This window comes from Oncorhynchus masou, chromosome 10 (genome assembly GCF_036934945.1).
Source record: "Oncorhynchus masou masou isolate Uvic2021 chromosome 10, UVic_Omas_1.1, whole genome shotgun sequence".
NCBI classification, from domain to species: domain Eukaryota; kingdom Metazoa; phylum Chordata; class Actinopteri; order Salmoniformes; family Salmonidae; genus Oncorhynchus; species Oncorhynchus masou.
The window spans coordinates 32,951,392-33,088,763 of record NC_088221.1 but is presented as its reverse complement, the minus strand read 5'-3'; the positions used below and the strand labels follow the sequence as shown (position 1 = coordinate 33,088,763).

Genomic DNA, 137,372 nt, shown 5'->3' with positions numbered 1-137,372 from the left:
GAGGGAGGGAGGGAGGGAGGGAGGGAGGGAGGGAGGGAGGGAGGGAGGGAGGGAGGGAGAAGTTGAGAGAGAGTTTTGTGAGTAATGTTGACTGTTCATTTTTTATTATTTATTTCACTTTTGTTTATTATCTATTTCACTTCCTTTGGCAATGTAAACATATATTCCCCAAGTCAATAAAGCTCCTTAAATTGAATTGAATTTGAAGTGAGAGAGAGATATGAGAGAGAGAGATGGGAGTGAGAGGTTGAGAGAGTTTTGTGAGTGTAATGTTTACTCATGAGAGAGAGAGGTTGAGAGAGAGTGTGTAATGTGAATATAATGTTTGCTGTTAATGTTTTATTGTTTATTTCGCTTTTATTTATTATCTATTTCACTTCCTTTGGCAATGTTAACATATGTTCCCCAAGCCAATAAAGCCCCTTAAATGGAATTGAATTGAAATTGAATGGAGAGAGAGAGAGAGATGGGAAAGAGAGGGAAATGGGAGTGAGTGAAGGTAAAAGGGAGAAAGATGGGGGAGAGAGAAAGAGGGTAAGTCTTGAAAGGAGGTCTTTGTACCGTACATCAGCTTTATACTATATATTAATCTGGGTCAACAGAGAGCAGATTGGAGCTAAAACACAATCCTGTTTAATAAATCAACAGCGATTAAGACCAGAGTTGTGTTTGCTCGGCTCCAGACTGAAACAGGGAGGGTTTAGATGGCTTTATCCAATAAAAAACACACATTTTTGTTTTCTAAATAACTCTAATGTGCCCTAATGAACATAACCCTGCCCATAAATGCTGTGTGTTGAACCACCTTCCCCTTGTCACTGTCTTATTCAGTTCCAGAGTCTTTTGGTCTGACTTTATTTCATGTTTCCTTACCTGCAAGTTGTAATACACCTGAGGTTTCATGAATGAATGAATGATATTAATTGCCAGATTCAGTTTGTCCCCCTCCGAGCAGCACTTCTAATCATCACACTGTTGTAACGGAGCACTATCATGTATCTGTGGCCCAGTGTTGTCAAGATCATACTTTACATAGTGGTCCATGGATAGAAAAACACACATACACACGCAGGCACACACACACGATGCGTCAGACAAGCTGTATAGTGCATTACATAGGGAATAGAGTGTCATCTGGAATTGAACCATTGTGATCAAAGAGGGCGTATATCCGCTCTGAGCCCTCCCTTTGGCACGTCTCCAGATATGTTAAATCTATAAACCAATCAGTGAACATACGCAGTCAGGAGTTATTTACACAATAACCTCCCCCACAAAAGACAGAATAACTAGGAATTTATTACCACTTCTTTTAGACCACCTTTGTGCAATTGGGATTACAACAAAGTCAATATTTGTTGTCTTTTGACAAAATCCATTGCAGAGAACAATCTATAAGAAATGTCACGATGAGCTGTTTGTACACTGCTCAAAAAAATAAAGGGAACACTTAAACAACACAATGTAACTCCAAGTCAATCACACTTCTGTGAAATCAAACTGTCCACTTTGGAAGCAACACTGATTGACAGTACATTTCACATGCTGTTGTGCAAATGGAATAGACAACAGGTGGAAATTATAGGCAATTAGAAAGACACCCCCAATAATGGAGTGGTTCTGCAGGTGGTGACCACAGACCACTTCTCAGTTCCTATGCTTCCTGGCTGATGTTTTGGTCACTTTTGAATGCTGGCGGTGCTTTCACTCTAGTGGTAGCATGAGAAGGAGTCTACAATCCACACAAGTGGCTCAGGTAGTGCAGCTCATCCAGGATGGCACATCAATGCGAGCTGTGGCAAGAAGGTTTGCTGTGTCTGTCAGCGTAGTGTCCAGAGCATGGAGGCGCTACCAGGAGACAGGCCAGTACATCAGGAGACGTGGAGGAGGCCGTAGGGGGGCAGCAACCCAGCAGCAGGACCGCTACCTCCGCCTTTGTGCAAGGAGGAGCAGGAGGAGCACTGCCAGAGCCCTGCAAAATGACCTCCAGCAGGCCACAAATGTGCATGTGTCTGCTCAAACGGTCAGAAACAGACTCCATGAGGGTGGTATGAGGGCCCGACATCCACAGGTGGGGGTTGTGCTGACAGCCCAACACCATGCAGGACGTTTGGCATTTGCCAGAGAACACCAAGATTGGCAAAATCGCCACTGGTGCCCTGTGCTCTTCACAGATGAAAGCAGGTTCACACTGAGCACATGTGACAGACGTGACAGAGTCTGGAGACGCCGTGGAGAACTTTCTGTTGCCTGCAACATTTTCCAGCATGACCGGTTTGGCGGTGGGTCAGTCATGGTTTGGGGTGGCATTTCTTTGGGGGGCCACACAGCCCTCCATGTGCTCACCAGAGGTAGCCTGACTGCCATTAGGTACCGAGATGAGATCCTCAGACCCCTTGTGAGACCATATGCTGGTGCGGTTGGCCCTGGGTTCCTCCTAATGCAAGACAATGCTAGACCTCATGTGGCTGCAGTGTGTCAGCAGTTCCTGCAAGAGGAAGGCATTGATGCTATGGACTGGCCCGCCCGTTCCCCAGACCTGAATCCAATTGAGCACATCTGGGACATCATGTTTCGCTCCATCCACCAACGCCACGGTGCACCACAGACTGTCCAGGAGTTGGCGGATGCTTTAGTCCAAGTCTGGGAGGAGATCCCTCAGGAGACCATCCGCCACCTCATCAGGAGCATGCCCAGGCGTTGTAGGGAGGTCATACAGGCACGTGGAGGCCACACACACTACTGAGCCTCATTTTGACTTGTTTTAAGGACATTACATCAAAGTTGTATCAGCCTGTAGTATGGTTTTCCACTTTAATTTTGAGTGTGACTCCAAATCCAGACCTCCATAGGTTGATAAATTTAATTTCCATTGATCATTTTTGTGTGATTTTGTTGTCAGCACATTCAACTATGTCAAGAAAAAAATATTTCATAAGAATATTTCATTCATTCAGATCTAGGATGTGTTATTTTAGTGTTCCCTTTATTTTTTTGAGCAGTGTATATAATTGTGTGAGGCAGGTAGAATTTCAGAAGCCATTCAAACAAAAGCAAAGAAATGAAGACTACAAAATCTGAATAAAGAAATCAGATCAGTTATCTAATAGCCAGATGCAGCAAAAACACACCAAGCCTTTTCTTTCAAAATACTGCATTTAACTTGATAAGAACCATATGGGAAACATCCACAAATACATCAGGAGTAACACCTTATAATGAAATAACTGGACCATACTCTTAAGGAAATACTATAATCTTGTCTACCAACTGTTCTTTTCCCACAGAGTAAACCTGATTAAATCTCAGCTACAGTGAAAACAAATAGCTCTACTGCTCTAGCCAGTATGAGAACATTGGGTGGCAGTCCTCTACAATACTGCATTTAATGTCTTTTCCAAATGGCACCCTAGTCCCTATATAGTGCACTACTTTGACCAGAGTGTGGTCAAAAGTAGTGCACTATATAGGGATAGAGTGCCATTTTGGTTGCAACTTTGTCTCTGGATAAGTTACAGCCCATAACTTGGTTAGCGAGGTGCCTGCCTTCCATGTCTCATCGGGAGTTAAATATCAGTGTGAGGAAAATATTACTTCCTCTACAACCACACCAGAGAGAGAAAACAACATCAGATTACACAATGTTCTTCTGTGGGTGTTATCTTTGGCTGCATGGAGCCTCTGACACGGCGGAGTGTCATGTCTAGGAGTCTGTTTCTACCAATGTGGTGTTTCAGCCTCTAGATCCAGGAGAAGCAGGAGCACTTCCTTGAGGAATGGAGGCTTCTCTCTTCTTAAAAAATGGACATCAGATTTCTAATGCCATTTCGCTTTTTAATTATTCTTTGAAGTTACATAGAGGGAGATAAACAACAGAGAAGCTTAGACAGAGTAGCCAAAAAAGGGTCTCAAACTCTGCTGCACCTTCTTCACCACGCTGTCTGTGTTAGTGGACCATTTCAGTTTGTCCGTGATGGGTACGCCGAGGAACTTAAAGCTTTCCACCCTCTCTACTACTGTCCTGTCGATGTGGATAGGGGGCTGCTCCCTCTGCTGTTTCCTGAAGTCCACAATCATCTCCTTTGTTTTGTTTACATTGAGTGTGAGGTTGTTTTCCTGACACAACACTCCGAGGGCCCTCACCTCCTCCCGGTAGACCTACCACTGTAGTGTCATCTGCAAACTTGATGATTAGTTGGAGGCGTGCATGGCCACGCAGTTGTGGGTGAACAGGGAGTACAGGAGAGGGCTCAGAACGCACCCTTGTGGGGCCCCAGTGTTGAGGATCAGCGGGGTGGAGATGTTGGGGGTGGCCTGTCAGGAAGTCCAGGACCCAGTTGCACAGGGCGGGGTCGAGACCCATGGTGTTAAATGCTGAGCTGTTGTCGATGAACAGCATTCTTACATAGGTATTCCTCTTGTCCAGATGGGTTAGGGCAGTGTGCAGTGTGATTGCGATTGCGTCGTCTGTGGACCTATTGGGCCGGTAAGCAAATTGGAGTGGGTCTAGGGTGTCAGTTAGGGTGGAGGTGATACGGTCCTTGACTAGTCTCTCAAAGCATTTCATGATGACTGAAGTGAGTGCTACGGGGCGATAGTCATTTAGCTCAGTTACCTTAGCTTTCTTTGGAACAGCAACAATGGTGGCCCTCTTGAAGCATGTGGGAACAGCAGACTGGGATAAGGATTGATTGAATATGTCAGTAAACACACCAGGCAGCTGGTCTGCGCATGTTCTGAGGACCAGAGTTGAACAGACCTGAGCGTGGGTGCTTCCTGTTCTAGTTTCTGTCTATAGGCTGGGAGCAACAAAATGGAGTTGTGGTTAGCTTTTCCAAAAGGAGGGCGGGTGGAGAGCCTTACATGCGTCGCGGAGGTTAGAATAACAATGATCTAGGGTTTTACCAGCCCGGGTCGCGCAATCGATATGCTGATAGAATCTGGGAGCCTTGTTTTCAGATTAGCCTTGTTAAAATCCCCAGCTACAATAAATGCAGCCTCAGGATATGTGGTTTCCAGTTTACATAGAGTTGAATTAAGTTCTTTCAGGGCCATCGATGTGTCTGCTTGGGGGGGAATATACACGACTGTGATTATGATCGAAGAGAATTCTCTTGGTAGATAATGCTGTCGGCATTCTAAATCAGGTGAACAAAAGGACCTGAGTTCATGTATGTTGTTATGATCACACCACGTCTCATTGATCATAATGTATACACCCCCGGCCTTCTTCTTACCAGAGAGATGCTTGTTTCTGTCGGCGCTATGTCTGAAGAAACCAGGTGTCTGTACTGACTCCGATAGCGTGTCTCGAGTGAGCCATGTTTCCATGAAACAAAGAACGTTACAATCTCTGATGTCTCTCTGGAAGGCAACTCTTACTCGGATTTCGTCTACCTTGTTGTCAAGAGACTGGATATTGGCGAGTAGTATACTTGGGAGCGGTGAGCGATGTGCCCGTCTACGGAGCCTGACCAGAAGACCGCTCCATCTGCCCCTTCTGTGGCGCCGTTGTTTTTGGGTCGCCAGCTGTGATCCGATCCATTGTCCTGGGTGGTGGCCAAACAGAGCATCCGCTTCAGGGAAAGTTGTATTCCTGGTCGTAATGTTGGTGAGTTGACATTGCTCTTATATCCAGTAGTATGTAATAAAACCTAAGATTTCCTGGGGTAACAATGTAAGAAATAACACATAAAAAAAACTGCATAGTTTCCTAGGAACGCGAAGCGAGGCGGCCATCTCTGCCGGCGCCGGAAGTCTGCAGCACTTCCACTATACCAGACTAATGCTCGTGGTTCTATCTACACTCGGTACTCGACAGAGGGCACCTTCAAAAAGATGGAAGATACCCTTCCTGCTCTCTGAGTGTCTGACCTTGCTGACTCATATTCTTTATAGAAACAGAGGCAGCTCATGCTTGGTTTGCCCTTCCATAACAAAGTTAAAAGAGAGGGGAAAGCTTAAGTGGCTCAATAAACTAACTTCAAATATAGACATCCCCGATACACAAACACTCTTAGTAAATATGATTCAAAAAAACTAACACACACTAGGTCCTACCTTGGGACATACCACTTCCAACCAAAATACATACAGACAGCCCAAGAAGTGGATGTTGGGTTTTGAAGAGCAATGTTCCAGTCCAGATGCAGTCTGTTTGTATGCACTTGAAGTGCTTGTTGTGAATCTCTGCCCTGTCTACTGTAGCTGTTTCCCTGGAACGGATGGATGAAAAGAGAGAGAGAGATCTGTGAGCAAGTGATATGTATATGTGAGAGAGAGAGAGAGATCTGTGTGTGAGAGAGAGAGAACTATGTGTGATTAAATATTAATGTCCATTTCGTCTGCTTCTGTGTGCTGATGGTCTAATTAAGAACTCATTAATATTAAAGCAGGACAATCATTTTAGGGTTCAGGCAATTCCTAAATTTACTCTCATTTAACCTTTTAAAAGCACAAAGTGAGTGCCACAAAGTACGGGACATTTATTTATAGTGGTTTTGGAACTGTGTGTGTATGTGTGTGGGCAAATGAATCATTTTGGCTGTCTTGTAAATAAATGCAAACTAATTGTCTTTAGAGTAGCTCTCAGTTTAGTTATGATTTACTTTATTCTATCTACCTGTCGTGCACACCAAAGGCTTTGAAGCACTTGAGTATAGCATTTTATGGTCTGACAAATGCAGTTTGCTGATTATGATCAGAAATATCTGCTCAGTATCTACCAGTAGAGTGGTATCTCTCTGTTAAGATAAGGGATTTTTCAGTCGCCAATTAACTTGTTATTACAGATATCATGGATGAGTGATTAAGGACATCCTGCAGCTTTTAGTCAAATGCAGGTGTATAATGTTCCTTTACTTTGCATACCTTTGAAAAGGAGCTTGAAGGCTTCAGTTAAGCCCTAAAACAGTTAAATCCACAGGAAGTTGGAGTTAGACAGTACATGGATGATAGTTTTGCAGATAACTCTCAGTTGATCTATTGATTCATTCAAAGACATTTTTACCTCCTGGGTAAAGAAATACATGAATAATTAACTTGCACATATTCCCAGTCAACAAGTGCTCAGCATATGTGGAAACTCCTTCAAGACTGTTGGAAAAGCATTCCAGGTGAAGCTGGTTGAGAGAACACCAAGCGTTTGCAAAGCTGCCATCAAGGAAAAGGGTGGCTACTTTGAAGATTCTGAAATATAAAGTATATTTAGATTTTTTGAACACTTTTTTGGTTACTACATGATTCCATATGTGTTATTTCAAAGTTTCGATGTCCTCACTATTATTTTACAATGTGGAAAATAGTAAAAATAAAGGCCCCTTAGTCACAGTGAAGGGAAATTGTAACGCTACAGCATACAATGACATTCTAGATGATTCTGTGCTTCCAACTTTGTGGCAACAGATTGGAGAAAAAACATTCTTGTTTCAGGACGACAATACCCCGAGCACAAAGTGAGGTCCATATAGAAATGGTTTGTTGAGATTGGTGTTGAAGAGCTTGACTAGCCTGCACAGAGCCCTGACCTCAACCACATCAAACACCTTTGGGATGAATGGTAACACCGACTGCGAGCCAGGCATAATCACCCAACATCAGTGTCCGACCTCACTAATGCTCTTGTGGCTGAATGGAAGCAAGTCCCCGCAGTAATGTTCCAACATCTAGAGGAAATCCTTCCCAGAAGAGTGGAGGCTGTTATAGCAGCAAAGGGGGGACCAACTCCATATTAATGCCCATAATTTTGGAAGGAGGTGTTCAATGAGCAGATGCCCACATATTATTGGTTATGTAGTGTATAATATATATGCTATTTAGCAGACACTTTTATCCGAAGTGAATTACAGTCATGCGTGTAATTGAAACCACTATCCTGTTGTTGGACGTACCATGCTCAAGTTTTAATGTCATGTGTAGTGAAATGCCTTTATGCAAGCTCTAAACCCAACAATGCAGCCATCAATATCAATGTAGTAATCAAAGTAACATAAGGTAGAAAAAAATAAAAAATAAAAATAAGAAATAAGAAGAACACGAGAAGTAAGTAAGCATACTATATACAGGGCTAGATTCAATACCATATTTACAATGTGCAGAGATACTGTAGTGATAGTCTTGCACAGAGACAGGGCAAAAAAATAAAATAAAATGTAGGCATTTTGTTAGCTATTTAGAAGTCTTACGGTTTGGGGATAGAAGCTGTTCAGGAGCCTGTTGGTGTCAGACTTGATGCACCTGTACAGCTTGCCGTGAAGAAGCAGAGCGAACAGTCTATGGCTTGGGTGGCTGAAATTTTTAAAAATTAAATTGGGACTTTCTTTCACACTGTCTGATATAGAAGTCCTGAATGGCAGGGAGCTCGGCCCCAGTGATATACTGTGCTGTCCGCACCATCTTCTGTAGGGCCATGCGATTGAGGGCAGTTCTGTTACCAAGGAATGGCCATGCGATTGAGGGCAGTTCTGTTAGCAAGCATACCAAGCAATGATGCAGCCAGTCAAGATACTCTTAATGGTGCAACTGTAGGACTTTTTGAGGATTTGGCGGCCCATACTAAATGATTTCAACCTCATGAGGGGGAAGAGGCGCAGTCGCACCTTCTTCACAACTGTGTGTGTCTGTGTGGACCATTTTAAGTCCTTAATGATTTTGAAACAGAGGAACTTGAAGCGCTTGACCCACTCCACTGCAGCCCCGTTGATGTGGCTGGTGGGGTGCTCGCCCCCCATTTTCTGTAGTCCATGATCAGCTCCTTTTTTACTGACATTGAGGGAGAGGTTATTGTCCCGGCACCACACTGCCAGGTCACTGACCTCCTCCCTGTAGGTCTACCACCGTGTCATCAGCAAACTTGATGATGGTATTCGAGTCATGCGTAGCCACGCAGTCATAGGTGTACAGAAGGGGACTACGCATGCACACACACCTGTGGTGCCCCCGTGTTGAGGGTCAGTGTGGGTCACCCTCACCACCTGGGGTCAGCCCGTCATGAAGTCCAGGATCCAATTGCAAAGGGAGGTGTTCAGTCCCAGGGTCCTGAACTTGGTGACAAGTTTGGAGGGGACAATGGTGTTGAACACTGAGCTGTAGTCAATGATCATCATTCTCACATACTGTCAGCGTCGTGTGTATCGTTGGCAGGGAAGTCAGGCGCAGGAGAGTCAAAATGAAGTGTAAATGGAGTCTTTTAATAAATGTCAACAGAACATGCTCCATAACACTAAAACGTACAGACATGAAAAAACATGGGTACGAGGACCCGTCGCGCACCAACACAACAAAATAACAACAAAAATGGATCAATGATGGCTAGAAGACCGGTGACGTCGAACGCCGAGCGCCGCCCGAACAAGGAGAGGCAACGACTTCGAAAGAAGTCGTGACAGTACCCCCCCCCCCCCGACGCACGGCTCCAGCAGCGGGGGCGACCCGGAGGGCGAGGTGCAGGGCGATCCGGATGGAGACAGTGGAATTCTGATAACATGGAAGGATCTAACACGTCCTCCACCGGAACCCAGCATCTCTCCTCCGGCCCGTAACCCTCCCAGTCCACGAGGTACTGAAGGCGTCTGACGTCTCGAATCCAAAATGGATCGAACAGAGTACCCCGGGACCCCCTCGATGTCTAGAGGAGGAACATCACGCACTTCAGCCTCCTGGAGCGGGCCAGCCACCACCGGCCTGAGGAGAGACACATGGAACGAGGGGTTAATACGGTAATTAGAGGGCAATTGTAACCTATAACATACCTTGTTCACTCTCCTCAGGACTTTAAACGGCCCCACAAACTGCGGACCCAGCTTCCGGCAGAGCAGGCGGAGGGGCAGGTTTCGGGTCGAGAGCCAGACCCTGTCCCCTGGTGCGAACACTGGGGCCTCACTGCGGTGACGGTCTGCGCCAATTCTCTGGCACCTTATGGCGCGCTGAAGGTGGACGTGGGCTGCCTCCCAGGTTTCCTCAGCGCGCCGAAACCAATTGTCCACCACAGGAGCCTTGGTCTGGCTCTGATGCCAAGGAGCCAGAACCGGCTGATACCCTAATACACATTGAAAAGGGGTAAGGTTACTGGAGGAGTGACGTAGATAGTTCTGAGCCATCTCTGCCCAGGGCATGAACTTCGCCCACTCCCCCGGCCGATCCTGGCAATAAGACCGCAGAAACCTACCCACATCCTGGTTAACTCTCTCCACCTGCCCATTACTCTCGGGGTGAAAACCTCATGTAAGACTAACCGAGATCCCCTGATCAGACACTATATCCTCAGGCACCCCATAGTGCCGGAAAACGTGTGTAAACAGGGCCTCTGCAGTTTGTAAGGCCGTAGGGAGACCGGGCAAAGGGAGGAGACGACAGGACTTAGAAAACCGATCCACAACGACCAGGATCGTGGTGTAACCCTGTGAAGGTGGAAGATCAATCAAAAAATCCACCGACAGGTGCGACCACGGCCGTTGAGGAACAGGTAGAGGTTGTAGCTTACCTCTGGGCAGGTGTCTAGGAGCCTTACACTGGGTGCACACCGAGCAGGAGGAAACATAAATCCTCACATCCTTAGCTAAAGTGGGCCACCAGTACTTCCCATCAAGACAGCGCATCGTCCGACCTATCCCAGGATGACCAGAGGAGGGTGACGTGTGAGCCCAATAGATCAATTGGTCGCGGACAGCAGACGGAACGTACAGACGACCAGCTGGACAGGGCTCTGCACGTGACGCCCGCTCAATGTCCGCGTCCAGCTCCCACACTACAGGCGCCACCAAACACGAAGCTGGGAGTATGGGAGTGGGATCCATGGATCGCTCCTCTGTGTCATACAGCCGAGACAATGCATCTGCCTTAACGTTCTGGGAGCCTGGTCTGTAAGAAAGAGTAAACACAAAACGAGTGAAAAACATGGCCCACCTTGCCTGGCGAGGATTCAGTCTCTTCGCCTGCCGGATGTACTCCAGATTGCGGTGGTCAGTCCAGATGAGAAAAGGGTGTTTAGCCCCCTCAAGCCAATGCCTCCACACCTTCAAGGCTTCTACGACAGCTAACAGCTCTCGGTTCCCCACATCATAGTTTCGCTCCGCCGGGCTGAGCTTCTTCGAAAAGAAAGCACAGGGGCGAAGCTTCAGTGGCGTACCCGAACGCTGAGAGAGCACTGCTCCTATCCCAGCTTCGGATGCGTCCACCTCCACTATGAATGGCAAAGAGGGATCCGGATGAGCCAGCAGAGGCACCGAGGTAAACAGAGTCTTCAGGTGCTCAAAAGCTCTGTTCGCCTCAGCCGACCACTGCAAGCACACCGGGCCCCCCTTTAGCAGTGAGGTAATGGGAGCAGCCACCTGACCAAAACCCCGGATAAACCTCCGGAAGTAATTGGCAAACCCTAAAAAACGCTGCACCTCCTTTACCGTGGTTGGAGTCGGCCAATTACGTACGGCTGTAATGCGGTCGCTCTCCAACTCCACTCCTGAAGTGGAAATCCGATGCCCTAGGAAGGAGATGGATTGTTGGAAGAACAAGCGTTTCTCAGCCTTGACATATAGATCATGCTCCAACAGGCGACCAAGCACCCTGCGCACCAGGGACACATGCTCGGCGCGTGTAGCGGAGTATATCAGAATATCATCGATATACACCACTACACCCTGCCCGTGCAGGTCCCTGAAGATCTCATCTACAAATGATTGGAAAACTAATGGAGCATTCATCAACCCATATAGCATGACAAGGTACTCATAATGACCTGAGGTGGTGCTAAATGCCGTCTTCCACTCATCACCCTTCCGAATACGCACCAGATTGTACGCACTCCTGAGATCCAATTTTGTGAAAAAGAGTGCCCCGTGCATTAACTCAATCAGAGGTCAGAGGTAGCGGGTAACTATATTTCACTGTGATTTTATTAAGACCTCGATAATCAATGCACGGACGTAAACCGCCATCCTTTTTTTTCACAAAAAAGTAACTCGAAGAGACGGGTGAAATGGATGGCTGAATGAACCCCTGATGCAGGGATTCAGAGACATATGTCTCCATAGCCTCCGTCTCCGCTTGCGACAGGGGATACACGTGACTCTTGGGATATGCAGCGTCTACCAGGAGATCTATCGCACAATACCCCCATCGATGGGTTGGTAATTGAGTCGCCTTCTTTTTACAGAAGGCGAGAGCCAAATCGGCATATTCGGGGGGAATGCGCACGGTGGAGACCTGGTCTGGACTTTCTACCGTAGTAGCACAAACGGAAACCCCTAAACACCTACCTGAGCATTCTCGCGACCACCCCGTGCGAGCCCTCTGTGGCCAAGAAGCAGTGGGGTTATGACAAGCTAACCAGGGTAGGCCTAGCACCACAGAATACGCAGGAGAATCAATAAGGAAAAGACTAATCTTCTCCTTGTGACCCTCCTGCGTTATCATACACTAAGGTGCGGTTACCTCCCTGATAAACCCTGAGCCTAATGGTCGACTATCTAAGGCATGAATAGGGAAAGGCATATCCACAGAAACAATAGAGATCCCTAAACTATGAGCTAAATTTTTATTAATGAAATTCCCAGCCGCATCTGAATCTACTAGCGCCTTATACTGGGAATGCATGGAAAAATCAGGAAAAGAGACCGAGACAAACATTAGTGCAACAGAGGGCTCTGGATGAGAATGGTGCCTACTCACCTGGGGTGATGCCAGAATGCACTGCCTGCCTTCTCTATTCCCAGAGGAACCAACCCGGCACCGACCAGCAGTGTGCCCTCTGCGACCATGAACGGTGCTCGTGCGGGAACCCCCTCCGGTCTCCCTGCGCACCATCCCTCCCAATTCCATAGGTTCGGGAGAGAGGGTGCAGGAGGATGGAACAACCAGACCCCGATCTAGACGTCCACGAGTAGCCAGCATGTTGTCCAGCCTGATGGACATGTCCACCAGCTGGTCGAAGGTGAGGGTGGTGTCTCTACAGGCCAGCTCCCGACGGACGTCCTCGCGTAGTCTACAACGGTAATGGTCAATCAGGGCCCTGTCGCTTCATCCAGCGTCGGCAGCCAAGGCCCTATACTCCAAAGCAAACTCCTGTGCACTCCTCGTCTCCTGCCTCAGATGATAGAGGAGCTCACCCGCTGCTTTGCCTTCTGGTGGATGGTCGAATACTTTCCAGAATTGGCGGGTGAACTCCTCAAAATGGTCCAACGCCGCATCCTCCTTTCTACACACAGCGCTGGCCCATTCCAGGGCTTTCTCAGTGAGGCATGAGACAGGGCGTAACTCTTCTCACGGTCAGATGGTACTGGGGAGACCATGGCCAGATACAAGTTCAGCTTAAGGAGGAAACCCTGGCAGCCGGCAGTATCTCCGTTGTATCCCGTGGGTAGGGTTAAATGGATCTTCGGTTCCAGAGGGGAGAAAGCGTTCAAGGGAGATTCCGGTTGTGGTGGTGGTGGCGCTGGAGAAACTCCCTGTCTCTCCCAGCGATCCATATTCTGGACAATGCGATCCATTACCGTGCTCAAACAGTCAATCGCCTCCGCTTGTTCCCGGACACATTCCTTCACCTCCATGGGCGTAGTGTCCTCTCCTGCTGACTTCATATTTTTATGGTCAGAGATTCTGTCAGCGTCGTGTGTATAGGTGGCAGGGAAGTTAGGCGCAGGAGAGTCAAAATGAAGTGTAAATGGAGTCTTTTAATAAATGTCAACAGAACATGCTCCATAACACTAAAACGTACAGACATGAAAAAACATGGGTACGAGGACCCGTCGCGCATCAATACAACAAAATAACAACACTGACAATTAAACAATCTCTGACAAAGACATGAGGGGAAACAGAGGGTTAAATACACAACAGGTAATGAATGGGATTGAAAACAGGTGTGTGGGAAGACAAGACAAAACCAATGGAAAATGAAAAATGGATCAATGATGGCTAGAAGACCGGTGACGTCGAACACAGAGAACTGCCTGAACAAGGAGAGGCAACGACTTCGGCAGAAGTCGTGACACATACAGTAACTTCGGAAAATATTCAGACCTCTTGACTTTTTCCACATTTTGCTACATTACAGCCTTATTATTATTATTATTATTACATAAAACAATTTCCTCAGCAACCTACACACAATACCCCATAATGACAAAGCAAAAACTGTTTTTTTAGACATTTTAGCAAATGTATTAAAAACAAAAAACAGAAATACCTTATTTACATAAGCATTCACACCCTTTGCTATGAGACATGAAATTGAGATCAGGTGCATCCTGTTTGCATTGGTCATCCTTAAAATATTTCTACAACTTGATTGGAGTCCATCTGTGGTCAATTCAATTGGGTGGACATGATATGGAAAGGCACACTCCTGTCTATATAAGGTCCCAAAGTTGACAGTGCTTGTCAGAGCAAAAACCAAGCCATGAAGTCCAAGGAAATCATTTCTGCAGGGATCCTGTAGGGATCCTGGCACCATCCCTACGGTGAAGCATGGTGGTGGCAGCAACATGCGTGGGGATGTTTTCAGTGGCAGGGACCGGGAGACTAGTCAGGTTTGAGGGAAAGATGAACGGAGCGAATTACAGAGAGATCCTTGATGAAAACCTTTTCCAGAGGGCTCAGGAGCTCAGACTGGGGTGAAGGTTCACCTTCCAACAGGACAATGAAAATAGCTGTGCAGCAACGCTCCCCATCCAACCTGATAGGGCTTGAGAGGATACGCAGAGAAGAATGGAAGAAACTCCCCAAATACAGGTGTGCCAAGCTTGTAGCGTCATACCCAAGAAGACTCGAGGCTGTAATTGCTGTCAAGGGTCTGAATACTTACGTAAATGTAATATTTCAGTTTTTTATTTTACATAAATTAGAAAAAAATTCTAAAAGCCTGTTTTTGATTTGTCATTATGGGGTATTATGTGTAGATTGATGAGGGGAAAAAATCAATTAATACATTTTAGAATAAGGCTCTAACGTAGCAAAATGTGGAAAAAGTCAAGGGGTCTGAATACCTTCTGAAGGCACTGTATAGATCTGTTGGGACGGTATGGAAATGGGAGTGGGTCTAGGGTGTCTGGGATGATGGAGATGATGTGAGCCATAACCAGCCTTTCATAGCACTTCATGATTACAGATATGAGTGCTACAGGGTGGTAGTCATTTCGGCATAAAGCCTTAGAGTTCTTGGGAACACGTGATGGTGGTCAGCTTAAGACATGTGGGGATTACAGACTGGGATAAGGAGAGGTTGGAAATGACTGTGAATATGCCTGCCAGCTGTTTTGCGCATGCTCTGAGAATACCGTCCAGCCCGCGGCCTTAAGATCACTGAATTCTCTGGGTCAGTGGTGGCCCTCACGCATGGCACTGTCTTTTATTGTAGAAGCGTGCATAAAATGCACTGAATTTGTCTGGTAGAAAGGCATCATTGGGCCGATCATGTCTGGGTCTTCTTTTGTCATCCGTTACTGACTGAAGCCCTTGCCACATGTGACGTGCTTTGGAGCCTGTGTAATATTATTCCTCTTTATTCCTGTATTGTTCGTTTGCTTGTTTGATGACTCTGTGAAGGTCATAGTGGAACTTCTTGTACTTGTTCCTGTCCTCGGCCATAGCCTCAGGGTGGGGACAACGTCACCTTCGCAGTGGGGACAACGTCACCAGTGCATGTCCCAATGAAGCCGGTGACGGAGGTGGTTAGCTCGTTGATGTTATTGTCTGAGACTCGGAACATATTCCAATCAGAGCAAGCAAAGCAGTCCTTTAGCATAATCTCTGATTCTGATTACCATTTCTCAACGGAGCAAGTCCCGGGTACTTCCTGCTTCTGCTTGTAAACAGGAGTTTGGAGTCATGATCTGATTTGCCGAATGGGGGACAAGGGAGGGCCTTGTATGCTTGATTGTGGGTGGAGTAACAGGGGTCTAGGACTTTATCGCCCCTAGTGGCGAAGGAGACGTGTTGATGGAAGTTGCTTATGTATAGCCTCTTGCAGTTTGTTAAGTGTCAGCTTGTTATTTTTCTTTTCCTGAGGTGGTATGCATACAACCGTTACGAAAAGCTGAAAAAGCTGAGCTGAGAACTCACTCGGGAGGTAGAAGGGTCAGCTTTTTACCATCAGGTATTCCAAGATGGGTGAACAATGGGTCAAGACTTCCACTGTGCTCAAGTCAGCACACCATTTGTTTTTGTTGAAGAGGCAAACCCCTTCCCCTCTCGATTTCCCTGACTCCACTGTCCTGTCCGCTCGGTGAATGGAGAATCCGTAGAGTTGGATAGCCATGGGAGATATCTTGTCTGAAAGCCATGTTTCAGAAAAGCAGAGAATATTGCAGTTACCAGAGTCCCGTTGGTTGCAAATCCGCGATCGGAGGTCATCCTTCTCATTATCAAGTGACTGGCCAGTAGAATGGAAGGAAGAGATGGCAGGTTTTCCCTTCGCCTTAACCTCGGCAGGACTCCTGCCGTTTCCAATTGGAAACTCCCAAAATTGGGTCAAAATGACAGAAAGAATACAGGGCAGATGATTCAAATTCAAAGTTGAAGCCAGAATTGAGGTAAGTAACTGCCAGGTTATTGTTAAAGTTATTGTTGGTTATAAGAAATAGCGGATACAGTTTGTGAAAATAAAATAAAAAATAAATGGCAAAAGAATCACAAAATAGCAAAGTTGTGTCGGAACTAACAAAACGGCAGCCGTACAGTGCAGTGCCATCTCAGAATATTAACTGAGCTACAGAGGACCATGATCTACTCCCAATGTAACCGTTTGTTCATTCTATTCTATGCTCTAGATTTCTCTCCATACTGTACATCTGATTCATATCATGGGTAAGTTGAGCCTTGTATTTCACTTTTATGACATCAATAGGAAAGCAGGAATCCATGCAGCTCTGTTTCCCTTTTCTTTCCCTGTTGTCAGTGCGCTGTAACAGACGATAAGGCCCAGACGTCAGACACTTGCTCTCCTCTCCTCCCTCAGGGGAGAGAGACATGGGGAGCGCTAGCCAGCTCTAGCCACACAGCCAAACCAAACAATCTTTCTATTCTCATTTCCCCTCCAGATTCTGAGAAGGAGCCATCAAAGATTCTGAGAAGGAGACATCAAAGTGTGTTGCAGCTGATACTGAAGCCAACACTGAGCAATTGTATCATTTTTGTCTACTATCTTGTAATTACAATGGCATGACATGTACTTAGCAAATCATTCACTGATAATGTGTTTTCCCCCTCTAGCAATCAACTATCTGTTTATCTGCCACGTTCAAGAGTTGCAGCTCTTCCTCCTGTTTGCACATGCATCCTATGGGAGCTGCGGAAGTCGCAACATTTGCTGATTTCACCTCTCTTCCCTGTGAGTGAGTGGCTGACAACTGCACATACCAGCCTGCCATGACAGTGTGTGACTTATTTCTGACTCCTGCGTTCTTCATGTTGACACCTGACACCCTGGAGCCCCCTTTTATTTGTTTAGTTTAACCAAGCTGTCATCATGGCATTCATTTGAATGTGTGTATGTGTGTAGTGCAGAGAGGTATTCACAAATCAATTCCAATGTTTGAGGTTGTTGGCTATTCTTTCATGCTTCTGCCCTCAACCTTGACATAACTCAAACTACAACTGTGTGACCTGGCCTTGGAGACAGAGCCTGTTCAAGACCCAGCAACAGTTTACTATATCACACAGATAACCATAGGTGCTTCCTTTGCCTCTGAATGAATGGGTCAATGATAAAGTGCTGTAAACAGTCAATAGAACTGTACCTACAGTAGCCTATTCAAATGCCACTTCCAATATAATCAGTTCTCCAATTATGATAAACATTTTAAATGAATTCTATGATGACACTATATTCTATTAATTATTAACATTTCATGTAAAATAGATGCATGTTCCATGATAGAACACAATTAGATTAGGTTTTTGGCCTATATATGTAATAAATTGACAAGTATTTGGCAACTTTCAATTTTTTCCAAAGATATACTATTACAGCCTTGTTTATGTACAATGTATCCCTTCTCCCGTTCCATGAATAGCTGCAGTCAAGGCAATAATCACAGCAAACTTTCACAAGGCAATTATTCAACTGTAGTAAATAATAACATACCAAGCATTGTTCCAACCTGTGTTATGTAATTCCCCTCTGCTGTTTAGAATCTCCAAAACAACAATAGTCCTACATGTGCTCCCTTACTCAAACGAATATCAGAGGACTGCAAGAAGTGACAGCCAGTTGATTTCGTGCCGTTTGCTCCATGACCATAATTTGGAAGCGAGAGTGAAAACGAACCCCTTGACTCAATGGACCCAAAGCAACGATTGACTCACTCGCTATCCAGCGCCACCTGGATTCCAAGCCAGTACTGCAGCATCTCCTTTCCTTCCGATTCTCCAATGTCCACAGCTTGGCCGGAGCTTGTCGTCTTCCCGGCTCCATTTCCACCGGATTTTTAACGCTCCAACCCGTCTCAGATCAAGACGAGACCACGCCAAAGGTAAAGAAGAAGCTCCAATGATCCGGGAGAGTCTAGGTTAGGCGGAGAAAGATCGTCCTTATTTGGTGTTTTCAGCGCTGTCGTGTTAGAGGGAGCTTGCTCGGAACTGACTTCATGCATCAGTTGGTACACCATGCTGATACTGGAGTGTCTCCGACCATAACAAACCTCTCCGTTCTACAAAGGATACTAAGGTCGGATTCGAACCATTTATCGTTCCTTAGAATGCGTCAAATGACTTATAATCAATATGCTCATATTCGTCGGGTATATACGATTAATGTTCTCCTAAAGTGAGAGAAACATGCTGTGTTTTATTTAGCTCGCCTGCATGCCCTGCGAGCCCCCCTTACTGCAAATAGGTGCAATTATGTTTTCCCTGCAGCTCTTCATTCGCATTCTCCCAACCAATATTCGTGCGCTGGTGACTGTATGCTGTTTGAGTGTTCTGTGTTGTTTTCCCCTATTGCTTGGCTTTTGACAGATACAGCCTTCGGGAATCTCACCACAAAACGAAGGTAGCCTAGTAACGTTAGTAGTCACAATGACTGAATCCGAGCCTGCTTTTATTAACGACAAGGCTACAAATGAGCTGCGATAATGTAGCCTAACAATATTTGCACTCGTGTTACGGTTCTGTTGGGGGGATTATTCAAAGCAAATTGGACCGAGCTAATGGAATGATTTTAGTGCTCCTTATCTAACCATCTAGCTTGCTATAGGCGTGTGGTGTGACCATTATGGAAACATCGTGAACATCGTTTGTCCTTCAAAATGACAGGAATTTTAATTAAGTACTCTAATGGATTTTATTTATAAATAGTCTATAGCTATTGTTTATAAACAACTTTTGATGAATAGACGGTAATGTTCAACATCCAACCATTTAAGTCGACAGCAGGACACAGACTCTGAGAAATGAATACTAATGTAGGCTACGAACCAAAGACCAACCCACAAAGGGGTCTACCAGTCCAGAGAATAATGTAAAGTTGAGGTATGATAACCTACCTGTCTGATGAGCAGCATCTCTCTCTCCGTATGTATGTATGTATGTATGTATGTATCCCATTGATAGATCCAATTAAAAAGTGTCTATGCGTTCTTTATGGGGCGAAATATATGTCCAGTGAAAGGCTATATGTCTATAGATGCTGATCAGTTTGATAACTTTTCTGTCTTTCGTTTTTAGGGGGAATCAAAATGTCCAGTGAAAGACAGGGACGGTCAGATGACGAGAGTCCAAGCACCAGCAGTGGTAGTTCTGATGCGGACCAGAGAGACCCGGCAGTGCCGGAGCCCGAGGAAGTGGAGGAGAGAAAACAGCAGCCCCCCACACCTCCTCAGCAACAGAAGAAACCCACCAAATTATCCAGCAAGACTACCGCCAAGTTGTCCACTAGTGCTAAAAGGTAATGTCTTCATTATCATAATCACTGTATTCTTACAATCAGGGATACTGTAGTCTACATGATCCTTCTGTTAAACTGAGTAGCCTAATGAATGATTTATGGTTAATTTATAATGCTTTAATCCTTTGAGACACAAAGGAGAGATATTTATTTTTGAATTATTGTTGTTCCTGTGCCAAATAAGATTGTTAAAAACAAAAGCCATGCAAGTACATTATCATAGTAATGCCTTTATTTGGTTAATTGGTCTATTGTCGCTGGATATGCATCGTTTGTCAAGTTAGGCTACAGGAGCAGAGCAGGACTTAATATTACTTGTTCACATCTAACTTAGCTTATCTGAGGATAAATTGTTTTGAGTTCACATACTTGTGATGGTTGAGTATTTTAAAATAGGTGTTTTCACGCTCACAGTTGATGTCTTTCCTGTGTTGCAACCTGTGTTTGTGTGGTTGTAGAAAACTGTTTCTAAGTTTGGGGAGAAAATGGTCAAAAATATTTTTATGACAAATGTCCTTTTCCTCTTATTAGGCCTATGCAACTATATTTAGTGTTGGTAAGAGGAGAATGATCACTTTAACGTCCAACTAATAAATATAAAGCAGTTGCATGCAATTTTATCCGAGCTTCAAAAAGAAATTAACTTGTCTACACGATAGTCTTAAAAAAGTACTAACAGTAGATGAGAAAACAAATGTATTGAGTGGCAAGTATGTCAAAATCCTCCCCTTTTCTCCCTTACACACCGTTAATAATGCTTTATTAACAGCACTCTACTCAGCTCTCTGTTTAAAGGCCCTGTCAAATATACCCAAGGTCCTCCCCCCCTCTCCCTCTCCCTCTCTACCTCATTTGCATATAAGCTTTAAAAGAAAATATTTTGTGCTAAAAGTGACTGGAATGGGTGGATAAGCGGCGGGATAGTAGGTGAGGGGGCTAGCTTTGTGCTGGGGTGAGAGGGTTGTGTTGGGGTAAACGGACAGGGAGTAACGAAGGAGAGAAAGTTTTGCTGTTCTGGGCTTCGGGTTCTGCCTGGGAGAACAAAGAGGAAGCAGCCATGTTAGCTGTGCTGAGCGGAGAGAGAGGGGGGGAGGCGTGCAGTTAGAGCATCGCTGGTAGAGGGCAGTGTAAATCTCTAGTCTCGAGCTGTAAACTCTCTTCTCTTCTCACAGCTTCTGTTTTCCTCTCTCATTTCTCTCTCTCTCTCTCTGACAGCAAAGACCACGATAGAAACAAGTCTGTTGACTTCAAAGTGTTTTTAGTGTGTTTATTGTTCATCCCTCCAGTGTAGTCCTGTACATTATTTCTCTCACAGCCCTCTTCTCACAGCTTCAGCACATGTCTCATTTCTCTTCCACAGAATCCAGAAGGAGCTCGCTGAGATCACTCTAGATCCACCACCTAACTGCAGGTATGGCAAAGATTTCATATTCATTTATTTATACTCTCAGTTTATGCACTTTTTGTTGATAAGGCTTAAAGGAGTCAGCATGCTTCAGGTCGGCTGGTGCCTAGCCGAACTGTGCTAGTCGAACTGAAGGAGTGTGCTTGCATCCTCCCTTAAAATACCTTCGCTTGAAAAACGATTCCTCTTCCTCAAAATAGTCATAATTAATCTAAGATAACACAAGAAATCTGTCATAAATGTTGCAGTTTTTGCCGAAGAGATCTTAGTCGTGCAATTTGACATCTAACTAAGATGTTTGGTGCAGTATTTTTCTATGAAAAAATGTGCATGAAAACAAGTCGTCCCCCGTTGAATGACAACAAAGACTTTATTGAAGAATTTCTACTGTTGACCAATCACCGAAGAAGGGGAGTGGACTTCGTCTCCGAACTTTGACTTGCCTCCAGAAAAAATGTTGTGTACCCGAACAGCCGTAAAAACCCTAGCCGAAGTCCAAAACGAACAAAAACGCCACAAAATGTAGTCATAATATATGCACAAACTCTGCCGAACTGTTTTGGTTGGGAAGCATGCAGACACATTAATTAAGGCTGCCTCTTATGTGTTCCGCTGTCACACAAAACTGTTGCAGATATATTTTTTTTACTTATTGTATTACTATTATAGTGTTGTAATAGGACATTTATAATATTTCAATGCTAGGCTTCAAAGCAAAGACTGAGAGGAAAGTCTGGTGTGGTGGTTTTTGATGTGTTAAATCATTTATGTTTAGCTTTGGTCTTTGCACTGTCATGTTTTTAATAATGCAACAGATGCTGCATTTACGCAGACTGTCTTATATTCCATCTTTTGTAACGGGGTTGACATAGATTTGTGTTTATAACAGAGTTGACATAGATGTGTGTTTATAACGGAGTTGACATAAATGTGTGTTTATAACGGGGTTGACATAGATTTGTGTTTATAACAGAGTTGACATAGATGTGTGTTTATAACGGGGTTGACATAGATTTGTGTTTATAACAGAGTTGACATAGATGTGTGTTTATAACGGAGTTGACATAGATTTGTGTTTATAACAGAGTTGACATAGATATGTGTTTATAACAGAGTTGACATAGATATGTGTTTATATCGGAGTTGACATAGATATGTGTTTATAACGGAGTTGACATAGATATGTGTTTATAACGGAGTTGACATAGATATGTGTTTATATCAGAGTTGACAAAGATATGTGTTTATATCCAGACTGTATCACAACCGGCTGTGATTGGGAGTCCCATAGGGTGGCGCACAATTGGCCCAGCGTCATCAGGGTTTGGCCGTTGTAGGCCGTCATTGTAAATAAGAATTTGTTCTCAACTGACTTGCCTAGTTAAATAAAGGTATCATTTTTTTTTTATGACAGAGTTGACATAGGTATGTGTTTTATAAAACAGATGTGATGCTGCAGATTCAGTGCAATTATGTTTAATTAGTGAATGTATGATTTTATGTTTTTGATGACCGCAGAGGAATTTTGCTTTAGATTCTTTTTACTGTTCATTTAATGAAACATGTTTTTGGGAGGTATTTTTTGCGGTCTGTTTGTAAAGATTCTTGAATGCCATTTTGCCAGTCTTGAGTCTCCTGTAATTGAATAGCTGTCATGCAACCTGATAAACTTTACAATACTTTGCTTACTGGGGTGGGCAATCATTCTTTAATCAAACCAACAGATACCGGCAGAGGGTATTTTCACTGTTTTTCTTATTGCATTTTAAATGTTTACAACCAAGGAGAAATTACACACAGTGACCAAATGATTTGGATTGCATTGAGTTTGAGTTATCCCTCCAAATCTGTGTTTCATCCATGAAGTCGGTTAGCCCTAATGACTTTGACCCTGGCCCGGGATTTTCCTTCTAGGATTTATTCATGAAGCAGCACTATGACATATGGTCTTTGTTTTGTTCTTTAGACCCGGGGTTTAAAGGGGGGGTTTTGGCATTCTTTAGACTAGCCCCTTCACCCCTCTATTGGGCTGCAAACATTAATTATTTCCTGTTAAACAAACCTCACCATGGCCACTCACCCTTTGAAAGACCCTCTCTTAAGACGCCGTGTGATATGATTCATGTTGCAACAATATCACACTAAGATTCGACATGAATTCCTTTGACTCCACATTTGTGGTTTTAAATTGGAAGCAGTGAGTGTGTGGTGTCATAGACTTGATGTAGTTTCGGCTGCCTTTAGTCAAGAGCCATTTATCAGAAACTACTTTGCACAAACATTCTGTTGTCTAAAAAGCTGATGTTGCATGTATGCATCGGTTAAGTTAACCTTCGCCATGCAAGACTTCCTTACTAAGATGTAGCTCAGGTCACTGTATCCCTGTGAGGACGTGGATCATGTACCACTGATCAGCAAGATGTGGCTTAATGTCTGTGGGTGAATGTGTGCTCCTCCTCCGTTTCCTGTTGTGGTAATGCGGTATTGGTGAGCTCCAGCCCACACCGTGTGTCTTCTGAATAGAAAATCGGGGGATCGATATCGTGCCGCGGCACGACTAGGGGATTCCTGAGACAACGTTGATAATGGTCATTGACAATGCAGGGATTTGATGGCCTTTCATGGTCTGATCCTCTGCTCTGCGCTGTGCACTCTCAGAGTAGAAGTGGTGATGTAGGATCAGTTTAGTCTTTCAGATCATTATGGCTATCATAAAATGGACAGGGGGCCCTGATCCTGTGCGTGTTCTCAGCAGAAGGAGATAATAACCCCACAATGCCTATATATCAGCTCCATCCCTGGCTCATGATTTCCCTTTCAGTTAGTAGGACAGTCAGTCAGTCTGGTTGCATCCCAAATAGCAACCTATTCCTTATATAGTGCACTACATGTGAGGCTCTGGTCAAAAGTTGTTTACCGTATAGGGAATAGGGTGCCATTTGGGATGCAGACTCCGCAGTGCGTTGTTTACCTGGAGGCTGCCTGGGATGTTACATTAATTTGATGATAATGCATCACATTTCAGCAGCATTGCCTGGCCTGGACATATCATGGAAAAGAAAAAAGGTACCTGGATCTGGTTTCAGTTGTTTGACCTGTTCGCTGTTGTCAGTTCGGTTGCATTATCAACTATCAAGTAACACACATGCGCACGTGCACACATACCCACACACACAAATCTGTCATTGTGCCCTTGAGCAAGGCACTTAACCCCAATCGCTCCATGCACGCTGGACAATGGTGAACCTGGCCATGACCCCACTCCCAGCAGGTGTCTCAGGGGGGGTTGGGATTTGCAATGAAACACATATCCATTACACTCTTGTACAAGTGTCCACCCACAAGTGTGTAACTGGACAAATATAAGCACCCCCCAAATTAAATTATTATAATGACTAATCTAAGTGCAAGCTCACCTGCAATTTGACACTAAGAAATACAGACTTAATGGACTGAATGCCAAACTTAAACAGATTAATTCAAATATTGCCTGCGTTCTGCTAGTCCACATTGGCCAGTGACTCGTTCCCTCTAGGAAAAATAAACATTTTATATTTGATTAATCATTAACCCAAATACTTATTATACCTGATGGATGAGGGATATCCTGGTTTCTATGTCCCTGTTTATGCTGATAATATTGTATAGTAATGCAGACATACCGTATATTACCGTCCAATATCATCCAATATTTCCCCACTGAGAAACACTAATATTGCTTGTCAGACCACACATAAACATACATATTTATGATCAAAGGACATGCAGTGAGCTCGAAAAGTATTGACAATTTATTACATTTTTGGGGCTCTGTACTCCAGCAAATGATACAACGACTATGGGATTGAAATGCAGACTGTCAGCTTTAATTAAAGGGTATTTTTATACATATCGGGTGAACTGTTTAGAAATTTCAGCACATTTTGTATATAGTCCCCCCATTTTAGGGGAACAAAAGTATTGGGACAAATTCACTTATATGTGTGTTAAAGTAGTAAAAATGTAAGTATTTGGTCCCATACTCATAGCATGCAATGACTACATCAAGCTTGTGACTCTACACATTTGTAGGATGTATTTGCTACATCAAGCTTGTGACTCTACACATTTGTAGGATGTATTTGCTGTTTGTTTTGGTTGTGATCCAGATCATTTTGTGCCCAATAGATATTCATGGTAAATAATCTACATCGGCTACAGAGAGCGTGAACACATAGTTGTCCGAAACAGCTGGTGCTCTCACACATCGGTCAGTGTTGCTTGCCTCGAAGTGAGCATAGAAGGCATTTAACGTGTCACTAGGTGTCACTAGGCAGTGTCACTAGGCTCGTGTCACTAGGCAGCTCGTGGCTGGGTTTTCCTTTGCAATCTGTGATAGTTTGCAAGCCCTGCCACACCCGACAAGAGTCAGAGCCAGCGTAGTAGGATTTGATCTTAGTCCTGTATTGACGCTTTGCCTGTTTGATGGTTCGTCAGAGGGCGTAGAAGGATTTTTTACAAGTGTCTGGATTAGTGTCCCTTTCCTTGAAAGTGGCAGCTCCAGCCTTTAGCTCAGTGTGGATATTGCCTTTAATCCGTTTCTTCTGGTTGTGATATGTATAACGGTCACTATGGGGATGACGTCGTCGATGCACTTATTAATGAAGCCGGGGATTGACGTGTTGAACTCCTCAATGCCATCGGATGAATAGCAAAACAGTCCTGTAGCTTTACATCCGCTTCATTGGACCACTTAAGAATTGAGCGTGTCACTGGTACACAGAAAAAAATGTGCTATCTCAAACCTAAATGGGTTTTTTGGCTATCCTCATAGAAGAACCCTTTGAAGAACCCATTTTGGTTCCAGGTAGAACCCCTTCCCTAAAGGGTTCTACATAGAACCCCAAATAGTTCTATCTGGAGACAAAAAGGGTTCTACCAGGAACCAAAAAGGGTTATCTTATGGGGATAGCCGAATAACCCTTTGTTCTTAGAGTGTACTTCCTGTTTGAGTTTTTGCTTGTAAGCCGGAATCAGGAGGGTATAGTTATGGTCAGTTTTCCCAAATGGAGGGCGAGGGAGAGCTTTGTATGCGTCTCTTTGTGTGGAGTAAATGTCATCTAGAGTTTGTTTCCCTCAAGTTGCACAGGTGACATGCTGGTAGAAATTAGGTAAAACCGATTTAAAATTTCCTGCATTAAAATCACTGGCCACTAGGAGTGCTACCTCTGATGAGCATGTTCTTGTCGGTTTATGGCCCTATTTAGCTTGTTGAGTGCAGTCTTAGTGAAAGCATCGGTTTGTGGTGGTAAGTAGACAGCTACTAAAAATATAGATGTAAACTCTCTTGGTAAATAGTGTGGTCTACAGCTTATCATGCAATATTCTAAGTTTGGCATTCAATACCTCGAGACTTCCTTAATATTAGAGATCGTGCACCAGCTGTTGTTAACAAAGATACATACACCCCCGCCCTTGAGTTTACAAGACGCTGTCGCTCTGTCCTCGTTCAGCCACGACTCTGTAAAGCATAATCTCGAACTGCGCTCATCTAGTTTGTTCTCCAATGATTGCACATTCGCCAATAAAACAGAGGGTAGAGGAGGTTTATTTACTCGCCTCCGTAGTTTCATCAGGCTGCCCCCATGTCGGCCTCTATATCTCCGTTTTTTCCTCTTCCGCGTGTCGTGGATTAGGGGCAGGTCCCAGATGAGCAGTATGTCCTGCGCGGCCGAGTCATTGAAGTAGAATTCTTAAACTAAATCGAGGTTAGTGATCGCTGTTCTGATGTCCAGAAGCTCTTTTCAGTCATAGGAAACAATGGCGGAAACATTATGTACAATAATAGATCAGAAACACACACAACAGCAGAATTGGTCAGTAGCCCTTAAATCGTCCGATTTACATGTCAGCGCCACACTACTAATCAATACATTTGCAGAGAAAGAGAGAGAGAGGTGTTAGAGGAAGCGAGCGAGAGAGAGAGACAGAGAGAGAGAGAGAGGGAGGGAGGGGGAAGGGGAGAGAGGGGGGGGAGGGACAGCATATTCAATCTCCTTTTTATGCATCGTTATCAGATTCCTCTTTATGAGGGAGGGAAGCCCAGAGTGTGAAAGTAGTGGTTTTGTGACTGTATTATGGTCGGTTGTTAACATTGCATGGAGGTGAAATAGTTTACTACACTACAGGGTTTATAATACAGTATTAAAGACACCTGACTTTAAAAAGCAACCATCAACAGCACTAGAAAATGGATTGAACCATCTATATCTGCCCTGCATATCTCACTTGAAAAGAGGATGTCAATCTCAATATGACTTCCCTGGTAAAATAAAGGATACATAGTAATTGAAATGATTTTGTTAAAGATACAATTGTGTGGTTCAAATTCCCAACTTTAGGTCCATGTATACGTTGGAGCTGTTCTTGTTGTTTGCTTGTCTTGTGTATTGATAGTTAATTCTGCATGGCGGGGTAGATTTCACCATCTGTCCATCCCTAGCTCTCTTCTTATTAGGAAACAGCAGGTGGAAAACATCCATCCTTTTCATCATCTGGTTTCCAGGGGGATACTGTTGAAGAATAATTTAGGGATATTATCAAAATTATGAAAAAGCCTACTCTTATTTATCCATGTTCCATTTATTTATTCATACAATCTAGTTTGTATGTAATTGGTAAATGAGTTGTGTGATTGGTGATCTGCTCTGCATTTAGCCTACTGTAGTTCAGAAAGAGATCAGGGGAAGAAGTATTGTTAGTGTGTATGCTACGAGCTTAAAGAAAAAAAGGTTTCCAATGGGTTTCGCCATAGGACAGCCATTTTTGGTTCCAGGTAGAGCCCCTTTTCATTCCAGGCAGAACTATTTTAGGTTCCATGCACCTGGAACTGAAAGGGTTCCACCTGGAACCAAAAACTGTTCTTCAAAGGGTTCTCCTATGGGGACAACCAAAGAACCCTTTTAGATTCTAGATAGCAATTTTTTTTCAAAGTATATAGACCATAGTCAACCAGAGAAACTCATACCCCTCAACATAGACAAGTATTCTATTTCTCTTGTCATTATTGCACCTAGATGAAGCAGTGCATTTAGAGTGGACTATTAAGAAATATGATGCTGTCCTGTTCATCCAAGATGATCCACCTCCAATAAATGTTTAAAGAAAGCTCTAGGCTGGAACTTGTCATTAAGGTTTGATGCCCATGTCTGATATGAATAAGAATGAGTTGATAGTCATGCTGCTGGCAGTTATCTGCCCTGTTACTTTCTCAGCTGTAGTGAGCGTCTTGGACATTCTACCCTGCATTACTGACGGGTCAGCCAGTGAAACATTGTTTCCATGTACATGTAAGCCACAGTACATGTAGGCCCCCTCCTCACTCCTTCCTTCACTCTCCTCCCTCCCCCCTTCACTCCTAAGACTGCTAAGAAGGTTATTCTGTCCTGTCAACACTATACCTGTGATCTTGTGTGGTGTCGTGGGTTAAATTCCCGTTGGGATTGTATACACATGCTAAAAATCGCATGCACTCGCCGTACTGTAAGTGGCTTTGAAAAGAAACTAAGTGCCATGCGTTATTTAAGTTATAATGCCCGAGATGATGTTGAAGGCCCGGCAGACCTTGCCAATATATCCTCCAAACACCGGCTTCGAGGGCATTATCACTTTTATACACCGGGTTACCAACATATTCAAATAATGATTTCCATTCGGAAAGTATTCAGACCCCTTTACTTTTTCCACATTTTGTTAAATTACAGCCTATTTCTAAAATGGATGACATTTTTACATCAATCTACACACAATACCCCATAATGACAAAGAAAAAACAGGTTTTTATTTGAGCTAAAAAATAAAAATAAATTTACATAAGTATTCAGACCCTTTACTCAGTACTTTGTTGAAGCACCTTTGGCAGCTATTACAGCCTTGAGTTTTCTTGTTTATGAGGTTTTCTTGGGTATGACACTACAAGCTCACACCTGTATTTGGGGAGTTTCTCCTGTTCTTCTCTGCAGATCCTCTGAAGCTCTGTCAGGTTGGATGGGAAGTGTCGCTGCACAGCTATTTTCATGTCTCTCCAGAGATGATCTGGCTGGGCCACTTAAGGACATTTAGAGACGTGTCCTTAAGCCACTCCTGTGTCGTCTTTGCTGTGCGCTTAGGGTCGTTGTCCTGTTGGAAGGGGAACCTTTGCCCCAGTCTGAGGTTCTGAGCGCTCTGGAACAGGTTTTCATCAAGGATCTTTCTGTACTTTGCTCTGCGGGCTGTTATGTTCCTTATACTGACGAGTGGCTTCCGTCTGGCCACTCTACCATAAAGGCCTGGTTGGTGGAGTGCTGCAGAGATGGTTATTCTTCTGGAAGGTTCTCCCATCTCCACAGAGGAACTCTAGAGCTCTGTCAAGAGTGACCATCAGGTTCTTAGTCACCTCCCTGACCAAATCAAATCAAATGTATGTATTTATATAGCCCTTCTTTCATCAGATGATATCTCAAAGTGCTGTACAGAAACCCAGCCTAAAACCCCAAACAGCAAGCAATGCAGGTGGAAAGCACCTAGGCTCTTCCACCAAGATGTATCAGTTTGACCGTGCGGCCAGCTCTAGGAAGAGTCTTGGTGGTTCCAAACTTCTTCCATTTAAGAATGATGGAGGCCACAGTGTTCTTGGGGACCTTCAATGCTGCAGAGATTTTTTGGTACCATTCCTCAGATCTGTGCCTCGACACAATCCTGTTTCGGAGCTCTACTGACAATTCCTTCGACCTCATGGCTTGGTTTCATGCACTGTCAACTTTGGGAACTTATATAGACAGGTGTGTGCCTTTCCAAATTATGTCCAATCAATTGAACTTACCACAGGTGAACACCTATCAAGTTGTAGAAACATCTAAAGGATGATCAATGGAAACAGGATGCACCTGAGCTCAATGCCAAGTCTCATAGCAAAGGGTGTGAATAGTTATGTAAATAAGGTATTTCTGTTTTGCAAAAAAATAAATAATCTGTTCTCGCTTTGTCATTATGGGGTATTTTGTGTAGATTGATGAGGAAAATTGTTTATTTAATCCTTTTTGGAAAAGGCTGTAACGTAACAAAATGTGGAAAAAGTCTAGGGGTCTGAATACTTTCTGAATGCACTGTATTTTAATTAAAACGTTATATAGATGAATTTATTCATACTATTTCATCCTTCCACAAGATATAGTCCAGACAGAAATCTAGGGTTGCTACCCAAGCTGGCTGGTCGTTCGTTCTATCAGTTCGTTTGCCAGAGACGCGACCCAGTCATTCAGTCTTTTTGTTCTGTATCTAAAGACAAGACCCAGTTGTTTGTTGTAAATGTTTCATTGCCATACTGGCTTGTAACGTTTTTATCACTTGCTTGCTGGTTTGCCAACTACGGCTAACTTAGTCATGTCAAACAGCCAGAATAACAGAAAAGTAGCTGCATTTGCGTTTGTTTAAGCTGTTTTCTAGTGACATTTATTTGGACTCAGCTAACACAATCACTTCAAACTGAAGCTGGAAAGATGGCAAACTAGCTGCATTTTGTTTTACCTGTTTTCTATTGATAGTTCTTTGTTTATATCCCAACTCCCGACACATGCGTTACTATGGGACAGCTGGAGATCGAATTTGTATATTGAAACAATGTTGCAAATGTCGGAGAGACAGACAGCAAGTTAATACAAATCTCCGTTGTTGAAAACTAAATGTTAGTCTAAAATAAACGTGAGATAATGTCTAGATGCTTTTTATAGTGGAGATCAAGTTTATAAATTGCCTGGCTGGGTTGACGAGACAGTGGATTGCGCAGTCAGATGGAACAGAGTAAATAGGCATTATATCGTCATAGATTTAGCCCGTGGTAACTTGTGGAATAGACACCATCTGGAATGCGGATTTACTGTAACTAATCAGCATTCAGGATTAGATCCACCCGTTGTATAAAAGTGTGTTATTATCTGACAGTACCAGTCTTTTCCTAAGGTAAAACTGCTGTCCACTCCAGTCCTGGCTCTTCCTCTCTGTACTCTTTCTAACTTCCTTCTGTGCTGGCTGCCTTTCAAACACACATTTACTCCTGAGATGACATACAAGTATTTATCTGGCTGAGCCTACCCTGTCAGAGTCCCACTGGGATTTGTTGTGGCAGAAAATGACCCAACAGACACCACCCTACACACACATACAGTTCACACACGCTCCCTGTCCCCTGTGCCCCATCAGTCTGCCCCTTCCCACACCTCTATATAGGAAACAACAGGCGCCAAACCACTATTGATCTGTTATCAGTCGGAGATGCATGAACAGTTTCCCAGTTTCCCCACCTCCCTCGTCCATTCTCACACACTTGATGTGTTATTGAAATGTGCTGTGTTGCGTTTGTTGCCTCTGTTCTGAGTGATTCATTCAGTGTATTAAGATCACCTGTGTGAAGCCTTGCCATGCTTCTGATTAATGCATTCGGTCGTTTGTGAATTAATTACACTTAGCTTGTCTCACAGGGGGACGAGGGTGTTTTAGATTACAGTCTGACCTTCTGGTCCTAGTCTTTCAAAAGTGGTCTATTTATCCAGATTTCGGCTATCGGATAGGATTAAATGCATAGGAATAGAACGAATTGAACGGGAGTCCCCATTCAAGTCGATGATTCGTCCATTCTATTCATTCTATTTATATGCATTTAATCCTATTCAAAAGACGACGTCTGAATAACTTTTGAAAAACTGAGCCCCGGAGAATGTCCTGTAATCTGGGCCGGGCTAAAAGCTGCATCCTGCGGATCCACTTGCACACTCCCTCTCATGGATTTATCAACAGGGGAAACCCATTATAATTAAGTCATTTAGCAGATGCTCTTATCCAGAGAAACTAGGACTATGTGCCTTGGTCAAGGGCACATCATCAGCTTTTTCAACTTGTCAGCTCAGGGATTCAAACCAGCAACCTTTCAGTTACATGTCCCAATGCTCTTAACTGCTAGGCTACACCAATCCACATTATTTAGCTCACCACTTAGTGCAGCAACCTCTCCTCTCTTGTTAATGTTACTGCATTACAACAACTTGTTTTATAGGCTTACAAATAGACTAGAGTGTCTAACCTGTGAATAATATGAAAGAATGATTCCTGATTGCTGTTTGGGGAATGGAATATGAAAGCCTGGGTTTTTAGAAAAGGCAGCCAAGAGAGATTCTAACTACTTAGAGAGGGTTCTCTGCCTTGGATGTTATGTGAAGCCAGTCCTGCTTCAATTCCTCCAGATATGGTAAATGTAGATAATGATTCTTTATCTCTGTGTCATGCTTGTCCTCCCCCGCCCTTAAATCCGGTTTCCACTAGATTCCACAGCCACAAAGTCAAAATTGGCTAAATCGTAAATCAGAAATGAGCTTTTTGGTTTTAATTTAAGGTTTATGGTGGGCATAGGGTTAGCAGTGTTGTTAAGGTTAGAGTTAAGGTTAGGGTTATGTTTATTGTAGAAATAAAAGGGGTTTAGACATGATTTTGACTTTGTGTCTGTGGCCTTAGGGCCTCTTTACACTACACTACAAACTAGGTCCAAGAGAGATACATGTGTAGTGTAAAGGCTGCATTCTTCGGTTTGGCTGGCGAGGTGAACCGAATGAGTGTGCTCGCATACTCCCTTAAAAGACCTTCGCTTGAAAAACAAGAAAAGGTGCCAATAGTGTGTCCGTTTTGAGACACTGTAGCCAGTATACACTTCCTCAAAGTAGTCAGAATAAATCTAAGATAACTCAATAAATTTGTCATTCATTTTGACGGTTTTGCTGGGGAGATCTTAGTCACACAATTTTACATCTAAGTTTGGTGTAATATTTCTCAAGTAATACAATGTGCATGAAAACGAGCCGTCTCTTGTTGAATGACAACAAACACTTCAAGAATCCCTACTGTTGACCAATGACTGTTATTTGTGTGCGCGAACCGATGAAAAATAGTTGCCTAAATCGAAAAAGAAAATCTCTAATTGTCGTCATAATATATGCACGAAGCATGCGGCCATCTTAAAGAGACAGATCTAGATTTAAATCTAAATTTAAGAGATATCTCCCCGCCTAACTCTGGAGGTCGTGTGGGAGACATCTACAACACCCCCCTCTGAGTGGTATAATGTAAAAACAATGGCTCTCCCACACCACATGTCCCTGCAAGAATGACCTTAATTAACTTAACTTAATACCAGTAATTTGCCAAATTTAAAATGAAAGGCTTTAAAAATATATCAACATATTTCCTTGTCCCATAGTTTTCTAAAATCAAGTAACATTTTATTGGTCACATACAGATATTTAACAGATATTATTGCGGGTGTAGTGAAATGCTTGTGTTCCTAGCTCCAAAAGTGCAGTAGTGTCAAAAAATGATTCAAAACAATACACACAAATCTAAAAGTAAAATAATGGAATTCAGAAATATATAAATATTAGATTGAGCGGTGTCGTAGTGGCATTGACTAAAATACAGTAGAATAGAATACAGTATATACATATGAGATGGTTAAAGCAGTATGTAAACATTATTAAAGTGACTATTGTTCCATTATTAAAGTGGCCAGTAATTCGATGTCTATGTATATGGGGCAGCAGCCTCTCAAGGTGCAGGGTTGCGTAACCAACCGGGTGGAAGCCGGCGAGTGATCTTCTCAGTCTAGCAACTCCTTGTGGCAAGCCGGGCACCTGCAAGCTGACGGTGGTCGCCAGCTGAACAGTGTTTCCATTGGTGCGGCTGGCTTCCGGGTTAAGCGAGCAGTGTGTCAAGAAGCAGTGCGGCTTGGCGGGGTTGTGTTTCAGAGTATTTATAGCTCTCGACTCTCCTGAGTCTGTAAGGGAGTTGCAGCGATGGAACAAGACTGTAACTACCAATTGGATATCACAAAATTGGAGAGAAAAGGGGTTAAAAGATAAACAAACACAAAAATTTATAAGATAAGAAGCTCCTGTATAGCTGGAATTGCTATATTATTTGGTTTTTCTATATACTATGGTATTTACGGTATTCCAGTAGCTGCACTCAAACATGAAGCAGGAATGTGGCTTTAGCTACACCATATCCAAGCCTAGTGTAAATAGAAAGTTGCAAATCTGAGTTTGAAGAGATAGATCTCACTACACATATTTTACTAATGTAAATCCAACTTTAAATCCCAGGTATGTCATAATGTCATCATGTAATGTGCTAGGCTGCTGGCTCCTTGCGCTGTCTAAATCCAATGTCTCAGGAGTGGGCTCTGGGCTGGCTGTTCCTCACCCTTCCCCCTCTACAGTGTCTCCTGAGTGGGCTGGCTGTCCCAGTATGATCCCCTCCCCCCTTCTATGCTCAGAGCCCATCACTCAGGCCTGATAACACAGAGAACAGAAACCTTTTCATGCCACGGCCGTTTGGCCTAGACCTCAGATAACACACACACAAACAAACGAATGCACACATGTAGCATGAGATAACAATATGTAGCATTAGATAACAACATGTAGCATGAGATAACAATATGTAGCATGAGATAACAATTTGTACCCTGAGATAACAATATGTAGCATAAGATAACAAAATGTAGCATGAGATAACAATATGTAGCATAAGATAACAAAATGTAGCATGAGATAACAATATGTAGCATAAGATAACAACATGTAGCCTGAGATAACAATATTTAGCATAAGATAACAACATGTAGCAAAAGATAACAACATGTAGCCTGAGATAACAATATGTAGCATGAGATAACAATATGTAGCTTAAGATAACAACATGTAGCCTGAGATAACAATATGTGGCATGAGATAACAATATGTAGCATAAGATAACAACATGTAGCCTGAGATAACAATATGTAGCCTGAGATAACAACAGTACCCCCTCATGTCACAATGCTACTAGGTGAGGGATCGGGAGAATAAAGGTCTCATTTCTTTGTGATCGCTGTTATTTTTTCCCGCCTCCAGCTATTTGTGGCTTTGTCTCTTTTTCATTCAAGGACAAGCCAGGATTCTTGTCCAGCAAGATATTGTTTTCCTTTTGCAATCGCTCTCCTCCTTCTCTGCTGATTTCATGGAGACCTAACCTCGTTAGTCTATTCGTTTTGGGTTAAAGGCCAGGCCACTCAGCATACAACTGTTCTGTTGCTGAGTTGTGGGTGGTTCACTTTTCCACTTTTGAGTGTTTTTCCTTTGCAATCATGGTCCGTATTCACACAGAGTGCTAGCTAGGAATGCTGATCCAGGATACAGTTTTTCATTTTAGATCATAATGAATAAGATTATATAGACGGGTAGAACCTGATCCCAGATCAGTATTCCTACTCTGAGACGCTTTATAGGGAATAAGGTGACATTTAGAACACATATCTAGCTCCTTACTGTAACACTGAGAGCACAAGGCCACACCACTCAGTTTCACACCAGCCGCGGCCCGGGTAGTGGTGACAATAGAAAGCCAAGGGTCCCAGAGAGGGAGTCTCATCTCATTACATCTCCGGGACAAAAGAGACCAGACCCTACAGACCCATAGGCCAGCTGCCCTTCTCCTCGACACACACACATACACACACACAAAGGGAAGACCAGCTACACAACACGCTAGTCCAATTGGGCTAACCGTTTTTTTTTTACTGCCTGGCTCCCTTTGAATCAGACAAAAGAGCTCATCCTGTTTTCAAAGTGGCCTATCAACGAGCCGCTCTCCACATCAGGCACTTGTTGTTGTCAGTGAAGCCTGCCCGTTTCCTACATTAGCATTTCTCTTTTCCTCCTCCAAGCCTCCATGGCTGAGTCCCAAATAGCACCCTATTCCCTATATAGTGCACTACATTTGACCAGGACCCATAGGTTGTGTGATGATTCACTATATAGGGACTAGGGTGCCATTTGGAATGTAGTCTCCTCTCTGCCCCTGGCCCGGCTGATGCTGAGCTAGCTGAATCTAATCACGGAGCCCCAGTAGGGAAGCCGGCCTGTGGGCCGCGTCTGTCTCATCACGGTGTACCTGTCAATAGACCTAGGATGTGGTGGTGTTGTTGTGCATCATCACCAGTAGTTTGTCTTGTATGACATGCTCACTGTGCACTATGCTCATCCAACCTAGAGACATTCTGTTTATCTGTAATTCCTATTGTTTGACAACGCTGGTTTGACAACGCATCTCCTTGTTTTCATGATGTGTATTTTCTGTGTGCTGTTTCCCTGTGAAGAATTCATGGCACATATGATAGTACCAATATCTTATGAGTCAGAAGACTGTCTCACAGAACAGCGTCACAGGGACACGACAGATACAGTACCTTGTCCAGACTATTCCGTTCATGTTTTTGTGTCTATTTTCTTTGAAGAATATAGCCAGGTTTGAATCATGTTCAAAATTACTTAGCATCTGTCAGAAACAGCAATGTTATGGCATGTTTACTGATTAAAAACGTGTTCATGGAGGTGTAACAAGTTCAAATGAATAGGTATCTTCTTAGATGTTCATGAACTTGATGAGGTCAAGAGGAGAGCAGAGCTGTTACAGGATACACAAGTGTGGGTTGTCCTCCACATTCATTGTTGAATGTGGATTTGAATTATGACTTTATAAACACAACACCACAAGAAACATTTCATTCGTGTCAACATCCGTGTCAGGCCTCAAACAGAACACTGTTTTGAAGTGCCCCTCTCTCGCTCTCTCTCTCTCTTTCTCTCTCTCTTTTTGTATCATAGCAGGATGAAGTGAATAGGGCTGCTCTCTTTCATGGCTGTCTGCCTTGTCATAATCCACAATTAAAAGTCTTGGCAGATCTCTTAGCAACAAGTCTTAGCAGAGATAGTTCTTACACGCACACAAACACACACACACAAGCACGCGCGAGTGCATACACACACACACTTGGGAAAACACAGTCAGACACACACACACACACACACACACACACACACACACACACACACACACACACACACACACACACACACACACACACACACACACACACACACACACACACACACACACACACACACACACACAAGCACGCGCGAGTGCATACACACACACACTTGGGAAAACACAGTCAGTCAGTCAGGCACGCACACACACACACACACACACACACACACACACACACACACACACACACACACACACACACACACACACACACACACACACACACACACACATACACATACACATACACACACACACACACACATACATACACACAAAGGCAATAACTCATCAGTAGTGATTCATCTCTCAGTCAGTCTCTGCTCCTCCTCAGATCCCACCTCCTCAGTCCTCTCTTGGGACATACATTATAGAAGGGTTTCCTCCCACTCTGCCCAGAGTGGGTGAAAACACACTTTGGCGATGAAAATTCACTTCCTTATGTTATAAAATGCATTTCACCAAGACAAACATGATCCTTCATGTTCTGAATCATTCAGAGGGGTCTTTCTCAAACATACCATTGACATTATATCCAAAAAGGCAGATTTTGTAGCCTAATACATCCTATAATAAGCACTGAGCTCTGTTGACAGAGTGGTGCTGCTTCTCGCAGTGAGTTTTGTGGATTTTACTTGTAGTGGTGGTCTCCTCCAAAGTTGTTTCCGCGGGATCGCAAAAAGGTCAATTAAATGAGGAGTTCAGCTCAGGGCTCCTTTGACATTTCACAGAGGTACGCTTGTTTTTCAGATACATTTATAAAAATATCAGGAATTTCGCGTTAAAATGGAAAGCGTATGCTAAACTATGAAAATACATGTCATGTCTCAAAATCGATATCCATCCTACCTCTTTATTGCCAAGACAATGCAGGAGTGGCTTCGGGACAAGTCTCGGATTCGAGAAGAAAGATGATGAGTTCAACAGTGAGCCTGTCAGGTAACCTTAATTATCACACAGCATCCAGCCTAGATGACGCAATGCTATATTCCTCGGCCTCTTTTTTTCTCTGGCCTCCATTGATTTAGTCACCCTAATCTTGGCCATCCTACAAGGGTAAATACTCCAGTAAATTTTGAACGGATTGTTATTTTACTGCTGCTCTTTAATTTTTTGTTACTTTTATTTCTTATTTTTATTTACGTATTTTTCTTAATTAAAACTGCATTGTTGGTTAAGGGGTTGTAAGTAAGCATTTCACTGTAAGTTCTACACCTGTTGTATTCGGCGCATGTGACAAATAACATTTAATATGATTTGAATTGATCGAGACATGCTGTTTGGACCATTGTTTTTCTTAGAGTAGTGTCTACACAAATTGGTCAAAATATGCATTTTTGATTGGAGACCCTAATTATAGATGCACTGCTTTTCTACTATTGGTCGACCTGGTTGTTATGGATTGTATTGTAGTGGTCTGATTTGATTGTGTGTTGCTTGGTTGGTCTATCTATTGTAGTAGTGGTGGTATGACAAATCTGAAATTGTGAATGGATTACTACCTCAGGGCTTTTCAAAAGGGGGGTTCATGCTTGCTAAAAAGTGTATCTACTGTATACAGTGCATTCAGAAAGTATTCAGACCCCTTCCCCTTTTCCACATTTTGTTACGCTACAGCCTCATTCTAAAATGGATTAAATAAATAAAAATGCTCATCAATCTACACACAATACCCCATAATGACAAAGTGAAAATAGGTTTTTAGAAATATTAGCAAATGTGTAAAACACAAAAATATCTTATTTAAATAAATATCTTATTTACATAAATATTCAGACCCTTTGATATGAGACTCAAAATTTATGGTAGAGTGGCCAGACGGTAGCCAATCCTCAGTAAAAGGCACAGCCCGCTTGGAGTTTGCCAAAAGGCACCTACAGGTCTCTCAGACTTTGAGAAACAAGATTCTCTGGTCTGATGAAAACAAGATTAAACTATTTGGCCTGAACGCCAAGTGTCACATCTGGAGGAAACCTGGCACCATCCCTGTAGTGAAGCTTGAGGGTGGCAGCATCATGCTGTGGGGATGTTTTTCAGCGGCAGGGACTGGGAGACTAGTCAGGATCTAAGGAAAAATGAACGGAGCAAAGTACAGCGACATCCTCAGACTTTGGCGAAGGTTCACCTTCCAAAAGGACAACGACCTTAAGAACACAGCCAAGACAATGCAGGAGTGGCTTCGGGACAAGTCTCTGAATGTCCTTGAGTGGCCCAGCCAGAGCCCAGAAAATATCTGTGCTGCGACGCTTCCCATCCAACCTGACAGAGCTTGAGAGGATCTGCAGAGAAGAATGGGAGCAACACCCCAAATACAGGAGTGCCAAGCTTGTAGCGCCATACCCAAGAAGAATCGAGTCTGTAATCACTGCCAAAGGTGCATCAACAAAGTACTGAGTAAAGGGTCTGAATACTTATGTAAATGTAATATTATTATTATTTTTTTTTACTGTTTTTGCTTTGTCATTATGGGGTATTGTGTGTAGATTGATGAGGGGGAAAAAACAATTGAATCCATTTTAGAATAAGGCTGTAACATAACAAAATGTGTAAAAAGTCAAGGGGTCTGAATACTTTCCGAATGCACTGTATATGAAACCATGTTGTGCTTGTTGACCAGTGAGTGTATCTTTGTTTTTCTGGGCTGGCATGATGTTCTCAGCAAAACTAGAAAAAGGACTAGAAGAGAATCTCTACTGTCATACATCACATGCATTGCTGTTCTCTTTATGCACTCAATACTCTCTGCCATTGCAGAGACCACATCCTGTTGTGTGTTTCGGAATAGCACCATCTTTGAAGCTGGAACGATCTGGGTTGTAGAGCACCTTCTGCTCTCACTGTAAGGTATTAGTGGTAATAGCAGAGACATATATTACACCATGTTTTGCAAGAATGACTATGCTTGAGGAATTCCCCTAGGGCAAGGTTCCCCAAATGATGGCCCGCGGGTGATTTATTTGTCCCCCCAAGTTTTCTGATCTGTTTGGGCTTCTTGCGAAATGATTTGTAATTATGTTCCGGCCCGCCGACCATTCCAAGGGCATATGGAATCCCCACTCTAGACAGCTGGGTAAGAGATGGGTAATTGAATAAACTACGGGCCCTGGTCAAAAGTAGTGCATGATGTAGGGAATAGAGTGCCATTTGGGACGCAGGCCTAGTCTTTCAGACCAGAAGCTTTGCTATATATCTGGATTTCTGCCCAACTGGCTGCTTTTTAAAAGCACTATCATGCAAATCTAAACAGTTGCAGATCCTGTCACACTGAACCACTGAACACATTTAATTCAAAGGCTTTAAGATTGATGAAAGTTGATGGATTTAAAATCAATAATTAATTAGAAAAGTGCCAGAAGTGAAAGTGTCCCAGTTTGATTCCGTAAATACGCACATGCAGCTGCAGAGCAGTTGAGTTCACTTCAGCAATCAGGACTAGTAGTTTATCAAATCAAATCAAGCTTTATTTATACAGCACATTTCAGACAAGGTGTTTTACGGGGAAAAATGAATAAAAAACAATGAAAATAAAAGCTTAAATTAAAAAGCTGAGAAGTTTAGTTTTAGTTTATGAGGATCCCCTTTAGCTACTTTACATGCAGCAGCTACTCTTCCTGGGGTCCACATAAAATGTGCAAATACATGACTAAGTACAGAACAACTATAGACAAGGACATTAAGTAAATAAAATATGTAATACGAAGAAATATATAAAAAAATATGAGTTATATATTAGAAAGGCAAAAAAAGACAAAAAACACTTTACAAATTATCCATATATACTGTACATGTTAATATTCTTAGTCACAGTTGAATGAGATCTTTAGATAGAGAGGCTCTGTGATACACTATGTTTTTTAAATCTGTTTTTTAACGCTCATCTTGCCTTTTGTCTGACTTACCTTTGGTGGCAAAGCATTCCATGATGACATGGCTCTATACGTAACAGAGCGACGCATTACATCTGTTTTTGGTTTGGGTACAGTGAAGAAATGCATGGGGTGGGGGGGTATGTATGTCTGTTTGAAGTGTATGCAAATAGATTATACAAGTGGTTAGACATTTTCAACATGACACATATTTTCATAAAAAGAAGTAGTCAATTTCTCCTCAACCCTCAGCCATGAAAGACTATCATGCATGTTGTGGATGTTAGTTGTGTGTGCAGTTAAGGGCAGGGAGTTGTGCTGTTTTGTTTTGAGACCGCTGCAGCTTTACTGCGTCTTCTCTGCTGCACCTGACAATATTACCGCACAGTAATCAAGATGGGACAAGATCAGAGCTTGAACAACTAGTACAGTTTATCTTTATGTCAAAAATGCACTTTCTTGGGACTTCAGTTTTCCCTGTTACTCTCTGTATTGAGCAGGAGCATCAGGACATCAGCAGGGCTTGTCTGAAATGTCACTCCAGATCACAAACTTTACGTCATGATCATTTTGCAGGCAGCTGGAGTGAAGTGCACTCAGTGCAGTGGTGGGGCTCGCTTCTCAGAGCTCTATGCATCCGTCATGCTCTTCCTTCAGAGCTCTGTCAGGTTTCTGCATGCACTGCTCTCTTCCTCCCAGGTGTGTGCGGAACAGAACAACTCAGTATGCTTAGTTAAGTACTGTATCAATGATGCAGTGAGATCCCACTGCCAACTGCTGCAAATACTTCAGCTATTTAGATACAGACGGTTGAAAGAACAACCCATTTTCCCCTCTGTGGATCGATAAAGTTTATTCAATCAATCAGGCCCTTAGATGATCCCCAAATTCATTTTCAAGTTATTGATGAATCTTTCCGGAATCTGCTTCAGTCCCCCAGCTGATTGTCAGCCATGTTTGTGCTCTATGACATACAGCACCAATTCAGATAAGGGAACTCCTGTTTAAGAACATCCCCTCTGTCGGATTCTGTCGTTTCACCGTTTGTTTGCCTTTATAGATGATTTTGTTATTTTTAAGATGCTGGATACTTTACCGTGATAGCTTTAGCTTGCCGTGGTGATAAATTGTAGTCGTTTTGTGGCGGAGATAAAACCTTCTTTTTTTTTTACCCACAAATGATTCACAAATATTTCACAAATACTTCACAAATAATGCACAAATGTCTCGTAAATTATTCCCAAACATATTTTATAAAGGGCAGTATCTGTGATTAATGGCATATAAATATCTGTTTATTTTCTCTGGAAGCCGTTTCATCTCACTCTGCCTGTGATGTAATGGCTCGTGATAAAGCTGACAGTTTATATAGCATATCAGGTTCAGATGCAGTCTTGCTTAGCATACGGATATCTATTTGTGTCAGATGTACAACAAAAACACGCCTAAAGGAAAATGATGATTCTTGAAAAGATCTATAAAATCCATCTTTATTAACCCTTGAGGAAAGCACTATAGACCAATGTCTCGGAGAATGTACTGAAGTCAGGACGATCACAAAAAGGGGGTGATGAATTATTGTAGTGGTCTATCAAAAGAGTTACGTGTTCCTTTCTCCACTCGCAACTAGCTAGCTAGCTCTTATACCATTATGATTGAGGATAAATGCTAAATGCATCCTAAAGATATAAATTATGTGAAGTGAAACATAAATTGAAATAGTGTGTGGTAATGATGCGTGTGGCTGTTATATTCAACCATTGCAAAGCTGAGGTGTGGTGTACTGATTGTTTCAGCATTTGTTCGGTGTAAAGTGTTGGGTGGGAGGCATATCTAGACACTTTCATTTGATTGCGCTCCGCTCTTCTCCAGGCAGATGTAGCATCATTGTTCTGCAGTATTACCTACACTTCTCATGTCTCTTTGTGTCGTAATAAAGTGCTCTGTATTTGACACTTTAAGAGCTGTGGATTATGGTTATTTATATAATAACATCATAATTACAGAGAGCTGACTGGCCACTGACTTTACACACTCTCTCTCTCACACACGCGCACACACACACACGCGCACACACACACACACACACACACACACACACACACACACACACACACACACACACACACACACACACACACACACACACACACACACACACACACACACACACACACACATGGATAGATAACCGTCTAAGTCATATCCTGTAACATGATTATAGCTTCTGGTGCCAGCAGGAGGGAGAGGGAGGGGGGGGAGTGCGGGAGAGGTGGGAGAGCAGGAGAGAGGAAGAGAGAGGGGTGGCCTAGGGAGGGGGAGAAAGGAGCCCTATTGGCTCTGGTAAAAAGTAGTGCACTACATAGAGAATCAGGTGTATTTTGGGACACAGGCCATAGCTCTGGATCGATGTGGGACCACAAACAGGAAACACCATCAGTCAGTATTGTTTTGGATGTTTTCTCAATTTTTTCTAGCTATTTATTCTGGATTTCCTATTTTGCCTCTGGCGTGGAAGGATTGCCCTGGAAAAAGCTTTTATACTGAAGTGCTTGCTTCTGTAAAGTGAGTGTGAACGAATCAGAACCTAAGTCTTGTTAATAGCAAGATTTTTCTGTGGAGCGTAAGGTTAAAGGGGCAATCAGCAGTTGCTACACCCACTTCTTGTGACGTATAAATTAATTATATGTACCCATTGATATGACTATAACTTGTAAATGCCTCATGGGCTTCGTTCAACTGTTGTTCCCCATCAGAACCCAAAATATAAGCTTGTTTTACTCCAATGTTTGTAAACTAATACAATTTTAAACAAACACTGTATAGCATCCTAACATGGTTAAAACTATAATTTTGATATCATGGATGGTCAGTGCTTGCATCCATAGCTCTGTCTATGAATTTGAGAGTGATTCAACTTCTCCAGCCCTGCCCTTAGCTTTTTACCGAACCAGGGGTGATTGCTGCTTTAAAGGGTAACAAGTCCTTACATGGTTGCTAAACTGAACTCTGCAGTGTGGGGTGACTGAACGTAGTATGTACGAGGAGCAGGAAGGAGGTTCTCTGCAAACACACGGGAGGTGATTTGTGTGCACACTTGCATGTAACCTGAGGAAAACCTGTATTACACCATACTACCAGCCCTGGGGCTGCAGGGAGAGAGCAGGAACCAACGACAAGCCCACCACTCCACAAACACACATTACTGAGGTCAAGCCATTTTTTAGCAGGAATATTACCAGACATTCACCACTAACTAGCAGGCCTTAACTTGGCTTGGATCCTATTTCCTATTATGTAACACAAGCAGCATATTGATGTAATTGCATCATAAATTAATGTGTTGTATATATTTTGTCTCCAGTGGGGTTTGGAACTAGTCAGTGTGGAACTAGTCAGTATACATGAATGTGTTGTATTTTCTCCAGATGGGTTAGTTAGTATACATGTAGCTAACCTGTCCACGAAAATGCATGCACCCATGACTGTAAGCCTCTTTGGATAAAAGTGTCTGCTAAATTGAATATTATATTATACTAATATCAATTCACGTGTTATATGTTCTTCTGCGGGATTAGTATAGCCTGGTCCCAGATCTGTCTTTGATGTCATGCCAACTGCTAAAAGATGTGGGACCAGGCTAGGTTAGCATGGTGGTGGTGCTTCTTTCTGTCTACCACACCAGGAAGGCTGTCTGTCTTGGCCAGCAGACAGATACTCTACCTGGGAGGATTTCTAATCTCTGTATGTCAGCTGTATTCATGCCACTGCCCCAGAGATTAGTGGTGTTCCAACACTGAAACGTTAAAACGTTTAAATGACATTGGAATTTTTAATAACGTGAAGAAAAATCCCATAAAGTTAAGATTGCAGTGCAGTTATCACAAAACATTATTTTCTGTGTTATAGCCTAAATAGACAATAGGCTATAAAGGCCTGGGGAATGTTGTGTAATTTAAATAAATCCAGAGGCAAACTTTAGGTTACTTTGGTGAATTTGCGAAGAATGCAAGACAGATTACCAAGACATGCACACCAAATATTTTTCTGCCAACCCCCTCCTCTCTCTACATTGCGCTGGCTTGCCCGGGGTGTATTCATTACGCCAATTCTGTTGCAAAACATTTCTGAAATGGAAGCAAACGGAATGACACGGAAAGGGATCTACCTGTATTTGTCCAATAGAAACTCGTTTTAGTTGCAAAATGTTCAGTTTTGGACTAATGATTTCACCCCTGCTCTTTCTCTTGGCTTATGATGTAAGTGTGTGTTCAGTATTCGGTCTTGTGGGTGTAGAGTATCCTAGCCTATTCATTGATGATAGGCCCTACTTTACCGAAGTTGCGAGACATTGCAAACCAAGAAATCGAGAATTCAATTATTTTGTAGTCGACTCTCCACCACTATGTCAACATCGTTAACAGCTAGCAAAATGGCGAACTCCTGTATGGTAATACTTTGAGAAGTTAAATGAAAAGGAAAAGCAAACTTTGTGAGGTGAAATTGAGGTACAGTAATGGAAGTACAGTGCCTTGCGAAAGTATTCGGCCCCATTGAGCTTTTCCACCTTTTGCCACATTTCAGGCTTCAAACATAAAGATATAAAACTGTATTTTTTTGTGAAGAATCAACAACAAGTGGGACACAATCATGAAGTGGAACGACATTTATTGGATATTTCAAACTTTTTTAACAAATCAAAAACTGAATAAGAAAAATTCCATCATTTTAAAAATGCAGTTTAAACGTTAAAAACAATTGTCCATTTGTCACATCCCTACCAGAGATTCTTGAGTAGTCTGTAATTCTGCCAGACGAGTTTAGGAGTAGCAGCCCTTGTAGTATAACTGACTGAATACGGTGTGGCTGCTGAGGTGTTGCTGGCTTGTCTTGGTGATTTTTACATTTTTATTTCACCATCATTTAACCAGGTAGGCCAGTTGAGAACAAGTTCTCATTTACAACTGCGACCTGGCCAAGATAAAGCAGTTCGACACATACAACAACACAGAGTTACACATGGAATAAACAAACGTACATTGAATAACACAATAGAATGGCGTGAGGAGGTAAGGCAATAAATCGGCCATAGTAGCGAAGTAATTACGATTCAGCAAATGAACACTGGAGTGATAGATGTGCAGATGATGATGTGCAAGTAGAAATACTGGTGTGCAAAAAGTTCATATTAACAATATGTGGATGAGGTAGGTAGATTGGACGGGCTATTTACAGATGCTGTAAGCATCATTGCTCAGACAGCAGTAATGCTATATGGTTTAGTAGTAGTAGCTAGGGTTGAATAGCGGGAAACGGGTTACCGAGATTTACTGAGATCTCCTGCTCAAACCCACTCTCTTTTCCTGCAATCAATAACTGTGAGAAACCTGTAAATTATAATAAATTATTTTTATGAACAGGATTATGTAAAATGGAACTGTTTACATTTCTGAATCTGGCTTCTCTATGGCCTACTCTCAGTTATCTGCATGATCAATCATCAACGCTCAGGGTGGGGACAGACAGCACATCTCGGTATGTGCAGTGCAGTTTACAATGCATGTATCATCTCATCATGGTAACTTTTTTCTTGTGATAGGTATATATTTGCTGCAGATGAGCAGATACAGTAGGAATGTAAAAACTGAGTGCATGTCTAATTTATACATATCCATCTCACTTTTAGGGTTACCTTCATTTTTTGGGGAATATATTTTTTTAAATTGCAGATGCAAAGTTCTAAAACAGGCTATCACTTGAATATCTTTGCTTTAAATAATTGTGCATGTGAGCACTCTCTCATAGTATTTTTGTCTCTCCATCAATTCCATTCAAATTGCATCCAAAATAAATAATCATGTTCAAGGTTGAACAAAAATATAAATGCATCTTGTAAAGCGTTGGTCCCATGTTTCATGAGCTGAAATAAAAGAGCCCTGAAATGTTCCATATGCATAAGAAGCTTATTTCTCTCAAATGTTGTGCACAAATGTGTTTACATCCCTGTTAGTGAGCATTTCTACTTTGCCAAGATAATCCATCCACCTGACCTGTGTGGCATATCAAGAAGTTGATAAACAGCATGATCATTACATAGGTGCCCCTTGTGCTGGGGACAATAAAATGACACGAACATGCGCAGTTTTGTCACACAACACAATGCCACAGATGTCTCAAGCTTTACGGGAGTGTGCAGTTGGCATGCTGACTGCAGGAATGCTGTTACCAGATCATTTAATGTTGTTTTAGATAATTTGGCAGTACAGTGGCTTGCGAAAGTATTCACCCCTGTCAGGACCCGGTTACGAACCTGGGTCTCCGGAGTGAGAAACAGTCACTTAACCAACTGAGCCACGAATAGTCAGCAGAACCCAGAAGATGAGGCAGACACAGCAGTACTTAAGACGGTGTATTTAATAAAGTAAAAAGGAGAAGTCCTTCAATACAAAATGGCAAATCCAAAAGGTGGTAGGTATAGCACAAAAAGGCCTCAAGAGATACTCAAAAACAAAAACAGAATTCCACAAGAGCATCCACCGGAATCGACAAGAATACACAGAACACTAGGGCTGGGTGCTAACATACAAACACAGAGCACAGAACTGAGGGAAACTAAGGGTTTAAATACAATCAGAGGAAACGAGGCACAGGTGCAAATAATAATGGGGAACAAGGGAAATAACATAAGGTCAAAAAGCACAATGGGGGCATCTAGTGACCAAAACCCGGAACAACCCTGGCCAAATCCTGACAACCCCTCTTGGCATTTTTCCTATTTTGTTGCCTTACAACCTGGAATTAAAATAGATTTTTGGGGGGGTTGTATCATTTGATTTATACAATATGCCTACCACTTTGAAAATGCAAAATGCAGAAAACTTGAGCATGCATAAATGTTCACCCCCCCCCCCAAAGTCAGTAATTTGTAGTGCCACCTTTTGCAGCAATTATAGCTGCAGTCTCTTGGGGTATGTCTCTATAAGCTTGGCACATGGGATTTTTGCCCATTCTTCAAGGCAAAACTGCTCCAGCTCCTTCAATTTGGATAGGTTCAGCTGGTGTACAGCAATCTTTTAGTCATACCGCAGATTCTTAACTGGATTGAGGTCTGGGCTTTGACTAGGCCATTCCAAGACATTTAAATGATCCCCCTTAAACCACTTGTGTTGATTTAACAGTATGCTTAGGGTCATTGTCCTGCTGGAAGGTGAACCTCCATCCCAGTCTTCAATCTCTGGAAGACTGAAACAGGTTTCCCTCAAAGATTTCCCTGTATTTAGTACCATCCATCATTCCTTCAATTCTGACCAGTTTCCAAGTCTGTCAGTCAGTCTGAGACTATCACAGTGCAGGTGCATTTATATGGAGACTTGATTACACACAGGTTGTATTGTATTGTATTTATCATCATTAGTCATTTAGGTCAACATTGGATCATTCAGAGATCCTCACTGAACTCCTGGAGAGAGTTTGCTGCACTGAAAGTAAAGGGGCTGAATAATTTTGCACGTCCAATTTTTCAGTTTTTGATTTGTTAAAAAAGTTTGAAATATCCAATAAATGTCGTTCCACTTCATGATTGTGTCCCACTTGTTGTTGATTCTTCACAAAAAAATACAGTTTTATATCTTTATGTTTGAAGCCTGACATGTGGCAAAAGGTCGCAAAGTTCAATGGGGCCGAATACTTTCGCAAGGCACTGTATATACAGTACCAGTAAAAAGTTTGGACACACCTATTCATTGAAATACATTTTAGATTTTAGATTCTTCAAAGTAGCCACCCTTTGCCACAAAGAAACTATTACTAAAGGACACCAATAATAAGAAGAGACTTGCTTGGGCCAAGAAACACGAGCAATGGACATTACACTAGTGGAAATCTGTCCTTTGGTCTGATGAGTCCAAATTTGAGATTTTTGTCTCCAACCGCCATGTCTTTGTGAGACACGGAGTTGGTGAACGGATGATCTCTGCATTGTGGTTCCCACTGTGAAACATGGAGGAGGAGGTGTGGGGGTGCTATGCTGGTGACACTGTCGGTGACTTATTTAGAATTCAAGGCACACTTAACCAGCACGGCTACCACCCCATTCTGCAGCGATATGCCATCCCACCTGGTTTGCGCCTAGTGGGACTATAATTTGTTTTTCAACAGGACAATGACCCAACATACTTCCAGGCTGTGTAAGGCCTATTTGACCACCAAGAAGGAAAGTGACCTCAGCCCAATTGAGATGGTTTGGGATGAGTTGGACCGCAGAGGGAAGGAAAAGCAGCCAACAAGTGCTCAGCATATGTGGGAACTCATTTCAAGTGAAGCTGGTTGAGAGAATGCCAAGAGTGTGCAAAGCTGTCATCAAGGCAAAGGGTGGCTACTTTGAAGAATCTAAAATATGTTTTGATTTGTTTAACACTTTTGGGGGGACGACATGATTCCATATGTGTTATTTCATAGTCAATGAGAATGGTAAATGACTGGAATAATCATTTATTGGATGCATTAACAGAAATGACTGTAAGCAAACAAACATTGTAGATTAGAAATGAATGGTCAATTTACTATTATCGGTGCACATTCGCTCATGACTACACGGCCAGGCACAACTCCAACACCATCATTACGTTTGCTGATGACACAACAGTGGTAGGCTTGATCACTGACAACAATGAGCCTAAAGGGAGGAGGTCAGAGACCTGACCGTGTGGTGCCAGGACAACAACCTCTCTCTCAACGTGATCAAGACAAAGGAGATGATTGTGGACTATTGGAAAAGGAGGACCGAGCACGGCCCTATTCTCATCGACGGGGCTGTAGTGGAGCAGGTTGAGAGCTTCAAGTTCCTTGGCGTCCACATCACCAACAAACTAACATGGTCCAAGCAAACCAAGACAGTCGTGAAGAGGGCTCAACAATACCTATTCCCCCTCATGAGACTGAAAAGATTTGGCATTGGTCCTCAGATCCTCAAAAGGTTTTACAGCTGCACCATCTTACTGATCCCGATATATCTGCTAAAATACTGTTTTACATCGGGGAAATTAAAAAGTTAAAACATTTCACACTGAATTCTCATAAATTGCAATCCAAAAGACAAATTGTCCAATAACTATGCTTCAAATGTTGATTTCATACATTGTGATAATAATGGCACATCTTGACAATGGCCACACGTGTTCTGATAAGCATGAGATTCCCTTTTCATCCTCTTTTTTGAATATCGGTATCGGTGGAGTTATCGGCCCATACCGTTATATAGCGTTAAAAGGCCAATATCGGCCGATATATGAGTTATAATTATACTATAATACAATATTTTTATTTATTTAACCAGGCAAGCCAGTTAAGAACAAATTCTTATTTTACAATGACGGCCTACCCTGGCCAAACCTTCTCCTAACCCGGATGACACTGTGCCAATTGTGTGCTGCCCTATGGGACTCCCGATCACGGCCGGTTGTGATGCAACCCAGGATCAAACCAGGGCCTGTAGTAACGCCCCTAGCACTGAGATGCAGTGCTTTAGACCGCTCCGCCACTGGGAGCAATTACTATGGGCTTAAAAAATATTAGCCTACTGGAGCTTGTTTAATTTATTTACCCAATTGCTACACTGTAACACCATGAAACGTGGCACGTTTATAACTTAAACGTCAGTGTTGAAAACTTACACATTAGGCATTTAGATTTGCCAATAGGTGTTCTCATCTTCAACACAGGTGTTTAGAATGCAAGATTAAACATGACAGTCAGCTTTTTCCAGTCAGTTTCCAACCAGGAAAACACCTATATCTTGTTCCTGTTCAGATTTGAAACACTTTTCCTATCATCCTGTTTAGAGTTACTTTTAGTCATTGATGTGGTTTTCCTGCATTTTAATCAGATCAGTGTTAGAAATGTCTGTGACCTTACCTACATTTCAGCAAAACAGAACAGGACATTTGATTCAAGAAATAGTTTCAGTCATGTGGTGTTGTTTCTCGATCGTGTTAATTTCCGTGAACTCTCTGAGTGGAACGATCGGCTACATGACTCGAGCAGGGGAAGCAGTTTGAGTTTGAAGTGGAGGGAGTACAGGGCTTAGCATGTCTCGAGGAGGCTAAAAAGAGATTTTGGCTTAAAAATATTTTCAGAAGGTGTAGGGTAATTGGTGAAGGGAGGAGGATGGGATTGAATCTGTGAAATTTAAATCAAACTGTATTTGTCACATGTGCCGAGTACAACATATGTAGACCTTACTGTGAAATGCTTACTTACAAGCCCTTAAGAGTTAAGAACATATTTACCAAATAAATAAAAAGTAACACAATTAAAATAACAACAACCAGGCTGTATCAAAGGTGTACCGGAAACTGAGTTAATGTGCAGGGGTACAGGTTAGTCAAGGTCATTTGTACATGTAGGTTGGGGCTAGCGATGATGGGGAAGAAGGTATGTTGAGGAAGATTGGTGTCAAGTTCAAACCGGGTGAGCCGGACGGCAGTTTGAGTTCTGGAGGTGAAATGGAGGGGAAGAAGGTGATGTGAGGAGCTTGGAGCCCGAGCCTTGCATTGATAGACATGGTTAGGATAAAGATACATTTGTTCCAATGGGAGGGAGATTTTTGAAGAGGGTGGAACCAGGCCTTTTTGCTGATCCATGGGTGGTTTCAGGTTGGGTGGAAAAGATGGTGGGTGCTGTTGAGTCGGTGAAGGTAACCCGAAGTGGACCTGTGATGTTTGTTTGTATTACCTTAGCTCGAAGGGCACAGGCACTCCATGCGATGCAACTTGGGGAAAGCCCTGTATCTTGCTTTGCACCATTGAAGGGAGTGATTTCTGGGGTAGTGTTAAATGTAGAGGTGGAGCAATTTAAGTTGAAGATTCCTGGTGTTTGTGACACCCACCGTTCGTTGCGACGCAGATTCGGTGGGGAGCATGGTGAAACAGAGGTGACACGGTCTGTTATTTTGAGCTTTGATTCAGAGTCTTTACCTGACAAAGTAATGTTATGATATATGAGTTATGCTGTTAGAGCTGTTGTGCCAAATACACTGCGGTGTTCTAGGTGTCACGTTTATGGGCATGTTGCAGCAGTGTGTAGGAGGGAGACTCCAAGATGTGGGAAGTGTGCAGGAGGACATGGGACAGAGGAATTTGTAGTTTTTGTGGGAAAAGTTGCGCGTGTCAACTGTAGTGGTGCCCATGTCACTGGGGATCGGAGGTGTCTGGTGTGACAGAGGCAGGTTGATGTGGACAGGGTCAGAGTAGTGCAGAAGGTGTCGTATTCTGAGGCAGTGAAGAAAGTAGTGGAGGGTGGATGAAGGGTGAGGGATTCTGAGAGGATCCCTGGGAATAGTAAATATGTGCCAGAACAGAGGAATAGGCCAATGAGTGATATACAGAATGGACAAAACAACTTCTGTTGAACAATGGAAACAGATCAACTTCTGTTTCCATGATGTAGACTGACTGGGTGAATCCAGGTGACAGCTATGATCCCTTATTGATGTCACTTGCTATATCCTCTTCAATCAGTGTAGATGAAGGGGAGGAGGCAGGTTAATGAAGGATTGTTAAGCCTTGAGACAAATGAGACATGGATTGTGTATGTGTATCGTTCAGAGTGAGAATGGGCAAGACAAAATATTTAAGTGATTCCTAAATGAAAGTCTCCTGTATAGTAAGTAACAGTGAGATCAGGTAACAAGGTGAGGGAGTGTCTCTCAGACAGCCAGGCTGGCAGCTTAAAGAAGGGCTTCTCATGCCTCTGCTGAAGGCTTGTCAGATTAATGTGTGGAGGGAAGAGGTGAAAAGATTGATCTGTCTCTACCACCAGATATCTCCAGTGAAGGACAGATGGCTATAGTTAAAGCATCATCACCTGTTTTGGCATTCTGTCCCTTTGTCTTCTAGCTCAGAGTTCTTTGTCTAGATCTTATGGGTAAAACAAACTGTTTTATTTTGCTCCAAAACCAGGATTATAATAATGATCAGCCTGTGTTTGATTTAACTTCTCTGACTGACATCGTATACAATATGGGACAAGGCTAGTGATCATACATTTGTACAGTCGTATTGATTTGATTTATACCCGTATTATTGACAGTGCTGTAATCAGGGTGTATTTTTATCAATTGTCCTATTGACAATGGGTCGAGTACTTTACTGAGAGACTGGTGAGTGGTGAGTGGCCTCTCTGTCTCTCTCTCTCTCTCTCTAGCTCTCTCTCAAGGCTACTGACAGACGTGTGTGTGTGTGTGTGTGTGTGTGTGTGTGTGTGTGTGTGTGTGTGTGTGTGTGTGTGTGTGTGTGTGTGTGTGTGTGTGTGTGTGTGTGTGTGTGTGTGTGTGCGTGCGTGCGTGCGCGCGCGCGTGCGTGCGTGCGCACGTGCGTGCGTGCGTGCGATGTCTTTTCATCACATGGTAATAGAGCCGAGGGTGAATAGTGAGGACAGTATAGATAAGTGTCTGTCTGCTCAAGGCAGCTTCCACCCCCTCATTCACCTGCTTGTCTGAGTGCTACATTAACACATAGCTAGCTATCTCTCCTGTTAAGATATGCTTCTACAGCCTATTCAGGCAGAGCCCTGACTGTGTGACTTTCCCCTGTGATAGCTTGTCCATTTACATCCATTTAAATGGGTCTGGAGGAGTGATGCTGGTCTCTAACTGAGGAACTGAGGTGTAATAGCAGGGTCCAAAAATCAAGTCATGAAATAAAGACCCTCACATTATTGAATTTTTCCACAGTTTTATTGAGTGCAACGTTTTGACCTGTAAGTCTTTGTCAGGCTTAACAATAAAGGCAGAAAGGGTTTCACTTACTCTGGCTGTTGTCTTTGTGTATTTGCAGTGCGGGACCCAAGGGAGACAACATCTATGAATGGAGATCCACCATCCTGGGGCCACCAGGCTCTGTGTACGAGGGAGGGGTCTTCTTCCTAGATATCACCTTCTCATCCGACTACCCCTTCAAGCCACCAAAGGTACTGTACGCTTTATTCACTTGCTTTGGAGGTTTAGAGGTGGTTGGTTAAACAGTTCAGTAACATGGGAGCCTCTGCTTGCGTCCCAAATGTCACCTTGTTCCCTATGTAGGGAATAGGGTGCCGTTTAGGACGCAGACTCTGTCTGCAGTTAGTCCTCTATTGTTCTACATGGAGGTCAGGGCTGACAGGAGTTTGCTGAGGTCATCAGTTGAAACCTTGAGGCTGATTAACATGATGTCTTGTCTTGTGTTTTTGACTAACTGGCGCTGCCCAGCCATCATCTCCTTGAGGCTACTACACAGCAGCAGTTACACTACAGCACTCTGCTCTACTGTCACATGACTGTGGAGACCAGGGGACCAAAATAACCCTGAGCCATTTAACACAATGCTGTTATTATTGAGAAAGAGAGGCAGCAGCAGCAGCCACTAAGAGAGAAGCCCAGCAGAGTCTCTGTGTGTCCCAAATGCCCACTATTCCCTACATAGTGCACTACTTTTGACCCAGGCCCTTAGGGCTCTGTAGTGCACTACAGTGCCTTCAGAAAGTATAAATTAATAAAAAATAAAAAATAAAAAAAATTAACAGATACAAATTAATAAAAAAGGAACAGTGGAAATGTCTAGGATCAATAAGTATTCAACCCCTTTGTATGGCAAGCAGGAGAAAAAATGTGCTTATCAAGTCCCATAATACGTTGCATGGATTCACTCTGTGCAATAGTGTTTAACATGATTTATGAATGACTACCTCATCTCTGTCCTCCACACATACAATTATCTGTAAGGTCCCTCAATCAAGCAGTGAATTTCAAACACAGATTCAACCACAAAGGCAAGGGGGGAGGTTTTCCAATGCCTTGCAAAGAAGGGCACCTATTGGTAGGTTGGTAAAACATTTAAATATCCCTTTGAGCATGGTGAAGTTATTAATTACACTTTGGATGGTGTATCAATACACCTAGTCACTACAAAAATACAGGTGTCCTTCCTAACCGGAGAGGAAGGAAACCGCTCAGGGATTTCACCATGAGGCCAATGGTGACTTTAAAACGGTTACATAGTTTAATGGATGTGAAAGGAGAAAACTGAGGATGGATCAACAACATTGCAGTTACTCCACAATACTAACCTAAGTGACAGAGTGAAAAGAAGGAAAACATGCATTCTGTTTGCAACAAGGCACCAAAGTAATACTGCAAAAAATGTTCCAATGCAATTGACTTTTTGTCCTGAATACAAAGTGTTATGTTTGGGGCAAATCCAATACATTACTGAATAACACTCTCCATATTGTTATTTTACCCACTTTTTTCAATCTTGGCTCATCGCTGCAACTCCCCAACGGGCTCTAGAGAGGCGAAGGTATGCAGACTAGCTGGCTGGTATGTTTACGGACATCGCTCTCTATCCCAGTCTGCTGTCCCCACATGCTTCAAGATGGCCACCATTGTTCCTGTACCCAAGAAGGCAAAGATTACTATTGCCCCATTGCATTCACTTCTGTCATCATGAAGTGCTTTGAGAGACTAGTCAAGGACCACATAACCTCCACCTTACCTGCCACCCTAGACCCACTTCAGTTTGCATAACAGGTCCACAGACAATGCAATCGTCATCACACTGCACACTACCCTAGACAAGAGGAATACCTATGTAAGAATGCTGTTCATTGACTATAGCTCAGCATTCAACACCATAGTACCCTCCAAGCTCATCATTAAGCTTGAGGCCCTGGATCTCAACCCTGCCCTGTGCAACTGGGTCCTGGACTTCCTGACGGGCCGCCCCCAGGTGGTGAAGGTAGGAAACAACATCTCCACTAGTGTCCCACAGGGGTGCGTGCCCCCTCCTGTAATCCCTGTTCACCCATGACTGCGCGGCCATGCACGCCTCCAAATCAATCATCACGTTTGCAGACAACACAACAGTAGTAGGCTTAAATTACCAACAACGGCGAGACAGCCTACAGGGAGGAGGTGAGGGCACTCGGAGTGCGATGTCAGGAAAACAAAATTTCACTCAATGTCAACAAAACAAAGGAGATAATAGTGGATTTCAGGAAACAGAGGGAGCAACCCCCAATCCACATCGACGGGACAGCAGTGGAGAAGGTGAAAAGTTTTAAGTTCCTCGGCGTACACATCACAGACAAATTGAAATGGTCCACCCACAGAGACAGTGTGGTGAAGAAGGTTTCGAAATTTGGCTTGTCGCCTAAACCCTCACAGACTTTTACAGAATTGAGAGCATCCTGTTGGGCTGTATCATCGCCTGGTATGGCAACTGCACCGCCTTCAACCGTAAGGCTCTCCAGAGGGTGGTGCAGTCTGCACAAAGCATCACCGGGGGTAAAATACCTGCCCTCCAGGACACCTACACCACCTGATGTCACAGGAAGGCCAAGAAGATCATCGAAGACTACAACCACCCGAGCCACTGCCTGTTCACCCCGCTACCATCCAGAAGACGTGGTCAGTACAGGTGCATCAAAGCTGGGACCGAGAGACTGAAAAACAGCTTCTATCTCAAGGCCATCAGACTGTTAAACAGCTATCGCTAACACAGAGAGACTGCTGCCTACATACTGACTCAAATCTCTAGCCACTTTAATAAATGGATCACTTGTCACTTCAAAAAAATGCCACTTTAATAATGTTTACATATGAGATGAGTAATGTTTACATTACACATCTCATATGTATATACTGTATTTTATACCATCTGTTGCATCTTGCCTATGCCACTCGGCCATCGCTCATCCATATATTTATATTTACATATTCTTATTCCATCCCTTTACATTTTTTATTATTTATTTAATTTATTTAACCTTTATTTAACCAGGTAGGCAAGTAGTTAGTTAGTTAGGTAGTTGTGAAATTGTTAGAATACTTGTTAGATATTAACAAGAACTAGAAGCAAAAGCATTTCGCTACACTCGCATTAACATCTGCTAACCATGTGTATGTGACCAATAAAATTTGATTTGAAGTCATGTGTCCGCCAGAAACATGACCCACTTAACAACATCCTTAAGACCCACCAGCCAGCCGCACCAATGTTTCAGAGAATACACCGTTCATCTGGCATTTGGGGTCAGCCTGCCCACCACAATGAGTCATTTGAGCACAATGAGCCAAGTAAAGCCCCATCTGCCAAACCCTCCCTTAACCCAGACGACGCTGTGCCAATTGTGCGCCATCCTATGGGACTCACGACCACGGCTGGTTGTGGCACAGCCCAGGATATGAACCCAACACCGTAGTAATGCTGCATGCAATGTAGTGCCTTAGACCGCTGCGCCACTCTGGAGCCCCATTATAGTGGTGGCTGCATTATGTTATGGGTATACTTGTAATCGTTAAGGACTGGGGAGTTTTTCAGGATAAAAAATAAACGGAATGCAGCTAAAACACAAGGCCAAATCTACACTGTAGTTGCCTACCAAGAAGCCAGTGAATGTTCCTGAGTGGCCGAGTTACAGTTTTGACTTAAATCTACTTGAAAATCTATGGCAAGACCTAAACATGGTTGACAAGCAATGATCAATAACCAATTTGACAGAGCTTGAAGAAATTTCAAAAGAATAATGGACAAATGTTGTGCAATCCAGGTGTGGAAAGCTTAGAGACTTACCCAGAAAGACTCATGGCTATAATCCCTGCCAAATGTGCTTCTACAAAGGATTGACCCAGGGGTGTGAATGTTTATGTAAATGAGACATTTCTGTTTTTAATTTTCAATAAATGTGCAAAAATTTCAATAAACATGTTTTCCCTTTGTTGTTAGGGGGTGTTGTGTGTAAAAAAATATATTTAATCAATTTTGAAATCAAGCTGTAACACAACAAAATGTGGAATAATTCAAGGGGTATGAATACTTTCTGAAGACAGGGAGTAGGGTGCCCTTTGGGATGCAGCTTCTTGTCTGTTATAGGCACTGCAGGGGCTCCTCTTTTTTAGAAGCGTATATTCTTAGTAATAGGCTACAACAGGCTACACTGCCTATTATGTTTCTGAGAAAACTATACGGGAGGTGGTTATAATCAGGATCATAATAGCTTTCTGCTAGTGGAGGGGAGCAATAGGGTTATTTCATAGAAAGCAATCCCATTTCACATAAAACTAACATAATCTATTTAGGAGAAATCACCCTCAGAACTAAAAGCTGTACCACTCTATACTCTATACTGGACTGAGGGGGTGTCATGATATGTTTGCTCTGTCTAACAGTTTTATTATTCAACACAAATCCGCTGTTTACAGTGATGGGATTAGCCTTTACAGTGGTTATGGTAATACAAGACTGAGTCTGGCTCGTCTGGTTTCTATTAACTTGTCATAAAGATGGCATATACAGTTTGACTGGAGAGGGAGAGGGAGTCAGACCCCAGGGTAATTGGTAGCATGGAGGGGAACCACACCGACTCTGAACAAGTCTGCTCTCGCTCTACTCTCTCTCTCCTCTCTTTCTCTCTCGCTCTCTGTCTCTTTCTCTCTCTCTTATCTCTCTCTCCCTCTAATGTCAAAGCCATAAACAGCTAGTGGTATCATTAAGATCATTGGCTGTGCGTGGCCCTAATTGGTTTCCCCTGCAATAAGGGTTGCTCAGAGAGAGAAGGCCTCAATGGGATGGATGTTAAAAGACTTCCCTTATGTAAACACCACATAATTTCACATGTGGAAAATCACATGATTTCACATGTGACATTTCCACGTTTTGCACATGTGAAACCATGTATTTTTGGAATAATTCACATGTGGTGATGTGGATTTTCACATGTGAAACCATGTGTTAATGAAACATTTCATGTGAAACTATGTGTTTTTGGAACACTTCACATGATGATATTTCACATGTGGATTTGCACGTGATCGCATAACCTTCCACTTATGGACTCAAGTTTTCACACGAGATTTCACAGGTGATGGATGCCCTGCAAACAAAAATGTGTCTTCATGATACACACACAGTGTTTTCAACTTACATATTGGACACATAACTACATTGTGTATGTTTATTTATATAGCACTTATTATTCAACCTGTCTTTACCTGGGATTAGACCTCACAACCTCTTGGTTCACTGCATTCCAATCGTCCTGCTACGCCACCATGTCTGTGTCATTAACTCATTTCACCTGTATTCCTAGACTTTGGAATTCAAAGTACATCTCAGACTTGCTAAACAATACTCTCACCTGATTCAGTGTATTTTTTAGAAAATCTGAGATTCAGGTGTAACATTAAAGTAAAATAATATGCCCACCAACATTAGACAACGTCACAGAAAACCCTCAAATTGCTGAAATAAGTAAATGTAATCAATGATGAGAGAATAGTCAGAATAATTGATAACTAAAATAGCAGTGCAGATGTCATTATTTTGCTAAGTGCAGAGATGTATTATAGTTGTTGAATGTGTATGAGAATGTTACAGACTTTGTTGTGCAGCAGTAAGGGCAGCATACCTCAAATCCAGAGGTTGTGTGTTCAAATCCCTGGTGGTGTCATACTTTAGCTGAACAGTGACTTCACATGTGAAAAACATGATTTTCCACATGTGAAATAATAATAATAGGATACTGTATTAGTGTTTTGATATATGTTTACTGTCAGTTGCAATGCACACTACTTTTTGTCCGTCATGCAAATTAACATGATACACAGATTATTTTATAGTAAGTTACCAGCTACTTTTTATGTATTTCCACAGCTGAACTGTATTTTGTCATTAAATTTACAACAGCAAACTATGCTGCCAATCAGCAAGTGATGCACATGTTGTCAACAGAAGAGTCGGTGAATGCACAGGAGGTTACGAGCAAAGATTGGTTACTGTCCCCCAAAAATTGGCAGTATGTATCTGTTAATTTGACAATAACTTACTAACTAGTTGTTTCCAAGTAAAAAATTACAAATTCACAGCAACTTCTTGCAACAAGTTGCAATTAACGTACTCTAAAAAGCACAATAACCTCTTTACAGTGCAGCTCATTAGTGACGCATGCTCTTCCAAAGTTTGCTTGACTTGCATCGGCATAACCATCAAACACTTCAACTGCTACAACAGCTGCTTGAGCACTGCTAGTTTTACCTAAATGTTACGTTGGTGGTGATAATTGCACAAATATTTACTTGATTCTGGGCAGCGTTGAATAATGCAGAAATGCAATCCTGCCAATATGTATGTTTATTTTATTTTATTTCACCTTTATTTAACCAGGTAGGCAAGTTGAGAACAAGTTCTCATTTGCAATTGCGACCTGGCCAGGTTAAAGCAAAGCAGTTCGACACATACAACGACACAGAGTTACACATGAAGTAAAACAAACATACAGTCAATAATACAGTATTAACAAGTCTATATACGATGTGAACAAATGAGGTGAGATAAGGGAGGTAAAGGCAAAAAAAGGCCATGGTGGCAAAGTAAATACAATATAGCAAGTAAAACACTGGAATGGTAGATTTGCAGTGGAAGAATGTGCAAAGTAGAAATACAAATAATGGGGTGCAAAGGAGCAAAATAAATAAATTAAATACAGTAGGGAAAGAGGTAGTTGTTTGTGCTAAATTATAGTTGGGCTATGTACAGGTGCAGTAATCTGTGAGCTGCTCTGACAGTTGGTGCTTAAAGCTAGTGAGGGAGATAAGTGTTTCCAGTTTCAGAGATTTTTGTAGTTCGTTCCAGTCATTGGCAACAGAGAACTGGAAGGAGAGGCGGCCAAAGAAAGAATTGGTTTTGGGGGTGACTAGAGAGATATACCTGCTGGAGCGTGTGCTACAGGTGGGAGATGCTATGGTGACCAGCGAGCTGAGATGAGGGGGGACTTTACCTAGCAGGGTCTTGTAGATGACATGGAGCCAGTGGGTTTGGCGACGAGGGCCAGCCAACGAGAGCGTACAGGTCGCAATGGTGGGTAGTATATGGGGCTTTGGTGACAAAACGGATTGCACTGTGATAGACTGCATCCAATTTGTTGAGTAGGGTATTGGAGGCTAATTTGTAAATGACATCGCCAAAGTCGAGGATTGGTAGGATGGTCAGTTTTACAAGGGTATGTTTGGCAGCATGAGTGAAGGATGCTTTGTTGCGAAATAGGAAGCCAATTCTAGATTTAACTTTGGATTGGAGATGTTTGATATGGGTCTGGAAGGAGAGTTTACAGTCTAACCACACACATAAGTATTTGTAGTTGTCCACGTATTTTAAGTCAGAGCTGTCCAGAGTAGTGATGTTGGACAGGCGGGCAGGTGCAGGTAGCGATCGGTTGAAGAGCATGCATTTAGTTTTACTTGTATTTAAGAGCAATTGGAGGCCACGGAAGGAGAGTTGTATGGCATTGAAGCTTGCCTGGAGGGTTGTTAACACAGTGTCCAAAGAAGGGCCAGAAGTATACAGAATGGTGTCGTCTGCGTAGAGGTGGATCAGAGACTCACCAGCAGCAAGAGCGATCTCATTGATGTATACAGAGAAGAGAGTCGGTCCAAGAATTGAACCCTGTGGCACCCCCATAGAGACTGCCAGAGGTCCGGACAGCAGACCCTCCGATTTGACACACTGAACTCTATCAGAGAAGAGAAGTAGTTGGTGAACCAGGCGAGGCAATCATTTGAGAAACCAAGGCTGTCGAGTCTGCCGTGGCCCATATGTATTTCACACTCACAGATCTGGTGGTGTAGCTGCACTGTAGCAGGACATTTCAGGTTGTTATCGACTGAGAGGTTATGAATTCAAATTCCATTCAAGCTCCCAATGGTGGTCACAGTACAAGATTCTACAGTAATTGAAATCAGAATTTTAAAAAATAAATTATTTCACATTTATTTAACCAGACAGGCCAATTGAGATCAAATATTCATTTACAACTGCGACCTGGCCAAGATAAAGCAAAGCAGTGCGACAAAAATAACAACACAGAGTTAAACCTAAACAAACGTACAGTCAATAACACAAAAGTAAAGAAAAATAGAAAGATCTATGTACAGTGTGTGCATATGTAGAAGAGTGAGGAGGTAGGCACTAAATAAGCCATAGAGGCGAAAATAATTACAATTCAGCATTAATACTGGAGTGATAGATGTGCAGATGATGATGTGCAAGTAGATATACTGGGGTGCAAAAGAGCAAGAGGGTAAGTAATAATATGGGGATGAGGTAGTCGGGTGTGCTATTTACAGATTGGCTGTGCACAGATACAGTGATCAGTAAGCTGCTCTGACAGGTGATGCTTAAAGTTAGCGAGGGAGTTATAAGACTCCAGCTTCAGAGATTTTTGCAATTCGTTGGCAGCAGAGAACTGGAAGGAAAGGCAGCCTTAGGAAGTGTTGGCTTTGGGGATGACCAGTGCAATATACCTGTTGGAGCGCGTGCTACGGGTGGGTATTGCTATGGTGAACAGTGAGCTGAGATAAGGCAGGGCTTTACCTACCAAAAACTTATAGATGACCTGAAGTCAGTGGGTTTGGCAACAGATATGTAGTGAGGGCCAGCCAACGAGAGCATACAGGTCGCAGTGGTGGGTAGTATATGGGGTTATGGTGATAAAACGGATGGCACTGTGATAGACTGCGTCCAGTTTGCTGAGTAGAGTGTTGGGGGCTATTGTGTAAATGACATCGCCGAAGTCAAGGATCGGTAGCATAGTCAGTTTTACGCGGGTATGTTTGGCGGCATGAGTGAAGGAGGCTTTGTTGCAAAATAGGAAGTCGATTCTAGATTTAATTTTGGATTGGAGATGCTTAATGTGAGTCTGGAAGGAGAGTTTACAGTCTAAACAGACACCTAGATATTTGTAGTTGTCCACATATTCTAAGTCAGAACCATCCAGAGTAGTGATGCTCGTCGGGCGGTTGGGTGCGGGAAGAAATCGGTTGAAGAGCATGCACTTAGTTTTACTAGCATTTAAAAGCAGTTGGAGACCACGGTAGAAGTGTTGTATGGCGTTGAAGCTCGTTTGGAGATTAGTTAACACAGTGTCCAAAGCAGGACTAGATGTATACAGAATGGTGTTGTCTGCATAGAGGTGGATCAAAGAATCACCAGCATCAAGAGCGACATCAGCATAATGTTTCTTGATATAAATAACGCCTACAAGTTGTTGTGTATATATTTACTTTATTTTCACTGCAACTTTAGGCGAAGTGTACAAGTGTGTTCTTGGCAATAAATATATAGCTGATCTCCTTTATGTCTACAGACCTTGTGACACAGCAGGAATTTCAGATAGCTAGCAACCAAGCGGTTCTCAGGTTGGTTACCAAGTGATTCAAATAATAGGGCTCCAGAGTGTTACAGCAGTCTAAGGCACTGCATCCTGGTGCAAGAGGTGTTCCTTGTTTCGATTCCAGGCTGTATCACATCCGGCCCGTTATTGGGAATCCCATAAGGTGGCGCACAATTGGCCCAGCGTCGTACGGGTTTGGCTGGGGTAGGCTGTCATTGTAAATAAGAATTCATTTTTAACTGACTTGCCTGGTTAAATAAAAAAGAAAGTGGACTGTTTTTTAAATAAAGCATCATACTGTCCATTAACACCATAATTTAGCAATAAAAATACAGTGTCATATTCATGGGATCACATGTCGAAATTTTGCCTCCCCATGTCACATTTAGTTTTTTTTACATGCTGTCACTTGTAGCTTCATGTTATCACATGTTGAGATTTTGCATCCTCTTTTTGTCACATTTATTTCACGTTAATTTCACGACATCATGTTCTCACATCGGCTAACATGTTGTCATGTGTATTTTTATGTTATCACATGTTGCTTCACATTACCTTTACATTAAGATTTGCAATTCATGTGTTTTTTCCTTAAGAGTTAGCTCAACACATGTCACCGACTGGCCTAGCTACCAGATATAGCAGGGAAAGGCTAATAGATATTCACTCACCATTTGCTGGTACCTGAGGTCTCCCGGTCTTATCTACTGTATGGTGGCTTAATTATGGGATGTGTTAAGTTGTGTGAGCGGACCAAGTAATTGGGCGTCACTCTAAAGCAGGAAGGTGGAATAAACGAGTCAGGAGTAGGTTTTCTTGATTGAACACAGTTCTCTATTGAGGGCATTTGGTCAACAAAAACACGCCAACATAATCAGTGAAAATCTTCCAAGGAAAAACATAGTCACGGGATTGTCATCGTCTTAGTGGTTCTTCCTGGATAGCTCCTTTCTCTCGGTGGCCATCTTCCAGAGATAGTTTTCCCCTCCCCTCTCTGCTGGTTCCATTCTCTCTCTTATAGGGGAAGGAGAGTATGTCATTAGTACCGTCAGCTGTGCTTAATTGCCTCTGGTTACCTTGTCTCCCATGCCTTGTTGGGCTACTATCCATGAGCCCAGCCTGCCCTCTGGTGGTCCTTCCACATACCTTCCCCCCCAGGACCGAACCAAAGGGTCGGGCGCCAGACGCACCGTCTTGGTCGTGTCGGGACAGCGCGTCTGCATTCCCGTTCCTCGATCCGGCCCTGTGGATGACATGGAAAGAGAACGGTTGTAAAGACAAAAACCATCTGGCTATTCTGTTGTTATTGTTTCTCTTACCAGCCATCCACGTGAGGGGCGCATGGCCAGTAACTAATGCAAACCTCCGACCCAGTAGGTTGTACCGGAGATAATCAAGGGCCCACTTGATGGCTAAGGCCTCTTTCTCTACGGTCGCATACCTCTGTTCCCGATTGCTGAGCTTCCTACTAATGAAGAGAATTGGATCCTCTGCTTCACCTTTACCCTGAGCTAGTACGGCCCCGAGCCCTGTATCCGAGGCGTCGACCTGCACAATGAACTCTTGTGAGAGGTCTGGAGCCTGTAGAATGGGATCAGAACACAGGCCATCTTTTAGCAATTGAAAGGCGTCTTCCGTCTCGTCTTTCCACTCTACCTGGTTTGGCAGGTTTTTCCTGATGAGGTTTGTGAGGGGGTTGGCAATGGTTGCATATCCCGGGATAAAACGGCGATAATATCCTGTTATCCCTAAGAAGGCCCGAACGTCTCGCTTGGTCCGGGGTCGAGGCCAGTCACGAATTGCCCTGGTCTTCTCTGCCTGTGGGCGTATTTCCCATTCCCCACGGTGTACCCCAGGTATTCCGTTTCGGACAGGCCCAGGCAGCATTTATTTGGATTGGCTGTCAACCCTGTGGCTTCCAAACTCACGAGCACCGCCCGTAATCGCAGGAGGTGATTATCCCAGTCCTCGCTGTGAATGACCACATCGTCTATGTATGCCGCTGCATACTCTTGATGGGGCCGTAGAATGGCATCCATGAGGCGTTGGAAAGTTGCAGCGGCACCATGCAGTCCAAAGGGCATCCTCACATACTGGAAAAGCCCCTCTGGGGCGGCGAAGACAGTCTTTGGGCGATCCTCCGGAGCCACCGGCACTTGCCAATATCCCTTCGTCAAATCCAGGGTAGTGATGAACTTGGCCTTTCCTAAGGGCTCTAAGAGTTCATCCACGCGGGGCATGGGATACGCATCGAATGTAGAGATGGCATTCACGCCCCTAAAGTTGTTGCAGAGTCTCATACTACCATCGGATTTGGGGACCAGGACTATGGGACTGGACCACTCACTCGTCGATGGCTCGATCACGCCCATCCTCAACATCTCCCTTACCTCTTTCTTAGCGATGACTCGGCGAGCCTCAGGAATCCTGTAAGGGCGGATATGCACCTTCTTTCCGGGTTCAGTGTGGATATGGTGGAACAGGACATCTGTTTGTTCTGGGAATGGAGAGAATATTCGACCGAAGTTCATAATCAGCTTGTCTAGCTGTCTTGACTGCTCCGGTAGGAGAGTTTGGCCACGGCGCGCCTGTGGTAGAGCCTCCTCTTTTCCTTTGCCCTCCAGAGCCATCAAAGCCACCTCCTCCTCTCGTCCATGGTACGTCTTCTATGTGATAGAGTTGGACCTTCTTCCTCCTGTCAGGTTGCTTGATGAGGTAATTGACCGGTGAGACCCTTTTCATTACCTCGTAGGGCCACCTCCACTGCGCCAGCAAGCAATGTTCGGCCGTGGGCACAAGCACCATCACTTTCTCTCCCACGGTGAACTCACGGGGGGTCGCGGACTTATCATAGGCCCGGCCTTGGGTCCTTTGTGCCTTCTCCATATGCTCCTTGACAATGGGCCACACTGCTGACAGGCGGTCTCTCATCAGGGTAATGTGTTCTATTGTGGATCGAAAGGGGCATGGTTGGGTCTCCCAAGTCTCCTTGGCTAAGTCGAGGATTCCTCGACAGGGTCTGCCATAGAGCAATTCAAACGGAGAGAATCCAGTGGATGCCTGGGGTACTTCTCGCAGGGCAAACATTAAGTGTGGGAGAAGCATGTCCCAGTTTTCCCATCTCTGGACACCACTCTTCTCAACATGCTTTTAATCGTTTTGTTCAAGCGTTCACACAACCCGCCTGTTTGAGGGTGGAATATGCTTGTACGTATCTATTGAACCTGATATAACCGACACAAGTCCTTCATCAACCGAGACATGAACGGGGTTCCTTGATCGGTTAAGATCGTCTTGACGAGGCCCACACGAGAGAACATCAGGAATAACTCCTTGGCAATTCCCTTTGACGACATGTTACGCAGGGGTATGGCCTCCGGAAACTTGGTAGCGTAATCTATAACCACTAGGATGTACTCGTGTCCTCTGGCGGATTTTGGGAGGGGTCCTACGAGGTCCATAGCTATGCGCTCAAAGGGAGTCTCTATGATTGGGAGAGGAATCAAAGGGTTACGTAGGTGTGGCCGTGGAGCTGTACGTTGACATTGATCACACGTCCTACAATACCTGGCCACATCCCGGGTGACCCGGGGCCAATAGAATCTCTGCATGATTCTGTCAATAGTCTTGTCTCGTGCCAGGTGTCCTCCTAGGATGTGGGAATGGGCTAACTGTAGAACTGTATCCCTGTATGGTCTAGGCACCATTAGTAATTCCTGGTTTTCCCCCCTTCGGCGTACGACCCAGTATAAGAGACCCCACCTGATTGCATAGTAAGGAAGAGGGGGCTCACCTGATCCATCGACGTTCCTCCCGTCGATCACCTTCACCTTCCTCATGGCCTCCCTTAGGTCTGGGTCTCTATGCTGCGAGGTGCCGAACTGTCCCTTTAATTCCTGGGGCAGGTCGACCTCGGTAGAGGAATGTGGAGTTTGTTCCCCATCCTCATCAGGGGTGACCGAGGAGAATCCCATCCAGGTTCCCTCCTCGGATGGAGCATCAAATATATCCCTTAGCGCCTGGTTGCTCCTTCCTTCCTGCGTTGTGTATAACCCTTCACATGTGTCTTCATCGGTGGTTTCCTGGAAAATCTGTCGTAAACGTTGGGTCGCTATTTCTTCCTCTGCTGCAAAGGACGAGGACGCGGCTACGTCTCCTTGTAGGACTACTACCTCGGGCTTGGATTTTCTCTTCTTTCCTGTCCCCCTTCTTCCCGTGCATAACGTCATCTGCCGAAGCTCCTAATATTGGGGACAGTCTCTCCCGATCAATAATGGCACCTTCAGCTGGGGCACTTTCCCTGCCCTGACTGTACACCTTCCTTTTGGAGTGAGAATAGGCAGATTCACAGTGGGGTAATAGTGGGTGTCTCCATGGATACGGGATACGGCTACTTTGTCTGGTAGCAGTGTTGCGGAGGTCACCATCCGCTCCTCTACTAACGTAACCATACTTCCCGAGTCGAGAATTGCTACCACATCTTGTCCTTCGACTCAAACCCGAATTTCTGAGGGAGACTGTTCGGGATGTTCGGGAGACTGACATTTATAACACCGACCCTGCTGTGTGGTGGCTGACTTCTCCCACCTCCGGGGGGCTTGGACGTTTCGGTGGCGGGCGCGCCGGGGTGAGTCGAGTTCGGGATTGGAAGACTCCTTCCGTTCCTCCTTGTCACTTTTTAACAACCCCGCCTGGGCTATGTCGTCGGCTGACAACGGGTTGGCTTGCCCCACAACCCTTTTTAAGTCACTGGGTAATTCTCTCAATATCTTGTCCACTACGAGTGTCTCTATCACATGTCCTACTCCCTTTCCAGGTTCTAGCCACTGTTTCGTCAGTCGTATAAATGCGAAGATCTGGGCACGGACGGGTTGATCAGCTGTATAGGTCCATTGATGGAACTTTACAGCCCTATCTCTGGCAGTCAGCTGGTACCGGGACAGGATCTCGGTTTTTAGTCGCCCATAGTCCGCAGCTTCACGGGAATCCAGGTCAAAATAGGCTTCCTGAGCCACACCAGTCAAAAGAGGGGCTAATGCGCTCGCCCATTCTGTGGGTCGGCCACTCTTCCAAGGTGGCCGTCCTTTCGAAGGTCATGAGGAAGGCCTCAATATCATCCTCCTTGGAGAGACGAGGTAAGATGGCGTGAGCAGCCGCTCTTGGCCTAACTCTAGGTTCTTCTCGTCGGCTCAGCTGTTGTTGCAGGAGTCCTATGGTTGTCTGCTGTGCCGTGACCAATTGTTGCAGTAGGGCGTTATCCATCGTTCTTGAATGGTTCCTCCGGGTCTACTGGAAGAATCTTGATTTACTCACTTATCCTTGTGTCACTCGTCCACCTAATGCCTGCATTCTCCACCAATGTGAGGGGACCAAGTAATTGGGCGTCACTCTAAAGCGGGAAGGTGGAATAAACGAGTCAGGAGTAGGTTTTCTTGATTGAACACAGTTCTCTATTGAGGGCATTTGGTCAACAAAAACACGCCAACATAATCAGTGAAAATCTTCCAAGGAAAAACATACATCTTCTTCTCCAGATGAAACAGGAACACATTAGGATTATCTTTAAACTACAACAAAAAGTCACGGGATTGTCACCGTCTTAGTGGTTCTTCCTGGATAGCTCCTCTCTCTCGGTGGCCATCTTCCAGAGATAGTTTTCCCCTCCCCTCTCTGCTGGTTCCATTCTCTCTCTTATAGGGGAAGGAGAGTATGTCATTAGTACCGTCAGCTGTGCTTAATTGCCTCTGGTTACCTTGTCTCCCATGCCTTGTTGGGCTACTATCCTTGAGCCCAGCCTGCCCTCTGGTGGTCCTTCCACAGTTGCCATACACATTTATGCCAATTGCCTGTCTTTATGCTGTTTTATAAAGGCAGATGTGAAGGATGTGTGATTTAGCTTTGTGAGGTTTAGATGACGACAGTATCTCCAGACTTAACAGCCAGGGAGCTGTGGATGGTTGGGAATGTTCTTGTTCCACAGTAAATGTTCTCGCTCCTCCTAGGTAGCCTAGCAATTAAGCGCTTTGGGCCAGTAACCGAGAGGTTTGGTTTCAAATCCCGAGCCGACTCGGTGAAAAATATGTCGATGTGCCCTTGACCAAGACACACCATAATTGCTACTGCAAGTTGCTCTGGATAAGAGCGTCTGCTAAATGACTAAAATGTAAATGTCAGTAAATTTTCTTTGTCCTCTGTAAATGTTCTAGCTCGTGACCCTTGCATGCTTTATTGTTGACCCAATTGTTAACACTGTAGGTCATCTTATCTGGCTGGCTGATAAAGCCTGAATGTGTTTCATGCCTTCCTCCTCTTCCACAGGTCAGTTTTCATTTGAGGAAAGTGGGCCTAACAAAAACAATCAGGGCGTACTGATCTGTATGTATGTGTTGTTTCCTAGCCAGTGTACAGTTGAAGTCAGAAGTTTACATACACTAGGTTGAAATCAATTAAACTTGTTTTTCAACCACTCCACAAATGTCTTGTTAACCTCTTACACTTATGGTGGCGCTATTTCATTTTTGGAAGAAAAACGTTCCCGTTTTAAACAAGATATTTTGTCACAAAAAGATGCTCGACTATGCATATAATTGCTACTGTTCGAAAGAAAACACTCTGACGTGTCCAGAAATACAAATATCTTCTCTGTGCGTGCCCTTTAACGTGAGCTTCAGGCAAAACCAAGATGACTTGGCATCCAGGAAATGACAAGGATTTTTGAGGCTCTGTCTTTCATGATCTCCTTATATGGCTGTGAACGCAAGAGGAATGAGTCTGCCCTTTCTGTCGTTTCCCCAAGGTGTCTGCAGCATTGTGACGTATTTGTAGGCAGATCGTTGGAAGATTGACCATAAGAGACCACATTTACCACGTGTCCGCCCGGTGTCCTGCGCCGAAATTGGTGCGCAAAAGTCACCTGCCAGTATTTTTCCATGGGGCACAGAGAGAGAAGTAAGCTTCCAAGAACTGCATGTCAATGAAGAGATATGTGAAAAAACACCTTGAGGATTGATTCCAAACAACGTTTGCCATGTTTCGGTCGATATTATGTAGTTAATCCGGAAAAAGTTTCATGTTGTAGGTGACTGCATTTTCGGTTCGTTTCGGTAGCCAGGCGCAATGTAGAAAACGGAACGATTTCTCCTACACACAGACGCTTTCAGGAAACACTGCGCATTTGGTATGTGGCTGGGAGTCTCCTCATTGAAAACATCAGAAGCTCTTCAAAGGTAAATGATTTTATTTATTTGGTTATCTGGCTTTTGTGAAAATGTTGCGTGCTACATGCTACACAAAATGCTATGCTAGCTTTGCATACTCTTACACAAATTAGTCAATTTCTATGGTTCAAAAGCATATTTTGAAAATCTGAGATGACAGTGTTGTTAAGAAAAGGCTAAGCTTGAGAGCAAACGCATTATTTTAATTTTATTTGCGATTTTCAGAAATCGTTAACGTTGCGTTATGCTAATGAGCCTGAGACTTAGTCACAATCCCGGATCCGGGATGGGGAGTTTCAAGAGGTTAAACTTGTTAGGGCTAGGAGTTCCGCTAGCGGAATTCAAAAATATATTTTTTAAATATTTAACTTTCATACATTCACAAGTGTAATACACCAAATTAAAACTGAACTTCTTGTTAATCTACCCATTGTGTCCGATTTAAAAAAGGCTTTACAGCGAAAGCACACCATATGATTATGTTTAGGTCAGAGCCTAGTCACAAAAACACATGCAGCCATTTTCCAGCCAAAGAGAGGAGTCACAAAAAGCAGAAATAGAGATAAAAGCAATCACTAACCTTTGATGATCTTCATCAGATGGCACTCATAGGACTTCATGTTACACAATATATGTATGTTTTGTTCGATAAAGTTCATATTTATATCCACAAATCTCAGTTTACATTGGCGCTTTATGGTCAGTAATGTTGTGCCTCGAAAACATCCGGCAAAATTTCAGAGAGCCACATCAATTTACAGAAATAGTAAACTTTGATAAAAGATACAAGTATTATGCACAGATTTATAGATATACTTCTCCTTAATACAACCACTGTGTCAGATTTCAAAAAAGCTTTACGGAAAAAACCAACCGTGCAATAATCTGAGTACGGCGCTCAGACACAAAAACAAGCCATGCAGATATCTGCAATGTTGTGGAGTCAGTAAAAGTCAGAAATAGCATTATAAATATTCACTTACATTTGATGATCTTCATCAGAATGCACTCCCAGGAATCCAAGTTCCACAATAAATGTTTGTTTTGTTCCATAAAGTCCATCATTTATGACCAAATACCTCCTTTTGTTAGCGCGTCTAGTAAACAAATCCAAACTCAAGAGGTGCGGGCAAGTCAAGGCAAAGGTTCAGACGAAAAGTTCAAAAAGTTATATTACAGTTCGTAGAAACATGTCAAACGATGTTAAGAATAACTCTTTAGGATGTTTTTAACATAAATCTTCAATAATGTTCCAACCGGAGAATTCCTTTGTCTTTAGAAATGCAATGGAACGCAGGTCGCTCTCACGGGTGCGTGCATGATCAGCTCATGCCACTCTGTCAGACCTCTGTTTGAATCAGCTCTCATTCACCCCCACTTCACAGTAGAAGCCTCAAACAACGTTCTAAAGACTGTTGACATCTAGTGGAAGCCTTAGGATGTGTAATATGACCCCACAGACACTGTATATTCGATAGGCAATGACTTGAAAAACTACAAACCTCGGATTTCCCACTTCCTGGTTGGATTTTTCTCAGGTTTTCGCCTGCCATATGAGTTCTGTTATACTCACAGACCTCATTCGAACCGTTTTAGAAACTTCAGAGTGTTTTCTATCCAATACTACTAATAATATGCATATATTAACTTCTGGGCCTGAGTAGCAGGAAGTTTACTCTGGGCACGCTTTTCATCCGAACGTATGATCTCTGTAATTGCAAACAAAGGTTTCTGTACCAAATATTAAGTTCTGCTTTTCTGATGTATCAAATACTTATGTCATGCAATAAAATGCTAATTAATTACTTAAAAATCATACAATGTGATTTTCTGGATTTTGTTTTAGATGGGGAAAATAAAAAGAAATCAGCCAAGACCTCAGAAAGAAAATTGTAGACGTCCACAAGTCTGGTTCATCCATGGGAGAAATTTCCAAATGCCTGAAGGTACCATGTTCATCTGTACAAACAACATTACGCAAGTATAAACACCATGGGACCACGCAGCCGTCATACCACTCAGGAAGGAGACGCGTTCTGTCTCCTAGATATGAACTTCCTTGTGGGGGGGGGGTTCAAATCAATCCCAGAACAACAGCAAAGGACCTTGTGCAGATGTTGGAGGAAACAGGTACAACATGATCTATATCCACATAAACGAGTCCTATATCGACATAACCTGAAAGGCCACTCAGCATGGAAGAAGCCACTGCTCCAAACCGCCATAAATAAAGCCAGACTACGGTTTGCAACTGTACATGAGGACAAAGATCATACTTTTTTGAGAAATGTCCTCTGGTCTGATGAAACAAACAACATCCCAACCGTTAAGCACGGGGGTGGCAGCATGTTGTGGGGTGCTTTGCTGCAGGAGGGACTAGTGCACTTCACAAAATAGATGGCTTCATGAGGCAGGAAAATTATGTGGATATATTGAAGCAACATCTCAAGCATCTGTCAGGAAGTTAAAAGCTTGGTCGCAAATGGGTCTTCCAAATGGACAATGATCCCAAGCATACTTCCAAAGTTGTGGCAAAATTGCTTAAGGACAACAAAGTCAAGGTATTGGAGTGGCCATCACAAAGCCCTGACCTCAATCCCATAGAAAATTTGTGGGCAGAACTGAAAAGGCGTGTGTGAGCAAGGAGGCCTACAAACCTGACTCATTTACACCAGCTCTGTCAGGAGGAATGGGCCAAAATTCACCCAACTTATTGTGGGATCTTGTGGATGGCTACCCAAAACATTTGACCCACGTTAAATCATTTAAAGGCAATGCTACCAAATACTAATTGAGTGTATGTAAACTTCTGACACACTGGGAAAGTGATGAAAGAAAAAAAGCTGAAATAAATAATTCTCTACTATTATTCTGACATTTCACATTCTTAAACTAAAGTGGTGATCCTAACTGACCTAAACCAGGGAATTTTTACTCAGATTAAATGTCAGGAATTGTGAAAAACTGAGTTTAAATGTATTTGTCTAAGGTGTATGTAAACTTTCGACTTCAACTGTATATATTTACTTTATGTTGTCTCCTAGGTGACATTCTGCGCCTGGAACTACCACTGTATCATCAACATCTTAGGTGATGTTAGATCTGCTTTATTTCATTCCGTAGGTGACATTCCGCACCAGGATCTACCACTGTAACATCAACAGTCAGGGTGTGATCTGCCTGGATATCCTGAAGGACAACTGGAGCCCCGCCCTCACCATCTCCAAGGTGCTGCTGTCCATCTGTTCCCTGCTCACAGACTGTAACCCTGGTGAGTGACACAGTGGTCAACCAATCAGACATATAGTTTATATACTGTACACATGTAACAGACTGTAACCCTGGTGAGTGACACAGTGGTCAACCAATCAGACATATAGTTTATATACTGTACACATGTAACAGACTGCATCCCTGGTGAGTGACACAGCGGTCAACCAAACATTAAGAAATCCTTCCTAATAGTGAGTTACAACCCCCTCCCTCTCAGAACAGCCTGTATTCATCCGCACATGGACTCCACAATGTGTCAAAAGCGTTCCACAGAGATGCTGGCCCATGTTGACTCCAATGCTTCCCACAGTTGTGTCAAGTTGGCTGGTTGTCCTTTGGGTTGTGGACCATTTTTGAAACACACAGGAAACTGTTGAGCGTGAAAAACTCCAGCAGCGTTGCAGTTCTTGACGCAGACCGGGGTGCCTGGCACCTACTACCACTTAAAAAAGGCACTAGAATCTTTTGTTTTGCCCATTCACCCTCTAAATGACACACATACACAATCCATGTCTCAATTGTCTTAAGGCTTAAAACTCCTTCTTTAACCTGTCACCTCCCCTTCATCTACACTGATTTGAAGTGTTTAACAAGTAACATCAATAAGGGATCATCGCTTTCACATAGATTCACCTGGTCGGTCTGTCGTGGAAAGAGCAGGTATTCATAATGTTTTGTACACTCAGTGTATAGTAGATACAGACTGCAACCCTGGTGAGTGACACAGCGGTCAACCAATCAGACGTACAGTAAATATACTGTACACCAGTAACAGACTGTAACCCCAAAGCAAGCCTCAAAACCAAAGAGATTACACTGCACTTGACTTGTGGAATGTTTGCGCTGTGTCAGGGATGGGACAACGGGACAGCCATAAATTTGGAAATCCTACTCAATCTTTCTTCTACCTTGATGCATGCTTCAATTTCTACTTGAATGAAGTCATTTATACAAAAACAAAAAATTAAGCAGTCCTGTATGCCTGGCTTGAGACTTGATCTAAGTTCGTCCTCTTACCAATGACTAAGGCCTCTTACTCATGACTGTCTCATCCCTTTCCTCTTCAGTCATTTTAGACTTCCGCAACCCTCTTACTAATGCGTTGCTCATCTCTTTCCTGTCTTCTCCCTTTCCTCTCCTCAGCTGACCCTCTGGTTGGTAGCATTGCCACTCAGTACCTGACCAACAGAGCCGAGCATGACAGGATAGCCCGACAGTGGACCAAGAGATACGCCACTTAGAGGTCATGACCCCTAACCCCGTCCTGTCTGATCCCCTGTCCACCCAGTCCCCCTGCCTGCAGTGTGAAGGTCCCGGAGGCGACATCACATCGTGCAACAAATCTTTATAGCCTTTACAATACGGACTTCTGTGTATATGTCTGATTACTGATTCTACTCCTCCACATTTTTTCCCTGCTATGAGGACTGGGTCTGAAGAGAGACAGAGAGAAAGATCCAAGCAGGCATTGTCTCACGTCAGATAGCGAAGTGTCGCCTCTGTCTGCACTGATAGTTCATGGCAACACAGAGCGTTAGAATGACGCCATCTGTCGGAAGACAATGCCCAACAACAGGTAAATGTATATTGGAGTAGAATTTTGTCGCTGTAGATTTTAGTTATGTTTAAATGCCTCTACTTGCAAGTCTTGCTTCTTTGGGATATTAAAAAATAAAATGTATTTTGTGATGTAATAAAGGAAACTATTCCTAAAGTCTCAACCAAATATTATGGTGCATTTTAGCCTTCTCCATTATCTGTATGAAGTTAAAGAAGAAAAAACAACTAGCTGATGTAGATTATTAGAGATGATGATGTCATTTATATGAAAGCCAGACACCCATTTCCAGTTATGTAGTTACATTATACTGTTGTGATGACTCTGTTTTACCTTGTCAATTTGTAATGAAAACGAGATTTCATTGAAACCTTTTTGTAGCTCAACAAAAGATGAGCCACCACTGTAACATCCCCAAAACACAATAAACTTGTCCCCAAGGGTTGAATTGTACAGTGTAAACTCATGGATGATTGACATTGGCAGCTGGCATTCAATAACCAGGGTTGCATCCCAAATGACACCATATTCTGACTTGTAACCAGAGCCCATGCGAAGAAGGGCACTACATAGAGGATAGGTTGCCATTTGGGACATATAGAAAGGCTCAATTTGTTCAGGGCCAATGAGAGGAATGAGAGAACCCCGGGAAATGACCAAGACAATGTCATTATGTTACATAAAGTTGGACACTCAGAACTGCTGCTCTGCAAACTGCTGTACTGTTATCTCTTGAGATGTATAATTTCATACTGATTCTACACCTGCTATTACCATAGGAGGACTGATGTCTGTAGGAAAAGACGGTGCTCAAATCGACCTAGACTTGAAGTAGACATAAAAGGGGAAACAGACGCAGCTCTCCATCTCTTGAAGTTAAATCCTATGAGAATAAAACAAAACGTTGAAGGATGGAAAGAGAGAAACTGGTAAATGCTATTCAAGTAGAATTTTGTAACTGTAGTAGATTTAGTAGATATAGTGTTATCTCTATTTTTGCTAGCGGCCTCTGTACTCTATAAACATAGATACGGGTTTTCGTTTTTATTGACGTGGGTTTTTTCATTATTCTCTATCGATCTCGGACTTGTTTGATGTGTGGTTCAAGAGTTGGTCTCTGAAGAGTAGCTGTGGTCAGTGTTCGGGCTAATTTTTCTATTTTCACTGTCTAGCCTCAACAGTGGAGTGAGAGATAGATATTCTCGGGCCCGTATCATAACCCTGGCGATGGATAGAAGAATACCTGGTAGTGGTGCTTTAGGATTAAGGCATAGGTACCACTACATACTGGTCTGTGTTTTGTCGCAATTGCTGAGGTTAGGCTGTTGGTATTGCAAGCTGATCCTAGATCTGTTTCTAGGGGCAATTTCACCCTTAAAATCACCCTCTCATAGTTAGACCACCCCCTTGTGGTTGGATCTTTGAACTACACACACCTGGAAGAGACTATTGTTCTAGTACTCATGGTCTTGTTCTACATTGAGTTATGCTCTATGATCATAGATGGATAGCATGTTGCTGGTTTAATGAAGCAATATTCATATGATGCGTTGAGAAACCACAGTAAGTAAATGATTACTTGCGGTGTATCTGATGATTCTGACTTTTTTAAGACTGGAAGAGATGCTTATAAGATAAATGGCTAGTTAAAATTCTAAACTATATTGAACAAAAATATGAAAGGTACGTGCAACAAAGATTTTACTCAGCTACAGTTCCTATAATGACATCAGAACTGAAATAAATCAATTAGTCCCTAATCTATGGATTTCACATGACTGGGCAGGGGTGCAGCGATGGGAGCCAGACCCAGCCAATCGTAATGAGTTTTTCCTCACAAAAGGGCATTATTACAGATAGAAATACCTCTCAGCACCCCCCCCCCCATCCCCCATCAGATGATCCCGTAGGTGAAGAAGCCAGTTGACATTCAAATCTCTGGCATCAGCTCTGGTGGACATCATTCCAGTCAGCATACCAATTGCACGCTCCCTCAAAACTTGAGACATCTGTGGCATTGTGTTGTGTGACAAAACCGCACATTTTAAAGTGGCATTGTATTGTTTACATTTACATTACATTTAAGTCATTTAGCAGGCGCTCTTATCCAGAGCGACTTACAAATTGGTGAATTCACCTTCTGACATCCAGTGGAACAGCCACTTACAATAGTGCATCTAAATCATTTAAGGGGGGGGGGTGAGAAGGATTACTTATCCTATCCTAGGTATTCCTTGAAGAGGTGGGGTTTCAGGTGTCTCCGGAAGGTGGTGATTGACTCTGCTGTCCTGGCGTCGTGAGGGAGTTTGTTCCACCATTGGGGGGCCAGAGCAGCGAACAGTTTTGACTGGGCTGAGCGGCACAAGGTGCACCTGTGTAATGATCATGCTGTTTAATCAGCTTCTTGATATGCCACACCTGTAACGGGGATCAATTATCTTGGTAAAGGAGACATTTTCAGAAACAGGGATGTAAAATAAGCTTTTTGTATTCATGGACAATTTATGGGATTTTATATTCCAGCTCATGAAACATGGAACCAACACTTTACATGTTGCGTTTCTATTTTTGTTCAGTGTAGTTATCACATTGTGTTTAACATGAATTACACTGTGTATATCAGGAATTCTGACTGGAATTATCGCAGTAGGGAGACAGAGGAAGAGAAATTGAAGCATAAGGAGAGAGTAATTCATTATCTTTTCAAAGATTGAAAGGGTAGAGATCATAAAGGGACATATCACAGACACACACATAGATTGAGAGAATCCCTATGGCTGGTAGTGCAAACTGTAATGCTTTCCCTACCATGGGCCAAGTGGGGCCTCACTCTCCACTGAATTTCTCTCAGACAGCAGGACTGCTGTCATGAGACAAGGTAGAGTATAGCCCACGAACTCAGGGGTGAGTCACCCCTGAGTTTGAAGCCCCACTTGGCCCATGACTGACAGCAGACCTGCTGTCTCTGAGAGAAATTCAGTGGAGAGTGAGGCCTTTCCCACCACCGTGTGTGAGGTATGCCTCTCGTATCAGTGTGTGAATAAGTGAGTCAGGCCTTTCCCACCATTTGCCCCTACCAGAGAAGGGGGAAGAGATAACATGACTGGTGAACAGGTCAGGGTTCCATAGCCACAAGCAGAACAGCAGAAACTGAATCAGTAGCACAACCAGGTGGACTGTGGACGGGGACAGTCAGGAGTCGTCAGGCCACGTAGTCCTGAGGCATGGTCCTAGGGATCAGGTCCTCCAGGAGAGAGAGAGATGGGAGAATTAGAGGGAACATACCTAATATCACACAGGAAACCAGATAATACAGGAGAATTACACAAGGTTTGCCAGACTAACCCTAGCCCCCCGGCGCATAGGCTATTGCGGCATAGATCCTGGAGACTGAGACATGGGAGGGGGCACTGTGTCCCCGTCCAAAATAACCCTCGGACAGGGTCAACCAGGCAGGATATAACCCCACCCACTTTGCTAAAGCACAGCCCCCACACCACCAAAGGGATATCAACAGACCACTAACTTACTACCCTGAGAAAAGGTAGAGTATAGCCCACAAAGATCTCCCCCACCGCACAATCCCGAGGACAGAAAGGATGGGAGAGCGAGAGCAAGCCAGTGACTCAGCCCCCGTAATAGGGTCAGAGACAGAGAATCACAGAGGAGAGTGGGGAGCAGACCAGGAAGAGACAGCAAGTGTGGTTCGTTGAAGATTGAAGATTAAAGATATGAGTCTTTAATAAAGACTAAAAGGTTGAGACATAGTCTGCGTCTCTCACATGGATCGGCAGACCATTCCATAATAAATGTAGCTCTATTAGGAGAAAGCACTGCCTCCAGCTGTTTGCTTAGAAATTCTAGGAACAATAAGAAGGCTTGTGTCTTGTGACCGTAGTGAACGTGCAGGTATGTACGGCAGGACCAAATCGGCAAGATAGGTAGGAGCAAGTCCATGTAATGCTTTTTATGTTATCAGTAAAACTTTGGAAGTCAGCCCTAGCCTTAATGGGAAGCAAGTGTAGAGGTTAGCACTGGAGTAATATGATTAAATATTTTAGTACTAGTCAAGATTCTAGCAGTCGTATTTAGCACTAGCTGAAGTTTATTTAGTGCCTTATCTGGATAGACAAAGTGAAGAAATGATGGATTAGCTTTTCTTCTGAATTTTGGGACAAAAAGTTTCACATTATTGCAATGTTACGAAGATGGAAAAAGCCTGCTCTTGATATATTTTGTATGTGTTCGTCAAAAGCTAGATCAGGGTCCAAAGTAATTCGGAGGTCCTTCACAGTTTTATTTGAGACAACTGTACTGAGCAACCTTTGAGATTCATTGTCAGATCCGATGGCAGATCTCTTTTTCCTTCTTGGGACCTAGAACTAGCATCTCTGTTTTGTCTGAGTTTAAAAGTAAAACATTTGCTGTCATCCACTTCATTATGTCTGAAACACACGCTTCCAGGGTAGGCAATTTTGGGGCTTCACCATTTCATCGAAATGTACAACTGTGTGTCGTCTGCATAGCAGTGAAAGTTAACATTGTGTTTCCAAATGATATCCCCAAGAGGTAGCATATAAAGTGAAAACAATAGTGGTCCTAGAATGGAACTTTGAGGAACACGGAAACTTACCACTGATTTGTCAGAGGACAAACTATCCACATAGACAAAATTATCTCTTTCCAACAGATAAGAAGTAATCCAGGCAAGAACTTGTCCGTGGATACCAATTACGATTTCAAATCTCCAAAAGAATGTGGTGATCGATGGTGTCAAAAGCAGCACTAAGGTCTAGGAGCACGAGCACAAGGACAGGCACAGAGCCTTGGTCTAACGCCATTAAAAGGTCATTTACCACCTTCACAAGTGCGGTCTCAGTACTATGATGTGTTCTAAAACCAGACTGGAGCATTTCATATACAGTATTTGTCTTCAGGAAGGCTGAGCAACATCTTTCAAAAACAAATGTTGAGAGGAATGGGAGATTCGATAGAGGCTGATAGTTTTTGTAATTTTCCGTGTCAAGGTTTGGCTTTTTCAGGAGAGGTTTTATTACTGCCGCTTTTAATGAGTTTGGTACACATCTGGAGGATAGGGAGCCATTTATTATGTTCAACATAGGAGGGCCAAGCACAGGAAGCTCTTTCAATAGTTTAGTTGGACTAAGTCCAGTAGACAGCTTCAAGGTTTAGAGGCCATGACTATTTTTGTGAATGTGACAGGAGATATAGGATTAAAAAACAAAAACATATTGCTCCGAGTTCCTGGCAGTTCTGTGCAGACGCAGGACAAATTCGTTTTGGAGAAATATGCAATATTCAAAGAGGAGTCCATATTTTTTATTTTTTTATTTTTTTTTATCTAAGAAGTTCATGAATTCATCACGGCTGAAGTGAAGGCCATCCTCACTTTGTGAATGCTGTTTTTTAGTTAGCTTTGCGACTGTATCAAAAATACATTTTGGATTGTATTTATTCTCCTCAATCAGGTTGGAAAAGTAGACTGTTAGATCAGCAGTGAGGGCTTAATGATATTGCACAGTACTGTCTTTCCAAGCTAGCCAGAAGAATTCCAATTTGGTGGAGCGCCATTTCTGTTCAAATTTTCTGGAAGCTTGCTTCAGGTCTTGGGTATTGTCTGTATACCAGGGAGCTAGTTTCTTGTGACCGATTTTTTTTGTTTTTAGCAGTGAAACTGCATTTAGGGTATTACGCAAGGTTAAGTTTAGATCCTCAGTTATGTGGTTAACTGACTCTTGTACTCTGACATCCTTTGGTAGGGGTAGGGACTCAAGAATTTATAGTGTGGCTTTTGATAATCCTTGGTTGATGTCTAAGCAAATTATTTGTTGTGATTGTAAACATAATAAGATGGTGGTCCGATAGTCCAGGATTATGATTAAACATTTAGATCCATAATATTTATTCCACAGGACAAAACTATGCATATGTGCCGAGACATGTAAAAACTCAATGAGTCAATGATGGCTCCAAAAGTTTCTCTGTGTGAATATTGAAGTCACCAAAATGTTTTATATTATCTGCCATGACTACGAGGTCCGATAGGAACTAAAGGAACTCAGTGAGGAGTGCTGTATACGGCCCAGGAGGCCTGTAAACAGTATCAATAAAAAGTGTACAGAGGCAACTCTCTTCCTCTCTTGAGCCAAGTGGTCAGAAATAGAGTAAGCAGACCCCTCTCTGTCGGCATAGTCACACCTGACCCCTCTCTCATACCTCCTCTCCCCTCTCCTCTTTAATCCTCTTCCGTGGTGTTAGAGCCATTACAAGTGGCAGACACAATGAGTTAATTGAGATGAAGTGATCTGTGGTCTGCTCTCTGTGTGCTATGGATCTCCGAAATGCCATAAGCCAGAGTCACAATAGAAGACCTCGGATAGAGGGCGTGTGTGTGTGTGTCTCTCTTGGGCGGCTAAAACCGTCCTTATTGTTTCTGAAGGACTATGTGTTTCCATTGGCAGGCCGTGCATCATTTCCTTTCATCTGAAACCCTTTTCACTAGGTCTACATGGTCATAATGAAATCACACAAACCTGTGTTCGGCTGTAATTTCATTCGAAATAAAAAATAGCCTGGGTGTTATTTCTTCCTTGAAAAGGATGCAGTGTTGAATTTATCACCCAAAGACACAGTTTCCAAACATGTACTGTACCTGTATTATCAAGATGGATAAGGAATGGATAGTGTGTAGGAGTGTTGCTCTCTTGGCTGGCTAAAAATCCTTTGGCTTCCTTCATGCTGTGTTTTGCCCTAGTTCAAAGACCAGAGCTTGTGTCTTTTGACAGGGAAAGACAGAGCCATCCGAACTGGACACAGGCTTTGGTCCAGGATATAAAACTCTTCCGAAAACCTTCCTTCCCACCAAGGTTTTTAAGAGAAAATAAACCTGGAATGACTATCACGCTTTAAACACTACATTTCCGTTACAAATTTGATGTATTTCTAATGTAGAATTCTCACCACAAGTAATTGTTTGCACATTGGTTCTTGCTTTTTTACACGCATGTAAAACAAGGAATTTCCTCCTTGAGGACCTGTGGGCCCCCAACTCCCTATTTAAATGGCTTTAATTGGGTCTGAAACTATCCATGACTCAGATGAGATTATGTATAATGCATTATAATGTGGTTATGCATGGTCAAACTAAATATCAGCCATTTTGAGTAATTTGAAATTGTTCTACATGTGTCCTAGTAATAATTCCTAGCACTTGTGCTGTACTAGAAAGTGAGCCTGTGTGTCATCCAGTCAAAGGGTTAAGAAGAACCAATGAAGAGGGGAGATTGAACCAATCAAATCAAATTGTATTAGTCACATGCTTCATGAACAACATGTGCAGACTAACAGTGAAATGCTTACTTACAGGCCCTTCCCAACAATGCAGAGAGAAAGAAAATAGAGAAATAAATACACACCAAGCAACAATAACTTGGCTATATGCATGGTGAATCAGTACCGAATCAGTGTGCAGGAGTACTAGGCAATTGAGGTAGATATATATACTATATATAAATATATATATACACTATATATAAAAGTATGTGGACAACCCATGAAATTAGTGGCTTTGGTTATTTCAACCACACCTGTTGTTGACAGGTATACATAATCGAGCACGCAGCCATGCAATCTCCATAGACAAACATTGGCAGTAGCCCTTACTGAAGAGCTCAGTGACTTTAAATGTGGCGCCGTCAAAGGATGCCACCTGTCCAAACAAGTCAGTTTGTCAAATTTCTGCCCCAGTCAAGTGCTGTTATTGTGAAGTGGAAAAGTCAAGGAGCAACAATGGCTCAGCTGCGAAGTGGTAGGCCACACAAGCTCACAGGATGGGACCACAGAGTGCTGAAGTGCGTAGCGAGTAAAAATCGTCTGTCCTCAGTTCAACATTCACTACCGAGTTCCAAGCGGCCTCTGGAAGCAATGTCAGCACAAGAACTGTTCGCCGGGTGCTTCATGATATGGGTTTCCATGGCCGAGCAGCCGCAAACAAGCCTAAGATCACCATGCGCAATGCCAAGCGTCGGTTGGAGTGGTGTAAAGCTCACCCCGTTAGACTCTGGAGCTGTGGAAACGTGTTAGTTAAAAAAGGGCCAAAGTTAGTTCCAAAAGGGTCCATGCAGATTGTCCAGCTATGTATTCATTTAACTATTTAATAAACTATATAGCAGTTTTATTACTTGGGGTAGAAGGTTTTCAGGGTTCTGTTGGTTTCAGACTTGCCGTGTGGTAGCAGAGAGAGTCTATGACTTGGGTGGCTGGAGTCTTTGACAGTTTTAGGGCCTTCCTCTGACACCGCCTGGTATAGAGTTCCGAGATGGCAGGGAGCTCAGCCCCAGTGATATACTGGGCCATACATATTACACTCTGTAGTGCAGTACCCGCAAAACACTTGTCTCAACGTCAACAGTGAAGAGGCAACTCCGGGATGCTGGCCTTCTAGGCAGAGTTCCTCTGTCCAGTGACTGTATTATTTTGCCCATCTTAATCTTTTATTTTTATTGGCCAGTCTGAGATATGGCTTTTTCTTTGCAACTATGCCTAGAAGGCCAGCATCCCGGAGTCACCTCTTCACTGTTGACGTTGAGACTGGTGTTTTGTGGGTGCTATTTAATGAAGCTACCAGATGAGGACTAGTGAGGCATCTGTTTCTCAAACTAGACACTCTAATGTACTTGCCCTCTTGCGCAGTTGTGCATGGTGCTCTCATGCATGGTTCAGTGTTGCTTGCCTCGATGTGAGGATAGAAGACATTTAGCTCATCTGGTAGGCTTGCATCACTGTGCAGCTCGATTCTGGGTTTCCCTTTGTAATCCATGATAGTTTGCAAGCCCTGCCACATCCAACGAATGTCAGAGCTAGCGTAATAGGATCGATCTTAGTACTGTATTGACACTTTGCCTGTTTGATGGCTTGTCGGAGGTCATAGCGGGATTTCTTAGAAGTGCCGGGATTCGTGTCCCGCATCTTGAAAGTGGCAGCTCTAGCCTTCTGGTTGGGATATGTTCTTACGGTCACTGTGGGGAAGACGTCATCGATGCACTTATTAATGAAGCCGGTGACTGATGTGGTAAATTCCTCAAAGCCATTGGATTAATCCACAAACATATTCCAGTCTGTGCTAGCGAAACAGTCCTGTAGGTTTGCCTCTGCTTCATCAGACCAGTTCTGTGTGTAGAGTAAAGGTGATCTAGAGTTTGGTTGCCTCTAGTTGCACAGGTGACATGCTGGTAGAATTTCCCTGCATTAAAGTCACTGGCCACTAGGAGCCCCACCTCTGAATTAACATTTTCTTGTTTGCTTATGGCCCTATACAGCTCGTTGAGTGCCACCATCAGTTTGTGGTAGTAAATAGACAGTTGGTCCGCTGTTGCTCAGTTGGTAGAGCCTGGTGCTTATAATGCCAGGATAGTGTGTTTCATTCCCAGGACCACCTGTATGTGAAAATGCATGACTGTAAGTCACTTTGGATAAAAGTGTCTGCTAAATGAAATATATTGCTATTATGAAAACTCTCTTGGTAAATAGTATGGTCTACAGTTTATCATAAGGTGATCTCAAGCAGAACCTTGAGACTTTAATATTAGAGATTGTGAGACACAAAGAGACACTCACCACCTCCCTTGAGCATACCTGAGGCTGCCATTCTGTCCTGCCAATGCATTGACAAAATAGATATATGTATGTTATCCATGTGCTTGTTCAGCCACCACTCCGAAAAACAGTATATTACAGCTCTTCAGGTCCCGTTGATAGAATAGTCTCGAATGGAGTTTGTTCACCAGTGATTGTACATTTGCCAATAGAACGGAGGGTAGAGGCGGATTATGTACTCACCGACATAGTTGGCCTCTCTAATGCCATCTCTTCCTTTTCCGAGTCTCTGGGATTAGGGCCTGGTCTGGGGTGAGCAGTATGTCCTGTGCCACAGACTCTCTGAAATAGAAATCCTAATCCAAATCAAGGTTAATGATCGCTGTTCTGATGTCCAGAAGCTCTTTTCGGTCATAGGAAATGATGGCGGAAACTTTATGTACAAAAAAAGTTAAGATCATCGCAAAAACACATAGAAAATAGCATAATTGGTCAGGAGTACGTAAAACAGCAGCTATCCATTGCAGCTCCATTCTTCACAGCCATCCACTAGCAGCACGGTGTCAGCAGGCATGTCACAGTGTCATGATAGCGTGAGGGCAGTGTGCTGTGTGTCTACAGTCAGCTGATCACATGAGCCAAGCCTGACTTGGAACAGCAAGCCAGAAGGTGTATAATTGGCCCACAAACACATGCTGTAGTCAAAAACTACTTTGAGACAGCCACTGTTGTTCCATCCATTATCTTATGTGATTCACGATGAGATTCTTCCAAGGAATAGTAGCTACATCTGTCAAATGTAATCTAGCAAACCTAATCTTAATCTCTAAATTGACGTTTTTATTTCTATCTCTCGTGCATGTGTGCTAGTTTATGTGACCAACAGATGGCGGTGTATCCACACTGTTCCAGTTTCTGGTTGAACAGCCAGTGACACAGAGATTGGAGTTGCTTTGTTTTCATGATGGAGCTTAGATGAGTGGCTAAGTATGTCGTTGGGTGCTGTTGTCATGGCAGTTTATTAGTCAGTCAGCCAGCCAGCCAATCAGACTCCAACATGAGATTCTCTTCTCTCACAAACCATAGCAGCTGCTGCTGCCTCAGGGATCATTGGCCCATTTTATTTATTTATTTATTTAACCTTTATTTAACCAGGTAGGCCAGCTGAGAACAAGTTCTCATTTACAACTGTGACCTGGCCAAGATAAAGCAAAGCAGTGTGACACAACAACACAGAATTACACATAAACAAACATACAGTCAATAACACAATATAAAAGTCTATGCACAGTGTGTGCAAATGTAGAAGAGTAGGGAGGTAGGCAATGGAGGCGAAATAATTACAATTCAGCATTAATACTGGAGTGATTGATGTGCAGATGATGATGTACATGTAGAGATACTGGGGTGCAAAGGAGCAAAAAAATACATAATATGGGGATGAGGTAGTTGGGTGGGCTGTTTACAGATGGAATATGTACAGGTGCAATGATCAGTAAGCTGCTCTGATATCTGATACTAGTTAGAGAGGGAGATATGAGACTCCAGCTTCAGTGATTTTTGCAATTCGTTCCAGTCATTGGCAGCAGAGAACTGGAAGGAAAGGCGGCCAAAGGAAGTATTGTCTTTGGGAATGACCAGTGAAATATACCTACTGAAGCTGGTGCTACGGGTGGGTGTTGCTATGGTGACCAGTGAGCTGAGATAAGGCGGGGATTTACCTAGCATAGACTTATAGATGACCTGGAGCCAGTGGGTTTGGCAACGAATATGTAGTGAGGGCCAGCCAACCAGAGCATACAGGTCCTAGTGATGGGTAGTATATGGGGCTTTGGTGATAAAACGGATGGCACTGTGATAGACTACATCCAGTTTGCTGAGTAGAGTGTTGGAGGCTATTTTGTAAATGACATCACCAAAGTCAAGGATCGGTAGGGTAGTCAGTTTTACGCGGGTATGTTTGACAGCATGAGTGAAGGAGGCTTTGTTGCGAAATAGGAAGCCGATTCTAGATTTCATTTTGGATTGGAGATGCTTAATATGAGTCTGGAAGGAGAATTTACAGTCTAACCAGACACCTAGGTATTTGTAGTTGTCCACATATTCTAAGTCAGAACCGTCCAGAGTAGTGATGCTAGTCGGGCAGTTGGGTGCGGGCAGCAATTGGTTGAAGAGCATACACTTAGTTTTACTTAGTTTAAAAGCCTCGGAAGGAGTGTTGTATGACGTTGAAGCTCATTTGGAGGTTTGTTAGCACAGTGTCCAAAGAGGGGCCAGATGTATACAGAATGGTGTCGTCTGTGTAGAGGTGGCTCAGAGAATCACTAGCAGCAAGAGCGAGATCATTGATATATTCAGAGAAGAGAGTCGGCCCGAGAATTTAACCCTGTGGCACCCCCATAGAGACTGCCAGAGGTCCGGACAACAGGCCCTCCAATTTGACACACTGAACTCTGTCTGAAAAGTAGTTGGTGAGTCATTTGAGAAACCAAGGCTATTGAGTCTGCCAATAAGAATGTGGTGATCGACAGAGTAGAAAGCCTTGGGCAGGTCGATGAAGATGGCTGCACAGTACTGTCTTTTGTCGATGGTGGTTATGATATTGTTTCACTATGATTACCGTTTCACTCTAGAGAAGAGAGGAGAGGACATTATGTAGTTCCTCTTTTTGAGAACCACTGTTTCTTCATTTTCACCTCTTGGTGCTGCTGATGATTCAAGAAGCAATGAGGAAATTCAGCTTATCGACGATAGTCGATAGTCTAATATCACTGACCTTTTTGGGTGGTGTAATATTGGGTTAAATGGGGTGAATTTATATCATTTGCGTGAACTGCAGCACACCATATAGTACTATGAACCTGTCTGCATGAAATAGATTTTTATCCTCAGTTGATTTTTATCCTTGGTCAGTCTCAACTATATCCCGCTTTTTTATAGCAATCAAAGCAAGACAGTAATAAGTGGACCACTTCTGTGTGTCTGCTCCTGCTATAGTTTCTCAGGACTAGACTGTATGTAGAAACCCTGTTTTCCACTCCCCTTCAAACTCGGAGAATGCGTCCCAAATGGTACCGATATAGTGCACTAATTTTGACCAGGACCCATCCTATTCCCTATGTAGTGCTATTGCCATTGTATTCCCTATATTTATGGTTGCACTAAAACATTCAATCATCTAGTCTGTGTCCCAAATAGCACTCTATACCCTACATGGTGCCTATGGGCCTTGGTCAAAAGTAATGCACTATAAAGGGATTTGGGAAGCAGTCTGTATCTCCTCCTCTAGGACCCCTAGCCTGACCTCCCCTGGGCAGAGTCAGTCAGTACTATCAGCACCTTGATCTGGGTATTTTCCCATAAAAAGTTAGGGTTATGATTCCTCCACTCGTCAGTTTGAGGTGTGGTGTGTTTGGTTCATATATGCCTCCTGTGTGGGGCTTGAGTGAATCCAGCGTCCCTGTCTTTCAGTTTATAAAAGATGAGGTAGGAACATGGGGAGTGTGTTTCTGGAGAAGACATAAGTAGGAGGACATGAAGAAGATGTCAGAAATCTCATAAGATGTCACGTTTGGAAATGCCTTGTCAAACATGTTAAGAACCAAGGTATTTCTCAGGCCAGAGAACATAACCCTGTTGTCCCAGTAACTGTCTGATAGTTGACAAAATAGTGGGATTAATGTTCAAATAACGTATTTTTAGAACACAACGCCAAGAATTTCATATTTGAAGAAGAACAGAGACCATAGTAATGAAGGATTTTTTTACATGGCCATTTTACATGGCCAGGTTTGGACTATAGCTGTCCTGAGGTCCCCCGAAGTACTCAGGATTCTACCCCACTAAACACATCTTATTCTCGAAAAAAAATCCAGCTCCTGGTCTGCTGAATATGAATACAGACCCCACGTCCCTTGTCCTTCGCAGCCAGAAAAACTCTATATGAGGCAAAGCTACCCTACCCACGCGTCTAGCTGCCTGCCAGGCATAAGTCACCAGAAAGTTGGCTTTCATATTCATTTTCAGTGAGATCAGCTCTGTGGCCACACTGATTGGCCCCCACCTTGAACTCAGAGCACATACATGCGTGCATGTGTGTGCGTGTGTGCGCGGCCATGTGTGTGTGCGTGTTTGTGGTGTGTGTGTCTGAGCCGAGCTGATGTGTGTGGAATTCTGAGAGCTCTCTTTCATTCACACAGACAGGGAAACACAGGAAGAGGGTTGTCCACACGCCCAAATAAGGTCACAATGTGTGACTGATCTGTTTCCTACTTCTTCTTGTGTGCTGAAGAGTATAATGTGGTTTTAGCTGTAGGCAATATACTCAATCATCTCTGTTTGCCTCCCAAATGGCACCCTATTCCCTTTATAGTGCACGATATAGGGACTAGCGTGCCATTTGAGATGCAGCCTCTTCTGTCTACTCACGTCAAAGAACAGCAGGAGCTTTTAAGACATACAATTGTTGAGAACAAGCAGTTAGTCAGCCATGAATATAAACTTCACTTAGTCAGCCTAGGATAATGGATATAAACTTCCATGACGCTAATAGAAGAGCTCTTCATAAACATATGTTTTCTGTTAACTAGCTAATGGTGACACTGTTCAACGACATGATCGGTATTCTAATGGGAAACTTTGAAAACTTAATTGGGGTTTTGTAATCTCATCATAGTCTGGAGTGTTCAGGGTTTGATGAAGGGATCAATAGACATGGATGACTCACTGGGTGAATCACTGAATGTGTAGAAAACGCCAGAACAGAACACAAGATTGATTTGTTCTGACTGAAGACTATAACATTGAGTATTTAAAGAAAGAGTTGTCAAGTAGAGAATGTAACATGATGTCTAGCAGGCTCTCGGTTTAAATTCCATTGGCGCATCCTTCAGGTTGACAGCGCTGGCGACTCTGAGGACAGATTTCACAATAAAGCCTCTTTCTCCCCTGCACTGTTTCTACCAATATGATCTCACAAGAGAACTAGCATGTTCCTACTCTTGAATACTTGAGAGTGACCAACTGAGCACACACTGATTAAATCAAAATCAAACTTTGTCACATGCGCCGAATACAAATGTAGACCTTACTGTGTACAAAACTCATTTGCACCTCATTTGGCCGCCTTTCCTTCCAGTTCTCTGCTGCCCGTGACTGGAACGAATTGCAAAAATCGCTTGAAGTTGGAGACTTTTATTTCCCTCACCAACTTTAAACATCTACTATCTGAGCAGCTAACCGAGCAGCTAGCCCACCCAATTTACCTCACTCATCCCCATGCTGTTTTTTATTTTATTTACTTTTCTGCTCTTTTGCACACCAGTATCTCTACTTGCACATGATCATCTGATCATTTATCACTCCAGTGTTAATCTGCTAAATTGTAATTATTCGCTCCTGTGGCCTATTTATTGCCTACCTACTCATGCCTTTTGCACACAATGTATATAGACTATTTTTTTTCTACTGTGTTATTGACTTGTTTATTGTTTACTCCACGTGTAACTCTGTGTTGTTGTCTGTTCACACTGCTATGCTTTATCTTGGCCAGGTCACAGTTGAGAACTTGAGAACTTGTTCTCAACCAGCCTACCTGGTTAAATAAAGGTGAAATAAAATAAAACTGTGAAATGCTTACTTACATGCCCTTAACCAATGCAGTTCAAGAAGAGTTAAGAAAATATTTACCAAATAATTAAAAAATAATTAAAATAACTAACACAATAACGAGGCTATATACAGGGGGTACCGGTGCGAGTCAGTGTGCGGGGTACAGATTAGCTCAAGTAATTTGCACATGTAGTTAGGGGTGAAGTGAGTATGCATAGATAATAAACAGCAAGCAGCAGCAGTGTACAAAACAAATGGGGGGGGGGGTCAATGTAATAGTCCAGTGGCCATTTGATTAATAGTTCAGCAGTCTTATGGCTTGGGGATAGAAGCTGTTGAGGAGCTGTTTGGTCCTAGACTTGGCGGAAGCAGAGAAAACAGTCTATGACTTGGGTGAATGGAGTCTCTGACAATTTTATGGACTACCCTCTGACACAGCATATTACATAGGTCCTGGATGGCAGGAAGCTTGGCCCCAGTGATGTACTGGGCCATGCGCACTACCCTCTGTAGTGCCTTACGGTCAGATGCCAAGCAGTTGCCATACCAGGCGATGACGCAACCAGTCAGGATGCTCTTGATGGTGCAGTTGTAGAACTTTTTGAAGATCTGGGGACCAATGCAAAATCTTTTCAGTTTAATGAGGGGGAAAAGGTTTTATCGTGTCCTCTTCACTACTGTCTTGGTGTGTTTGAACCATGATAGTTTGTTGGTGATGTAGACACCAAGGAACTTGAAGCTCTCAATCTGCTCCACTACAGCCCCGTCAATGAGAATGGGGGACTTAGTGATGAGCTTCGTGGGCACTATGGTGATGAACGTTGAGCTGTAGTCAATGAACACCATTCTCACGTAGGTGTTCCTTTTGTCCAGGTGGGAAAAGGGCCGTGTGGAGTGCGATTGAGAATGCGTCATCTGTGGATCTTTTGGGGCGGTATGCGAATTGGAGTGGGTCTAGGGTATCCGGGAATGTGCTGTTGATGTGAGCCATGACCAGTAATCCAGAACAGCTAGTGCTCTCGTGCATGCCTCAGTGTTGCTTGCCTCGAAGCGAGCATAACATTTATTTAGATAGGCTCGCGTCACTGGGCAGCTCACGTCTGGGTTTCCCTTTGTCGTCCGTAATAGTTTTCAAGCCCTGCCACATCCTTCGAGCATCAGAGCCAGTGTAGTAGGATTCAATCATAATCCTGTATTGATGCTTTGCTTGTTTGATGGTTCGTCGGAGTGCATAGTGGAATTTCTTATAAGCGTCCGGATTAGTGTCCCACTCCTTGAAAGCGGCAGCTCTAGCCTTTAGCTCAGTGCGGATGTTGCCTGTAATCCATGGCTTCTGGTTGGGATATGTACGTATGGTCACTGTGGAGATGATCTCGTCGATGCACTTATTGATATTGCCGATGACTGAGGTGGTATACTTCTCAATGCCATTGGATGAATCCCTGAACATATTCCAGTCTGTGCTAGCAAAACAGTCCTGTAGCGTAGCATCCGCGTCATCTGACCACTTCCGTATTGAGCGAGTCACTGGTACTTCTTGCTTTAGTTTTTGCTTGTACTGTAAGCAGGAATCTGGAGGATAGAACATTATGTACAAAATAATTAACAAAGTAAGTTAAACAAAAAAATGAACAAAATAGCACATATTGGTCAGGAGCATCTAAAAAGTCAGCCATCCTCTTCGAAGCCATCTTATCAAATAATGTTTGACTCCAAGTAATTTCAATGAAATGATGTTGAACGAACGTGGAATAGACATCAATTTGATCTCTGTGCCCAGTGGGAATCTTGACTGTCCATTCTCACATTGTATCTCATAAACCCTATTAAAGGAGAAGTTTACCCAAAGTCCAGAAACTCCCAGATGGTTCCATACACTGAAACTAGTCCAGTGGAGTTTGCCCTCTACTTCTCTCTCTCTCTCCCTGTAGTGCTGTACTAAAATAGATGCAGAAACGGGTCATGTAGCTCGTGACGTTGCTGGATGCAGGCCTTGCTCTGATCCGTTGCCGGTGAATTCATGATTCAGAAATCTGCAGCATGTGGACAAATGTGTTGTTTTACTGAAAGTGTACGTCCGAATTAGCAATTTTTTTGTCAAAAGTACTATCAGCTTTGAGTCAGCAAACGTGTACTTTTCCACCTTAAAATAATGATATAAAATAATAACAAATGTTTATGTAATCGACTGCCACAGCAGTGGAGATGCTACATAGAAACTGCACCGTAAGTCCTTATTGACAGATGAAAAGATTTTCTGGCGTAGAAGTGAAGACAATGTTACACATTAGTTATACAAAGTAGACAACATACAAAAAATGATGTCTGATGACTGAAACTCGCGAGTGATTAAGAAAACTACTGGAGGGGCGCCAGTAGTGGTGTCATCGAACCGTATTTATTTGCGTTTCAGTTGTCCGCTGCCACTCTAGCCTGCAAAGCCACACCAGTAGCTCGACCACAGCCCCAACCCATCCTTAGGATCAACACAGACTGGTGGTGCAATTGTTGAAATTGAGCTCCAAATTCAAATACGTGACTAGAATTCTTACAGAAATGGAGGAACATAATGATGGTGAGGTGTGGATGACGGATCACCACCTCAAGCTGAACCTCGGCAAGACGGAGCTGCTCTTCCTCCCGGGAAAGGACTGCCCGTTCCATGATCTCGCCATCACGGTTGACAACTCCATTGTGTCCTCCTCCCAGAGCGCTAAGAACCTTGGCGTGATCCTGGACAACACACTGTCGTTCTCAACTAACATCATGGCGGTGGCCCGTTCCTGTAGGTTCATGCTCTACAACATCCGCAGAGTACGACCCTGCCTCACACAGGAAGCGGCGCAGGTCCTAATCCAGGCACTTGTCATCTCCCGTCTGGATTACTGCAACTCGCTGTTGGCTGGGCTCCCTGCCTGTGCCATTAAACCCCTACAACTCATCCAGAACGCCGCAGCCCGTCTGGTGTTCAACCTTCCCAAGTTCTCCCACGCCACCCCACTCCTCTGCTCTCTCCACTGGCTTCCAGTTGATGCTTGCATCCGCTACAAGACCATGGTGCTTGCCTACGGAGCTGTGAGGGGAACGGCACCGCAGTACCTCCAGGCTCTGATCAGGCCCTACACCCAAACAAGGGCACTGCGTTCATCCACCTCTGGCCTGCTCGCCTCCCTACCACTGAGGAAGTACAGTTCCCGCTCAGCCCAGTCAAAACTGTTCGCTGCTCTGGCCCCCCAATGGTGGAACAAACTCCCTCACGACGCCAGGACAGCGGAGTCAATCACCACCTTCCGGAGACACCTGAAACCCCACCTCTTCAAGGAATACCTAGGATAGGATAAAGTAATCCTTCTCACCCCCCCCTTAAATGATTTAGATGCACTATTGTAAAGTGGCTGTTCCACTGGATGTCAGAAGGTGAATTCACCAATTTGTAAGTCGCTCTGGATAAGAGCGTCTGCTAAATGACTTAAATGTAATGTAATGTAATGTGAGGAGCAGTTTGTTTGCTTTTGTGACCACGGGGATATTGCTAGCCACAAACTCTGGTGTCCTTGAAACATTTTTCAGTATTACAAAAACAAATTGGAGACGCACCTCTGTTCCGGTTGGGCCAAATGGACAGTTATCGAACGAGTACATAGCTAAACTTTACTTTACTGAATGATCACTTATCATAAACCTCAATGAATTGGGCCGTTATTGGGTTTTATGTTTTCACATTAGCCCAAAACACTCTATAACCTATGTTGAATTATCACAATGCTTTTTGGGATAGTCTATGCTGCAATGTAAGGTAACACAATGTCTACTACTCAGCCCCCCTGTCATAAATACATAGGGAACATATGGCAACCTGTAAAGCACCTAGGCCTATATGTGTACATAATGTGATGTAATGGTAATAACACAATAAGAACAACTGTTACTTTAATTTCTTACCTTTATTTGTGGAATTTTTCTTACAAGCCCTTAACCAACAATGCAGTTGTAAGTAAGCCTTTCACTGCAAGGTCACCTGTTGTATTCGGCGCATGTGACAAATAACATTTGATTTGATTTGATTTGAGAATCAGGCTAGCCTACATACAGTTGAAGTCAGAAGTTTACATACACTTAGGTTGGAGTCATTAAAACTCGTTTTTCAAACACTCTACAAATTTATTTTGAACAAACTATTGTTTCGGCAAGTCAGTTAGGATATCTACTTTGTGGATGACACAAGTAATTTTTCCAACAATTGTTTATAGACAGATAATTTCACTTACAATTCACTGTATCACAAGTCCAGTGGGTCAGAAGTTTACATACACTAAATTGACTGTGCCTTTAAACAGCTGGCAAAATGTGAAAAAATTATATCATGGCTTCAGAAGCTTCTGATTGACTCAAAGACACGTTCTGTCTTCTAGAGATGAACATACGTTGGTGCGAAAAGTGCAAATCAATCCCAGAACAACAGCAAAGGACCTTGTGAAGATGCTGGAGGAAACAGGTACAAAAGTATCTATATCCACAGTCCTACATCGACATGACCTGAAAGTCCGCTCAGCAAGGAAGAAGTCACTGCTCCAAAACACCATAAAGAAGACAGACTACGGTTTGCAACTGCACATGGGGACAAAGATTGTACTTTCTGGAGAAATGTCCTCTGGTCTGATGAAACAAAAATAAAACTGTTTGGCCATAATGACCATCGTTATGTTTGGAGGAAAAGGGGGAGGCTTGCAAGCCAAAGAACACCATCCCAACCGTGAAGCACGGGGTAGCAGCATCATGTTGTGGGGGTGCTTTGCTGCAGGAGGGACTGGTGCACTTCAATAAATAGTTGGTATCATGAGGATGGAAATTTATGTTGCTATATTGAAACAACATCTCAAGACATCAGTCTAGAAGTTAAAGCTTGGTCACAAATGGTTCTTCCAAATGGACAACGACCCCAAGCATACTTCCAAAGTTGTGGCAAAATGGCAAAGTCAAGGTATTGGAGTGGCAATCACAAAGCCCTGACCTCAATCCCATAGACAATTTATGGGCAGAACTGAAAAAGCACGTGTGAGCAAGGAGGCCTACAAACCTGACTCAGATACATCAGCTCTGTGAGAAGGAATTGGCCAAAATTCACCCAACTTATTGTGGGGAGCTTGTGGAAGGCTACCTGAAATGTTTGACCCAAGTTAAACAATTCAAAGGCAATGCTACCAAATACTAATTGAGTGTATGTACACTTCTGACCCACTGGGAATGTGATGAAAGAAATAAAAGCTGAAATAAATTATTCTCTCTATTATCTCTATTATTCTGATATTTCACATTCCTAAAATAAAGTGGTGATCCTATCTGACCTAAGACTAGGGTTAAATGTCAGGAATTGTTAAAAACTGAGTTTAAATGTATTTGGCTAAGGTGTATGTAAACCTCCGACTTCAACTAAACCTCTGTAGACTTGCTTTTTCTTCTCAAACGCGCCTTTGCATTGTGGCCAGATCCAGTCCATGGAAATAGAGTAGCAACAGCCGTATCTTTTAGTATTCTTCAGTTTTCTGATTGCATATCTCATTCAAATGCATCGTCAGTGAAGTACTTGCTACACACACGCTGTGATGTAAGGTTGGCTGCAGGAGTATTTATGTAACAATGTACGCTGAGAGTCTGGAAGCAAGTTCGGGGTGTGAATACATTTAATTAATAAATGAACAAAACAAGAACCACAAACAGACACCGACATGAACAGGAACAATGACGACTGGGGAAGAAACCAAATGGAGTGACATAAAGGGCAGTTAATCAAGGAGGTGATGGAGTCCAGGTGAGTGTCATTATGCGTGTACCGCTGGTTACAGGTGTACGCCCTAATGAGCAGCCTGGTGACCTAGAGGCCAGAGAGGGAGCACACGTGACAATTTACATTTATTAACTATTTTGAATTGCTACTAACCATCTTCTGTATCTCTCCCTATCTTTTAGAGGACAAAAGTGAAGTTTTGAGCCTTCTTCCCTTGATTCCTTGTGTAAAATAAATTCCACCTTTATTTAACCAGGTAGGCTAGTTGAGAACAAGTTCTCATTTGCAACTGCGACCCGGCCAAGATAAAGCATAGCAGTGTGAACAGACAACAACACAGAGTTACACATGGAGTAAACAATAAACAAGTCAATAACATAGTATATATATTTTTTATCTATATACATTGTGTGCAAAAGGCATGAGGAGGTAGGAAATAAATAGGCCATTGGAGTGAATAATTACAATTTAACAGATTAACACTGGAGTGATAAATGATCAGATAAATGATCAGAATGTGCAGGTAGAGATACTGGTGTGCAAAAGAGCAGAAAAGTAAATAAAATAAAAACAATATGGGGTTGAGGTAGGTAAATTGGGTGGGCTATATACCGATGGACTATGTACAGCTGCAGCGATCGGTTAGCTGCTCAGATAGCAGATGTTTAAAGTTGGTGAGGGAGATAAAAGTCTCCAACTTCAGAGATTTTTGAAATACGTTCCAGTCGCAGGCAGCAGAGAACTGGAAGGAAAGGCAGCCAAATGAGGTTTTGCCTTTAGGGATGATCAGTGAGATACACCTGCTGGAGCGCGTGCTACGGGTGGGTGTTGCCATCGTGACCAGTGAACTGAGATAAGGCGGAGCTTTACCTAGCATAGACTTGTAGATGACCTGGAACCAGTGGGTCTGGCGACATACATGTAGCAAGGCCCAGCCAACTAGAGCATACAGGTTGCAGTGGTGGGTGGTATAAGGTGCTTTAGTAACAAAACAGGTGGCACTGTGATAAACTGCATCCAGTTTGCTGAGTAGAGTATTGGAAGCTATTTTGTAGATGACATCGCCGAAGTCGAGGATCGGTAGGATAGTCAGTTTTACTAGGGTAAGTTTTGCAGCGTGAGTGAAGGAGGCTTTGTTGCGACACTAGATTTGATTTTGGATTGGAGATGTTTGATATGAGTCTGGAAGGAGAGTTTGCAGTCTAGCCAGACACCTAGGTACTTAGATGTCCACATATTCTAAGTCGGAACCATCCAGGGTGGTGATGCTAGTCAGGCGTGCGGGTGCAGGAAGCGAACGGTTGAAAAGCATGCATTTGGTTTTACTAGCGTTTAAGAGCAGTTGGAGGCCACGGAAGGAGTGTTGTATGGCATTGAAGCTCGTTTGGAGGTTAGATAGCACAGTGTCCATGGAAGGGCCAGAAGTATACAGAATGGTGTTGTCTGCGTAGAGGTGGATCAGGGAATCGCCGCAGCAAGAGCAACATCATTGATATATACAGAGAAAAGAGTCGGCCCGAGAATTGAACCCTGTGGCACCCCCATACAGACTGCCAGAGGACCGGACAACATGCCCTCCGATTTGACACACTGAACTCTGTCTGCAAAGTAGTTGGTGAACCAGGCGAGGCAGTCAAGGATTTTGAGTCTGCCGAAAAGAATGCGGTGATTGACAGAGTCGATGAGGGGTGGTCGTTTGCTCTTGCTGCCATCTCTTTTTCCACTTTGCATAACTTTACCTGTGAATGCCAAACTCTATCAAATTTCACACCATCTCCTTCTCACCCCCACAAACATTTTTATCTGTAACATCAAGCTCCATATAAGGGCGTATTGTGATGTTTCTACATAGCAGGGTCTCCCTCAGCAAAAAGCTGTACAGATCAGTGTGGAAAGGATCAGACCTGGATTCAAATACTATTCGATATCTTTCACACTGAGCATTTGCTTTAGCCTGCCTGGAGTACCAGATAGATGGGGTTTGCTGTTTTAGGACAATTATATCGGTTCCATCGTGCCAGACAAGCTCAATCAAGCAAAGCTTAATTATTTGAAATAATTTAAAATAGTATTTGATCACACGCCTGTTCTACGCCATATGAACAGGGACGGGTCATAAACATTTCCTCATACAATGAAAATACCATGTATGCACAGAGAATGATAACAAGAATGATAACAAGTGGAGAGGAAATGAGAACAGTTGTGAAGTTAATGAGTGAACACACCGGTAGATCCACGAAAACAGAATAACATTCCTTCCTACCTAAACCCCATCCTGATTGCTGCTATGTGTAGTCATAGAGCATGAGACGACTTGGTTAATTGCTCCTGTTCACTTGGTCATTTCATGTTTTTGTCCCTCAATTGATTCTCTGCAGGTTCACCTAGGCCCAGTGAGAGGATCTACGACTGGTTTGGAGTATAATCCTGCACCACAAGGAACCACAGCAGGACGGTTTCACTTAACATTTCAAATGAGCCACAGCCTGCAATAATGAACAGATTCAGAGAAAACCTTAGATGTGGATGATGCTGTATTAACTCAGCCAGTAATAAGAGGTAGGTACTATACTGCATATCGTTACAGATACACAGCAAGTGCACCAGTGTTCAATTAACACTGAAAGTGTAGACCCGTATAGACACTGGCCATGTCCGAATACCCATACGCACATACTCATTTCCGTGTTTGATCTTCACTAGTAGAATTTTTTTTTTTTTACCTTTATTTAACCAGGCAAGTCAGTTAAGAACACATTCTTATTTTCAATGACGGCCTGGGAACAGTGGGTTAACTGCCTGTTCAGGGGCCGAACGACAGATTTGTACCTTGTCAGGTCAGGGGTTTGAACTCACAACCTTCCGGTTACTAGTCCAACGCTCTAACCACTAGGCTACCCTGCCGCCCCAATTCACTTGTCTTTTCTGACAACAGCTGATAATTTGATACATTGACCTACTTTACCAAAATGAATGAATGGTGGGAGTCAGCGCAATCACGCATTAGATGACACATTCTGAGTACTTTTTTTGCATACTATTTAATACGCTAGTATGGGTAATCAGACACGGCTACTGAACAGTGTTAGAGTAACACACTTCTTAGTGTATAAATCTTTATTTGCATATTTCCCAGAGTGCCTTTCAAATTAATTGTAGAGTTATGACCCATGACTGACTTTGTTAGTGACAGAGACATACTTGTTGCATTTATCCATTTTCAGATCTATGGACCAAGTGAATATGTTATCATTTTAAAAAATTAACACAGTACCATACAGTATGTATTTCATAAAGCCAAATTTTGAGAACTTACACAAAATATACTGTGTTGTTTAAATGACAAAACTGCTGTATTGACGGTGTTGGGTTGTTTTAAAAAAAAGAGCAACGTTGGTTTGTTGATGCTAGGTTTTTGAGATATGACCCAGTGGGAGGCTTGGTTTATTAGGGGCGTGTCTTTCTGGAAGTTAATTTAGCCCACCCTTGAGAGTAAATGTCACTCAATTTCATCTGTTCTGTTGAATTGTTATAGGCACACTGTTTCAAAGTAAATTGCTTAGCAATTGTGATGCATGCCTTGGCGCGCCGGTATCAAACCTGCTTCACTAGTTAGAGGTAGTGATGGGGAAACTAAGCTTCCTGAAGCATTGACGTTTTCCAGCAAATTGTGTCCAAAATAGGCTCATTACTCGAGGCTTTGATCAACACAGTGTACACTAGTGGCACCTGCTGGTCAAAATAATTTAGAGCAGACAAATTTCTATACAGTCGATGACGTCCCACACACCGTAGCACGTGTGCAGCGTAGCCTTTTTGTCTTCTACCAAACCAATACCAAACCAATCAGGTGATCACGTGCTTCTCATAAAGTGATACAGACATCGGCACACTGCTTTGAATTACACTGCTCAGCGAATTTGATGCATGCCTCGGAGCTCCGGTATCAAATGTAACATCACTAGCTATAGGTTCCCAGGGACTATGTTGAATCTGGAGACCATATTCTGCCTGCCTTGCAGTGAGGCTGTAAAAAGAGATGACAGCTTCTTTTGAGACTTATATGTAAATATGTAATTATACATTCAAATAACGCAGATACTGCTTCTGTGCTTCTATTCTGATATCAATATTCCTATTATAGATGTGTTATCATTATCTCAATCAAATATACATAATTTAAAATTTTGCATGCTATTTTTACTTTTAAGGTCAATGCGGTTATGGTTTTTGGGCGAGAGAGAGAGATAGAGAGACAAACTAGGAGTTGTTAGATCTACATCTACCAGTCACCAGTTTGAGCCACAGCAGACATCAGAGAACCCCAGTTCTCAGCCCACTTTAGGTATAAATCATTGTGGATATATCAGCACTGTCACCACTTCTTATCTGAGAAACGCAGCCTGGATCTGTAAATTACAGGACACTTATAGGCCTTGGGTTGTCTATGGAAATCAGTGAAAACCCAAAGTATCCCACTCTTTCAAATCTCAAACAAAAAAAATCAATAATGGTACAACAAGTGGAAGGAATATCGAGACGATTGTGACAATGTGACATATGAGTTTCCTGTACAGTCAGAGTGTGCTTCCCAAATGGCATCCAATGCTCAATGGGCTCTGGTCAAAAGCAGTGCACTACACGCTAAAAACAAATGGTCTATATAGTGCCAAATAAGGGTTCTTTGGCCTTTTTTGTTGCTAATACTCCGAGTCGATACTCATGTAATAATAAGGAATTCCCCTCGACTACACCCACAAATTAGGGAAATTCATTGTAAAAGAGGCAACTTCATCTGTAATTTTTTTTACAGAGAAATAACAAAATATGCCGAAAAGCTTAAAAGTCCCTACATACGGTTCGCAGTGCCCCACGTAAGGAAATAAAGCCAGCAAGAAGAGCCCTGTGGCTTTAAAAAATATATATACATTTCACCTTTATTTAACCAGGTCGGCAAGTTGAGAACAAGTTCTCATTTACAACTGCGACCTGGCCAAGATAAAGCAAAGCAGTGTGACAAAAACAACAACACCAAGTTACACATGGGATAAACAAACGTACAGTCAATAACACAATAGAAATATCTGTATACAGTGTGTGTAAATGAAGTAAGGATGTAAGGCAATAAATAGGCCATAGTGGCGAAGTAATTACAATTTAGAAATTAACAGTGGAGTGGTAGATGTGCAGATGAGGATGTGCAAGTAGAAATACTGGTGTGCAAAAGAGTAGAAAACAGAAACAAATATGGGGATGAGGTAGGTAGTTGGTTGGATGGGCAATTTACAGATGGGCTATGTACAGCTGCAGCGTTGGTAAGCTGCTCTGACAGCTGATGCTTAAAGTTAGTGAGGGAGATATAAGTCTCCAACTTCAGTGATTTTGGCAATTCGTTCCAGTCATTGGCAGCAGAGAACTGGAAGGAAATGCGGTCAAAGGAGGTGTTGGGTTTGGGGATGACCAGTGAAATATACCTGCTGGAGCACATGCTGCGGGTGGGTGTTGCTATGGTGACCAATCAGCTGAGCTAAGGCGGGTCTTTACCAAGCAAAAACTTATAAATGACCTGGAGCCAGTGGGTTTGGCACCATAAATGAATGCATCCAATTTGCTGAGTAGAATGTTGGAGGCTATTTTGTCCATAAGTCAAGAATCGGTAGGATAGTCAGTTTTGCGAGGGTATGTTTGGCAGGATGAGTGAAAGAGGCTTTGTTGCAAAATAGGAAGCTGATTCTAGATTTAATTTTGGTTTGAAGATGCTTAATATGAGTCTGGAAAGAGAGTTCACAGTCTAGTCAGACACCTAGATATTTATAGTTGTCAGAACCGTCCAGAGTAGTGATGCTAGTCGGGCGAGAAGGTGCGGGCAGCGATCGGTTGAAGAGCATGCATTTTGTTTTACTAGCATTTAAGAGCAGTTAGAGGCCACGGAAGAAGAGTTGTATGGCATTGAAGCTCGTTTGGAGGATTGTTAGCACAGTGTCCAAAGAAGGACCAGATGTATACAGAATGATGTCGTCTGCGTAGAGGTGGATCAGAGAATCACCTGCAGCAAGAGCGACATCATTAATATATACAGAGAAAAGAGTCAGCCTGAGAATTGAACCCTGTGGCACCCCCATAGAGACTGCCAGAGGTCCGGACAACAGGCCCTCCGATTTGACACACTGAACTCTATCTGAGAAGTAGTTAGTGAACCAGGCGAGACAGTCAAGGATTTTGAGTCTGCCGAAAAGAATGCGGTGATTGACAGAGTTGAAAGGCTTAGGCCAGGTCGATGAAGATGGCTGCACAGTACTGTCTTTTATTGATGGCGGTTATGATATCGTTTAGGACCTTGAGCGTGGCTGAGGTGCACCCATGACCAGCTCGGAAACCGGATTGCATACCGGAGAAGGTACGGTGGGATTCGAAATGGTCTGGGATCTGTTTGTTAACTTGGCTTTCGAAGACTTTAGAGAGGCAGGGCAGGATGGATATAGGTCTGTAACAGTTTGGGTCTAGAGTGTTTCCCCCTTTGAAGAGGGGGATGACTGCGGCCACTTTCTAATCTTTAGGAATCTCAGACGATGCGAAAGAGAGGTTGAACAGACTGGTAATAGGGGTTGCAACAATGGCAGCGGATAATTTTAGGACGAGACGGTCCAGAATGTCTAGCCCAGTTGATTTGTAGGGATCCAGATTTTGCAGCTCTACCAGAACATCAGCTGTCTGGATTTGGGTGAAGGAGAAGTAGGGGGGCTTGGGCCAGTTGCTGTGGGGGCGTCGGGGTAGCCAGGTGGAATGCATGGCCAGCCATAGAGAAATGCTTGTTGAAATTCTCGATTATCATAGATTTATCGGTGGTGACAATGTTTCCTAGCCTCAGTGCAGTGGGCAGACAGGAAGTGCTCTTATTCTCCATGGACTTTACAGTGTCCCAAAACGTTTTGAAATTAGTGCTGCAGGATGCAAATTTCTGTTTGAAAAAGTTAGCCTTTGCTTTCCTAACTGACTGTGTATATTGGTTCCTGACTTCCCTGAAAAGTTACATATTGCGGGGACTATTTGATGCTAATGCAGTACACCACAGGATGTTTTTGTGCTGGTCAAGGGCAGTCAAGTCTGGAGTGAACCAAGGGCTATATCTGTTCTTAGTTCAACATTTTTTGAAAAGGGCATGCTTCTTTAAGATGGCGAGGAAAGCACTTTTAAAGAACAACCAGGTATCCTCTACTGATGGGATCAATATCCTTCCAGGATACCCGGGCCAGGTCGATTAGAAAGGCCTGCTCGCTGAAGTGTTTTAGGGAGCGTTTGACTGTGATAAGGGGTGGTCGTTTGACAGCGGACCCATTACGGACGCAGGCAATGAGGCAGTGATTGCCGAGATGAAATTAGTAGAGGTGTATTTAGAGGGAAAGTTGGCCAGTATGATTTCTGTGAGGTTGCCCATGTTTACGGATTTGGGGTTGTACCTGGTAGCTTCCTTGATAATTTGTGTGCGATTGAGAGCATCTAGCTTAGATTTTAGGAAAGACGGGGTGTTAAGCATATCCCGGCATATCCAGGTTTAGGTCACCTAAAAGTACAATATATGGGGGGCAATCAAGTCACATATGGTGTAAAAAACAAAGTAGAGGCTCGAACTGTTTGGGAACAGACCTGGATAATATGACAGCAGGTGTATCTCACTGATCATCCCTAAGGCCAACACCTCATTTGGCCGCCTTTCGTTCCAGTACTCTGCTGCCTGTGACTGGAACGAATTGCAAAAATCCCTGAAGTTGGAGACTTTTATCTCCCTCGCCAACTTCAAACATGTGCTATTTGAGCAGCTAACCGATCGCTGCAGCTGTACATAGTCTATTGGTAAATAGCCCACCCATTTTCACCTAGCCCCTTCCCCACACTGTTTTTATTTATTTAATTTTCTGCTCTTTTGCACACCAGTATCTCTACCTGTTCATGACCATCTGATCATTTATCACTCCAGTGTTAATCTGCAAAAGAATTATTCGCCTACCTCCTCATGCCTTTTGCACACAATGTATATAGACTCGCCTTTTTGTACTGTGTTATTGACTTGTTAATTAGAATGTACATTATTGTAATTATTTCGGCACTATGGCCTATTTATTGCTACCTCCCTTATTCTACCTCAGTACCAAACACTGTATATATTGTATTATTGACCACATGTATCTCGGTGTTGTTTGTGTCGCACTGCTTTGCTTTATCTTGGCCAGGCCACAGTTGTAAATGAGAACTTGTTCTCAACTACCCTGCCTGTCTAAATAAAATTTACAAAACAGAATACACATTTTTCTTTATATTTTAAAGAGTATGTGTACTGTACATTCCATCCTGGGCTTAATGGAACTGCCTTATTCTACAATGTAGAAAATAAAGAAAGTGTAATTCTGTGTTGTCTGTTCACACTGCTAAGCTTTATCTTGGCCAGGTCGCAGTTGCAAATGAGAACTTGTTCTCAACTAGCCTACCTGGTTAAATAAAGGTGAAATAAAAAAATAAAAAAATAAATAAAAAAGATCTCTGCAGGCTCTCTACACAGTAGATTGCAACTCCGCCCCCTTTAGCAGTTCTATCTTGACAGAAAATGTTGTAATTGGGGATGGAAATTTCGGAATTTTTGGTGGCCTTCCTTAGCCATGATTCAGACATGGCTAGTACACCAGGGTTGATGGAGTGTGCTAAAGCAGTGAATAAAGCAAACTTAGGGAGGAGGCTTCTGATGTTAACATGCATGAAATCAAGTCTTTTACGGTTATAGAAGTGAACAAATGAGAGCGCCCGTGGACACACAGGGCCTGTGTTAACCTTTAGATCACCAGAGGAACAGAGAAGGATTAGGATGAGGGTATGGCTAAAGGCTATAAGAACAGGTCATCTAGTGCATTGGGAACAGAGAATTAAAGGAGCAGATTTCTGGGCGTGGTAGGATAGATTCAGGGCATAATGTACAGACAAGGATATGGTAGGTTGCGAGTACAGTGGAGGTAAACCTTGGCATTGAGTGACGATGAGAGAGGTTGCATCTCTGGAGGCGCCAGTTAAGCTAGGTGCGGTCTCCGCATGTGTGGGGATGGGACAGAGGAGCTATCTGAGGCATGTTGAGCGTGATTAGAGGCCCCGAAGTAAAATAAAACAATGAGAGCTACCCTAAACAACAGTATACAAGGCATACTGACATTAGAGAGAGGCATAAAGCAATCATATGTGTTGATTGGGAGAGCTAAAACAGCAATGGGTAAAGACAACAACGGGTAAACAGCTAAGACAACAACAACGGATAAATGGTGATGAATGGGCAGAGAGGGTCAGTTAGCTACACACAGGGCCTGAGTTCGAGGCTCGGGCCGACAAATAAACAAAATTAAGTACCGTGTTAATGAACAGTCCAGCAGGCATCAGCTGTGAAGCCGAGTGATCATAGGGTTTCAGGCCATTAAGTGTGGGAGAGTGACAAATATGGGGACCCGGTGTCCAAGTAGGCTACACGTAGTGAAAAACATTTCATCACAGGTAAGACATTTTACTTGTTTAGTATAGTCCGTTTGTAACTCCACTCACTACTTCTCGCTGTATAGTATGTTTGTTTTGTAGCTTGGCTAGCTTGATGTTCTAGTTGTTAGATAACTCATGTGACTGCTAGCACTATCATGAAAAGGGCATGAAGGAAGCCCCACAATATTACGTTTTTCTAAGTAGTGAGAATGCTCGAGAGAAGGCAAGGTTGAAAACAAATCTTTAGACATTATGTGCTTTTGTAGTTTTGTAATTGACTAAAACAAGAAGATAACAAGAACTTTGCATTTGAAAAAGGTCAAGTATTTGCTGTGAGCCAATGGGGTGACCTAGGTAACCACAGGTTGTTTTCCCCACATGAGGGTGGGTCCGCAACATTCTATCCAATACCAACTGGGACTACATTTAAAAAAAAATGTAATGTTCTATTAAGAACCTTGCTCATAAGGTTGTAAATGGAACATGTATGGTGCTATAAAGAAGCCTTTCCTAAGGCTCTATTAAAAAATGTTATATATAGCACCAAGAAAGGGTTCTGCTATGGTTAAAACTAGTGATGGGGAAACTAAGCTTCCTAAAGAATTGAAGCTTTCCAACCAATTTGATCAACACAGTGTACACTAGTGGCACCTGCTGGTCAAAATAATTTAGAGAAGCCAAATTATTATAGATGACGTCCCACACACTGGAGAGCATGCGCATTTTAGCCTTTTTGTCTTCTACCAAACCAATACCAAACCAATCAGGTGGTTGTTCAACAAAACAAAGCTTTGGACATAATTGATCATGTGCTTCTGATAAAGTGATACAAGCATCGGCACTCTGTTTCGAAGCAAACTGCTTCAAAGCATGCCTAGGAGCTCTGGTATCATATGTAGCATCTCTATGCCTCGGAGCTCCAGTATCAAACGTAACATCACTACTTATACATCCCTTTTTGGGGCTATATAGAACCCTTTTTATAGAACCTTTGAGAATGGTTATATAATGGCGCTTTCTCAAATTCAAAGGTTCTTCGGAGACCAATACTCTTTTTTAAATTCTAGTTTAATAGCCACATTATATATATTTTTATTTCATGGGTTTCATTATTGTGTTAATTAACAAATGTAATCAGGTGTGCTAGCTCTGAGGAAGGAATTGAGAGCTACTGACTTAAACAACAGTCCTCAATTGGCCATGTGTGATTCTTTTACAAGACACGGAACACTGGCCATAGTGAAATGTAACATGTAATAGCATAAGACAACACATTAGAAAAACTGGAATGGCAGTCTCGCTTACCGTTTGCAGAAAAAGAGGTGTGCACAAACCACTGCCTCAATATTTTAATTTTCACTAGAAGAGGAAATAACCCTTTTTGAACTGCAAAGAACCAATGAAGGGTTTAACGGGAGCTTTAAGACAGTATGGCTCCACATAGATCCATTACCTTTCCCAAAGAACCCTTAAGGATACAAAAATGTTTCTGTGTATTATTTTAAACCTTTATTTAACTAGGCAAGTCAGTTAAGAACAAATTCTTATTTACAATGATGGCCTACCCCGGCCAAACCCTAAGCCGGATGACGCTGGGCCAATTGTGCTTCGCCCTATGGGACTCCCAATCACGGATGGTTGTGATACAGCCTGGAATTGAACCATGTATCACATCTCAGATGCCTCAAGCACTGAGATGCAGTGCCTTAGACCGCTGCGCCTCTTGGGAGCCCTATATAGGTATATATACATTTGGGGATGTCGCCCTAGGGCATTTATGTCATCGCTTTTAAAAGGAAGGAACCTTTATTTAGGCTCACTGGCCCTTGACTTCCTGTTACATTCCTACATCACCACCCAGCAAGATAAACTTTCTCATTGGCTCCCAGACCTGGGTTCAAATAGTATTAGAAAATGTTTCAATGTCTCATTGCATACTCTTTGCGTCCTCGCTCCTCGCCTTCTTCTCAAAACCCATTGGATGAGAAGCCAGAGGTCCCGCCCCTCTGACCTTCTCCTCCAATGGATTTTGAGAAGGAGGCACAGCAAGAGTACAGAGGACGCGAGGAGTATGCAATTGAGATTCTCTCAAATACTTGATTTGTGCTTGATTGAGATTGCCTGGCTTAATGGACCAATAGAATAGTTCCAAAACTGAAAACTCTGCCGATTTGTCACTGAAGGCAGGCTAGAGCAAACAGTCAAACTATTTGAATGATTTGAAATAGTATTTGAAACCAGGTCTGTTGGCTCCCACAACCAGCACTCAGCTGCTGCCAGATCAAACCCCATTTTCACAAGGGGACCTCTGAACACTTAATTCAATCAAAAAGGTTAACAGCTTAACTCAATCACCTAGGCCGTAGGGTATAGTGAAAGCTTATGGGTTAGCAAACATTGATATGCAAAAGTTATTCTGGACAATCTGGCCATTAAAAAAAAAAAAAAAATATTGAAACCATTGAAACACAAGGGCCTCCTCCCATGTTTCATTTATGTTTATTTTTCTGTGAGTGAGAATGAAAGCTCATTGAATTCCGCTGTTTGCTCTTGTGGTTGTGTTTAAGTCACACTAAATACCAAAGAACAGATGTCCTCCTTTACCAGCGAGATGTCTCCTCCAGTCTGCTAACATGTGACCTGGGAACCCCTCTTAGCCCCTATTAGCTGCTTCCCCCCTCTGGTACCCCATGTACAGAAGTGGAACCAAGACCTGTGGAACCAAAGTGTTTGGGGAAGTTATTTATGGTTGCACTAAAACATTAAATCATCCAATAACTCAGAGGCACTGCTGGAACTCTGATATCTTTACAACCAAGGAAATAACTTAAAACACATCATATTAATGGAATGTGAAATCAGTAAAGGTGTTCTTCACCTTGCGCCGGTCAAAGTCAGTGTGTGACATAAGAACTTCTTGACTCTTCTTGGCTGCTGTTGAGAATGATAATCAAGTAAGTATGCTGGTACCTACACAAGTGATTGTGCCAGACGCCCAAGAGGCATACTGAACTGTACTATTTTCATGATTTACATGAAAATAGCAATTTACAGTTTTGATGTTCTTGTAAAAATGCTGCATTTGCAGAGATGCATTTGCTTGCGTGTCACCCAGAACCACATGCTCCAAAACACAACCTGTAATATCTGGAAACGAACCATTGATTTAAGGATGATTTACAGAGCAGAAATTGAACCAACATTTCCCTGTTAACAACTGAGTCAACTGACCTTCCCTGAAACTTCAGTACTGTTTAACAGTTAATGTAAATAGCTGTGAGACTTGACTAGTTGGCCTTTAGACTCTATAAAGTTTGGCTCGAGCATCAGCTCTGTTCAGTATTATTACACTGTGTGGATCCCAAATGGCACCCTATTCCCTATGTGGTGCACTACCTTAGGGCTCTGGTCCAAAGTAGTGCACCATGTTGAGAATATAGGGGTATCATTTGAGACGGACACACAATAATACACTGTGTCTTATCGACTGAGGAGGTAAAGGGAAGCATACTGCACACTGTAATTTCGACAGTAAAACACTGTAGAATTCATAGTAAAATACCGTAAATGTGTTTTACACCACACTGTAAGATGTTCTGTAATTTGAACAGTAAAATGATCCATTGTTAACCCATTCAGTCCTGAGACCTCAACAAAAATGTGCTTTTCTTTTATCTGACTTTCATTGATCTGCATGTCCAGGCCTTATATTTAGCCTCACAATTAAGTGTTTTGCCATTTTATTTTCAGGACAACCAGGGCTAGAAGGAAAACACAACAATTGGACATAAACAGTTGCATTCATGAGTCTTATTGACAAATGTCAATAAAAAATAAATTGTCCGCCAAAGCAAAAACCTGATAAAAAATGTATTTATATTAATGCTGTAAGTACAGAGATTGTTTACGCAGTGGGAAAAGCGAGTACCCAGCTAGTCAGTGGCAACTGTGTGGAGTTTGGAGTTTGTGACAGCAACAGTATTATGGACACTATGTAGAAGAACCCCTTCCCTTCGAATTACTCTTGTGTAGCTTGTGAGTGTCACAGAGCAAAACATATATGTATTTTCATAGATAGCTCTTATTAGTTTGTAGCTCAAACCATTCGGACACAACAGACGTTTTTGTAATATGCCCTTTGGAATATGCCCTTGTCTCACAAACTATTGTGGGACAATTGTCGTTTCTGACGAATTAATATATTTGGAGGTGTGTCTAGTAAGAGGATATATTTGTTGGACCCGTTAGTAAGAATGCTGTACGAATTTAACTAGTACCAATGGTTGTATGGTCAATAATGGACTTTTGATCTGTTTTTCCCTGTAGAACTGTCAGTTCAGAAGACTTTGAAGTACTGAAGTACAAGTGATAAAAAACACTAAATATAATTTGGTTTTCTGTTTATAATTATATAATTATAATATAATGTTATTATGGTGCATTGTGGAAAACAGATTGTGAGAGGAGAAATAATTGCTGTCTCATTGCCATATTTTAAGGAGTGCCTTCTACATGGCTATGTTTGTAGCATCCGTTAGTATCAATGCTGTACCAATTGAACAGATATGAGGTAGTAGTGACATGGCAATTTTTTGTGTATAGGGTACAGATGTTTTCTAAACCTTTAATGGAAGACTTGAAAAAATATTTTGTCTCAACACCCCTATGTCAAATGATGACAACCCAAACTTGACAAAAATGACTAAATGCTGAAGACCAAACAAACAAAAGACCAGCCCCTAAGACCACCTGAGAACCAAAACACTGACGGCAGCAAACACAACCCGCAAAACCACTTATCCTTGTCTCCTCCTTCAAGGCCCCTCACCATACCACCCCCGCCCCCACAGTCCATTACTTCCTCTGATTGCCCCTTCCGGTCCCTGATCCCCGCTCCCACCACCAACTGCACTTGACCCCCTACTGCTCCTGGCTCTTCTCCCCTGCTCCTTACTGACCCAGATCCACCTGCATTAGCCCTTCCTTCCCCTGATCCCGCACAGCAGCAAACCAGCCAGCCTCAGTTCAGACCTCCTGGACCCTTCAAACCGTCTTCATCCCTCCCAGCAGCCCCCATTCTATCATCAAGTCAGTAAAGAGGAGGCAAGCCAAGGCACGCAAAGACCTGTGAACAGCCAAGAATCACCCAACAACACAAATGACACACTAGAGGCCCTCATGCACCTCTTCAATGAAATTATAAAACCCAGACCCCCGCAATAACCCATAACCATGACCTTGGCAATACACTCAGAACAGAAAAACACACTCCAGATGGCTCTTCATGGTTACCTTCACCCTAAGGAATCCATCCATAGACAGCACAAGGTAGGTACAGAGAACTGCCCCCACGGATGCACTCAAACTGAACACAACTGACCAACTGTTTGTGAGTGCTCCGTGGCCAGGTGGGACTGGGCCTGATTTGTTCCCTCTGTCCTCCAGCATCCAGCATTGCTACCACATTGCTCCCCCTCCAGCACTAGCCCAGGCCAATGGACATACCCTCCACCACCCCATTCTCCCTCTCCATCTCTCTCCCCCTCCCTCTTTCTACATTTATCCATCTCACAGAACCAGAACCAGGCCAGAACCAGGAACCATTCATCACCACACCAGAAGAGATGTGGAGGAAGGACCAATGATCTGGACCTATGTCCGAAACGAGCAGGCCACATGGTATACCATCACCAACCTCCGGGTCCTGGGCTCCCATGTGTGTCTGCTTGCCAGCTTGTCCTTCCTTCCCTCTGCAGTTCTAGCACCAGACCCAGCACCAATCGCAATACCAGAACACCAGAAGAGGCGCATAGGACGGACCAAAGCGCTAACCTTCAACCGGGGCGAGCAGACGACAGGGGAGTGTCACCATATTGATCTCCGGGCTGAGATTTGTGTTGTCATTTCTGATCACAAGTTCCGGACTTGTTTCCATGCTGCTGTGAGGTTTTTGCTACTTTGTTGCTACTTGCTACCTGCCAACTTTACAGTTTTTACTTTTTAATAACCATTTTAAATTTACATTTCTCCCTCGCTCAACTTTTTTCATTCAACTTTTTCACCCCGGACACTTTATCTGGACAAGGTTCTACAGGACCTCCACCAGCCGTAGCTAAGTAGTAACATTAACATTATGCCATCTAATTGCATTCGCTGTACTCATAATATACAGAAGAACTATCGCCTTATGGTGAGGATAGCCATGTTGCAAGCCCAGCTTCAGACGCAATCATTAGACAAGGGTAATTTAAGTGTAGCAAAGGATGAAACAGCATCTGTACCACCAATAAGTAAAGATAGTAGTATAAATCCCCTCATCCAGTCCCCGCAGTTGGACAATTTTGGGGTTGGTTTCTGGAAGGAAATGCTGTCAGAATGGTCAATCGGTGTCGCTCATTCAGCCGGCAGAAACTTTCAACCGGTTCTCCATATTAAGCAATGAGTCGGAATCAGAGGCTGAGCATTCTCCTGTCTCTACTCCACCCGTTACAGGGTCAGGGCCGCCGAAGCCTCCCACCATTAGCTCTGACAAATTGAAAACCCTAGTCATTGGCAAATCCATTACCTGCAGTATTAGACTTAAAAATAATGATCCAGCGATCATACACTGTTTACCAGGGGGCAGGGCTATCGAAGAAAATGCTAATCTGAAGATGGTGCTGGCTAACGCTAAAACTGGCAAGAGTAGAGCGTATAGGGATATTGTTATCCACGTCGGCACCAATGATGATAGTCTGGTTTTAGACCCCATGATAGCACTGAGACTGTTCTCGTGAAGGTGGTAAATTACCTTTTAATGGCGTCAGACCAAGGCTCTGCATCTGTCCTTGTGCTCCTAGACCTTAGTGCTGCTTTTGACACCATCAATCACCACATGTGTAACAGACATAAGGAAGTGGATGGCGGTGAGAGATTTGGTTTCTGAGCTTTATACTGTATATTATTAATCATTAGGAAAAGTAGAGACATGAGGGGGTGTCATAAGTAAGCTTGGGAGGGGCTGAGTGCAGGGGAAACGATCACAGGTAACAGTACTGATAAGGGGAGGAACTATTTAAGGCCCATATCACTCAGCTCCCTGCCTCGCAATAATGATGCAATGTTTTGTGATAAGGAGGAGACTCCATCCAAAGTGGGGTATGTACACTAGCACAGGTGAAACCAAGTTTTTGTCTAATGCAGCTGTATTGACCCTCTGGGCAGAATAAACTTGGTTTAAAGCTTTCATGATGTCCGTTGAGCTTGTACTCTGAAAATTAGAACCTAACAGAGACGCATGTTTTACTTTTAAACTCGGACAAAACAGAGATGCTACTTCTAGGTCCCAAGAAACAAAGGCATCTTCTGTTGGATCTGACAATTAATCTTGAAGGTTGTACAGTCATCTCAAATAAAACTGTGAAGGACCTCAGTGTTACTCTGGACCCTGATCTCTCTTTTGACGAACATATCAAGACTGTTTCAAGGACAGCTTTTTTCCATCTACGTAGCATTGCAAAAATCAGAAACTTTCTGTCCCAAAATGATGCAGAAAAGTTAGACTAATGCACTGCTCTACTTTCCGGCATCCCAGATAAAGCACTAAATAAACTTCAGTTAGTGCTAAACACGGCTGCTAGAATCTTGACTGGAACCAAGAAATTACTCCGGTGCTAGCCTCTATACACTGGCTTCCTGTTAAGGCTAGGGCTGATTTTTACTGCTAACCTACAAAGCATTACATGGGCTTGCTCCTACCTATCCTTCCGATTTGGTCCTGTCGTACATACCTATACTGTATGTACGCTACGGTCACAAGACACAGGCCTCCTTATTGTCCCTAGAATTTCTAAGCAAACAGCTGGAGGCAGGGCTTTCTCCTATTGAGCTCCATTTTTATGAAATGATCTGCCTATCCATGTGAGAGACGTAGACTCAGTCTCGACCTTTAAGTCTTTATTGAAGACTCATCTCTTCCGTTGGTCCTATGATTGAGTATAGTCTGGCCCAGGGGTGTGAAGGTGAACGGAGCAATGAACCACCCTTGCTATCTCTGCCGGGCCGGTTCCCCTCTCTCCACTGGGTTTCTCATCCTCTGACCCTATTACAGGAGCTGAGTCCCTAGCTTACTGGTGCTCTTCCATGCCGTCCCTAAGATTGGTGCGTCACTTGAGTGGACTTGATCTTCCTCTCCGGGTTGGCGCCCCCTCGGGTTTGTGCCGTGGGTGAGACCTTTGTGGGCTATACTCAGCCTTGTCTCAGGGTAGTAAATTGGTGGTTTGAAGATAACCCTCTAGTGGTGTGGGGGCTGTGCTTTGGCAAAATGGGTGGGGTTATATATTCTGCCTAGTTGGCCCTGTCCGGGGGTATCGTTGGACGGGGCCAAAGTGTCTCCTGACCCCTCCTGTCTCAGCATCCAGTATTTATGCTTCAATAGTTTGTGTCAGGGGGCTACGGTCAGTCTGTTATATCTGGAGTACTTATCCTGTCTTATCCGGTGTCTTGTGTGAATTTAAGTATGATCCCTGTAATTCTCTCTCCCTCCCCTCCAGGAGGACCTGAGCCCTAGGACCATGGCTCAGGACTACCTGACCTGATGACTCCTTGCTGTCCCCAGTCCACCGGGTCGTGCTGGTGCTCTAGTTTCAACTGTTCTGCATATGGAACCCTGACCTGTTTACCGGACGTGCTACCTTGTCCCAGACCTGCTGTTTTCGACTCTCTCTCTTTACCTCACCTGCTGTCCCTTACTCTGAATGCTCGGCTATGAAAAGCCAAGTGACATTTACTCCTGAGGTGCTGACCTGTTGCACCCTCTACAATCACTGTGATTATTATTATTTAACCCTGCTGATCATCTATGAAGGTTTGAACATCTTGGCCATGCACTGTTATAATCTCCATCCGGCACAGCCACAAGAGGACTGGCCACCCCCCAGAGCCTGGTTCCTCTCTTGGTTTCTTCCTAAGTTCCTGCCTTTCTAAGAAGTTTTTTCATGCCACCATGCTTCTACATCTGCATTGCTTGCTGTTTGGGGTTTTAGGCTGGGTTTTTGTCTTGCACTATGTGACATCGGCTTATGTAAAAAGCGCTTTATAAATACATTTGATTGATTGATGATCTCCGGGTATAGGGCTTCCCTGTGGCTCCGCCCACTCCTCAGGTTGTCCTTCCTCCCCTCTGCAAATACAGCACCAACCAAGTTCCTGGTTTCCAGCAACAGATGTGGAGGAGGGACCTAACATCTAACCTTCACCTGGAGAGAGCAGACCACAGGGGAGTGCCATCATTTACCTTCGAGTCTAGGGCTCCCTTGTGTGTCTGTTTGCTCCTCAGGTTGTCCTTCCTCCCCTCTACAGACCCAGATCCTGCCCCAGCCCCAGTTCATGGTTGCTAGTTCCCAGTTAATTTTTCCTCAGTACCAGCACCAGAACCTGGTTTGCAGCCCTGGTCCCAGTACCAGCATGAGTCCCGGTCTTAGGCACAACACCTGAAACAATCCTGGGCAGAGCACCAACCAGCCACAACTTCGACCTCAATACAACAATTGCCAGCCCAGACCCCACCCCACCCCAAACATAAAGACACAGACACATTGTGTACTGACTGACTGACTGATGGACTGATTGTTTTTTTAATCGATTGCTTGTTTTTTGCTTTTGTTTGAGGGGATTTGTATATCTATACAGTTGAAGTTGGAAATTTACATACACCTTGGCCAAATACATTTTATCTAAGTTTTTCACAATCCCTGACATTTAATCCTAGTAAAAATTCCCAGTCTTAGATCAGTTAGGATCATCACTCCATTTTTAAAGAATGTGAAATGTCAGAATAATAGTTGAGAGAATGATTTATTTCAGCTTTTATTTATTTCATCACATTCCCAGTGGGTCAGAAGTTAACATACACTCAATTAGTATTTGGTAGCATTGCCTTTAAATTGTTTAACTTGGGTCAAACGTTTCGGGTAGCCTTCCACAATCTTCCCACAATAATTTGGGTGAATTTTGGCCCATTTCTCCTGACAGAGCTGGTGTAACTGAATCAGGTTTGTAGGCCTCCTTGCACTCACACATGCTTTTTCAGTTCTGCCCACAAATTCTCTATAGGATTGAGGTCAGGGCTTTGTGATGGCCACTTCAATACCTTGCCTTTTCCTTGCCTCTTAAGCCATTTTGCCACAACTTTGGAAGTATGCTTGGGATCATTGTCCATTTGGAAGACTCATTTGCGACCGAGCTTTTAACTTCCTGACTGATGTCTTGAGATGTTGCTTCAATATATGCATATAATTGTCCATCCTCATGATGCAATCTATTTTGTGAAGTGCACCAGACCTTGTGTTCTTCGGCTTGCAAGCCTCCCCCTTTTTCCTCCAAACATAATGATGGTCATTATGGACAAACAGTTATTTTTTCATTTCATCAGACCAGAGGACATTTCTCCAAAAGTACAAACTGTGTCCCCATGTGCAGTTGCAAACCGTAGTCTGGCTTTTTTTATGGTGGTTTTGGAGCAGTGGCTTCTTCCTTGCTGAGCGGCCTTTCAGGTCATGTCAATGTAGGACTCGTTTTACTGTGGATATAGGTACTTTTGTACCTGTTTCCTCCAGCATCTTCACAAGGTCCTTTGCTGTTGATCTGGGATTGATTTGCACTTTTCGCACCAACGTACATTCATCTCTAGAAGACAGAACGTGTCTCCTTCCTGAGCAGTATGATGGCTGCATGGTCCCATGGTGTTTATACCTGCTTACTATTGTTTGTACAGATGAACGTGGTACCTTCCTTGTATGTAAACGTCTGACACACTGGAGTTGTGATAAAGTGAATTATAAGTGAAATAATCTGTCTGTTAACAATTGTTTGAAAAATTACTTGGGTTATGCACAAAGTAGATATCCTAACCAACTTGCAAAACTATAGTTTGTAAACACGGAATTTGTTAGGGTGGTTGAGAAACGAGTTTTAATGACTCCAGCCTAAGTGTATGTAAACTTCCGACTTCAACTGTATATATATATATATATATTACATTTATTTAACTTGGCAAGTCAGTCAATTAAGAACAAGTTCTTACTTACAATGATGGTCTACCAAAAGACAAAGGCCACCTGCGGGGACTGGGCTCTGGGATAAAAATAAATAAAAATTCAATATAAATATAGGACAAAACACACATCACGACAAGAGAGACAACACAACACTACATATAGATAGACCATCGTCAACAACATAGCAAGGCAGCAACACATGACCACACAGCATTTACATTTACATTTAAGTCATTTGGCAGACGCTCTTATCCAGAGCGACTTACAAATTGGTGAATTCACCTTATGACATCCAGTGGAACAGCCACTTTACAATAGTGCATCTAAATCATTTAAGGGGGGGTGAGAAGGATTACTTTATCCTATCCTAGGTATTCCTTAAAGAGGTGGGGTTTCAGGTGTCTCCGGAAGGTGGTGATTGACTCCGCTGTCCTGGCGTCGTGAGGGAGTTTGTTCCACCATTGGGGGGCCAGAGCATGGTAGCAACACAACATAGCAACAACATGGTAGCAACACAACATGGTAGCAGTACAAAACATGGTACAAACATTATTGGGCACAGACAACAGCACAAATTGCAAGAAGTTAGAGACAACAATACATCACACAAAGCAGCCACAACTGTCTGTAAGTGTTGTCGTGTCTTTGGTTATGCCGGATTAAGTGATATGACATGCTATTCTATAAATATCACATGCTATTCTATATTAATATTACCTGATTGAGCTAATCATGTAAATGTAATTAACTAGAGAGTCGGGCACCACAAAATAATATTTATAGAGCTGTTATCTTCCGAATAAACGCTTAAACCCTAGTAATATTTTACATCAATAGCAGTCAATATCAATCATCACCTTAATTCAGTCTCATCTGAAAGTTGTAAATTCTTATATCTGCACGAACCCTGGCTAACAAGTTGAATCAGCAATACAAAATTTGATTTAATTATTTATTTACTAAATACCTAACTAATCACACAGAATTACACATACACACAATTAATCATAACTTGATTACAAATTACGTCATAAAGGGAAACGTCCCTAGCGGGTGGAACAGATATGACAGCTGGGTTTAGTGGGTGGGTTTAGTGAAGGAGCGGGAAGACTGAGGAACAAAGGGAAGAAGCTGGGCTATTGTAAATACAGTATCTTATGCATTCTAAATTACCGCCCATTTGGAAAAGGAAAATGCAATAAATATTTACTCTGAGCTGCGCTTCAGTGGGTTGGTGGTGGATGAAAGGCCGTGTTGCCAAACTGAGTACTTTGTCCTTTGAAGAATGTCTCTGGGGTCAATTGGATACGTTGTGGTAATGTCATTGTGTGGTAGACGAGATACTCTGTCTGTTCCTTCCTAACCAGCTTTTGCAGCTGCGGTTGCTAACTCAATGGCTAGGAGGTATCACTTCTGTAGTGAATAAGAGTTTAAAGTTCATACCATTCGCACACTGATGTTGGCTTCGTTCTGTAGTTATTATCTGAACCATTCTGACATAGGACCATCGTCCTACATACCCGGAACAGGAAGTGATGTTGTCGTCAAGGCTTTATATAGGAAGGGAGAAAAGGGGTGTGTTTCATAGTTTACAACCTCTGTTTCTTCACGTGGGCGGGCCACTGAGTGAGCATCCCTATGTTATTATGAAAACCGATATCTCACATTTTAGAAGCTAAAATCACATTTCATCGCATCACAAATAATTTCATATTCAGGCATTTAAATTGAACAATAATTCCATGTGAATCCGATAACTCTGATGTGTAGACTTTCCACTGTAGAGTTTATGTCATCTTATCCTTGATGAGAATGTCTCAGATGACAACCGAACTGACATCATATTCATTAAGTACCACTGCATATGTTCAATTGTACGGATTACCAGAATATAGTTAATTTCCCCCCACCTGATGTTCCCAGAATCTCTATTTTAACCAAGGGTTTTCAAATGTAACCTTAACTTCTACAGATGCACAATCGAGAGCATCCTGGCGGGCTGTATCACCGCCTGGTACGGCAACTGCTCCGCCCTCAACCGTAAGGCTCTCCAGAGAGTAGTGAGGTCTGCACAACGCATCACCGGGGGCAAACTACCTGCCCTCCAGGACACCTACACCACCCGATGTTACAGGAAGACCATAAAGATCATCAAGGACATCAACCACCCGAGCCACTGCCTGTTCACCCCGCTATCATCCAGAAGGCGAGGTCAGTACAGGTGCATCAAAGCTGGGACCGAGAGACTGAAAAACAGCTTCTATCTCAAAGCCATCAGACTGTTAAACAGCCACCACTAACATTGAGTGGCTGCTGCCAACACACTGACACTGACTCAACTCCAGCCACTTTAATAATGGGAATTGATGGGAAATGATGTAATTATATCACTAGCCACTTTAAACAATGCTACCTTATATAATGTTACTTACCCTACATTATTCATCTCATATGCATACGTATATACTGTACTCTCTATCATCGACTGCATCCTTATGTAATACATGTATCACTAGCCACTTTAACTATGCCACTTTGTTTACATACTCATCTCATATGTATATACTGTACTCGATACCATCACTCATTCATATATCCTTATGTACATATTCTTTATCCCCTTACACTGTGTATAAGACAGTAGTTTAGGAATTGTTAGTTAGATTACTTGTTGGTTATTACTGCATTGTCGGAACTAGAAGCACAAGCATTTCGCTACACTCGCATTAACATCTGCTAACCATGTGTATGTGACAAATAAAATTTGATTTGATTTGAAATTTGATTTGATTTAGTGAGAGGAAAAAGGGGTAAGAGGTATTTATGACTGTCATAAACCTACCCCCCCCAGGCCAACGTCATGACAGTGTCCATGATTGAGTTTTTGAATTAAGAGATTGAGATAAAACTGTCCAGTTTGAGTGTTTGTTGCAGCTCGTTCCTGTTCCTAGCTGCAGTGAACTGAAAAGAGGAGCGACCCAGGGATGTGTGTAATTTGGGGTCCTTTAACAGAATGTGACTGGCAGAACGGGTGTTGTATGTGGAGGATGAGGGCTGCAGTAGATATCTTAGATAGGGTAGGAGTGATGCCAAAGAAGGTTTTATAAATAAGCATCAACCAGTGGGTTTTGCGATGGGTATACTTAGATGACCAGTTTACAGGGGAGTATAGAGTTCAGTCATGTGTCCTATAAGGAGCATTAGTGGCAGATCTGGATAACTATTTGGTTAGCCTATTTTGATTTGTTTGCAATTGTTTGTATTTTAACACATTGAACATTTTACCCGTAAGAATTGAGAAAAAGCTAATAAAAGTACCTTTAATGGTTAAATATTAAGCCATGTCCTTTGGATCTCTTTTGCCCTGTAATCACAGCCAGTTTGTCTTGGCCTCTAGAATTGCAAGTGACATTAAACACCTTGTTTTAATTGATATGTTGTAATATACAAATGCCTAGCAGCCAAACTGCTTGCTCCAATCCTATCAAATTACAGTAAAATACTGTAAATATTTTTGTTAGTTTATTACTCACTTTTACAGTAATGTACAGGAAGCTGGCATCAAGTCACCATGAATATCTCAGCACTATCTAGAGATTGTCAGTGATATCATTAGAAATCTTGTTGTAACAATTCTTTGAAGACCCCTATTGGTATAATATCCCTATTCATCATACCTTTTTTTAACTAGGCAAGTCAGTTAAGAACAAGTTCTTATTTTCAATGACAGCCTAGGAGCAGTGGGTTAATTGCCTTATTCAGGTGCAGATCTATATATTTTGCCCTTGACAGCTTGGGGATTTGATCTTGCAACCTTTCGGTTACTTGTCCAACGCTCTAACCACTAGGCAACCTGCTGCCCCTTTTGTGTGTCAAGCTCAGGCTATTTGATGCCTCTGGTGTGGGGAGGCAATTTGATGCCATTGTGATGTGTGGCTAGAGAAAGTTAATTGAGTGAAGTGTGGTTCCTATATTTTATCAGATCACAATCCTTGTTGGTATTAGCCCCAAAGTGTATCTGGTATTGATGCTTGGTGTGGGGAGGCTGGGGCTAGTTGATACCATGTGTTCCTGAGGGTTGTGCAGGAGGGGGTTGAAACTCCCTGGAGGGGGTTTGGGGACGTGGGATGCGGACCGATGGACACTGTGGGATACCATACATGAACTTTGACTTCTACTGCTTCCTGTTTGGCCCAGGCCCAGCACTGAAGAATGTGGGAGATAAAACGTCAGGGCTGGGAGAGGGTTGGGAGAGACAGGGTCCTTCTGTAAACAGTCCCAGGAAGCGCTAAAAAAATCTGTGTGTGAGAGAGAAAGAGAGAGTTCTAAAATTTAAAAAGGTTATTGAAATGTATGGAAGTCTTCAGATCTCTTTCATAGCACACAGCAAACTAGCCATTGTTAACTAGTTTAGACTGTTCAATATAATATTTCTAGTGTTGATTCAAGAGGGAAATAAACCTCAGTGTTCAACCAAAACCACTCCCATCATTATCATATGTCCCAGCATGCTCTGTTGCAGGTAGATTTGTTGCATGTATAGTGAACATAATACATATTAACACAACATGTAAAGTCCCAAGTTTCATGAGCTGAAATAAAATATCCCAGAAATGTTCCATATGCACAAAAAGCTTATTTATCTAAAATGTTGTGCACAAATTTGTTTACATCCCTGTTAGTGAGCATTTCTCATTTGCCAAGATAATCCATAAACCTGACAGGTGTGGCACATCAAGGAACTGATTTCATAGGTGCACCTTGTGCTGGGGACAATAAAAGGCCACTGTAAAATGTGCAGTTTTGTCACAATGCCACAGATGTCCAAGTTTTGAGGAAGCGTGCAATTGTAATGCTGACTGCAGGAATGTCCATCACAACATTTTCAATTGACTGATTGTCCTATATGAATTGTTGTTCTAGCTGAGATGTTTAAGTTAATGTCATAGCATAGACTTCCCAACCCTGGCAGTCATTTTGAATGCAGGTTGCGGGTGAATATAAATTCCAAATGTTTGATAGCTCCACTCTGGCTGGGTTCCAATCGGAATAACGCATCTTTTGAAAGCCAGCATAATGTGACTTGCAGGCCTGATTTGACCTGTAAACTATAAGTTTCAGACCATCATATTATGGAAAAACTAGGCCCTTTACAGAAGGCCTTAGGAAATATGAAATATGTAGTCTTAAAGAATTACATTTTAAAGGTCAAAATCATGTTTTTCATCAAATTGGATGGTATTTGAAGGAAACCAGATCAAAGTATGATGTCCAAATTTGAAAAATGACAGTTGCTTCTACATTAATAAAGTAGCTCAATCCAAGATGGTGGTGCAGTAGGACATGTGTATCTGTCTTTGTCTTATCCTGTACCTTATCCCTTGTAAATAGCCAGTCTTTTTTCACATATATCTTAATCTCACTTCTATATACGAACTAAATATTATTTCCTGCAACCCGCCTCACCCAATGTGATATGGATCTGCTATTTTCTTTCCTTATAACTGGAACTTCCATCGGGAGCTAGCCAGCTAACTAGCTACTAGTCTTTGTTAGCCACGGCTAGCGGTCCTCGCCTTTTTCCCCTGGAATCAGCCAGACTTAGCTCGGACAATCACCTGCCAGTCTGCACAGCGCGAAATCAACCCAGAGCATATCGGACTGCTTCTCTCTACCATATCACCGGATTCCTGCCACTCTGGATCATTACACCAGATCATTACTCCTAGCTAGCTGCTAGCTATCTAGCTGCAAACAAGTGACTACTCTTAGCTAATGCCTCTGTCCTGATGCAAGCACCAGCTAGCCTTGAGCTAGCCTCAAGATAGGCCCATATACCAACTAATTCTAGGGCTACAATACCTCCTTTGCCAATTGGCCTGGACCCTTCATTGTCGACACGGAGCCCTGCCGATCCATCACGACTGGACTGCCAATGTGATCGCCCGATGTGGTCTCAACAGGATATTCTGTTAGGAAATCACAGCAGAACCATCTACTAGCCCCGGCCCATTAGCTTTTTCTGAATGCTGTGTCCCCTGCTCGCCCAGCGCAGAAGTGAATACCGGACAGCACCCTGACTCACCAATTGCTACTCTTTTTACCCTATGATCACTCGGCTACACAGCTGATGCCCCCTGGACTGTTTCAATAACACAGTACCTAATTTTGTTTACCTGTCGGTCCCATTCTCAAACTCAGGTCCTGTATGTATCTAACTGACCTGCTCTGCCCTTTCATCGCCATTTACCTGTTGTTGTCTTAGCTCTCCTGATCAACACCTGTGATTGCTTTATGCCTCTCTCTTATGTCAATATGCCTTGTCTACTGCTGTCTTGGCAAATTTTAATTGCTTAATTTCACTGTAGAGCCCTCAGTCACGCTAAAAATGCCTTTGATAGATCTTTCGTCCCACACCACACAAATGCGGAGACCTCACCTACATTAATTGATGCCTCCAGAGACGAAATCTCTCTCATCTTCATGCAACGCATAGGTTTGCCTCCACTGTACTCACATCCTACCAAACCGCTGTGTGTACATTATGCCTTGAATCTATTCTACCACTCCCAAAAATCTGCTCCTTTTATTCTCTGTCCCCAACGCACTAGACGATCAGCTCTTATAGCCTTTAGCCATACCCTTATCCTACTCCTCCTTTGTTCCTCTGGTGATGTAGAGGTTAACCCATGCCCTGTAGCCCCCAATTCCACTCCTATTCCCCAGGCGCTATCATTGTTGACTTCTGTAACTGTAAAAGCCTTGGTTTCATGCATGTTAACATCAGAAGCCCTCCCCACTAAGTGTTTTTTCTCCCCACTGCTTTAGCACACTCTGCCAACCCTGATGTCCTAGCCGTGTCTGAATCCTGTCTCAGGAAGGCCACCAAAAATTATGAAATTTCCATCCCCAACTATAACATTTTCTGCAGAGATAGAACTGCCAAAGGGGGTGGAGTTGCAATCTACTGCAGAGATCTACTGCCTGTAGAGTTCTGGCATGCTATCCAGGTCTGTGCCCAAATAGTTAAAAATCCACCTTTCCAGAAATAAGTCTCTCACTGTTGCAGCTCGTTACAGACCCCCCTCAGCCCCCAGCTGCACCCTGGACACCATATATGAATTACTTGCCCCCCACTATATCAGTTTGTACTGTTAGGCTACCTATACCGAGATATGCTGAAAACCCCGGCCGCCCTACAATTTAAGCTAGATGCCCTCAATCTCACCCAAATAATCATGGAACCTACCAGGTACATCCCCAAATCCATAAACCCGGGAACCCTCATAGATATCATCCTGACCAACCTGCCCTCTAAATACACCTCTGCTGTCTTGAGCAAGGATCTCAGCGATCACTGCCTCATTGCCTGCGTCCGTTATGGGTCCGCGGTCAAATGACCACCCTTCATCACAGTCAAACATTCCCTAAAACACTTCAGCGAGCAGGCCTTTCTAATTGACCTGGCCCGGGGATCCTGGAAAGATATTGACCTCATTCTGTCAGGAGTGGATGCATGGTTATTCTTTAAAAGTGCGTTACACACCATCTTAAATAAGCATGCCCCATTCAACAATTGTAAAACCAGGAACAGATATAGCTCTTGGGTCACTCCAGACCTGACTGCACTTGACCAGCACAAAAACATCCTGTGGCGTACTGCATTAGCATCGAATAGCCCCCACGATATGCAACTGTTCAGGGAAGTTAGGAACCAATAAACACAGGCAGTTAGGAAAGCAAAGGCTAGCTTTTTCAAACAGACGTTTGCATCCTGTAGCACAAACTCCAAAAAGTTCTGGGACACTGTAAGTCCACAGAGAATAAGAGCACCTCCTCCCAGTTGCGCACTGCACTGAGGCTAGGAAACACTGTCACCACCGATACGTCTGCGATAATCGAGAATAAGCATTTTTCTACGTCTGGCCACGCTTTTCACATGGCTACCCCTACCCCGGTCAACAGCTCTGCACCCCCTACAGCAACTTGACCAAGCCTGCCCATTTCTCCTTCACCCAAATCCAGATAGATGATGTTCTGAAAGAGCGGCAAAATCTGGACCCCTACAAATCAGCTGGGCAAGACAATCTGGACCCTCTCCTCCTAAAATTATCCGTCACAATTGTTGCAACCCCTATTACTAGTCTGTTCAACCTCTCTTTCGCATCATCTGAGATCCCCTAAGATTGGAAAGCTGCCGCGGTCATCCCCCTCTTCAAAGGGGGAGACACTCTAGACACAAACTGTTACAGACCTATATCCATCCTGCCCTGTCTTTCTAAGGTCATCAAAAGCCAAGTTAACAAACAGATCACCAACCATTTCGAATCCCACCATGCCTTCTCCACCATGCAATCTGGTTTCTGAGCTGGTCATGGGTGCACCTCAGCCACGCTCAACGTCCTAAATGATATCATAACCACAATCAACAAAAGACAATACTGTGCAGCCGTATTCATCGATCTGGCCAAGGCTTTCGACTCTGTCAATCACCACATTCATATCGGCAGGCTCAACAGCCTTGGTTTCTCAAATGACTGCCTCACCTTGTTCACCAACTACTTCTCAGACAGAGTTCAGTGTGTCAAATCGGAGGGCCTGTTGTCCGGACCTCTGGTAGTCTCTATGTGGGTGCCACAGGGTTAAATTCTCAGACCGACTCTTTTCTCTGTATGCATCGATGATGTCGCTCTTGCAGCTGGTGATTCTCTGATCCACCTCCACGTAGACGACACCATTCTGTATACTTCTGATCCTTCTTTGGACACTGTATTGACTAACCGCCAGACGAGCTTCAATGCCATACAACTCTCCTTCTGTGGCCTCCAACTGCTCTTAAATGCAAGTATAACTAAATGCATTCTCTTCAACCGATCGCTGCCCACACCTGCCCGCCCGACTAGCATCACTACTCTGGACGGTTCTGACTTAGAATATGTGGACAACTACAAATACCTAGGTGTCTGGTTAGACTGCAAACTCTCCTTCCAGACTCATATTAATCATCTCCAATCCAAAATTAAATCTAGAATCGGCTTCCGATTTCGCAACAAAGCAACCTTCACTCATGCTGCCAAACATATCCACGTAAAATGGACTATTCTACCAATCCTTGACTTCAGTGATGTCATTTACAAAATAGCCTCCAACACTCCAATACTCAGCAAATTGGATGCAGTCTATCACAGTGCCATCCGTTTTGTCACCAAAGCCCCATATACTACCCACCACTGCGACCTGTATGCTCTCGTTGGCTGGCCCTCGCTACATTTTCATTACCAAACCCACTGGTTCCAGGTCATCTAAGCCTTTGCTAGGTAAAGCCCCGTCATATCTCAGCTCACTGGTCACCATAGCAGCACCCACCCGTAGCACAGGCTCTAGCAGGTATATTTGACTGGTCACCCCAAAGCCAATTCCACCTTTGGCAGCCTTTCCTTCCAGTGGAGACTCATATCTCCCTCTCTAACTTTAAGCATCAGCTATCAGAGCAGTTTACAGATCATTGCACCTGTACATAACCATCTGTAAATAGCCCATCCAACTACCTCATACCCATATTGTTTTTTTGTTTTATTGCTCCTTTGCACACCAGTTTCTCTACTTGCACATTCATCTTCTGCACATCTATCACTCCAGTGTTTATTTGTTAAATTGTAATTGTTTTCCCCACTACGGCCTATTAATTGCCTTACCTCCCAAATCTTAATTCATTTGCACTCACTGTATATAGAATTTTCTATTGTGTTATTGACTGTGTAACTCTGTGTTGTTGTTTGTGTCGCACTGCTTTGCTTTATCTTGGCCAGGTCGCAGTTGTAAATGAGAACTTGTTCTCAACTGGCCTACCTGGTTAAATAAAGGTGAAATAGAAATAAAAAATACATTTTACAAAGTTACTGGTCGCCTTCCCCAACGTGACATCACCTTTAACGTTCATTTTAAAACACCGATGATAACATGATATTCTCTTACCTAATTTAAATATGTACCGTTTAGTAAACATTTTCGGAGAAGGTGTGTTCACTGTTCGGTAGCGATGCAGGGGGGCGTGGTTTCTACAGACAGATAGCTAATCTACTGGTGCCATATCACTGTAGGGTGACAGCAAGTATAAAGTACCAGTCAAAAGTTTGGACACACTTACTCATTCAAGGGTTTTTCAGTTTTTTTTACTGTTTTTTACATTGTAGAATAATAGTAAAGAAGTCAAAACTATGAAATAACACATTTGGAATCATGTAGTAAGCCAAAAAGTGTTAAACAAATCAAAATATATTTTGATTTTAGATTCTTCAAAGTAGCCATCCTTTGTCTTGATGACAGCTTTGCAAACTTTTGGCATTCTCTCAACCAGCTACACCTGGAATGCTTTTCCAACAGTCTTGAAGGGGTTTCCACATATGCTGATCACTTGCTGGCTGCTTTTTCTTCACTCTGCGGTCCAACTCATCCCAAACCATCTTAATTGGGTTGAGGTTGGGTGATTGTGGAGGCCAGATCATCTGATGCATCACTCTCCTTCTTGTTTAAATAGCTCTTACACAGCCTGGAGGTGTGTTGGGTCGAAGTCCCACTCAGCGCAAACCAGATGGGATGGCGTGGCGTACCGCTGCAGAATGCTGTGGTAGCCATATTGGTTAAGTGTGCAATGAATTCTAAATACATCTATGACAGTGTCACCAGCAAAGCACCCCCACATCATCACACCTCTTCAATGCGTCATGGTGGGAACCACACATGCAAAGATAATCCGTTCACCTACTCTGCGTCTCACCAAGACACTTTTTTTGTAACACTTTTTTGGTTACTACATGATTCCATATGTGTTATTTCATAGTTTATGTCTTCACTATTATTCTACAATGTAGAAAATAGTAAGAATAAAGAAAAACCCTTGAATAAGTAAGTGTGTCCAATCTTGGTACTGTCATTAAAAGTTTACCCTATTCATCTATGACAAAGATACTTATATACTTCCCCTTTCATCTATGTCTGGTGCTAGCAAGTTACTCATTTGCAAGTTCTTCAGCCAGCATGGAAGAAGAGGGGGGAAAGGGTCATTAAAACTCAGACGCAGTTGTCAAGCCAACACATCCGTTAGTGCTGCTGTGAACCGCATTCACAAGAGGCATGCCAAATGGGATATATATATATATATATATATATATATATATATACACACAGTTGAAGTCTGACGTTTACATACACTTCGGTTGGAGTCATTAAAACTCGTTTTTAAATCACTCCACTAATTTCTTGTTAACAAACTATAGTTTTGCAAGTCGGTTCGGACTTGAATTACTTGTGCATGACAAGTAATTTTTACAACAATTGTTTAACGACAGATTTCACTTATAATTCACTGTATCACAATTCCAGTAAGTCAGGAGTTTACATACACTAAGTTGACTGTGCCCTTAAACAGCTTGGAAAATTCCAGAAAATTATGTCATGGCTTTCGAAGCTTCTGATAGGCTAATTGACATCATTTGTTACGGTTTTCTTCCGATGAAGGAGAGGAGGACCAAAATGCAGCGTGGTTATCTCGATTCATGTTTAATAAAAAGATAAACAAACGTGAAAACCTAAACAGCCTTATCTTGTGCAAACTAACACAGAGACAGGAACAATCACCCACCAAACACTCAAAGAATATGGCTGCCTAAATATGGTTCTCAATCAGAGACAATGATAAACACCTGCCTCTGATTGAGAACCAGTCCAGGCAGCCATAGACTATTCTAAACAACCCCACTAACCACAATTCCATGACATACAAAAACCCAAAGACAAAACACACCACATAAATAACCCATGTCACACCCTGGCCTGACCAAAATAATAAAGAAAACACAAAATACTAAGACCAGGGCGTGACATCATTTGAGATAATTGGAGGTGTACCTGTGGATGTATTTCAAGGCCTACCTTCAAACTCAGTGCCTCATTGCTTGACATCATGTTAAAATCCAAATAAATCAGTCAAGACCTCAGAAAGAAAATTGTAGACCTCCACAAATCTGGTTCATCCTTGGGAGCAATTTCCAACTTTTAAAAACTTTTGTTTCACCTTTATTTAACCAGGTAGGCTAGTTGAGAAGAAGTTCTCATATACAACTGCGATCTGGCCAAGATAAAGTAAAGCAGCAGAATAAACAAACATACAGTCAATAATACAATAGGTAAAGTCTATATACAGTGTGTACAAATGAGGTAGGATAAGGGAGGTAAGGCAATAAATAGGCAATGGTGGCGAAGTAATTACAATATCGCAATTAAACCCTAGAATGGTAGATGTGCCGGAGATAAATGTGCAAGTAGAGATACTGGGGTGCAAAGGAATAAGATAAATAAATAAATAAATACAGTATGGGGATGAGGTAGTTGGATGGGCTATTTACAAATGGGCTATGTACAGGTGCAGTGATCTGTGAGCTGTTTTGACAGTTGGTGCTTAAAGCTAGTGAGGGAGATATGAGTCTCCAGCTTCAGTGATTTTTGAAGTTCATTCAATATGCATAATGTGGTTTTTCAGTACATAGTGCCTTTTGCTCCCTCTCCTGTGCATGCCTTTAATCCACTCATCAAGCAATCCCGCAAACATCCCCATAGGCCTAATACTACACACAACACATCCTCACAGAACCCATTCTCCACTCTATCCTCCATAACACATCTCTATACATATGCCATGTTATTCAAGTCCCTTGAGAAGTTTCTACAAGAACACCTGTAAGATGCTGCATTGATCTTAAAGCCAAGTACATTCTCTATAACCTCTAAATTCTTACAAAGTCTTTGAGCTGTGGTAGCCAATCAGATGATCACAGGAAGTGTGACCATACTGAGTGTTAATCTCCAGACCATTCCATAGGAATTAGGAAAAGTGTTTTTTCTTTTCTTTCTGAATCATCTAAATGTCTGAGACAATGACAGATGACTGCAAACATATCGACTGAAGGAAGGTGACAACTTTTACCCATCCTGTCACCTCAGTGCATTTTGTCACTTTCACAACAGACTCTGGTCTAATGATACTTACCTTTCTCAATATCATCACCTTCTCTTCGCAGGAAGGTGTCAGTGATTCTTGCTGATCACGCCAATGCTTTGACATGGTTTTGACATTAGCTGTGGTTGTCATAAACTGTGTGTGCGGTGTGATTACAGGGTGAAATCTAGTCAGAGGTGGTAATGAATGCACCAGTGAAGTTATTTATACTGTAATGTGCAGAGACGCTCTCATTCAGTCACTAACCACATTCGGAGACAGAGCCATCAGTAGTGCGCATGCACGAACGCACCCTCGAGCATACACGCACAAGCGCACACACACATACACACGCACACAGCCTATATCAGTAATTTACCACACTCTGAGGTAGAATCCTTCTGACACAGAGGAGAACAGCATGCAGCATGTCTCCATGAATGGATTCATATGCCAGAGATTGTTAGTTTGTTAATTACAAAGGAATGAATGAAAAGTGAGGGAAGGTCTCTGATTATTGGACACTGCTTTCTCTAGCAACGTGGTAGGGTTATACTTAAAGTTGAAGTCGGAAGTTTACATATACCTTAGAGAAATATATTTAAACTCAGTTTTTCACAGTTCCTGACATTTAATCCAAGTTAATTAATATTACCTGTTTTAGGTCAGTTGGGATCACAACTTTATTTTAAGAATGTGAAATGTCAGAATAATAGTAGAGAGAATGATTTGTTTCAGCTTTTATTTCTTTCAACACATTCCCAGTGGGTCAGAAGTCTACAAACACGAAATTAGTATTTGGTAGCATTGCCTTAAAAATGTTTAACTTGGGTCAAACATTTCGGGTAGCCTCAAGCTTCCCACAATAAGTTGGGTGAATTTTGTCCCATTCCTCCTGACAGAGCTGGTGTAACTGAGTCAAGTTTGTAGGCCTCCTTGCTCACACACGCTTTTTCAGTTCTACCCACACATGTTCTATAGGATTGAGGTCAGAGCTTTGTGATGGCCACTCCAATACCTTGACTTTGTTGTCCTTAAGCCATTTTGCGACAACTTTGGAAGTATGCTTAGAGTCATTGTCCGTTTGGAAGACCCATTTGCAACCAAGCTTTAACTTCCTGACTCATGTTTTCAGATGTTGCTTCAATATATCCACATAATTTTCCATCCTCATGAAGCCATCTAATTTGTGAAGTGCACCAGTCCCTCCCGCAGCAAAGCACCACCACAACATGATGTTGCTACCCCGTGCTTCACTGTTGGGATGGTGTTTTTCGGCTTGCAAGCCTCTCCCTTTCCCCCCCAAACATAACGATGGTCGTTATGGCCAAACATTTCTATTTTTGTTTCATCAGACCAGAGGACATTTCTCCAAATAGTACAATCTTTGTCCCCATGTGCAGTTGCCAACCGTCATCTGGCTTTTTTTATGGCGGATTTGGAACAGTGGCTTCTTCCTTGCTGAGCGGCCGTTCAGGTTATGTCGATATAGGATTTGTTTTACTGTGGATATAGATACTTTTGTACCTGTTTCCTCCAGCATCTTCACAGGGGCCTTTGCTGTTGTTCTGGGATTGATTTGCACTTTTCACACCAAAATACGTTCATCTCTAGGAGACGAAACGTGTCTCCTTCCTGAGCAGTATGACGGCTGCGTGGTCCCATGGTGTTTATACATGCGTACAGATGAACGTGGTACCTTCAGGCGTTTGGAAAATGCTCCCAAGGATGAACCAGCCTTGTGGAGGTCTACAATTTTTTCTGAGGTCTTGGCTGATTTCTTTTGATTTCCCCATGATGTCAAGCAAAGAGGCACTGAGTTCGAAGGTAGTCCTTGAAATACATTCACAGGTACACCTCCAATTGACTCAAATGATGTCAATTAGCCTATCAGAAGCTTCTAAAGCCATGACATCATTTTCTGTAATTTTCCAAGCTGTTTAAAAGCACAGTCAACTTAGTGTATGTAAACTTCTGACCCACTGGAATTGTGATACAGTGAATTATAAGTGAAATAATCTGTCTGTAAACAATTGTTGTAAAAATTACTTATGCTATGCACAAAGTAGATGTCCTAACCTACTTGTCAAAACTATACTATTAGTGGAGTGATTGAAAAACAAGTATTAATGACTCCAACCTAAGTGTATGTAAATTTCCGACTTCAACTATATATATATATATATACATACAACTGTATGTGTCGTCCCTGACTACATACACATAAAAAATTACATATTTTCTGAAAGTGTAGTTTTCAGTTTTCCCCTACCACTCAAACAACTCCCAGACTGTCTTAGCAAAATCCATGTTTGAGAATATTTTTTTTTGCTAAACAGCTATATTGCCCATTTGAAAGGAAATATATTACAGTAGGGTAGATTGTTGTTACCCCGAAATTATTTGATATTGATCTAAAATGACTGCATTGGGCCTCCATTTGAAGAGAAAAAGTGGTACAAAAAATTATGGGAAAGGGGTTTCTCCCTTATCGTCTCTCTCTCCCCCTCTTTACATTTAAGTAATTTAGCAGAAGCTCTTATTCAGAGAATCTTACATGATCATTTAAGGTTAAGTTCCTTGCTCAAGGGCATAATGACAGATTTACCACAATCGACCTTTCGGTTACTGGCCCAATGATGTTAACTCCTAGTCTCTCTCACTCTCTCGTTCACTCTCATAACATCAGCTTCTGTTCTGTTGAATGTCTCTCTACTGACTGGCAATCAGACTTATCAGATGTTCCTGCCTGGTTTTATTTCACGGGCAAATCTCCCTGTCACAGCGATTTACTGATGGAAGCAGCAGGTCCTGGCTCTCTACTCCTGTGTCTGTTTGTTTCCCTACCGGCCTGACCTTACAGAAGGAATTTCTGGAATTTGGGGGTGAGAGTTAGAATGGACAGAGGTGAGGTCTTTTAAATGGCCAGAGGTATCTGGGAGTACTGGCTTACTTCACCTTAAAGATAGCACTGCTTGTTTTAGTATAAATGTGGCGTATAATCTAGATTTGATGAAAGGCAGATCAAAGCAGAGAACATTCTTTGTATGGTCCGAGAGAACTGGAATCTAACACAATAATCTAACTCAAATGTCACATGTTATCCACTCCACATCAACCTCAAGAGAGCTTTTTGTAAGTATGCAACGATCTAAGAACAATAAACACACCTACTATTTATGACTGATTTAAATTTAAATTGACCGTGTTGAAATGGAATCGACTGTTACTATTCTATTCCCCATCATGCTGTCCACTAGCACACAATGCTAAACTGCATATGCCTGTCTAAACCAGACGTAATTGTAACATCCGTCGTTAAAAGATTACCAAGGTGCAGCGTGGTAGGCGTACATTTTCTTTTCATTTTAAATATTCCACCAAAAACAATAAACAACTCAACGAACGTAAAGCTAGGAGTGCAAACACATGCAACAACCAAAGACAAGATCCCACAACAGAAGGTGGGAAAAAGGGCTGCCTAAGTACGATCCCCAATCAGAGACAATGATAGACAGCTGCCTCTGATTGGGAACCATACTCGGACAACAAAGAGATATAAACATCGATGTCCCACCCTAGTCACACCCTGACCTACCAAATAGAGAATTTAAAGGATCTCTAAGGTCAGGGCGTGACAGTAATGTATCTCATATAACTAATATGTCAGGCTAGGTGACATTCAATATAACAATAATGGTTAAATGTCACTATTTTGAAATATTCTAATGAGACCATGGTCTCAATAGCTCTATGTGAATGAAACACTGGAAGGGTCTATTCAAAGATAATGTTTCATTGACGGTCAACATGTCAACTGTTTGAGCTGTGAAAGGGTTTTGACTAGGTGGTATACAGCTATGACCAGAAGTGACTTTATTTGTAGTAGGTTAGGAGAATTATGCAGCAGATTAGGAAAATTAAAGTAGCGAGTTAAGTTAAGGTTAGTAAAAGGGTTAAGGTTAGCTAAAATGCTTTCATAACCTGCGACAAAAAGTAATTTCTGGTCATAGCTGTACTCCATCTAATCACAACCCTGTTAGAGCTGTTAGAGCCCAGGGAGTACCAGGTAGTGGGTGTTGTTTATTCAGCCCTGAATATGAGGTTGTCAGATGTAAGGCCCCACTGGAGGCTCTTTCCTCTGGGTCTGGGCTGGCCTAATGACCCTTAGAACACGGAGTGTGTGTTTGTGTGAAAATGTGTGCGTGTGTGGGTATGTGGGTGCGTGCCTGAGCTGCTGACATCTCAGGAATCCTCCATGGGGAGCTCAAAGGATAGGGAAGAAAGTTAGGCACGGGGGACAGACACTACCATTTGGTTTGCATTTCCTCATTTTGTAAAAGCTAAAGGTTCTCATTGTCCTCCTCCAGGTGCTGTCCAGTGCTAAGAGAAGACTGTTTGATCAAAAGTCTTCCTGTGAGAGAAGAAGAAATTGTAAGGTAATTCTTGAAAGTTACATTTGAACAACATTTCAGGTGGTGAAATACTGTATGTTTAACTCTGAAACTATAGAGTGATGCGGCATGCTGAGGCTTAGGTTCTCTTTCTGGTTCAGTAAAGGTACTGCATCTACCAGTCATGATAAAATGTAAATGTTCAGTAAGTAATCCTGAAATTCACAAATTCCTGTTTCAACATAACTATGAAACTGCAGTGGCATTACATCCACAGTGACATGTTTTACAGTAAACTACACTAACAAAACATCCACAGGGTCACATGTTTTACAGTAAACTATAGTAACAATTAGGGGTGTAACGCAACATATTTGCACCAAACTGTTTCTCACAGGGACCTCGGTTCGGTCCACACTGTGAACTGGAATGAATACATGAAAAAAATATACAAATCAATAAAAACACTAGGCCAAGGTTTTAGAGCATGAATATTATCAGTTGCGTAATTGCTTCGGAGAAGGGGATTGGAGGGAAAGAAAGAAAGAAAGAAAGAAAGAAAGAAAGAAAGAAAGAAAGAAAGAAAGAAAGAAAGAAAGAAAGAAAGAGGAGGTTGAAAAGATTGAGGGAGGCAGAGGATGGGTTTGAATCTGTTGAAGCTAGCAATAACAAGGGAGAGGGTATGTCGAAGACTATTAGTGTCAAGTTCAAACAGAGTGAGCCGGACGCCAGTTCGAGTTCTGGTGGTGAAATGAAGGGGAAGAAGGTGATGTGAGGAGCTTGGAGCCTTGCATTGATGGATATCGTTATGAAAAAGATACGTTTGGTCCAGTAGGGTGACATTTTTTGGAGAAAGTGGATCCTCCAGTTGAGTTATATTCGGTTAACATATGGAATTGTTTTAAGATGCTCATACCAAGGATCATTTAGCTATTTGATTTGTAAATTTAGGACCCCTTAAGGTATATAAAAAAAAATATATATATAAATATATATATATATATGTCAGGACCCGGTTTCGAACCTGGGTCTCCGGAGTAGAAACAGTCACTTAACCAACTGAGCCACGAATAGTCAGCAGAACCCAGAAGATGAGGCAGACACAGCAGTATTAAGACGGTGTATTTAATAAAGAAAAAATCCTTAAATACAAAAAATGGCAAATCCAAAAGGTGGTAGGAAAAGCACAAAAAGGCCTCAAAAGAAACTCACAAAAAATAAACAAAAACAAAAAACCACAAGAGCGTCACCCGGAAAGAGAGAGATGCAGGGAGAGTACACAGAACACTAGGGCAGAGTACACAGAACACTAGGGCAGGGTGCTAACATACAAACACAGAGCACAGAACTGAGGGAAACTAAGGGTTTAAATACAATTAGAGGAAACGAGGCACAGGTGCAAATAATAATGGGGATCAAGGGAAAAACATAAGGACAAAAGCACAATGGGGGCATCTACTGACCAAAACCCGGAACAACCCTGGCCAAAACCTGACAATATATATATATATTATATGATGAAACATTGAATTTCGCCTTAAAGCCAATTGGTGTTTGATCTGAAAATGTAGTCAGAGGCTCCATATGGAGGGCATCACGCAATTGCGGAGCCTCCAGAGGCATGCAGAGGCCAAATAGAGCTCCATGCTGCATGGCCATGCGCCTTCCACATTTTGTAAAAATGCGGAGGGGTCTGTATAGCTCCGTGTAGCTCCCCATTGACATGATTGGTTGATGGTAGGTGGGGGCGGGAGATCCTGTATAAACACAAACTCACTTCCTTGACAACTTCCTTCACAACAACTCTAATCAACAGCTCTGCGCTGCTCTGCGAAGCGCAAGAAGTATGAATTCCCTAACTTCTGCAGAGGCCGTATCACCTTATATGCTGATGTCCGATTGACCATACAGTGCCTTTCACTGCTATTAGCCCATAGAAACACATTGAATAACATCTTCATACATGTATTAAGAGATAATCCCCCCAAAAATCTAAAGGAAGTTTGTTCTGAAGTGTCTGTCCTATATTTGAAAGATATAAGAAAGATCAGTGTCACCAGCAAAGCACCCTCACACCATCACACCTCCTCCTCTATGCTTCATGGTGGGAACCACACATGCGGAGATCATCCGTTCACGTCCTCTGCAACTGACAAAGACACGGCAGTTGGAACCAAAAATCTCAAATTTGGAGTCATTAGACAAAAAGTTTGATTTGATAATGTGTGTAATACAGTATGTTTATTCTGTGGACAAGAGACAGCAGTGTGCTGTGTTCAGATATCGGTAGGCAAAGGGGTGGGGGGGTCACTTTTGGCCCTCCTGGTTAACAACTGCCAGCTGTTGGCCCAGTGTGTGAGTGAGTGTGTGTGTCTGCTCAATTCTGCCTAGCTCGCAGGCTTGCTGTGGGCCACAGCGGTTGGCAGCAGCGTCCGTATGTTCCTCCTCCTCTTGCTCGCACTCTCTCTCTCACACACACCCACGTCCTCCGGCCCTCATTATGCCAGCTTTTACTGACCGCTGGGGCTGTGTAGTTGTGTGTTGTATTGGTGGCTTTCACTGCTCGCCCTGCAGGCCTCATTTGTTTGTGTTATCCCCCTATTAGATAGAGAGAGAGGGGAGGATGAGAGAGATAGAGAGAAATACTTCCTGCTCTCTGTGAATGGCAGAGAGGGGAGGGATGGAGTGAACAACCCTTTGTAAAGTAAACGTACTGATAGGAGTCTTCACACTGAAATTGAATTGAGCATCACTGGAACATCTCGATTTGACATTCCAGATTCCTGTGAATGTAAAAAATTATCCGAAATACCTTGTTATGTCAAGGCTTAAGAGTTGTAAGAAGAGATGAATGAAAGATTTTCTGACAGCTGGAGAGCCAGTAGTTTGAAATGTAATGAGACTATATTATATACACTGAGGAAATAAACAAAATAAGAATTTGTTCTTAACTGACTTGCCTAGTTAAATAAAGGTAAAATTAAAAATATATATATTTTTTAAATAAACACTAAGTGTACAAAACATTAGAAACACCTTCCTAATAGTGAGGAGCAGCCCCTTTTGCCTTCAGAATAGCCTAAATTCATCTGGGCGTGGACTT

General features: G+C 42.9%; 1 protein-coding gene and 1 long non-coding RNA gene across 3 annotated transcripts; both read left to right on the top strand.

The window, feature by feature from the left end:
- Positions 1–16,204: 16,204 nt before the first annotated feature.
- LOC135546984 (uncharacterized) lies at positions 16,205–17,163 on the top strand. The gene is made up of 3 exons (XR_010456654.1): positions 16,205–16,523; positions 16,761–16,797; positions 17,031–17,163. It is a non-coding gene; the product is annotated as an uncharacterized LOC135546984 (long non-coding RNA).
- A 1,162-nt stretch (positions 17,164–18,325) lies between these two features.
- Positions 18,326–75,778, top strand: LOC135547554 (ubiquitin-conjugating enzyme E2 E3). Of its 2 annotated transcripts, none has more exons than XM_064976659.1 (6): positions 18,326–18,464; positions 19,657–19,876; positions 21,237–21,287; positions 53,911–54,043; positions 73,618–73,765; positions 74,911–75,778. In XM_064976659.1, exons 2-6 carry the CDS (start codon positions 19,668–19,670, stop codon positions 75,006–75,008), a joined length of 639 nt encoding a protein of 212 aa, XP_064832731.1. In that variant the 5' UTR covers positions 18,326–18,464; positions 19,657–19,667; the 3' UTR covers positions 75,009–75,778. The 2 variants fall into 2 exon arrangements, with proteins under 2 accessions (XP_064832731.1, XP_064832732.1); XM_064976660.1 differs by lacking the exon at positions 18,326–18,464 and adding an exon at positions 18,549–18,658.
- Positions 75,779–137,372: the final 61,594 nt, after the last annotated feature.

Coding starts and splice junctions, on each gene's coding strand:
- LOC135547554 (XM_064976659.1), top strand. CDS start 19,668: ATGTCCAGTGAAAGACAGGGACGGTCAGATGACGAGAGTCCAAGCACC. Junction 54,044..73,617: donor ACCCCTTCAAGCCACCAAAG/GTACTGTACGCT, acceptor TTCATTCCGTAG/GTGACATTCCGCACCAGGAT. Junction 73,766..74,910: donor GCTCACAGACTGTAACCCTG/GTGAGTGACACA, acceptor TCCTCTCCTCAG/CTGACCCTCTGGTTGGTAGC.